Here is a 144,179-nt window from a genome sequence, read left to right as displayed (position 1 = left end):
AATTTTGGTTTAATGGTAAATCTGGATATTAATCATACATTTGGATGGATATAAGCTTTTTTTATTATTATTCTGTGCTCCAGCGCATCAGTGACGAGATCAGATATGTCTGCTTTCATTTTATATTATGTACTTTTATGCCTGAACCCTAAACCTTTATGTATCTTAATCATGGCCTGTTGAACCAATCCAGCTTTGTAAATCAGGGCTTGATATTTCTGTACTTTAAACATAATGATAGTCAAAAGAAATCACACTTTTTGATGAGATAGTAAGCTATGGCAATTCTTCCTCCTCTCTTTCCCCCTTGCCCCGTATCAAGAGGCAAGAGGGACAAAAAGGTTGTTCCTCAAGATGAGACCATGGCTTATTGTGAGGTCCAAATATAGCAGTCATTCTCCATTTAACATCAATATTTATAAATTTAGATCCTTTTGAATTGTTGTTATTTGATTACATGCTAGTTTTGACTTTTTATCCAAGCTGAGAGTTGACCTTTGCTGCTTATATAATGTTTGCATATTCATTTTCCAGTAGAACATTAGATTTCAACATATACAACCAGTTATTCTGAAAATTTATTTAGTTATTCTTAAGCACTTTTCTAAGTTAGGGAAGACAAATTCCTTTCATTTGTGATAAGTCTTCATAAACAAAAGGGAACACTAATTTGTTTTTCATGTCAGACAATGGTACGTAAATCTAATATATATATAATATAGCTTTTTGACTTGTTGCGCCTTTTGAGGTGATAGTAATTACACATCATATTATTAGACAATATTTCAGTGCAATAGAGAATGTATGGTTGGTAGTTTGGAGAAGCTTAGAATAATGATATATTTTATACCTATAAAAATAATTAATAGCAAAATATATATAAGAGCCAAAATAGGGTGCATTACATTATCTTTGCTATCTGTAAACCATTTATATACAGTATATTCACTTCAATTGAAAATAAACTGAAGTCAAATATAATTGTGGTTCTGTAAGTCAGGATCTTTTTTTTTTAATTAATTAATTTAAATAGTTCATGTGGCCACCTATCTCACAACAGTGATTCTGCGTGGCGCTCAGTGATTAGAACAATTATTGCCTCTGCATATAACCCAGGACACCCAAAGTTAAAACACAAAAACCCAGTGAGAAAAACCACCTCCAGAGCAGAGCTCACCTAACCATCTGGCCCATATATCTGGTGAAAAGAGCCTGGACTTCAGAGCCTTGTGAAAGGCTAACAAGATTGGGCTGTCTGGATTTCTGGAGGGATGCTATTCCACAGAGCATGTGCTGCCACAGAATCCAACAAGATGGCACTGGATCCAACAAGATGGCACTACTTGATGGAGGGGACCCCGAGCATGCCCTCTGTGCTATATCTGGTGGGCCGATAATAATAAGCAGATAACTATATCAAAAGTGGAATTAAGTCCACTTTTAGAATTGAGGGGACTTTTTAAGGCAATTTCTGATAGTCATGAAGTTTTAGAATTGTAACCATTATGTCGGAATCTATGAATGTAACCATTGTACAGTTTAAATATTTTTCATGAATTATAGCTATAATAGTACCAATTCCATTTACGTAAATTTTACCATTATAAGACTAATCCATTTGGGGATTTAACCCAGCAACTTGTTTGTGTATATAAAATCAAATATACCTTTAATTGGTTAGTTTAAAGCTTGTGGGCAAAAACAAACACCTTTTGTTGCCAAGAAAGCTGAGTGAACATGCCTACAAAGTCATCAGGAGTCTGACCCAACTCAAGGGAGATTTTACTTTTACTTGAGAAATACAAGGAGACATAAGCTGTAAATATTTTGCATAAGATGAAGGTCAGTAAAATAAAATAAAATAATAATGCCAGTGTACCACAAACTGTATTTCCATGGCAACCATCTATTTAGGTGGGCTAAATGTTTTTTCTTTCTTTCTACCACTCTAAAGGGAATTTCACATAGTTATGTGCATTTATATAAATATTAATATTGAGCAAAACCAGAGCAGAATGGTTAATTGAAGTCTTTTCATAATTTTAAGTACTTGGAATAATGCAGTTCCTTTTCAAAACAGATTTGTAGACTTGTATGAGTGGATATAAACACTAGCTTTTCAGAGAATTGTATAATTTGATAAATATATCATTATAGATGCAGATCATTTCATAGGTTGTATGCTCATGCCAGCTGCCTTGATTTAATTTTTCTTTCTACTTCAGTGTCCAATATTAGAAGTTTTCAGTAAGAACCTCACCTATTTGGATAGATGTTTTTTTTAAGTATTGTTTATGTGACTGAACAAATCTGCTTTGAAGTACACCCCATCTCAGTAGTTCTGAAGATGTAAATAAAATTAACCTGAGAGTAAATTCCATTTAGCTTAATGTGACTTCCTTCTGAGTAGAAATGTATAGGACTAATAATTGATGAGTTAGAAGAAATGGAAAAGTGCTATTGTTGAATCATTGTATACTATATGCAATTAAGAAATGCTTCTTTGTTGATATCCCTGAGTCAACATGAAAAAATAGAAAATTCTGATTATTGGGTCCTACTGTGATTCTAATATTCAAAAAAAGATAGTTCAGGTAGAATAAAATGCTTAAATCAGTTCAAATATTGCAAATTTGGCCCTAAGACATTTGCAGTTTATAATGGCTTACATACCTGTATATTTCCTCATACTTACCCAAAAATGTGTATTAACCCAGTTGGATACAGTTCACCTCATGTTCTGTATGTGGCAGTATATGAACACAGTTTCGTATGAGGATAGTTTTCTATACATGGAATAGGTGTGATATGGAAGAAGAATTAGTGCATGAGAAAGCTGTATGTAAATAGAGAAAATAATAATGTATTAAGGGATTGACTTGTTCTCTTTTAACTGGAGATATTTAGTGATCATCTTGGACTTGCAAACTATTTTATAAATGATAAAAGTTAGTGTTGGGGGATATTTTAAAATTTTAGATATATAGAAGTTCAATATAGAAAGTAAAATCTGCATTTTTTTCTGTATGTATGTATGTATATATATATATATATATTTCTGTACAGTAAGTACAAACATACTTTTATTGATTGAATGATTGATTTATCATATTTTTATCACAGCCCATCTCCCCCACACGGGGGACCCTGGGCAGTTAATAAAAACAATTTAAAATTCAATAAAATCATAAATAATACCAGTAATCTTATTTGAAAAGTTCTATACTTGTATGACTTGACTTCAGGATCAGATATCAACTGCAAAGATAGAATTGCATCGCTCCCAAAAAAACCATAATTATTGTTGTTTTTAATTTATGATATAGTTCAGTAGTGACATGAACATTTGAGGAAGTAGCCCTTAGAATGCTTGGGTGTGTGTGTGTGTGTGTGTGTGTGTGTGTTTATTTATTTATATTTATTTATTCAATTTCTATAGCCACCCATCTCAACCAGTGACTCTGGGCGGCTTACAACGATAAAAACCATAAAACAATTACAATCAAAACAATTACAATTAAAACAATTACAATAAAAAATAAATATACATAGCTGCCAAGTAAATAATGTAAGATGTTAATACAACCAAGAAACCGGACCATTGCCACACTTGGGGCCCCAGGCCCGGGCACATAACCAGGTCTTCACGGCCTTACAGAAGGCCAACAGGGTCGGGGACATCCTGATCTCTGAGGGGAGAATATTCCAGAGGGTAGGCGCTATGGCTGAAAAGGCACGCCTTCTAGTCCCCGCCAACAGACATTCTTTGGCTGACAGGATCCGTAGCATGCCATAGCAAATTGGATGGGTAGAAACAACTGGGAGAAGGTGGTTTATGTATATACACTTTCATACTATACTTACTACCTTTCCATAATATTATCTATGAGTTAGGCAATGTAAAAATAAGATTGGGATACAAGACCCTATATTTGGAAAAATGGCAACTATGCATTTGTAGGAGATACATATGGTATAGCCATTATACATTTTGTAGCTTTAATTTATCAATTAAATAACAAGAAAATGACAAAATTCTATGCTATACATGCTTATTAATTTAGATAATGCTACTGCTATTAATAATGTGCAGATCTACATCTGTTCATGATTCATTTTGGGGGTATATTGGATCATTTGATGTGAATATAGCTAAATTTAAAGTGTATTGCACTGTTAAATTTCAAGTTTGTAATTTGACTTGTTCTTTTTTCATTGTAGGATAATTAATTTTCCTAAATATTTAAAAAGTTTTCATAAATGATAGTTGTTTGTAAGGAATGTGGCAAGTTTCTAATGGAAATATTTTGGGATGAGTTGGTTTGGAACGGCTCACAGTCAATTGTAAAATGAGCATCCTTTACTTAATTAAAACCCAATATTTTTATCATGAGTGTTTGATGATTTTCACATGTGTTATGTGAACCATTAAGAGGGGCACTTCAGTCATTTTTCAAGTGGAATATTTTCCAGCCTATATCTCTGATGTTTCAATTTGAAATTGTTACTGAAATTGTTATCGTAGAGCTCTAGAGAATTCAGAAATTCGTATTAATTCTTTGTCACTTTCCTAATCTTTGATGCTTGGCAATACACTATGAATATTTTGTTTCTTTAAACCCTTAATATGATTACATCATTGTCTGAATAACAAAAGTTAATGGCGTCATGGTGTTTCCTTCTCTTGATCACTGTCTCTATTCATGCTGGTAGTTTTGCTTGCTGTGTTTCTCATTCAGACTGTTGTTCCTTTCATACTGACAAGCCCAACAATAATGTTAGTGGCCCAGATGCAGCAGAGGTCTTCTTATGACTCTGCTGCTGTTATCTGGAGTAGTTGTGCCCATATGGATTAAGGGTAAAGTATGAATGCATAAATCTAGAATGGCCTCTCTTCTGTTTTTGCTTATTAGATAATAAGCATTATCTCTTGGATTAGTGAAGACAGAAGAAAGATAATGAAAGCTGGAGAATCAAAAGATGAAAATACTGGTCAAATAAAAAGTGGGGAAAAAAAGAAGAGATTTTCAGTAAGCAAAGGAAGCCTGTAAGCTTATTTAAATCATATGTACTTTAGCATAGTTATGGTAAAATATATGGATTAAGTTTCAAAGACTTTCTGACACATTTTTATACCAGATGTCGACTAATAATGTAAATTGTTATTTATGAACATATTAGTTGACATCTGGTATAAATTAGGTAAGTATGTTGTTCAGCATTTTTTTAAAAGTTTACTAAATGTGTTTATTGATCTAGAAAGTTATAATCTTCATGAATAACATAAAATATATAGTAGTTTTTTTTAAAAAAAACTCTTTAAACATAAACACTTCAGCTTTAAACCACATCTGTAGTTTTGTAGAGGTCTGTCTTCACACTAAATTGTCTTGTTAAATTGTTGACAATGTTTAAAAGAAGTTAAAAACATTTGACATAATGGGTACAACAGTATCAATCTTCTATTTTAGTATTTTTTAAAATGAAATAAAGCTTGAAGCTTGACTTGGGAACCTGTTTGTTGTCTCAATATTAAAGGAATATTGCTACCTTCCTTAGAATTATTGAGTCCCCTAATGTTTTCACTTATAAAAACTAGGACAATCATATTCTAAAATAAGTTTGTTTTCCATCTGTTGTAAATACTGCTGTATATTTATGTATTTGTAATGCTCATCAATGCAGGGCATCCTCCAGGCGGTCAACAAATCAAGGTGGCCATGATCACACAATCAATGCCCTGCCTTTTTTTGCATGTGTTAAATGTGTGATGCATGTAAAAAGGAGAGGGACATCAGTTGAAGCTGCCATCTTGACTTTTTTTGACTCCTTCCTGCAGATGCCCCTGCATCATTTTTGTAGTAGTTCCAAAATGCTACTTTAAATTTTGATTCTTCTTGACGGCATGGGGAACCACTAACCATGAATATCCTTCCCCCAGAGGTAAGACAAGCCCCCTCGCTCCTGGACTTTCGCAAAAGATTAAAGACCTAGTTTTGTCTGCAGGCTTGGAATGGGCGGGGGAATAATTACACCTGGGGATGGCTAGCGCCATAAAGTGATTCTGAGGGGCCTATTACGCTCAAGGACTGATTAAGATCTTTTCGCCATGTAGATTTTATTATATTTGTATTTTTACTGTATTTTGTATTGTAATGGTTTTGAATTTTAATCCTGTTTTGTTGTAAGCCGCCCAGAGTCCCCCTGTAGGGGAGAGATGGGCAGTGAATAAATTTATAAAATAATAATAAATAAATAATAAATGATGGCTTTGAATCTGGCCCATGTACCTTTGTTCTTGGCCCTGACCTTATCAGCATTATTTCTTAGGGATGGAGGGAAAGCACCTACCATTAATCGCTACACAGAGATGTTTGGGAAAATATGGCAGTAGCAGGGTGGATGTGGAATTTGGGCTGGTTTGCTGAGAGAGGGAACAAAGTCTTGCCACACTCATCAGGAATACCTTGTTTATATTATGTAAAACATTTGAATGGTGTTTTGGGGAAAAAAAAACATTAGAACAAGTGGAATGTCCCTCAAAGCAGGGGTCCCCAGGCCATGGGCCAGCACCAGTCCATGGCCTGTTAGGAACTGGGCCTCACAGCCAGAGGTGAGCGGTGGGTGAGTGAGCAAATTTATAGCCTGAGTCTTACAGCCACTCCCCATCACTCGCATTACTGCCAATTTATCCCCCCCCGCCGCCCTTGTATTTTTCCTCTTTGTATTTTTCTCTGTCTTCCTCTTCTCTCTCTCCACACCCTTTTCTCTCTTCACTGAAAATCACATTATACAGCAATCAGAGTTAGAAGAAAATACCCCATTTACACAGGTGGGATCACTTTTCTAAATTGAACCAATGTGAAAGAAATTAGGCTGTGCAAAGCATTCAAAGGGTTCCATGGCAAAGTAGGTCGCCAAAAAGAGATATCCTTCCCTGAAGTACTGGGATAGCCCATCCTCTGAAAAACTCAGCATGACTGCTTCAGTAGCCTTTCCAGGTTATCTGCACATAAAGATAATCTGGGGAAGGCTTCAAAAGAGTTGTACCAAACACTTCAAACTATGTGACTGCCTCAGTACTTTAAGGCAGTGGTTCCCAACCTTTTTGGCACCAGGGTCTGGTTTCATGGAAGACAATTTTCCACGGATGGGGGTGGGATGGTTTCGGGATGATTTAAGCACTTTCTCTTTTTCCTGACCTTTTGTTCTTTTTTCTTTGCACTGTTTGGAGATAGTAGCCAATGGGCTTGCTTTCTCTGACAGGAGGCGGAGCTCAGGCAATAATGCGAGTGATGTGGAGCATCTGTAAATACTGAGGCTGTAAATTCACTTGCCCGCCCACTGCTCACCTTCTGCTGTGCGGCCTGGTTCCTAACAGACCACGGACTGGTACCAGTTCGCTGCCTAGGGGTTGGGGAAACCTGCTATAAAGGACAGCTGCTTGATGGTGGTGGTGGGGAAGATATAACTGTCATTTTTGTTTTTGTTTGGAATGATCTGATTTGTTGCGGTTTTCTGAAAGCCAAAAACCTACTGTATAATGTGTTTTACTATGAAAAATATATTATTTGATATACTACATTCTGTTACTGGGGAAGAGGTTGGAACGTGTGGTGGCGTTTCAGCTCTTCTTGCTTACTTATAGATAAGGCAAATTTTCTGGATCCATTTTAAACTGACTTTTGGGATAGTTATAAAAAAAGAGCTGTTTTATTCACCTTGCAATAAATTGGTTAAAAGGAGTGAATTCTAGTGGGTCACTTTTGAGATCATTATTTACCTGGATAAGATGTGACTTGGACTCATTAGCTTATAGCTGCTTCAATCCATCCTGGCAGAGTGATTTCAAAGAATGGGATTGATAATCTCTTTGATGCTGTGGCTGTTCACCTGAATTTAACATATACATGACTTCAGTAGGAGAGTCTACAGTTTTAGAGTTCAGTGCCACTAGCATGCTGATGACAACCAGCTTTATTTAAATTTACAATAACCTTTCCATTTAAATTTCCAATTTTGGAAATATTCAGGATTGGGTTTGCACAGCTATGCCCTCTGGGCCAGTTGTACATATTCCTGAACATCTCAGGTCTGGCTATCATTTCTCCTACTTTAATGCTTTCTACATGGTGTTCAAACTTCAGCTAATTCAGAATGGTACAGTCAGATTGACTAAGTTGACTAAGGCCTGCTATAGGGAACAGGTTTTACTGGCTAGTAGTACATTTTTAGGCATGTTTCATGAAAACAGATGCAACTTGTGACCATGTTAACATGGCTTTCCCTGGGTTTTAAAATCCTTGCAGGTAACCTATCTTTCAGGAAGGCAGTAAAAACTGTACTTTTTCAGAGGTCCCGTGGACTAGCTTAATTATGCCTGACATCATCATGGGAATATTGGTTGTTTTTTTTATCATGATTTTAATTTATTTCAATTTTGATAGTTTTATGGAACTGTTATGGAGTATGTTTGTTCTGTTGTAAACTGCCTGGAGTCATTTTGGAATAAAGCAATATAGAAGTATGTCAACAATAACCCTGTCTCTAAGATAGTAAAATTTTCATGTATGAACTTAAGAAAATCATTTTCATACAGAATTATTGCATATTTTAAAGGATTTAAACTGTTGCAAAAGTTACTACGTAGCAAGTTATAACAGAAAAGGGGGAGTCTGTTATTTACCATGAAGTATGAAGTTATATTCTATGTAACTGAAGAGTGCGACTCTCCTCATCTTGCTTTCATGAATTGGCTATTAAAGTGGATTACTGTATTTACATTTTTAGATATGAAAATTAACGATCCAAGTAATTCTTTTAAGTCAGTGCTCCCCAAATGTTTTCCTTCATTACCCAAAACCACTTATCAGAAAGTCCTTTTTACCCAATGTAGGTAAAATAGTTTTAGTCAATTTAAATCTCCCTGTTGTGATTGGGTGATGGGTTTGTGTATCATTACCCAAAGAATAACCATTTTTACCCAATTTTGGGTAATTTACCCAGGTTTGGGAAGCACTGTTTTAAGTTGAACAATTAGTTTCTAAGAACTGGATCATACATTTATGGATTTATTCATGTGAAATATTACGGTCCCCAAGTTACCATGATTGATTGATTATGTGCCATCAAGTTGTTGTCGACTCTTAGCGACCACACAGATAAATTTTACCATGCAATACCTTTAAATTTAAAATGTCTGGACATAAAATGTTATATCAGATGCTGTTCTATAGCCTTTTCTAGGTTGGGGTAGGGATCCATTAAAGCTTGTTTAGTTCTGGTTCTTATCATATGTTTTTGCTGGTTGATTCTAGAATGATTTTTTAAATAATTCATTTCTATCAAAGGCTCTAATTTGTATTTTAAAACTGGACTTAGATTTTACATTTGACATGGAATTGCTACCAAAAATTGTATCTGCAGTTAAAATTGAAAATTTTGGTACAGTTTTCTGCTGCCATCAACAGTGATTTGGAGGCAGATGAGGCTGAAAATGAAAAGAATGGCAGTAGTAAAAAGTGAGCCTTCTATTATTGAAGTCCATTCCATTTTCAATTTATTATACAGATCTGTTTTTAAACATCCAATGCCATTTAGTAGCTGTACTTATAGCAATGCTTTTCTTTCAGCTATGAACAAATGAGTATACTGTATAGACATATACAACCTAGTTCCTAATAAAGTTGTATATATATAATTGTAGAAACAAAATAACACTTTGTCTCCTTGTTGTTTTTAAAATTAGGACATCCAATTGCTTCTCGATTGCTTCTCTTTGTGGAAGAAAAGTGAGTAACCTCCATGGAAGATACTCAGGATTTAAATGAACAGTCAGTAAGTAAACATTTGGTTAAATCATCACACATTTATTTTTAATGGGATAGCTCCAACGTTATGTGAGAAAATTGCTCAAACAGCAGGACTTTCCATTTTCCTTTCCACTCCCCTGTGTCTCTCCAGTTTGCTCTGGAAGGTGCCATAGCCTTCCAGAACAGATGGGGAGGGGTACAAAACTGTTCCATTGACAGATGTAATTCTAGCCACAGAGTAACATCCATATCATGTTATATTCTCAGTGTTATTTTTTAGCTGTATATAAGAACATGTACTTCTGGGGCTATTTATGTATTTTTATAAATTACATAGATTATATTCCACACTACATTATAACAAGGTGCACAAAGTTTTCGTATTATCGCTATATTTGTTGTCTGTATTCCTGTCCAACTACTACCACCACTACTACAATAATATATTTAACCAGCACTCTTTTCTGATTTGCGTACAGTTGGACTGCTTGAATATAGTATAGGATATCATCACATGCATGCTTTTCTTTTGGTGGTGCTTTTGATTTTGAATTAAATATTCCTTAGTTCTATTATGGAAATAATTACTGAGCTAAACATTTCTCAAAATTAATAATTGACATTCATTATCAAGGCTTAAAAGACAGTGCAGTTTAATAGTAGTCAGTATGCTAATTATAATAACCAACTGTTTTAGGTTTAACAGATTAAACAGATTGGTTTGGGGAATATACTTGATGTGCAATATCTATATACAAGTCCTTGGGCATATTCCAAGTGAAATTTTGAATTGTCGTCTGACACAATGGGCAGCTCACAGACTCCATGAAAGCTCTTTCCTTCCTTCCTTTCTGCAATCCCTAAACCTGTCCCAGAAAATAATGCTGATGAAATTGTGGCAAAATACAATTTTTGTAGTTTTTTTTCCTAATTTTTTTTTAAACAAGACTTAACATAAGCCTGTTAAGGTTCTGGTGGGATTAATATACTTACTTAAGTTAATGCTCAGACCCCATCAAAGGCTGATTTAGGCTCTGTTATCCCAAGCCCCAGGAAACCCAACCACACTGTTTCTTTAAAAAATGGTGGGACATGGGAGAAAAATAGCCTATCCCTGCTTTAAGATGTGTATATATTTATTGAAGGTGACACTATTTTTCAAGGTTCAGCAATCATTAGAAAGTTAAAAGCAGCAGGTTTCATTTTCTCCAATATCTTCACTAACAAAGAGATTTAAAATTAATCCATGCTATGAATTAATAACCACAGATTTGGAGGAATTGCAGAAAATGTATCTTTTAGTAGACATATTTAAAGTACAGGTAGTCCTCACTTCTCCGCAAAGGATCGTTACCTTGTCGTGGTGCTGGAGCTTGAGCACCTCAATGATGCCATGAGCTAAACCGTGAAGGGCCACCCAAGACGGGAAGGTCATGACAGAGAGGTCAGACTAAATGCGATCCCTGGGGAAGGTAATGGCAACCCACCCCAGTATTCTTGCCGTGAAAACTAAATGGATCAGTACAACCAGAGATATGTCGGTATACCATCGGAAGATGAGACCCCCAGGTCGGAAGATGGTCAAAATGCTACTGGGGAGGAACAGAGGATGAGCTCAACTAGCCCCAGTCGTGATGACGCAGCTAGCTCAAAGCCGAAAGGACGGTTAGCGGCCGATGGTGCTGGTGGTGAACGGCGAATCCGATGTTCTAAGGATCAACACACCATTGGAACCTGGAATGTAAGATCTATGAGCCAGGGCAAATTGGATGTAGTTATTGGTGAGATGTCAAGATTAAAGATAGACATTCTGGGCGTCAGTGAACTGAAATGGACTGGAATGGGCCACTTCACATCAAATGACCACCAGATCTACTACTGTGGACAAGAGGACCACAGAAGAAATGGAGTAGCCTTCATAATTAATAGTAAAGTGGCTAAAGCAGTGCTTGGATACAACCCAAAAAACGACAGAATGATCTCAATTCGAATTCAGGGCAAGCCATCTAACATCACAGTGATCCAAATATACGCCCCAACCACAAATGCTGAAGAAGCTGAAGTAGAGCAGTTCTATGAGGATCTGCAGCACCTACTGGACAACACGCCTAAAAGAGATGTTATTTTCATCACAGGAGACTGGAATGCTAAGGTGGGCAGTCAAATGACACCTCGAATTACAGGTAAGTATGGCCTGGGAGAACAAAACGAAGCAGGACATAGGCTGATAGAATTTTGCCAAGACAATTCACTCTGCATAACAAACACTCTCTTCCAACAACCTAAGAGACGGCTTTACACATGGACTTCACCAGATGGACAACACCGAAATCAGATTGATTACATCCTTTGCAGCCAAAGGTGGCGGACATCTGTACAGTCGGTAAAAACTAGGCCTGGAGCTGACTGTAGTTCAGACCATGAACTACTTCTTGCACAATTTAGGATCAGACTAAAGAGATTAGGGAAGACCCACAGATCAGCTAGATATGAGCTCACGAATATTCCTCAGGAATATGCAGTGGAGGTGAAGAATAGATTTAAGGGACTGGACTTAGTAGATAGGGTCCCGGAAGAACTCTGGACAGAAGTTGGCAGCATTGTTCAGGAGGCGGCAACAAAATACATCCCAAAGAAAGAGAAAACCAAGAAGGCAAAATGGCTGTCTGCTGAGACACTAGAAGTAGCCCAAGAAAGAAGGAAAGCAAAAGGCAACAGCAATAGGGGGAGATATGCCCAATTAAATGCAGAATTCCAGAGGTTAGCCAGAAGAGATAAGGAATTATTTTTAAACAAGCAATGCACGGAAGTGGAAGAAGACAATAGAATAGGAAGGACAAGAGACCTCTTCCAGAAAATTAGAAACATTGGAGGTAAATTCCAGGCCAAAATGGGTATGATCAAAAACAAAGATGGCAAGGACCTAACAGAAGAAGAAGAGATCAAGAAAAGGTGGCAAGAATATACAGAAGACCTGTATAGGAAGGATAACAATATCGGGGATAGCTTTGACGGTGTGGTCAGTGAGCTAGAGCCAGACATCCTGAAGAGTGAGGTTGAGTGGGCCTTAAGAAGCATTGCTAATAACAAGGCAGCAGGAGAAGACGGCATCCCAGCGGAACTGTTCAAAATCTTGCAAGATGATGCTGTCAAGGTAATGCATGCTATATGCCAGCAAATTTGGAAAACACAAGAATGGCCATCAGATTGGAAAAAATCAACTTATATCCCCATACCAAAAAAGGGAAACACTAAAGAATGTTCAAACTATCGAACAGTGGCACTCATTTCACATGCCAGTAAGGTAATGATCAAGATCCTGCAAGGTAGACTTCAGCAGTTCATGGAGCGAGAATTGCCAGATGTACAGGCTGGGTTTAGAAAAGGCAGAGGAACTAGAGACCAAATTGCCAATATCCGCTGGATAATGGAAAAAGCCAGGGAGTTTCAGAAAAACATCTATTTCTGTTTTATTGACTATTCTAAAGCCTTTGACTGTGTGGACCATAACAAATTGTGGCAAGTTCTTAGTGGTATGGGGATACCAAGTCATCTTGTATGCCTCCTGAAGAGTCTGTATAACGACCAAGTAGCAACAGTAAGAACAGACCACGGAACAACGGACTGGTTTAAGATTGGGAAAGGAGTACGGCAGGGCTGTATACTCTCACCCTACCTATTCAACTTGTATGCAGAACACATCATGCGACAAGCTGGTCTTGAGGAATCCAAGGCTGGAGTTAAAATCTCTGGAAGAAACATTAACAATCTCAGATATGCAGATGATACCACTTTGATGGCTGAAAGTGAAGAGGAACTGAGGAGCCTTATGATGAAGGTGAAAGAAGAAAGTGCAAAAGCTGGCTTGCAGCTAAACCTCAAAAAAACCAAGATTATGGCAACCAGCTTGATTGATAACTGGCAAATAGAGGGAGAAAATGTAGAAGCAGTGAAAGACTGTATTCCTAGGTGCAAAGATTACTGCAGATGCTGACTGCAGTCAGGAAATCAGAAGACGCTTAATCCTTGGGAGAAGAGCAATGACAAATCTCGATAAAATAGTTAAGAGCAGAGACATCACACTGACAACAAAGGCCCGCATAGTTAAAGCAATGGTGTTCCCTGTAGTAACATATGGCTGCGAGAGCTGGACCATAAGGAAGGCTGAGCGAAGGAAGATCGATGCTTTTGAACTGTGGTGTTGGAGGAAAATTCTGAGAGTGCCTTGGACTGCAAGAAGATCAAACCAGTCCATCCTCCAGGAAATAAAGCCAGACTGCTCACTTGAGGGAATGATATTAAAGGCAAAACTGAAATACTTTGGCCACATAATGAGAAGACAGGACACCCTGGAGAAGATGCTGATGCTAGGGAGAGTGGAAGGCAAAAGGAAGAGGGGCCGACCAAGGGCAAGATGGATGGATGATATTCTAGAGGTGACGGACTCGTCCCTGGGGGAGCTGGGGATGTTGACGACCGACAGGAAGCTCTGGCGTGGGCTGGTCCATGAAGTCACGAAGAGTCGGAAGCGACTAAACGAATAAACAACAACAACAAAGTCCTCACTTACCATCCACTCGTTCAGTGACTGTTTGAAGTTATGACGGCACTGAACAAGTTCTACTTATGGCTGGTCCTCAAAGTTCCAGCCATCGCATCACCCCCATGGTCACATGATTGTGATTCTAGGACTTGGCAACCAGCTTACAGTTATGATGCAGTCTCCCATGGTCACATGATCGCCATTTCCCACAAGCAGAGTCAAAGTCGGATAAGTCCCAACCTTCCTGCTCACTGCACCCTCCTTCCCTTGGCCTCCCAGCCCTTGTACTGACCCATGCCCTCCTTCCCTTGGTCTCCCTGCACTCGCACCAACCTGCGCCCTGCTTTTCTCAGCTTTTCTGTTCTCGCACCACTCTGCAGCACCCTCCCAACTCATGTGCGACTTGCGCCCGGCCTCCTAGGGCCTCCCCCACCTCCCTGCGGCACCCCCACACTCCTTACCTGAGACTCCTGCCACTTCTCACTTAACAACCCACGCATCTTGGGGTTACAACAGCAACCGGGACTGCCTGGATTGTCGTCATTAAGCAATGATGCAATATGACCACATTGCCTAGCAATGGCAATCCTGGTCCCAATTGCTGTCGTAACCCAAGGACTACCTATATATAATAACTTTATTTATGAATACATTGATGGGTTAATTCTTGTATAGGGCTGCTATATCTGCATTGCAAAAATTTGGATGACCACTATATGGCAGCAGAAAGAGAATAAAACTATCTTATTATTGAAAACTAATGGTTATCTGGATTTTTGCAACCAAGGTATGGTGTTAGTGTTTATCTTATATTAGTTTCTGTGATTCAAAATAATAATGGCCTTCCTTAAAACTGGTAATATTTATCATAGAATTTGATGTTTAATTCTGGGACTCTTCTGGGTTTAAGAAGCATGGATAAAAATTGAGAGGTATGAGAATGACCAACAGCACTCTCCATTGCCATACTGCATCCAGTCACTGCAAATTTTGTGACCCTCTTTTTCCAACTTCATATGTTAACCTCTCATTTCCTACTTATGGCAGTGCTTTCAGAACCATTCTTTGCCCTGAGGCTTCAGCCCTTTGCCCTGAAGCTGCAGTGGCAGCTTCATAAAAAGCCTGAATCATACTTTGCTGCTTTTGTTTTCATGGGATTCAATGAATTATTGAAGAAGCATTTGTTATCATCTGGGAGGTGGAGCAACTATGAGTCACAGAAAGCCTATTAGGGAATGAAGCTGATACGTCTACAAGTATAGCACATTTTCTTACTCCAAAACCCATTGAGCAGGTAGTAGAGAATGGCTGTTCTGATCCAGGGGCCTATGGAGTGATTCCTCTTTACAGACAAGAATACTTATTTAGCAACAGGAGATGGTTTCAAGTAGATTTAATACCTGAGCTTCTTCCAAAACCATTTATTATAGTTTCCCAGCTTGGACAAAATAGGAAATCACAATTAATGTTGTTGTAACTGTAATTTTTTTTAGTTGCTTACTGCCTTATATATAGAATGAAGCAAAAGAACTGTCTGTGGTCATGAGGATTGTTAATATTTGGCTTATTAAACTGACGTATCAGTATGAAAAAAAACTCATTCTTTTAGTAGTTACACACTCACAAGGACTAGTGTATTGGCTTGAACAAGTCAAAGTTGAGCTGATGTACAGCTTGCAATATTTGTGTGTCATGGACATAATTGGGTTGCTTTTATTAGTATAATTTTCCTTAATACCCTATATCATTTTTTTAAAAAATATTAGAAATAAATAAATTCTTTCACATTAGAAATAGCAATGGAAATTAATGTATTTATCATTATATACTCTACACTTGTAACTGGCTAAATTTGTAGGAGAGATATGTTATGAATGACAAAATATATTTGTGTTTTAATCTTCAAACTGTCACATCAAAGGGTTTTTATTTCAAGGTACATTGTTGTTGTTCTGGTGTCTTAAATTTAAATTATTTAAATTTATTTAGAAGAACAAGGTTTTTCATGTAGTTAATTTCTTGAAAAAATAGTATATTGCATTTTTAATAAAATGTTTAAAGAAATGAACACACAAAATTTATAACATTTTAGAATAGTAAACAAACAGATATCTGTGATTAGCAGTGTTAACACATTATTTTTTAAATGTTTTACAACTAAACTTCTACAAAGGAAAAGTAAATGACTAAGTTCCTGGTATATGATTTCAAAAGAAGATAAATGTATTTCTCCAAAAGTAGCTTAGAAGAAGACTGATGCTGTTTCATCTTTTAGCTTTCATATAAGAGCACATATTTCAGATTCTGAATTTTTAACTTAAACAATAGATTCAACTACTGCAAATGGTATGTTCACAGTAATATGTAATTATGCTTGATTTAATTTGGGGATAATATTGAAGACAGAACAATAAAATCATACATGTACATTTGTTTTATTTCTTTTATTATAGATGAAAGGGTGATTACCCATGTCCTCTTCCCTTTACCCACTAATCCTTATCTGGTCTTTCAGTACTGAAATTTCTTTTAATATCCAGTCATTATCAATTAAATTAAAACATCTTATCAATATACTAGTCTAGTTCATTCAGTGAGATAAGCAGTGGCTTGTTTGGTTTTGGCTTAGCGTTATGTGCTACTCCAACCATTCTGGCTTGGTCAAGAAACCATGTTAAAAGAAATAATAATTAGATAGCAAGAAACAGCACATACTGTAAGCTTGAATCTTGGTGTGGTTCATTTGGGCTGATTTTTATTGAATTAAATTATGGTTTTAGCAAGCAATATGAAAATGACCACTATAGCAAAACTTTGCTACATGTCAAGAAGAAAGGTAATTTGGGGGTGTTAATTATTTAATTAATCTACTTTGTCCAGTGTTGTAAGATGATTATTAGGATGATTTCTTAAATATACAAAGTAAGGGGTTGCACTGTGAGCCATAGTCCTTCCCACTTTTACTTAATAATCTAATTATCAAATATATATCAACTTTCCACCTGCTGGTTCAAGTCTAAATAAATAAATATTGATACTAAGCTGCCGCTAACATCCCAGTAATGTGATTCTGTGTACCCTATGGGGCAACTTCCTCTTAACTTCATGTAGCATTACAAAAGTTAAGCTATTGAGAAAGTATACTATTTGTGGTGTTCTTTTTTCTAATTTGTATAAAGTAATTACAAAAACAAAACAAACCCCAGTAGTAACTTGATAACCTCAACTGTGCATGTCCTAGCCTCACATTAACTGAATTTTGGTTCGTGTTAAACATGACCTGGTATCATTGTACAATTTGCACTAAATAGAATATCGCATTATTCAAACTTGCATTAATTGTGACCTAGCTGTACTTCAAATATTACGTCATTTTTTTAATTTTTAATTTTCTATCCTGCCTTTATTATTTTTATAAATAACACAAGGCGGTGAACATACCTAATACTCCTTCCTCCTCCTGTTTTCCTCACAACAACAACCCTGTGAAGTGAGTTGGGCTGATAGGGACTGACTGGCCCAAGGTCACCCAGCTGGCTTTCATGCCTAAGGTGGGACTAGAACTCTCAGTCTCCTGGTTTCTAGCCTGGTGCCTTAACCACTAGACCAAACTGGCTCTCTTACCCTTCACACATTATTTTCTCACTCCTAATTTGCCTTCCCAATTCCATAGTTCCATGGTTCCATGACAACAGGATCTATATCAAGGTTCCCACATGTCCATATAATAAAAGTTGTAATGCAAGGCTTCCAGGTCTGTGGTCTATAGACGATAATGTCTTGCATGGAAAGATTACCTCTTTGGGAAAGAAACTACAAATCCTAAAATTGGTTTTCTTTTAAGTTTTAGAAGCACACATCATTGTAACATATGTTTTCAGTCTGAAATGGCATAGTGAATGATTAAAGATTACCAGGAAACAGATTCATGAATAGAAGCAGGAAGACAAGAGTTTTCCCCAGTGAAATATTTTAAAAAATGGAATAAAAATCTGTCATATTTCTTCCAGTTCCTTGGTTTATAATATTATCTAACAAGGCAAAACACAAGGTTGGGGGGAGACCTCCCTGGCATCTCTTCTGCTGTCCTATCCCATTCAGATATCACGAACAAAACATACTAATCTCATGGTTGTTCAGTCCTCTGTGAAGATTGTAAGTCATGTAATTATGCCACTAAACATTAAAGCTGGTTTAGACCCTTACTCATGTCATGAAGAGGTAGTATTCCTGTTTTCAGGGAAATCCAGAAGACATTAAATAGATATCTACATTGCTTAATTTCATTCCAAAATATATATACGTACGTATGTAATCATTTAATATATGATAGTAAAAGTTGGTGAATGTTTCTTCTTTTGCAAAAGCTTTGTAAGATTCTCATGCATAGCTTTGAAGAAACAAATATTGGTATAACAATGCTTCGAATTAAAATCAGGAGAGTTTTGCTTCAGCTTATACTGAATGTTGTAGGTACCCTGTTTATTCTTTTTTTCTCCCTAAATTAGTTTCATTAAATTTATAACCAAAATACAGAGATCTGTAAATTATAGTATAAGCCAGGGTCATTAGGTGAAAACGTATGAAATTATACTGTCAGTATTGCAACTGCAGGTCAAACTCTTTGCGTGTTAACCTGTTGGATACCAGTGAATAAAGTACTGGCTTGTCATTCTGCCAGCCCTTCCAATTCAGGCTTCATTGCTACTTCTAATCCTTCTATTCTGTATGGGAGATTAGGCAGCCTACAGGCCAGTACTCCCAATGGGAATGGTGCAGCCTACTTCCATCTTACAAACCTAGCTGGGATTGGCCTTATTTTTCAGCCAGATGTAGATGTTATCATGGCAATTTAATGGAGGAGGGTGGAAGAAAATGGCATATCTTTTGATTTGTTAGTAAGTTAGAGCAAATGTTAGTACAACAGAAGAAGACCAAGAGGTGGCAGATTCACACTTCTTTAAAGGATTCTTCCTTGTGATTATGTTGATAAGGGGCATTCCTTTTTGGTCCAAAAGTATTATGCATAATTCATACTAGATTATGAATAATGGAAGGGTTTTGAACTTAAAAACATTGTCTAAGTGGCTAATAATAACTGTTAAGGGGCTAATTATAAATAAAACAAGCCATAAAAGTAAATACTTTAAAATGGGTGAACACTAATGGTAACATGAAAATTATATTTTAAAAAATTATTAGCACTTTTTTCCTCAAAGCTGAGAGAATGTGGAGCTATTCTGGTTTTAGGAGGAAGCATGTTTGCTGAATTTGGGAGCAACACAGGCAGAGGTCATTTCCCAAATGCTCAGCAATTGGGCCTCTGTGGGTGGCAATATCCTCAGGAGGTCTTTCTAGAAAAACTGGTAGCAGAAGAAGTTAATAAAGAAACAAGGAATTTCTTAGAAAGCTAGGCTTGAAATCAATTAGGTCTTTAAAAGTTAAAACCAATACAGAGGATTGATCGCTAAAGTGATGGGCAACCAGTGTAGGTCTTTTAATATGTGAATAATACAGACTTCATACTTTCTACAACTTAGTATAGCTGCCTCATTTTCTACCTCATTTTCTGGATGCTATTTAAGGATAACTCTGGAAAAGTGCCTGATACCCACTGATGTAGATACAGAAAATATTTGTAAGTTGCAATCTGTACTTTGTCATTTGCCTATAAAGTAGTAATTAATAATAAACTAAGAGTGGTAATTGCTTCAGTAAGAATAGGTGACCGAATTTATAATTATGGAGAGTTGAGAGAAGAGCCTTGATGGAGAGAAGGATGATTCATTACCAAGGCACTGAAGAGATAAATGTGGCTTAAGCCTATTCAGAGATAGAGATTTACAAAAACACCTAAGGACCCCCCCCCCCCATTCACAGAAAGATTAAAAAAAGACTTGCAAGATTCTTTTACTATAGCCATTCTAATAAAAGTAGATTTAGGTGTACATGGTATCTCTTTCTTGATCTGGCCTAACTTGTAGTGGAGGTAACAATAAGGCTGACATTTATCAGAAATTAGCTCATTCACTTAGCTCTGTGTGTCAAGGAAGGAAAGACCCAGGCAGCTAATGTGTAGGTTTCCAGTGACAGGAGCAGGAGCATGGAAGAAAACAAGGACTGATGGATAAACAGAAAAAAGCCATGGAAGATTATTTCAATATAGGATTACTGCGGCAAGATTATTATATGCACAAAGATAGAAAGTTTGGACACTACCCACTATGGAGGAATGGTTGGTGAAATTGACAGATCTTGCTGAGATGGAGAAATTGACTTCTTTGATTAGAGAAAAGACTATCTGCATATATTGGTGACTAGAAACCTCTTATGGACTTTTTGCATAAAAATGAAGAAAATGAACTTGTGATTTATGGCTTTGATGATTAGACAGGATAGATTATAGAAAGCAAAGTATTATGATGTAACTTTAGAGAGAGAAGTTAAAATATAATTGTACTTATAACTGCTGTGAAGAATACCGGAAGGCACTGCTTTGTATCTTTTTTTTTTCTATTTTTCTTTAACTTTTTTTATTTTCTTGCACTTTTTGCTTTCTCTTTGCTTTCTTTTTCCTTTTTTCCTTTTATATTAGTTTGTATTACTTTTTATCTTTCTTTTGAAACGTTTTAATAAAAATTATATATATATATATATATATACATACATACATACGTACATACATACTGTATATATTTAAAAAAGAATTGTTAACTCTAATGGACTGAAAAATTTCCCGTGTCACAGACTTAACTTTTCAAGCTGAATGAAGTTTATGTTAATTTGAGCAGGCTAGCAAAAAAAGTAGATGACGTGCAGTTTTTTGGCACGCTGCATTAAATAATTTCTAAGACTAAATTAAATTTACAATTTTTAATAATAAAGCTATTTAAAGTTGTTGATATTATCATTAAGAACGTTAAGATAACTTCTGTTTGTTGTATTGAAGGCCTATTCATATAGTAATAAAAGCACAGGATGACTTTGCATGGGGGCGGGTAGAGGTATGTTGAGCTGTGGTCTTTCATGTTATCTTGTGATCACCTTCCTTCATCCTTTGCATCTGAGGAGAAACAGATTAGAAAAAAAATTGCATCTAGTTTGCAATAAACCACAGGTGAATTGTAATTTGTGGAATTAAACTAAAGCAGGATCTGAAACCAGGAAACGTATAAATGAATGTACCTGGTAGGATACTATTAAAGGTTATATTCAGTAAATTAAAGATTTCCTTTTATTTATTTATATATATAAACACACACACACATCATTTTAACAAATGTTTTAAAATGAAATTGAGTAAAAACCAAGAGAGGTCTATAAGAACATAATCAGGGTTAGCTTCCTATTCATTACATCTTCATTAAAGCTTGCTACAATTAGAAATAACAATTAAACCTCAGTTCTGCCTATTGTGGACCACCAATAAAAAAGAACAAGGGGAAAAGCATCTGGCCATGTAAAAGTTACCATCACTAAGCTAAAGTCTTACTTTTTGAATATTTCAAATAAAATAGATATTTGAAGGAAAGGTGGTACTGTGATTTACAAGCTCATTTTTTGACTCTTGGATTCTTTAGTGGCTTAGTGTGATTCCTGCAAGAGTTTTATTGATCGCTGCAGTAACTGACCACTGGTAAATATTTAAATGAAAAATGTGTGCTCTTTCCTTTTTTTTTTTTTTGTTTCTAGTAATTTTATTAAAAATTATAAATACAACAATACAAACTAAAAAAAAAGAATAAAAAGAAAAACATAGAAGGTGCAGAAAAATAGAAGAATAGAAAAGGAAGAAAAAATAAAAATATAGTAAAGAAAAAAAGAAATACAGTATATAAAGGAATGACTTCCCCCTTCATCACAACAAGTATTAAAAACATTAGTAACTTACCACCTTCTCTTAATACAACAAATAATCTCTTCTTCCCACAATTCCTTAAAGCTTCGTTGTTTCAGTCCTGGTCCGCAAAATTCCATTAAGGGTTACCAGAGATAACAACATATCTATTTTAACCTTGATCAAATAAGCCAACTTTATATTCCTTCCTTTTAACGATCTTGATCTTTAATCCCTTCAAATAATGTCCTAGAATGTGATTTCTTTTCATTTTTCTTTGTCCCTTCTGACAAAATTCTTCAAGGCTTTAACAAGTCTGTTTTATAAATCCAATATAGGAAAATTAACCAGGTGACTCTCTTGGTTTGTTATTTGTATATCCCTTTTAATTATATAAGTCATCAGCTGGTTTCTTTTATATGTCCAGTGTGGCATCTTTTTTCCACATCATGGAAAATTATAGCCTGTCGTTTTTAAATCCACTTTCAGATTGATCTCAATCTTGTCAGGTAAAACTTTCGTATAGATTAGGCTGTTTCTCCACAGTTTTTATAGAATGCCCAGAATGGGTTCTGTACAGCATACTTGGCCTGCTTAATAGTTTTTAAGATTAACTTTATTTGCATTTGAGCTGTTCGGAATTATATTCATGTAACCAGTTGAAATATTGCTATGAACTTATAACGAAAAGGAAATATCCATTCTTATGCAGATGTACTCATCACACTACCCCCTTTTGGAGTATACTATTGTATACAGAGTATAAGATAATAAGGAATAGTAAATAGAACCTAGGAATAAGAAAGAGTGAGAAAGGAGTAAGAAATAGTAAACAGAAGAAACTGAAGAATGAGATAAAAGAAAAGGAAGGAGGGCTCAGTCTACTTCCCATATGCCTGGGCTGTCATCAGATGTGTCACAGCTGCAGCCTATCATGGTTTGGTCAGTTGGGGATTTTATATAATCAGGATCAGACTAGCTTTCCAGCCTTAATCACTCTCATGCTAAATTCCTTCCTAGTGCTAAAGAAAGAAGTACCTGTCAGCTTGGGCCCACTTTGGCCACTATTCGACAAGTACAACCAAAATGCAGTTTTCCCCCCACACATTCTCACCCTGTTCTAGACAAGCCAGAACCTTTAGAGATTCTTTTCAAGCCAACAAATCGTTATTCACATCCCACCAGCTAGGAGATACTGATTCACTCAAGAATTGAAACTCAACTTAGAATAGGTATAAAATATTATGTACCAATATTACAGAAAACTTTATTGAAAAATTATTTCTCATGGACCATTTTTTTTTTCAAGGCAGGATTTTAACTGAATAAAATTGGGGATAATTTTGGATTATATGCCATTTAAAAGTATCCCTAGCTGTATTCTTTTAAAAACTGCCTAGTTTTCTTTACAACAGCAAAGAAAGTGTATTTGAGCTAAGGTATAAAAGTAGGCTTGAACGTGAACATGGTAAGAGTTTATTTAAAAAAAACAACAAGCATAGTTAGAGTTTGTATATTTTTTGTTCCTCATAATAATATAATTGGAGCCTTCTAATGAAATCAATTATCCAGGAGAAGCCATAAAAATCTATTAAAGTCATTTTCCCATTGCTTTTGCTTCTTTTCTACTGCTTTTTCATTTTACTATTTCTTTTTTTCTTTTTCTCTTTTTTTTTTTTCTTTTGGGGCAATGCAGGAAGTCTATACATGTGATGAGGGTTGTGGAAACTAGTAGGTGATCAATATTTAGGATTACTTGTTGAAGCTGGGGGTTTAATTTTAGATATAGGTATCATGGGAATCTTAATTGGTATCTCAGTGTTTGAACAGAAACTTAATTCATAGAACAATCCTCAAGACAAATTGGAGTGTTCTGTATCTTAATATAAAATATTGATTAAGGTTGTAATCCTTTAAACTCCAATTTTGTGCGTGCTGTCTTTTAACTCAGTACAATTTAATTGTAAGTAGACACTTACAGAATTATGCTGTAAATAATGTGTTAACCATATTGGCAAATTAAAAATAATTTTATACTTGTACCATATGTTTAGGATAGGAAAAATAATTCGTTTTGTTTTTGCTTGTTTTTAAGAAATGTGCCTAGATTAGTGGTTACAACTGTAGTTTTGCTTTTATCAAATGTAGCTCCATCTGATTTTTCAGTCAAATGTATTACATGTAAACAGCCTAACAGTTATTCGGGTATCTAATAAATGACAGTTCTCAGATCTACTAGTAACATTTTTGCTGCTTGCAACTTTGATAAAATGGGTATTTATCCTATGAAGTTAGCTACACTTTGAACTGAGAGGAAGTTGATTATCAGTACGTGATTGCTACTCAGCCTATAACAGCATTTTCTGTTAACGAGGGGTAACAATAACAGTGAACTCTAAGGTTACATACAATTCTGTTGAAGACTTACGTTGATGCCAGTAGTATAGAAAAGTAAGAATTGATTATTGCTGCAAATATCAGAATTCTTTACTGAATGTAAAGCTCATCAATAAAACATCAATAGTTTACAACCCTTGCACAACAAATAGTTAATTTGTGAACAACAGCATATACTCTGGTTGTTTTGTTGACAGGATTATGTCATGGGTACTACATAGCTAGTTTATAGCATGAGTAATGACATTATTTAGCAATTCTGTATAATGTGAATTACTGCTGGATTGTGCACATCTGTCTCTTTTTCTGTGTACTTATGTTCATAAAAATAATTTAGGTGCAAGACTCTTTCCACATATTTTATGCGTTCTTAGGTTAAGAAATTTGCTCCCCTTCTTGGCAGAACAAACAAGTTTCTTGTTCCCATAATCAGGGCTCCAAACTTATTGGAGTGGGATACAGTATAGGTGGCAAAGGTACAGCTTTATGGGGAAGTATTTTCCTCTTACCTGAAGAATGCAAGGTCCAAACAACAACTGGCGTGCATTGGGGGGGACCTTAACCAGCCGGTTGTACAAACATCCACCTGGAAGCTTATTTTTTTTTAAAAAAGGTTCCATCTGTTAGGCACTTCCTTTTCCATATTAGCACAGCTTTCCTGCCAATCCAGCCGCCTCAGCCTTATGATAACTATTGTACAGATTACTGTTGTTACATCTTTTTGGAAGTGTTGGCGTTTCAGGCATCTGGGTGGATCCTCAATGGTGGAACACAGGTAGTGAAGAGGAATCACTGGCAAAGAACTAAAATAAGGAGAGATTTTATGGCCCTTCGTAACATGGGAAGCTTGAGGGATTATCTCCCTTCACCATTCAGGAGCAAAGGAACGCATGATCAACTTATTGGTGGTCATGTTTACAAATCTGCCATTCCCTGTAGCTCCCTAGCTGTCTGACTGGGAGATATTTTCCCACCAGCAGGATGAGTATAGATGCACAGTATTTGGATATTGACCCTACAAAATAGCTTTTGGGTGAAACATAAATTTGAATGTGACTTGGACAGTGGTAATAATTTAGAAATGAAATCATTCTGAATAATTACAATATTTATTTATTTAGAATGAAATAAATGTAATACATGAGCCAGTTTGGTGTAGTGGTTAAGGCATCATGGTAGAAACTGGGACACCGTGAGTTCTAGTCCCGCCTTAGGCACAAAGCCAGCTGGGTGGCCATGGGCCAGTCACTCTATCTCAGCCCTAGGAAGGAGGCAATGGCAAACCACTCCTGAAAGACCTTGCAAAGAAAACTGCAGGGACTTGTCCAGGCAGTCTCTGAGAATCGGACATAATTGAATGGATTATATACATATACATAATGTGAAATATTGTTGAAGCTTGCTGTTAAGAAAATTAAAAATAATGCAATGATTACATACATACTGTGTTGTTTGATAAGAATTCACAGAACTTTCCTGTGCTAAAGTCAGGCAAGGCTGAAGACTGATATTTATAGCTTCAAAGGAAGTCCTTTCATTGCTCCTTTATCTCAGAATGCCTTCATGTAACTTGAGATCTTAACACATGGCAAAGTACTATCTAATTAAGCTTGTAACCTTCCATTACCATCTTAAGCCTGAAACAATCTTCATATAAGGGCTTAACACCATCTTCACATATTAAATCTTTTGTCTTTTTCCTTAAAGTTCTCTTTGGAGAGAAAGTAGTTTGTAACCCAGATATTTGGAATTTGGAATGATAAAAAGCCATTATTTCACTGAGCCTATGAATTGAAATGTCGCTACATCAAAACCTCTATGACTTCATTCGTATATTTAAGAAACAGTGAATCCATTGCATATATCAACAGAAAATGTTTGAGTCAGTTTGGTTCTATACTGCTTTTATTTGGGATGAGGCCCCAAGCAAATCTGTGTTGTATCAGCTTTATTTAAAAGATAGTATGAGTAGTGGCATCTGGGAGGCAATTCACCGTTTAATTAAATTAGACTGTAATAAAATCTGCCATAATGAGATTAAAATCAATTATTAATCAGGAGCTGACATAGGCACAAAGCAGCATGAATAATAGATGAAGGCTGTGTCTGCTGTTTCTAGCTGAGGACCTACTTCCCTGCAGAAATACTTTTTAATGAACTAGTATTTGGTTTTCTGCAGTGGAATTATATATCTTCTTTAGACCATGATCTTAAATGTAACACAGCAGTTCCATTGCTGATAGAATGTTTTAAACTAGCAAATCCTAACCCAAAGTATTTTTATGACTTTGAAAATAATGTAGAACTTTAAATATCTGGAAAAAAAAATGAAGTAAGTGTCTAGAAGCACATATTGGCAGAAATTGATGCCTTCCTGTAGCTCCAGTGTCCTGACTCCACTCTAGTTTCTCTTGATATTTTCACGATACTTTTGCTTGGAGTTCATTTGTTTCCTTTGTTTTTCTCTCAGAATTTAAAACAGAAAAAAAAAAAAAGATTTGAGTGTGCTTCCCCATCTCTTGAACCTGTTTAGTATGGAATAAATTAGCCTATTTTCCCAAGTCTGGCACATTATCTGTTAGTTTTCATACTACCTTTCTTCAGAAGCTATTGAAACAGTATATGGAGATACACACACACACACACACACTAATATCATAAAAGCAAACCCTAAATACTCCAAAGGATATACCATTGCAAGTAACCCCAAAGCTTTCCGCGTACTTTAAGGATTTTTTTGTCTTCTGATTATTGAGTCATGGAGTTGAAACGGGGCTTTTAATCCATCAAGTCCAACCCCCTTCTCAGTGCTGGAACACTTCCTCTGAAGGGAAGTTTATTACCTCTGTGGGAATTAGTTCCAGTGTCAAACTGTTAGGACTTTTTTCAAAAAAATAGTCAATTGGAATCTGCCTTCTACAGCTATTTGAAGAATGCTATATATCTATCCTTAGTCATCTTTTCTCAAGGCTAAATGTACCCAACTCTCCATTCTCTGCTGCTGCTCCTTTTCTGTGTGTCTGTCTGTCTCTTGATGATGCAGCCATTCTCTCTGTTACCCAAATAGGCCTCTGGAGATGTCCTAAAACTTTAGCCCTTTGTTGTGCTAGATAACATCTTGAAATTAACTACTTCAAAATGTAAGTCTTGATATTCTCTAGAAAGCACTTTGAGTCTTGAAATAGATGGGTGATGATGAATAGGTTAAATAGGCTTATTGAATAGGTTAAATCTTTTTAAAAAGTGAGAGAGCTGTTTATAAGAGCCCCAAAAGCATATTTTACAGTTGTTAAATTCACAAGTCACTTTGAAAATAACTATTCCCAGACACCGTTAAATTATTTAAAGCTCAAGTTCTGGGTATGATACTCTATGATGCTCAATTATGTACTGAGGGCACCCTAAGCTTAGATGTCATCCAAGGTTCTTACAAATTATAGTGTGTGTCCCTTATTTGACTTCTAATGCTAAATCAAGTTCTGGCTGAATCAGGTCTTTTGGGAACTTCCCTGGTCATCTCACTTTGCTAGACAGGTTTGGCTCTACCCTGATAAGTCAAATTAAGAATGACTTGGCATATTGTGGCCTTTCCTTGCCAGAACTTTCTGCTGTTGGAGAGGATAAAACTCTGGCTGAATTGAAACATAGGATTTAAATATTAAAATCGACCAAGCCAGTGTTTCCCATCTGTTACCAGCATAATTGCTCTCCTCCTTGGACTGTCCCTAGATATTTTTTTTAATATCCTACAGGTTCCTCACAGGAGATTCTTTATTCTTCCACAAATTGGGGCATTACCCATTTGGACTACAATGAGCAAATACACGAACCTTTTGTATGAAAGCTGCACTTGCCTGTACTTAGATACTGTCATGCTCCCAGATCAAACATTCACAGAACATCTGATCCAACTTGCATGCATGAATGGTGTCAACCCGGGTTGAGACTTGTGAGTCAGTAGAAATGGGAGGGGAGACAAGCCAGGAGTGTGAAAGCATCTTGTTTGGACTACCTCTGGCATCCAAGGTCAACCGGCAGAGACATCTGCACAGAACTGAACGGACTGGCACGAAAAGGTGGGCTACATACCGAAGAAGGGGGAAGGGTGGAATTCATTGGACTTGTTAACTTGGGGAAAACGCGGGAACTTCTATTCACAACTTTTTCTCTGTACTGCACATTTCAATATCATTAAAGAGATTACTACTTAGCATGTATGAATCGGATTTAATGGTAAATTGAGTGGCAGTCATTACAAATACAGAGGATGAATCTGCATCACATACGTTATTAAAATGCCTGTTATGTACCCAGTGGTGATCAAAACTCATAGTCCCGATTGTCACAAATTTCAGTTACTACTGTGATTATGAGATTACTATTCTCTTTCTGTGTGATCAGTTCAAGGTTGCAAATTTTTTTTATCCATAGCCATGGCTTTTAGAAACTGTCTGGTGCTCCTTCACATTTTTAACTGTTTCGGGTTTTTATTGTAATTTTATTTTATTTTATTCATTGTTTGTATTGTGCTTTACTTTTGTAATTAGTCTTGGATCATTAAAAAAAAGTATCCATTAAAGCTCCTTTAGTCTTTTTTTGATATTATTTAGTTTTCATATGAAACTCTGTTGCATTTCTTTGAATTGGAACTATGATTCAGTTTCGTTGAATCTTTCTTAAAGGGTGCTTAGAATTGAACACACTACTCAGGTTTGGATCTCACCAAAGCAGAATAGAGTGGAACTTCCTTTGATTTCAAAATTGTACTTCTGTTGATGCAGCCTAAAACTGTATTTGCTGTCTTTGCAGCCACATCAAACAAGCAAGGTATTTCCCACTCTGTACTGCATTTGATTTTGTATTTGCAAATGAAGATTTTTTCCAACTTCTTCAGATCACTATTATTTAATATGAAGTGTCTCTCCCAATTTTATCTGCAACTTTAGTAAATGTTCCTCCCCCTCTTCATCCAAAGTATTAATGAAAATATTGATGTCATGTTCACCGTTTCAATGTTAAACGTACATCGTAACGTTTCGCATGCCATTTTGCTGATGCGTGTTTAGGTTGGGAGGGGAGGAGGATTCCGTCTCCTGGGATGTTACCTGTATTCAGCTGGATTGGAATGTGTTTGGGTTATCTCGTGTGTTCAAGGTTTTCTTCCCAGGACATCAGCAGAAACGGTTACCAGCACCTGCGGTGGGGAATTTGAAACGGTTTGGGTGAGGGGAGGGATTACGTTCGCACCGAGGGTTTTTAGTTTGTATTTGGCGCGCTTTTGCTCATGCTCAGCTTTCTCTGTATTTACACACTATTCTTTAATAAATCAGATATCATTAAGCCTCTACTTGTGAGTCTGGTTTTGTTAGGGTAGGCAATCATTACAGCAAGTGGTATGCAACAAGCACATTCAAAGCCCATTTACCCGAAGTATGCTCACTCTATTTTCTACAAGATGGGATTTCTAATCTTGTATCTAGCTTGCAAGCCAATGGATTTGCCCACACACTACAAACTCAGACATACCTGCAGTGAACTGACACATAGGATGTACTCTTCTTACATATATAAGAATATATGTTCAAAAGTCTGAGTTAGAAAGGATATGGTGATACTTATGCTGTCCTTATTCTCCCTATTTTCCCCTTACCTGTTTTATTGTGGTGTACCCAGAAAACCTGAAGAGAGATTGAAGCCATATACAGCTAAGCTTGGTTACTGTCTTACACATAATGAGGAACCTTGAATAGAGCTATTGATTTACATGGACATCTGGATTGGAAGTGATGTTATGCTGTCTGGACAGACTTGCAGACTCAAATAAATTGATGCCAGAACAGTGTCAAATAGGTATATATGTGGCCCTGAAATAAAGCTCAGAAGTTGAAGCATTGTACATTGTTCTTACATGCTCATTATTTTTGTTGGTAAAGCATTAACTGGAACCAAGCAAATAGTAAAGTAGAATCAGCAGCTTTTCTATCTGTTGTGAATCTGTAGCCTCTGGCATGAAATTTTCATCCCCCTAGGATTCAGCAAAAGGAACAACAGTGTTTGTGTGGCTAATGTAAATAAGACCAAACTAGGGTTTATAAAACTATTGTGTATCTTCCTCTTTTAAACTCAAAATGAGTTTGGCAAATTTTGAGTTTAAATGAATGCTGTGTTAAAACAGTTCTTTTTTCTACACAGACTCATGAGCTGTGATAGTATTTTTAGTTTTTAAAAAGTGTAGGATAATATAAAGCACAACTGTTCTCTAGTTTGGGCCTTATTTCCATTTCCCATGTAAACTTAGCTATGCTTCTAGTTTAAACATTATATTCTAAACAATGGCTATTTATATAAGCTTAAGCAGGTAATGCTTACTGAGTTACTTCACTTGGTAAATTCTTTCCCTGGAATTGCAGAATCCCACTCTCTGTCTTTAAGGACTAATTATTTATTTTAATGATATTGGTGGGATACTTCAAAGAACATTATGTTTGAATTTAAGCTGGAAATGTTTTAAAGAAGAATAATTTAATTAACTGAGATACATATAAAGCATTCACTTAGCTGGAGGCTGTACAAAATATATTTTTTTCCAACAGTCAAGCAAGCAAAATACTCAGGTTTCTCTTTGTGAATCTAAACACAAAAATATTTTTGACATGAAGATTTGCCTGCAAGATACAAGGAATTTTATTTCCTAAAGAAGCATAAGCTAATTTGATTGATTTTGGTTGTCTGTATCAAAATGTTATAAAGAAATACAAATTATTTTTAAGCCTTTCTGCATGTACATTCAGCTTCTTAAATGACAGATTTGGGCATTCTAGCAAATATTCCGCAGTTCAACAGACTTTTCTGTCTACTGATATTTAATAGTCTAGTGCCAGAGCTTCAGTATTTTGCCAAATTAAACATAGTTGATTGAGCAAGTCTAGCTATACAAACATTCTTCTGAAAAATGTATTCCCTTTATATTGACAAAGTGATAACTTTCAGTCGATCCCTAATTATATTGGCACAAAGTCAAGACAATTCTGAGACCATTACCTTAACTGTTGCTGGACTTCTGGAAAACTGCATTCCCTGTCATTTGTAGATAGGTGTGATCTTTTGGGGGGGATCCCATTTTTGTAATTCTAGTCCTCCCCCCCTCCACCAATTTGAAAGTCCAGCCTGATTAAGATTTTGAAGTACCCAGAATAGTTTGTCTTTGCATGAATTTTTTTCTTTTAAGAAGTGGATTGCCCATTTGCAAATATGTACATAAAGGACCTAAATTATCATAAACTAGAAGATTGTCTAGAATGTTTCCACCACACTGATATTCAGAAAGAAGACTGTATTCTGTATAGGTTTTCAGTATAAGGACATACAGTCTATAATTGTAAGACTTTGTATTGTCTGAATGATTGATAAAGGGAAACATTTTACTGTCTGTAAAATGGCTTTCACTTCCTGGGGAATCTCATCTACATATTTGTCTAGCGGTCTAGCTGACTCCAATTCAGAAACCTTGGTTTCAACCAAATGAACTTGTTCCCTGGGAGGAAAGTGCTCATTACACCAAGCATGAACCGATGACATATACCCAACAGGCAGATAGTCATACTTTTGACACTCAAGCTACTGCCACTGCTAATGTCGTGTGCAGCACATCCCACCAGCCTGCCCTCACAGCATGAAGTTCTCAGTGCCTTCTCTCTCCTTTTTCACTATCTTCTCCAGTGTCACAACACTAGCAGAACACATACCAGGGACCCACCTGCCCTATGCTCTTCTCAGCCCCTTCCTTCTGATACTACTTCTGCTCAGCCCTCACCACGATACCCTTGAGTTTTTCCCTGCTTTAACCCACTCAAACAAACCTTATGTTTAGAACAACTGTGTTTCAGTCTCTGCTTGAAACAAAACAGGCCTGCTTTGTTATATCCATTGATCAAAACACCTGAAACATACTTAGGTTTGAGGATACCCTGCCCCCAAACAGCTGTTCTATACCCAGAACTGTTTGAACATTTAGTAATACTGTGTTCTAGTTTGACCTAGAATAGAACCAGTATGCAATACTTTGAGTTTGGGGTCCTAGCTTTCTCACCTAGTAGCTACACTAATCTTGGTGTTTAGAGTCTGGAGATGGTGAAATAATGGTATATGGGAATGACCTTGGGAGACAGGGCAAAAAGACACAGTCAAGGGAACAGTCGGATAAAAGACAGCTGAGCCTGCAGAAGGAATGTGGGCAGGGCAAGAAGTGACCCTCCCTGGATTCTTGGGCTGTAAAAGAGAAGGCGGGAGAATTGTACTTTCAGACTTGCAAGATTCTGTTAATGTAGCTTTAAAGTAGAATTAGCTCATCTGGTCATGTTTCCTGTCTGGTCTACCTCGTAAGGCTGACAGGCGATCAGTGTGCACCTCCCCCTCTTATCTCTTCTTATTTCCCTCACAATGCACCCCTTTTCTTGCTTGTCCTACTGTTTGGTTGCTTTAGTTGGAAGCTTCTAACTGCCTTTCCTCTTCCCAAAAAGTGCTGAGGGGGACTGAATGGTTGGCTTAGGAAATTACTGTACCCATCAGCTAATGAGTGGTAGGCCCCCCACCCTTCTGACTGTGGGCTCAGCAAGGCAACAAGCACACATTCTATTCATCCAGAAGAAAAACACATCCCTCAATCAATTAGGCAAGTTGTTGTTTATTTGTTTAGTCGCTTCCAGCTCTTCATGACTTCATGGACCAGTCCACGCCAGAGCTTCCTGTCAGTCGTCAACACCCCCAGCTCCCCCAGGGATGAGTCCATCACCTCTAGAATATCATCCATCCACCTTGCTCTTGGTCGGCCCCTCTTCCTTTTGCCCTCCACTCTCCCTAGCATCAGCATCTTCTCCAGGGTGTCCTGTCTTCTCATTATGTGGCCAAAGTATTTCAGTTTTGCCATTAATATCATTCCCTCAAGTGAGCAGTCTGGCTTTATTTCCTGGAGGATGGACTGGTTTGATCTTCTTGCAGTCCAAGGCACTCTCAGAATTTTCTTCCAACACCACAGTTCAAAAGCATCGATCTTCCTTCTCTCAGCCTTCTTTATGGTCCAGCTCTCGCAGCCATATGTTACTACGGGGAACACCATTGCTTTAACTATGTGGACCTTTGTTGTCAGTGTGATGTCTCTGCTCTTAACTATTTTATCGAGATTGGTCATTGCTCTTCTCCCAAGGATTAAGCGTCTTCTGATTTCCTGACTGCAGTCAGCATCTGCAGTAATCTTTGCACCTAGAAATACAAAGTCTTTCACTGCTTCTACATTTTCTCCCTCTATTTGCCAGTTATCAATCAAGCTGGTTGCCATGATCTTGGTTTTTTTGAGGTTTAGCTGCAAGCCTGCTTTTGCACTTTCTTCTTTCACCTTCATCATAAGGCTCCTCAATTCCTCTTCGCTTTCAGCCATCAAAGTGGTATCATCTGCATATCTGAGATTGTTAATGTTTCTTCCAGTGATTTTAACTCCAGCCTTGGATTCCTCAAGCCCAGCATGTCGCATGATGTGTTCTGCATACACGTTGAATAGGTAGGGTGAGAGTATACAGCCCTGCCGTACTCCTTTCCCAATCTTAAACCAGTCCGTTGTTCCATGGTCTGTTCTTACTGTTGCTACTTGGTCGTTACACAGATTCTTCAGGAGGCATACAAGATGACTTGGTATCCCCATACCACTAAGAACTTGCCACAATTTGTTATGGTCCACACTGTCAAAGGCTTTAGAATAGTCAATAAAACAGAAATAGATGTTTTTCTGAAACTCCCTGGCTTTTTCCATTATCCAGCAGATATTGGCAATTTGGTCCCTAGTTCCTCTGCCTTTTCTAAACCCAGCTTGTACATCTGGCAATTCCCGCTCCATGAATTGCTGAAGTCTACCTTGCAGGATCTTGAGCATTACCTTACTGGCATGTGAAATGAGTGCCACTGTTCGATAGTTTGAACATTCTTTAGTGTTTCCCTTTCTTGGTATGGGGATATAAGTTGATTTTTTCCAGTCTGATGGCCATTCTTGTGTTTGCTTGTAGGCCTCCTTAAATGTAGCTGATCAGCTTCACAAACTCACCAGCTCCTCTTTGCCCATTCTAGATATTAAGTCTGTTTGTATTTTAAGTGATTGTCATGGTATGGTATTGGGTCGATAATGTTGCTTATGTCTGCATTATATTTAACGTGTATTTTTTTCTTTTTTCCTGTTTCCACTTACTGTTGTAATTTGACATGGATTGATTAGCATTTTATTATCTCTGCTGAATGTTGAGTATACTGACAGGTAACATTGATTGATCACTATAGCAAAAATAGAAGATGAGGCACAGCCTTATTTTCACCTTGAGCTGCCATTATTACTGTTACTGTTACTATTTTTATAGTTTTGTAAAAGTAAGCAAACTGATTAGTTTATGCTCTTGTTGTTTGTAACATAAATATACTGGAGATGCTATATTTTAGGAAGTGAGGAATGATAATAAGGACCTTGGCTAAAGTCAATAAGGGGCTAATTTGCACTGTAATTTTTGGACTTCTGCATCGATCAGAAATCCATTTTAATCCAATATCAGCTAAAATTAGGGAAAGTTCATTGAAGTTGTTACATTGATGGTATCTAACTCCTATGAGGTTGAGTTTAATAAAACTACTAACAGGTCCAAAGTATTGGTAAGGATGAAACACAATCAAAACATAATTACACATATGGTTGTCATGCAAAATTTCAGTGGTTTTGGCAAATCAGTTTTATTACTAACCAAGATAGTGTGCTGGACTCTAGGTTGGCTTTATCATCATCATCATTCAAGGAAGCAAATGCAAAATTGCTGCCTAAGGAACTGACATTTTTCTTAGTAACTGCTAAATAATTTATAACTCACGTATGGAAGATAGTCGAACTGAACAATAGGAGTTGTAGAACAAGAAGAGTATGGCTCAGAGCTAATCATTTTTGAAAGCAGGAAGGACTTTTGAGAACTTAAACATGTGATGCTCCCATATGTCAGGCAGGGGGGCTCCACCATCAGCCTTGTGATATGTATTCTGAACTTTCAACTGGACATCCAGCATTTTTTTCCCATCATCATCTATTGCTACTTACATCTTTCTCAGTCCAGGCCGAGCTTTCAGTAGATATAAAGGAGTTGGTCATCGGACCCTCATATCTGAATCTTCATATATTCTTAAGCTAGCAACTTTTCTTGCTGTTCTAGTTTCTTATAGGAAGTTGTGTGCTTAGCATGTTAACTTTGAAAAATTATTTAAATAAATTTAGGAAAAAGTACACAATTGCATTCTTTGCCTGTGTGCCCTACTATGAATCTTCACCAAGGTACTTACAGGGGAAGGAGCATACTTGTAGCTTTCTAAATATGTTTTATGTATGAATGATTATGCTTATTGGAAAATTACTATGGGTAATTTCCAGTTTAGTTTGTGCCTGGCACATTCCCAGTCATTCCCTCTATCTAGATTAGAGCAACCACACACCACTCAGTTGAACTAGCAAAAAATATAGCTTGATGTTTCTTTATTATACATCAACAAACATAAAACACAATTAACTAGCAAAATGGGCTTTGTTTCAAAAACCCACTTACATCTTAGGGCTTTTTTGCCTTTTGGTGGCTCTGTTAGAATCCATCTTTTGTTTTTGTGCAAGAATTCGATTTCTTCCCATGCAGCTTCTCTTCATTTCTGTTGCTGGCAGTCCCTGTACTTTCTTCCATGAATTGAATGCACATCAGTTATTGTAGCTGTGCAGCACATTCTTTCAAGTAGGATTCCTAAATCTGATGCTATTTCAAATGCCTCAGATTCATTTTCAGCAACCCCTCATGACTGCAAGGTGCTACTGATAAAAATAGGTTGTTTGCATTAGTATATAAATGTTGTAGCTCAACTGGAGTTGTTCTTCATTAATATGAGCAGCACTGCATGTGTTTACTTTTCCAGATTTTATGTCTAAAATGCTGTAGCCTTTTACTCCTAATTGATAGCTCAGCATTGTTCCTTTTTTCTTTAGGGATATATGCATATTATCTGAAAAAATAAGTTCCAATGGCTGGCTGGCTTGTTCGAATTCAAGCCTGGGAAATTGTCCCCCCCCCCCCTTATTTTTTTTAACAGGATTTGGTGTGTGCACCTTTCAAGTCAATACTGACTCCTGGCAACTGCCTGAACTGGTCCCTGAAGTTTTCTTGGCAATATTTCAGAAGTGGTTTGCCACTGCCTTCTTCCTGGGGCTGAGAGTGATGGGCCCAAGGTCACCCACCTGGCTTAGTGCCTGAGTCGGCATCAGAACTCACATTCTCCTGGTTTCTAGAAACTATAGTCATACTATAATTCCCTTTGTTCCTTGCAAGGACTAACATGAAGTCCAATTGCAAGTCTCCTCCTTTATTTTCCTAATGACAGAGTTATCTCTGTGACCAAACCTTTTATGTCATTTTACACAATTATTGGGACGCGGTGGCGCTGCGGGTTAAACCGCTGAGCTGCCGATCGGAAGGTCGGCGGTTTGAAACCGCGCGGCAAGGTGAGCTCCCGTTGCTAGTCCCAGCTCCTGCTCACCTAGCAGTTCGAAAACATGCAAATGTGAGTAGATCAATAGGCACCGCTTCGGCAGGGAGGTAACGGCGTTCCGTGTCGTCATGCTGGCCACATGACCCGGAAGTGTCTACGGGCAACGCCAGCTCTAAGGCTTAGAAACGGAGATGAGCACCGCCCCCTAGAGTCGGACACAACTGGACTTTACGTCAAGGGAAACCTTTACCTTTACCCTACACAATTATTATTATGCATCCATACTGCCACTCTGATTGCTCTAGGTTGTGTGGTTTCTAACAAATTAGCTGCATTGTGTTTTTGCCCAGCCCCAGCCCGGCCAGCAGCCATGCCAGGCACGCCTCATCAACAGTGGGAGCAATAAGACAGGAAGGTCAGCTGGGGTTGCAGAGCGCAGGGCAGCAGGGGCCAAAAGGCATAGATGGGGGAGATAGACGGGCGGGGGGAGTTGAAGTGCCCCTGCAGTTTTAAGTGTGGCTGGGCTGCCAAAGACCCTAATTTTGATCACGTGGCCATGGGGGCACTGCAACAGCCATAAGTTCAAGCACAGGTCTGAAGTCCCTTCATTCAGCACCACCATAACTTCGAACAGTTGCTCAATGAATGACTACCTGTAGTTGCCTTAATTTTTTGGATGAAAGGTAGCTAAAATGATTGCCATCCAGAAAGACTTTGGCCATTGGGGATTAACAAGTTTAATAGTGTAAAATGTTTTCTATTTTTAAAACTACCTATCTTATGCCACATTTAATTATCTTCCCAGCTACATATTTGTGGCAGCATGGAAGCTATTTATACTGAATCAGGTCTTTGGTTCATCTGGCTCAAATTGACATCATTTTGTTAAAGAAAAAACTTTATTCATGGATGTTGAGAAATAGAGTAGCATGTTAAATATAGGTACCCAGCTGTTAATGTTTGTTCATTCTATTTATGTTGCAATAGAAAGTACAATATCCCTAAGCTATAGATTATATATTTAAATGACTTCAATTTTTAGATTTAAATGATAGCATAATAATCTGATTGACACTAGCAAGTTATATATCACTGGCATTGTGCAGTATAATACTCCAGTTTGACCTTTTCTATCATACTCATAGATTGTTCTGTTCATTCATTTATAGAAAGAACATTTGTGTCCTTGTACAAAGTTTGTCCTTTCTCAGTTGTTTCATACCTAGTTTTAAAAATACCATATGGTGATTCTTGCTGGTTGGTTAGAAGTTATATATCATTGGTTGAAAGTGAAGCCAATTACCCAGTAGGATGGTGTGCTCCCCTTGACTGCATATATTCAAACAAAGAGTATATTACAAAATGCAGGAGGCATTTTAATTGGGATTCCTACACTGAGCAAGGGATTAGATTTGATGGGTTAAAGGGTCACTTCCTTTTACTTCTGTGATTCTTTATCTGTGCAGGGTCAAAAGAAGGTGCCTGTTTTTTGACATAAAACCTCCAGGTTTGTTTTTATCTATTGTGGTTTCTTACTGCCAAGTTATAAGAATTCTCTGCTATTAAAGAAACCTGAAGCAATGTATTGAAATCTATCCCAAGCCCTTTAGGACTTCAGCTAGCCTAGAGTAGTAACCTCATAGTACTGTTGGTATAACAAGGGGGAGGAAGGGGAAATGGTATCTTATTTTCCCCTTCCTTTTAATGTGTTTCCTTGTAATGTGTTTATATAGTGTGGTATATGTGTACTTGATGGTACACATTCCCCTGATAAAATCTTTCAGGAAACTATAACTTCAACTGGCCATCTTTTTCCTCCATCCCTGTTCTGTATCTCCCCCAAGAAAGAAACAGACTTAAATGTTGGTTTGTAACTCAGATGTTATCTTGTTAAGCAATTAAGATGCTAAATGATGTATCTATCTTTAAATGAGAAAATATGGGGGGAGGATTCTGCCCCCCCCAACATAGCCAAGAGGTTTACTTGTTGAACCATAACTATCAGAATGTGGTCAAAATCATCTCACTTTTCTTATGAGGCCTGTGCATCAGAGATTATGTCTAACCATACATTTTATGTCTCTCAGTAATGGCAGTGAGAAATTGGATCATTTGCTTATTTCATTCTAAATTATTTAGCATAGCAAAGTTGGTGTCCTTAATCCTGATACTTTACCAAAAGGTATTCAACAGCATTCTGTTGGCAGTATATATCCCACACTCATATAAACTAGGTACTACAGTAATCAAATTTTACTAAGTCTTTGGCCCTTTAAATTACTCAGCAGCCATTTGGGTGCGGTAATTGCCAGGGCTGTAAGGTAGACTGGGATGTTGAAAAATATAAAGCTTCCATAGGCAAAAAAAAAAAAAAAAAGGTTTAGCTCTGAACACATCCCCCTGTCTTCTGCATTCCCTCCCCATATCTATTGGAGCCGGCCCTCAAAAACCTTGGGGAGGATGGGTCATTAGCAGCTACAGGTCAGAAGGCAATTGCAAAAAAATTGCACTTATCCCTGTTCAACTGATGTAAGCTTTCCATCAGCAGAGGGAAATTAGATTCTGCCCTTGGGCTGTATTGTTGTGTTGGTTCATACTTGAAGTTCAGATAAGGCCAAGTGGATAAGGTTTGCCTGTATTTTCAGTTATATAGATTTTAATATATAGAATATAGAATAGCCTCAGGAGAATGTTTTGTTTAGGTCTTCTATGTAAAAACATGTTACCAAGGTTGTGACTTTATTATTTTGATTTTTCATTATGTTCTTAGGATTCAGCAATACATTTCCAACCCTATTTTGTTTTAGCCTATACTGTATGTGGGCTAAAACAAACTTAACGGCTTATAAAAGGGTTAAACAAAAATGCCCCCTTCATTATACTTATTGAACAGCATTTTTAACTTTTGTTTTAATGCTGGATTAAATTAATTGCATTAATCCATTGTAGTATTGAAAGATTTGGGTCAACACTTACTTTCAACTGTTCGCCAGGCATATTTAGTTTTTCATGGATGATCCTGTAAGGTGTAGTTTAAGCATCTGGAAGTTTGCTGTTATTGATCTCTTCAGAATTTTCTGAAAACAGAAAATTTTCTGAAGACTTCTAATCCAGTATAATGGTATCCACAGGCCATTAGGGGATGAGTAAAAACATTTTAAAAATTAAAAAGACATTTAATAATTGATTTTTGTCATAAACCACTACTTTGTTATGATTTTGTATAGATATGCTTGCTGGGTTTCCACTGGCATTAACTGTATTTCTTGTATTTCCATATTTCCTTAGTTTCAGAGACTGTGAACTGTTTTTTAGGGGCATAAATAAATAGCTGTATTCTATGTTTTGTCATGCAACTGTTGTTCTTGCACTGCAACTTTCTTTTTTATTATAACAGATTGTAAAGAATTACATGGAAGATAGCCCTAAATTTAAGTATTATTAATGATCCTTGTGGTCCTGGTAATTCTTTCTAATAATAAAGACCTGGAGCTGTCAAATGATTGCACAAATATCCTAAGCTATTTAGATAGCTTTTTAATCCAAGTCATCAATCATATTTTATTAGCTTTAACAGCAGCAAGCTGCTGTCATTTAAATGTCGTTTGCATTGGGACATTGTGCTGGCCGTGTTCTACAGGTGTAACTTTCACTCAAACACTTATGCCCCAATAGCAAACTAGCATGTGTTCATGTCGGCAGAGAGTGCCATCTTCAGTTTCAAATGTCTATTGAAGAATAATATTCAACATATTTTGTGTATAGGGTGCTGCTGCTGCTGTTTTGTCTTTTGAATATAGATTTATTCCTGCCTGCTTTATACATAAGAATAGGGTGGGAAGTGTGTGTTTGGTTAAAATATATACATTTACATTGACTAATATTACCAGTATTGAATTATTACTTTATAAACATTTTATGTACATTACTTTCAATATTGTAAAGGATGTTAATGCTTATGTAATATTATCAATATGGGTTTTTATATTGTTATCAAACATAGTAATTGTTATTGTTTTTATTTATTATTTATAAATATTCACCAGACTCCACTGAGTTTATATTTGTGTTTTTGAAAGGAAAAATGGAAAATGATGTGAACGGTGATATCAGTGAAATAAAATTATCAAATCACACCCTATACATTTTATTCTGCTCATTTGTAAATTTAAATGTTAATTTGGTATTTCAATTGGATTAGTATCCCACCTTATCTGGCTTTTTCAGTAGATTGCTGTAGAGGGTCTTTCCTTTGTTTCTGGTATATTATTCTATTCTACAAGAGACATTGCTGAATGCATGCTTGCGTGCATGTCCTGGAAGTGTAGGGTTTTACTATTGTTATTATTACTACTATTCCACGTAGAAAAATCTTGTACTCTTAAAAAACCCTTTAATGCTGCTGACCCTTTGCCTATAATGAAATATAATACTAGTTTGTATAGATCTACACAGGCATATGCATTAAAAGACTGCACAGAATACAGAGCATATGTGTCACAGTAACAGCAGGCAAGTAGGAGCTCTGGAACTGGGTTCATTAAAAGAGCCTTGAAATAAATGTACCACATAAGATACCATGTGAAAGACAAAAGCTGTTGATGTGAGCGATCTCTGAATGCAAGTGATATAAACAGAAGTGTGTAGAAAGCTAGTGGTTTGAGACAAGCTTGTTTGTCACTCAGGTTTGGCTTTGGTTGACTTAGAATCTCTTGTGTTTGCTCAAGGAGGAAGGAAGTATCTTTAGCTCTACCTGAAATGAGGCAATAACGTTCTCTGCCGATTTATCTGATCCAATACAATTCAGTGCTTGGTAGTGAAATACAGCTGGTACTAAGCCTAATATATATATAGATATTTGCTAAAAATGGAATTGTTGTGCTTGGAAATTCTCATAATCTACTGAAGTCTCTTAAGAGGAAAATAAGGTAAGCTTGAGATTTATTTCCATTTATTTATTTATTTATTTATTTTCTTATTTGCAAAGAAGGAAGGGAAGACAAAAAATATACTTGCCTTAAGGAATAATTATAGATTATTGATATGTTAAGAGAAAGTGTTATCAGGAATTAGATCTTTTTTAATTAAAATATAAATTTCATATTATTTCATACTATTATAAAGTAGTGGTGTAAATATTCTTTTACTTATAGAAGTTCTCAGCTGATTATATCTAACATTGTTTCATGAAGATTTGTGTAATCTGAATGTATGTTTTATGGACAAAAACTATAAATTCATATTGATAACTCAGATCATTTATGAATAATTGAATTGTTCAATTGTATTTTGTGGGGAAAGCAGTGTTAAGAAATTTATAACTCAGGTAGAAATCGATTTTCTAAATAACAACAGAGTAGTTATATTCACATTTACTCAGAAATCCTGCTGTGTAATGAGTATTCAGATTATGTGTACTGTATATATATGAAGATTTCATGAATACTATTCTTGTATTGTGGTAGGCAATAATTGATATTTAAACCAAACAATGACACATGCCTTTTTTTCCTAGTACTTTAAAGAAATAATATAAAGCCCAGAATCTTTTTTTTTTTTTTTTTGCATTTCAAAATAGCTTTTTGATAAGTACTGTAGTGATTTCACTAATGTATCTGTCTATAAAACATTATTATCTACTGGTGCTTTGGCATATTTTCCTACAGTGTTTTAAAAACACACACCCTTCAAGTATAGAGTAAAAGTTAAAATGGTGTGTTGCATTCAGGATCTATAATAACAATAAATATTAACAGATAACTGCTTTTGAGAAGTCTGTTTCCTTGAGGATAACTTATATTCAAGATGATTTGGGGATTTTTAAAATTAATTAATTAACATTTATTATAGGTATAGTATTTTATTATAGAAAAGTTTTGGACAGAAAGAAAACACTTCGTGAAAACAGATTTACAGTTATAGGAAGGTCTTAAGGGAAAGTATTTTGTAGGAAAGTATGATAAATTATTATAACCAATTTGTTCCTCAATTTAGTTTATATGATCTAGTGAACTGCATGCAGAGGTATCAGATTACAAGTTTCTTTAATTAGGATGCACACTGTGTGGACCTGATATTTTTACCAGTTACAGATTTTAAACTAACAGTTTATAAAATAAGATTTCACAATTCTAGAAGTGAATTCTTCTAATAAATCCTTGACGTTTGCATGTTTTAAAAAACACGTTTTTAAAGGCACATGTTTATTTAGAATTACACTAAGAGGCTCCACAAAAATAGTTTTCTGTAGAACAATTTTCCCAGTCTGAATCATAAATATGCTAAGAAAACCCCCCCGCATGTTTAGATAGTTGTAAAAGAATTGAAAAAACTACATGAAAACAAAAGTAACAAATCATTAATAAAAATACTAAATCATTCACCATGCATTTATTAAGTATATATAGAATAATTAGTAAGATTGCAAAATGCAAAATGAAACAAGATGAGCAATTAAAATGTGAGTTATAAGATAGCATACAGTAGCATTTCTTGGCAACTGTTTAATTTTCTTTATGCAGACCCCTCTGAAGATTGGATAGCAGCTCCCAGAATCTTGTCAAAATATGTCACTGAACTATAGTTCTTAATAGTTTATTTGAAAATGACCTTTGGGGAAAGTTTTTATGAATGCTTAATGTTATTACATAAAATTGTTACATACACAGGAAGTAATCATATGCCCCATGTATAATTTAAATAAGTACAGTTTGTCCTAACCACACCCATTTCATTGTCCTTCCAGTTTTTGGAACATGATCCTAACACCAAAGATTGTCAGAGGATTGAGCAAGCTGTGACTAATTAATCTTTTTCAGTTACTTCTAGCTAAACTTCATTTTGTTTTGGTAATCCAATAAAGTTTAAAGAGAATATAAAATATAACTATATTATGCATTTTCGTTATTCATTGTTTAATTTTTGTTACTGATATGGAGTGTATGCTGCTTAGAGTTGGTTGAAATTGGAGTGGTTTCCTAAGATTAAGTAATAAATAACAGTATCAATTTGAGAATCTGTATTCCTTCTTCCTTCTTGAAGTATAGATGATGCTTATGCAAATAGGGCCTTATTATATTTCGGGTTCTAGAATTGCTGCAAAATGATACATGTTCTATTGTTAATAAAGCAGTATAGATAGAATATGTAAATCTTACCTGATTTACTTTCATAATTCTTCATACAGGTAGTCCTTGCTTAATGACCTTAATTGAGACCAGCAACTCTGCCAATAAATGAAGCAGTTGCTAAGTGGGAAATCACATGACTGCGACTGTGCTTTCCAGCTGGAAAGAGACAAAACTACTGTACTGTTTCACACCTTCAGCTTTTGTTTGCCTCCTAACTACATCCCTGCTCTTTAGAATGCTCAAGTGCCTGCTTATGTCTTGTACACATCAAAAGCAATTTGATTGCGCCGGCCAAGGAATTGCAGGTGTGCTACGCAAACAGCTTACTCTCTTGAAATCCCATCCTCTCCAATCTCTCCACTCTGCAAGGAAGGGGAGAAAAAAAAGCAAGCAATTTCTATAGGCAATCTCTCCTTTGCCTGACCCTTCCCTCCCGCTTTCAGAGCAGGGAGATTAGAGAGGAAGGGATTGAGAGAGAATAAGCTGTTTGCTCTTCTACACTTTGAAAGCAATACGATCTATCTATCTATCTATCTATCTATCTATCTATCTATCTATCTATCTATCTATCAAATTTATCACCGCCCATCTCCCAAAAGGGACTCTGGGTGGTTTACAATAAAACAATCATACCAGCAGCCCCAGACTGGGAGCTGTGGGTACACTACGCAAACAGCTTACTGTATGCTCTTGAAATCTCTTCCTCTCCAATCTTTCCAGTCTGCAGGGTGGTGTGGAAGCAAGCAAATTCTATAGGCAATCTCTCATTTGCCTGACCCTTTCCCTCTGCTGGTGTGATCACATTGCTTTTGAAGTGTAGAAGAGCAAACAATTTATTCTCTTGCAATCCCTTCCTCTCCAATCTCTGTAAAGTTATTTTTTCAGCACCGCTGTAACTTTGAATGGTTGTTGAACAAGTGGTCAGTAAGCAGGGACTACCTGTATATAAGTTTATACATACAGGAAAGTTAGTTTGTATAGATAGAGCTCTGCTACTAAATTGAGGAATCTCGTAAATACTGCTGCTAATGTCTTTCATTTAGAAATACAGGATAATGGGTGGGGTTTGTGTGTGTGAGTGTGTGTGTATACACACACACACAAGTATATATATGGAAATAATTTCATGTATGTAGCATTTTACAGAGCATAAAAAATCAGGTCTGTTTCCTGATGATCATAAAGTCAAACATTTGATTAGAGGAAAGAGGGAGTGGTGAATAAGATAAAAAAAGAGGCAATTTATAGTTGCCCAAATTGCATAGGTTTAGGATTAGTTTGATACTCAGCTGGTACAACACATGGGAATTGGGGGACTATGCAGAATCTTTACACAAAAAGTGACTTATGAAAAGGGATTTCAATAAGAACAGTTGGCATCATGTAAATATACTGTAAGCCAGTGCCGAGTACATGGGGAAATCTTTAAAAAATCAGAAAACTATTGAATTGAGAAGGATGCTAGAAGACAGGTACAAAGATATTGTGCAGGAATGTACTAAGATTTAAAAATAGAGTTAGATAAACAATATTATAGATAACTTTGATAGCTTTAAAGAAGGTCTGTTAAAAGTGAAAGTAGATAAAGGGGGTGGCTATTAGCTATTATAAGTTTGGGCCAAAATGGAAAATCTTATTTAGCTTTTGGAGCTTACTCTGGAATTATGATAATTTTCCTCAAAAAGACATTTTAGATAGAACTCTTCTATCTCAGGTAATTAGCTCTTGTCAATATAATAACAGGAAAATGTGTTAAAGCATTAACAGAATTCAAGAAGGCTCTGTATAATCATCTTTAACAAATAAAGCTGAGTTTGAGAGACTTCCAGATCTTATATTACAGTCTATTTTTCCTCTCCTTTGAGAAAGTGTGATATATAAGCATTTCTAAACAGGATACTGAATTAAAAGTTGGTGAATATAGTTTCAGCATCTCACCTCTGAAGGCATTGAATTGAACTGTATTTTATATATTTCTCTCATCCTTCTTAGTGGCTTCAGAGCTGAGGTTAAATACAGGGCATTTTCATGGTCTTGTTTCACTGTCCAATCCTTTCAAACTATTTTGAAGGAGCTATGCCATCATCTTGACTTCAGCTAGTCTTGAAAAGGAGAGAACATGTTCTGTTCATCATTAACCATCCTCCCCCCCCCCGCCCCAAATTTATTGAACCCATTTAAAATGCCTCCTGTGAATGCTGTGAGTGGCAGATAGTGTGGCTTGAGGGAAAACATCAGCCTTGCTAACCCTATGGCTCCATCTCATATACCACCCAAGCAGAGACTAGATTGTCACCTGTTGGAGGTCCTACGGTAGATCCTGCACAGAGCTTGGGGTTGGACCAAGCCTGTATGTTGATGGGCATATTGGATCTGCTGCTGAGCAGTGCAAGGACAGAACATAGACTCAAATATAGTAAACTAAATGATGGAGATTGGGAAGACTAAGTTCAAATCTTTGCTAAACAATAAAACTTTCAGAGTGACCATGGACAATTATCCCTCAGTTTAACATAGTCCTGAGTTGTGAGCATAAAATTTGTGGAAGTTCTTATACAAATTGTCTTGTAGTCCTTGAAGGAGGAACAGAATCAGAATGCCACAAACTTCCATGTTAATGCTTCACTCTGGAATTTGCATCTTTTCTAGTTTTCCAGAAATGGCTTGCTTAATCTGTACTTAATATTGTCCTGAATAACACACAATTAGATTTTCTTATTTTCTGAATGGGCCATTAACATGTTCTCACACTTCCAAATATGCCCACTCACTCAGAGAGATTACCTGTCCCTGATGCTGATAAAAAACCAGTGGGCACATTCCGGGGGGGTGGGGAGAGAATCTATGGACAACAGAAGAACTAATACTGTCTTTGGAAGAACTATCGGATTAAGCAATATGAAAGGGATGGAGCTATACTAGTTACAGTTATCTCATACTACATTTATAATATTTTGAGGTTCCATGAAGGTCCCCCTGGAGAAGTCATTCATTTCTCCCTTGATAGAATGCCTAGGTAAAGTTGGCCCTTAAAAGGAAATAGTAAATGGAAAGGTTTGTTTTATTTATTTATTTATCTATCTAATTTGTCCCCGCCCATCTCCTCCCATTGGGGGACTCTTGAGGTTGATTTAACTTGTAAAGTAAACTTCATTCATGAGAATTTTAAGCTTAATACAAACTGTATAATAAATATGGAGGAAATGTACTTCTCTGAACAATCTCTCTCGTGCTGCCTGTTTTTCTTATTTAAGAAAAGTTGGGAGGCTCATTGTAATGGTTGCCTAATCCCAAATACTCAGTCTCACAAGCTCGGGCTTAAAGATAACTGATTTATTAAAGGAATAGTATGCAAATACAGAGGAAGCTGAGAATGAGCAAAAGCGCGCCAAATACAAACTTAAAAGCTTTGCCTGTGAGCCAGTCCCGCCCCAATCACCCATCAGTGCGCACCCCCTCCCAGGTGCTAGGAACCGTTACACACGCCTGGGAAAGTAACCTTGAACAGGAGCGCAAACCCAAACACACATTCCAAGGCTCCAAAACAACGGAGGGCGGAGGAATGGAAAAAGCCTGAAGGGGCGAATGAACACAGGAAAGAAGTTGACATGTGAAACGTTACAATGTTAACAGAACATTGAAATGGGAAACATGACATCATGAACTAATAAGTGTCTGGCAATAGTCACATAGCAAGAGGCAGAAGAAAAAAATTATCCTGCAGGGTGTAATGAAAGCAAACCTACTATTTCACTTCTCAGTCCTATGGCCTCATGCTTCCAGTTGTTCATGTCATTCTAGAAATAGTATGTCAATACTGCTGCATAGTCAGTTCCATATAAAGTGTTAACACATTCAAAGAATGGTAACTCTTAATTTGAGCTATTGAAGGTATTCTTCCTCATCCCCAGAAACTATGATCCATCAGCGTTAGGAGATTAAGTTGAGCTGAGTTCAGAAGTAATGAGAAACTGTAATTTTCTATTACAGTGATCCTTGGCTTACTTCCTTTTCCTCATTAATGGAGGAAAAGGGAGGGTAAGATGAACAGGTTATGCAAATGGGAGTTTCCTGAGATGTCATAATTTGGAGTTACTAATGAAGCAAAAGTGAAAACAAAACCACATTTTGATTGTAAATAATTTAAACAAGCCATCGTTCTGAATGAATATCAAGGGAAGCATGGTTTGTTAAAAACAATCAAATATTTCCTCCTCCTTGTAATAGAAGAGGAGGTGGTTGATAAAGCTGTGCAGTTCAGGCATAGTTTTGCTGTAGCTATGCAATCCTAGAAACAGATGCAGCTATTTTAATGAGTCAAAATGCTGTGCTCCTGTACGGTCCAAAGCCCCTCTTCTGAACTTTAGGCTTTAGACTATGCAGAGGTCAGATAGCTAGATTCAACTAGTTATTATACCAGCTATGGAAACAGCAAAATATAAAGCATGGAATGATTAATAGGGACCATTGAAATCAAGATTGACTCTTTGTGACTGCATTCACTCAATTTTCTTGGCAACATTATAGAAATAGTTTACCATTCCCTTCTTTGGGTTTATTTTTTTTTACTTTCCAGTCTAGCCAATTGCCCTAGAATTCCTGGATGATCTCCCATCCCATCCTGCTTAGATTCTGCATTAGGTACTGCCATTACATATTTTCAGATAATTAGTCATTGTAATATAAATATCTTTATTCACTGGCATATATTAATTCAGACATTAAAAGATCTGAATAATAATGCCCAGGATGTTTACTCCTGGATAAGGCAGAATTTTAGGATACAGCCAGAAGTAAAGTGCCCACCCCAAAATAATTAATGTTTGTATATTAAAAAGTAAAGAGAAAAACTGTGCCTTTAATTTCTACCCTATAAGAGGTTTGGTAGCAAGCTTTCACTTTCCTAAAGTAATATTTCCTTGAATAGAAGGAATTAAAGTTCAGACACAAGGGAGCAAGAAAGGGATAGATACCTAACCTGCAGCATGTTGTACAGATAGCATGTCTTGCAAGCTTTCCACCCAAGGGATACTAGCAAGAGCATTTCTCTAGTTTAGACTCTTGTTTAGATCTGTGTAATGGTTGCCTACCTTGAAGTATTCTCAGACTCACAAGCGAGAGCTTGAATCAAATCTGGTTTATTTAAGAATAGTGTGCAAGTACAAAGAAAGCCGAGAATGAGCAAAAGCACGCCAAATACAAACTAAAAACCCTCGGTGCGAATGTAAGCCCTCCCCCTCGTACAACTGTTTCAAATTCCCCAGCCCAGGTGCTCCTAACGAGTTCTGCTAGTCAACGGGCAAAAAGGACCTTGAACACAAACGATAACCCAAACACATTCCATCCCCATGGAAACAGATAGACAGCCTGGTACAAGGTCTCCCAGCAGCTCCCTCCCAACTGGAACGCGCGTCAGCACCATGGCATGCGAAACGTTACGGTGTACGTTAAACATTGCAACGGCGAACATGACAATCTGTAGGTTAGAAATGAACTGTTTTATAGTAAGTTTATTTAATGAAGGAGGGAATTCTTTAGTGGCAATGCTCTAGTTTCTCACAGAGGAATAAATGTATTTCATTCATAATTTAAAACGAACTGAATTAATTCACAGTATTTTGACCTAATGTATCAACTAAAAGACAAATATTCATTGGGGTCAATTTTTTGAAATGTGCTGCAGTTCTCTGAATAAAAATATAGCTGAATACATGCAAGAATGTATAAAACATGTATTATGGAAAGCAGCTTGTTAAAATAAATATATTGGGGGAAAGATATACAAATGCATATGAATTTTCTTACTAATTTTCGATCTAAAATTTAACAATCTGGTAAGAAACCCAATAAAAAATCTTGTGTTTCTACAAATTGAAAATTGTAGATTGACATAGATAACTTGAAATTCCACTTTTACCAGACAACATGTTGGAAGCAGTTTCTGAAGATGTTTCCAGTGATGGTATAGAGTCAAATCACCATTTTAACTGTCTGTCATATCACTAGATTAAGTATCTGCTTTCCAACAATTCCTTCTGTCAGCAATCCCGATTTTTCCAAAACAAATGCAATTCTCTGTATGAGAATCTGTCAAATATGGTGAACGTTGGCCAAGAATAGATGGGTTTCAGATATTATATCCAGGAGTTACCAATACAGTATGGAATTTGTATGATCCATGAAGCAAAGAGAGTTTTATCTTGGAGGCCATCACTCAGTTATGCATAACTCTACAAGGCCAGAGAGAGGCAAAGGTATATATGAAATCATTTTGTATGGAGATCCTAACATCAAGAGATAGGAATATTACTCATATATGTGAATAAGATTGTTTCAGTGAGCACATTATCCAAATTTATACCATCACTCCCATTATGAGAGGATAATACATTACATATGTTCTATTGTATTGTAACTTCTATAAAAATCTGAGGTCAGAATTAATCAACCCCAGTTTGGAGAACTTCCTGGCAAAGAAGAAGAAACATATTGCTATTCATTTATTATAATTATTATTTTTATTATTTTTCATGTTTTTCTGGGTAGATATGTAGTGGTCAATGATCATAAATAAATGAACTAAATTGAGTTATATCCTGCTTTTCTATTCTAGCAAGTACTGAAGTGAACCATGTAAGAAAGTAGCCAGCTAGGAACAATAGAATGGGAGTGAATACTGCTGTTTTCCAGAGAGATGGGAAAAAATGGGAAGAGAAAGTTAGGTCAGTTTAGTGGGTGGGCTGGAAGAGGGAATTACAGTGTTGTAATTCCAGTAGAAGAAAATATATATAGCTCATGCTTCAACTGTGGAGTCCTTGGTGCTCTCTGAGCTTGGTTGTTTTTCTTTAGACGTTTCATTACCCGACTAGGTAGCATCATCTGATGATGTTACCTAGTCAGGTAATAAAATATCTGCAAGCAAACAACCAAGCTCAGAGAGCACTCCACAGTGGTGGTGATGTTTGTTGCTGCTGTTGTTATTTTAAATTAATTAGCTTGTTTTTGTTACAATGAGGGTTTTTAAATAGAAGATTGATACTTGGGAATATTTTGTCTTCTTGCTCTGATTTAATGTTACTAAATATCTCTGAAGTTTTAGATTTCAGAATATGTTTATCAATACAACAGAGATATTCCATAGTATCTTCTTAAATTCCTTTTATATGTGCAGGTCTTATGTCTAATAAGTCTGCTCTGGAGAGAGGTAAAAAGGTAATGTACTGTAGATAAATAACATTGGAAGATTCTATAATAGGTCTCCACAGAGCATTTGAAAGGGCATTTTGCAGAGTACGTTGACTCAAGTGAAATACTCCACTTTGTATATTAAAGCAGCTACGTCCTTTTGAATGGTGGTCTGGGCTGCATCAAAGTCTTCCTCTAGCTGGCTGTTTGCGTGCGTGCATGCAAATCCTTTTTGCAGGTGTTCCCAGAAACATATTATCTATGCAAGCACATGTGGACAGCCAGCCAGGGAAGAAACCTTCTGTAGGATGTGGCTGCTTTAGCTCTTCACAGAGGGGTGCTTTACTTGTGTCAACACTTTGTGCAAAGTGCTCGTTTTAAATAGTTTGCACAATCCTATTGTATATTCTTTTGAAGTACTTTCATTTCCTTATGGACCATTTACCTATTTTTCTCAATATATATCTTTTTTACTCTACTGAACACCCTGATTTGTTCTCAAAGTATTAAACCAGTGTTTCTCAACCTTGGCAACTTTAAGATGTGTAGACTTCAAATCCCAGAATTCCCCAGCCAGCATGGATATTATGAAACACACTGTTTACATTGCATATCCATATTGTAAAATATGAGAGGCATTTTACAGAGACATTGGTGAATGATACGTATGAATTTTGTATGAAGTAAGTGCATGAACTGCAGATAAGGAAATCTTTCTGGCTTTGATCATTTGTAAGTACGATTCTTCTACTTCTTTTTTTTTTTGCAGGTGAAGAAAACGTGCCCAGATTCGGATGTTTCAGAATCTCAGAATTCCAGGTATTTGATGAATTTGAATGATAATCAGCAACCTCTTCCATTTTATTATCACAATAGTTTAGGTCAAGAAATTGCTCAGATTCTTAACAGTTCTCTTGGGATCTTATTCTGGGTCACTTTAATTCAATTATAACTCTGCTGTAACCACTTTATAAGAAATGCAAATTTCCCCCAATGATACTGACCTAAAATTTAGAATATGTGCAATAGCTATCAAAATATATGGCTTGCATTGTGTTGGATCTTCCAAACTGCTTCTTGTACAGTCCCAGGTTTTAAGTATCCCTTCTCTTTAACCAGCAAATCTGTAGAGAAGCCACACCCAAAAGTTTTAAAATATCATCATGCTTTCTGATGCTATTAGTTTGAGCATCTGTCCCATGATAAAAATACTTGGATAATTTTTATCAAAGAATAAAAGTTACAAAGAAATCATTGTAGCAGTAAAATAATTTTGATTATAACCATATGTAACATTGATCCATATTCTTTTAACATTGAAGGAGAAAAGAATGAAGCTTATGGTTTTGGTTTCAATAAAATAGGCTTGTACATTATTGTTTCCAATATATTTTTTCCTAACTATAATTATCTCAAACATGTGTCCATGCCCAGCATCTTTGAAACTGTTTCATAAATGCTTCCTGGATGTTCGATGGTCTTCCTTCCTGGTGGGCATCTGCAATGGCACTGATGGCCCTGCTTTCCATATGCTTGCTGGGAAAGTGCTGTGGCTTATTCATCAGGGGAACTTGTGTATTCCTCTTCTGTAGTACAAACAGCATCTCCTTGGTTTAGGTGATGCTTTAGGTCACAAAGCTACCTTCTTACTCTTCTCTTTTAGAGCTACCAAAGCTAACCCTACTAGTGATGGGTCTTCAAGCCCTATTGATGTCACCTACTTCCTCTTTCTTCCATATACCTTAATAAAGCAGAGACCTTGAAGCCATGCAGATCGGGCAATGAAACTCATCAAACGATGGCTTATTGACCAAAGATGGTGACTTAGACAATTCATGGCAGTCACTCTGTCAGTCCCTGAACCCAGTATTTCCCCTCCCTCCGTCTTCTGTGCAAGTAAGCACTACAGAATTTTAAATCACCCTCCCATCAGCTTTTGGCATGACTATTTCAGTGTTGCCCAGATTAATAAATTGGGAACATTTCATGAATGTTTTTGGAATTACCTGAGACAAGTACTTTATGTCTCAAATGAGTAAGTACTTCATGTCTCAAATGATTATCTATCCCAAATAATTTTGTGTTCTGGTTTCTCTCCAAGCTAGAACATAGACCTCATGTGTATCTAGGGATACCTTACAAACAAAAAATTCTTTGTGTGGCAAACATAGTTTATGGTTAAGAAATGGTTTCATTCTACTTAGAACACTGGCACACCCAGCTGTTCAGGCTGAGAGAACAGGCAACAGTGAAGTGATGTTAAGTAATAAGGTGGTCATTCTCCCCACTTCCCAACCTAGACACTTGTTTAGATTGGTGTGATAAGGATGGCTAGTAGAAATCTGTTCATAAGAATCACTTCAATTCGAAGGCAGTTTTTTCAGTCCCTAGAATATTTCCCCTCCATTCCCCCCTTCACCATGATATATTACTATTGTCCTAGGTGAGAATCACACTGAGACGAGGAATAGTTCTCTAGTGTTTATTACTGCTACATAAACAGAATCCTAACAAACCGAATAAGCGTGGGAAAAACCCAGATATATAAACCCCAAAAGCTAAGGCAGGCCTGATCTGTGTCTCTTTGAATGGCTGCTTAATTCCTCAGTACTATGCATGCGTTTTCCACCCTGGATGGGAGCCCCTTCCTGCTCGCCATCATTACTCATGACAACATATGGCAAAAGGGGTTCAGCCCTCATGGTATTGCCATTCACAGTATGCCAGAGAACTGGATCAGGAACAGAATGTTGTGGAAGCTCAGAATCAGAACATGCCTACTGTGCCACACCTAAATGAAAACTTGTTCTGAATTACGTGTTTGAGATTTGAGTTTCAGTTAAATCCAGGGGTCAGCATTAGTAAATACTGATAGTTGTGTATAAAATTGTTGGTTGAAGAACAGGATTAATTTTAAGTACTGTACATAGTTTTCTAGGACCTGTTTATATATATATTGCTCATTTCTACAATGAGTAGACAGGATTTTGCAATATGTATTATTGTGTTTAAAGTGTTAGATTGGGACCAGTGAAACCTTAGCTCAAATTCACACTTGGGTTACTTTGGGCCAGTCACGATCTCTCTATCCAATGTATTGTGCAGGATTTATTTTTGTATGGATAAAATGAGGGAGAATCCTCTGTGTGTACCATTTGAGCTCCCAAGGAAAATGGTGATATATATTACAATATAATAGATCAATCAAAATGAAATTACTGAAATGTTTGCGATAATCTACTTACTTTTTGTTTACTTTATAAAGATAAAATGATTTCATTTATCACAGTGATTCCTTGAAAACTTCTTTCCTTGATATTTTTATGAATTGCTTCAAACTCTTTTTTTCCTATTGAACTTACATGTTTCAAAAGGAGATTTGGAGTACAGTATAGCAAAGTACTATTTAAATCAACAATAAACCTTAGGCTAGAGTGGCACTACAGAACATGCTATGGTAGAGAATGTGCCTGGAGCATGATAATTCTTTCATAAACAGGGCTTATGAAAATATTATACATAAAGTGAAATGTCAGCATAAAAATGGGTGTTGGAGATGCTTTCACTTGCAGAATAGTTCAGGACTTTTTTATGGGTTTCAATCTTTCATTTATTTAACTAACTTTATTGTGTATTGGTTTTGGACTTGAGAGTATTAGAATGAGTGCAGATGGAATATGTTTTTACAGTAGGGAAGTAATTAAGTTGGGTGTGGGAACGTTGTCAGGAGAATTCTTGGAGCGACATGAGTGTATCAGCAAATTCTTTGTCTCAGCTTTTCTTTTGCAAGAAATATGCAAGCTGTTATTTGTGGCATACATAATTATCTAAAGGAATTTACTGATATAAAAATACATCTAGGGAAAGAATGAGTCCAGTATATACCTGCTGTGAATGAAAAAGAAAATATTTAATTTGAACGTTAGTGAAGGGAAAGTGAATAATAATGAACTGTTAATGTTATCTCTTTGTAAGATAGTAATTTTCATTAGATTGCTTACTATATTTTAGTAATCTGTTTTTTGCAAGTTCAAGGAGGAAATTTACTAAAGTGATGATTTAAACAAGATCTTGGTAACTTGAAAATAATTCTATATGCTATCATTCCGTAAATTGTACGTATGTGCTTTGGAACATCCTAGAAATTTCAGTTAGATTCTCAAGGTACACAGCGTGAAAATAATCAGTTTAAAACTGATTGCTTCAATATTACTTGTATAGTCTGGGACTGCTGTCTTTTCTTCACCAACTTCAAATATTCCAGTGCTTCCTATGGTCATCCTGTGTTCTTCAGCTCTGATTTGTGGTGATTTTTTTCCACTAATTGATCCAGATAAATGAGATTATTTGTTGTGGCTGCCAAAGTGTTACTGAGGCTCTTCAGAGTGACTTTGCTTTTAATTAGAAGCTCTCTCCTGTAACTTGTTATTCGAGTTGCTACTACTGGCTGGGACATTATTGATGTATCATCTCTTAATCATGCCCTGCTAGGAAAACTATCGTTATAGCTTTTTTCATTTAAACTATTTTTCATAGCTGTCAGGTAAACTTAAGAAACCTACCTTTACAGTAAACTGAGCATATCTAGCCATAGTATTTTAATATTATTATATAGGGCTTATTACAAGGAAAAGATTATCTCTGAAACATACTGATAAATGTCTACAATAACTAGTCTTCTTCCAAAGAAACACATGTCCAGTCACATTTTGCATTGTGCTCAGTTCTGCTATAGAAGACCCTGTAGGACAGGGTTGTTTTTTTTCTTTTTACTGCAATTTATTTATTTTTTTTGGTTTTTTAGTAACTCCAGTTCTTACTAGATATTCATTGTTTTGATGAAAACAGTGGGTTATACATTTTAAAAACAATTTAAAATATATTTTGCCTGGAAGCTTTACATCTTCTGTTTTCCCTTGCTGCACATTGTTATCATTTATACTGTAACCTTGAATTAATTTGATAACTTCACTAAAATGTTATCTGCAAGTATAATGTTACGGTATTAGATTAAGACCTAGGAGAGCAAAGTTCAAGTCCATTCTCACCCATATATGGTCATATGAAAAAGTAAGTACCCCACTAAATTTCCAAGTGTCCAAGCAGTGATCAGGTGCTCAGACAGTTGGTTCTTTTAGATCCAGAGACAGTAAGCACACCACTGGATAAGAGATTTTAAGCTTTATTATTAACTTAAGCAAACAGATTTAAACAGAAACATAGTTTAGGCAGATTAAACAGAAGCATAAAAAGCATAGCAGAAAGAAAGAGAAAAATCATAACATACCAAGCAGGTTGAAACCCAATCTCCCATAAGCTGTCAGGAGCCCCTTAATAAAGACAGCGGAGATACGCCAGGGCGGCTCAATTTCCACAGCACCCAGTGCTCAGGTCTGTGCAGAAGCTCCCAAACGCAAGAGGCAATCCTCAAGTTTTTATCAAAGTCTGGCCCAAAAACCTCATGACCCTGTTTCCATGGTACTGAGCCTGCAGGATCTGACCTTGACTGGATAGTTCCCAGGGTCTGGAGCTCCTGTTTTTGACATAATCCAAGAGCCTGGGAAGCTATACAGATAGCTAGTGCTTAACAAAAACAATCTTGGGGTTTTTTCTTCTCCCCGCCATTTCAAACTGAAATTAAAAAAAAGCCAGCTGAACATTAATATAACTCAAAATAAACTCTAAGCTTCTTCATGTGAAGGAGAAAATCAAAATATGTCACTTAAACTCCTCAAAATAACAGTGGTCTTCCGCATTGCCACTACACCCATGTAAAGGTTTTTTTTTTCTTTTTTAACATATGGGGACATAATATTTTATGTTTATTTTAATAGTATATAAAGATAAAGGTGATGTAATTGAACAAAAAAAAAACCTATGAAAATTTGACTTTTCAATCATTTATTCAACAAAAAATTAACAGGTATGCCATTTCCTTGTGTGGAAAAAGTAAGTACACCCTTGGCTCTAATACCTGGTATTGCCCTCTTTGGCAGAAACAACCTCCAGTAGGCATTTTTTCTGTCTACCAATCTCTGTCATTGGGAAGAATATTTTCCCACTCCATCCAGAATCTTTTCAACTGTGTTTGAGGGGTTTCTTGCATGCACAGCCCATGTCAAATCACCCCATACATCTCAATGGGATTTAGATCCAGGCTTTCACGTGGCCATTCCAGAACCCTCCATTTCTTTTTTTCCCCCAGCCATTTCTTGGTGGATTGACTGGATTGTTTATGGCCATTGTCACGTTGTGAGGTCCACATTCAGTTGAGTTTCAGTCTTCTCACATTATCCTCAGGCAACCTCTGGAAGAATTAAGAATTCATAGCAGATTCTAAGATGACGAGCTACCCAGGCCCTGATGCAGCAAAACAGTCCCAAACCATAAAATTTCCACCACCATGCTTTAGAGTTGGTATCAGGTTCTTTGATGAAATGCTGTCTTCAGTTTTTGCCAAACATGCCTTCTGGTACTGTAGCCAAATAACTCTGTCTATCTGAAAATAACTGAGTAAGCTTGTGATGGAGCATATTGGGGGAGATGAGAACAGATGTGCATTATATCTGGAGGACAACAGGTTGGGGAAGACTGTCATAATGTTTATATCTATAGTGTAGAGGTTTTAGATGGCCCAGAACTAACAATATAAAGAATAAAAATAGTTGGATGGGAGACCACCATCAAACCTCAGAGCTGTAAGCTAGAGTAGGAATACCAAAAAAAAAAAAAAAAACCCCAGAAAACAGCAATGGCAAATAACTTTTATATTGTTACCAAGAGCAATATATGGTACACTTTATTAGTGCCTTCATACTACGTTGTATTGCCCTTTTTGACCTAGAAACAATAACTCGCTTTACTGTTCTGGGAGTGTTAAAGAGAAATGCAGAAACAGTTTATATGAACATTATTATTCAAGTAAAGAATTGAGATTCTGTGAAACATTCTTATTAAACTTTTTTTTTTTTAAGATTAAAGGATCAGGATATTTTCTCACAAAATCTGTGTTAAATTTGTCTAGGCAGCTACGGAGTTTAGGAACATGAGAGCCCAGAGTTATGAATGGGGGACAGTGAAGTTGGGTCGGTATATGCTGTATGTGTTTTTTAGCACACTGGCAATCTTTCTTGCACTGGATAATGACAAGTGGATTTCTGTCTGTTTTATTAGTTTTCTAATGACTTGTGTGTGAGGAAATAAAATTATTACTACTATTATTACTAAATCGTAGCTTGTTTTAAAATTACAAATATTTTATTAAAGAAAAATACAGTACATGAAGGAATATATCTATATACAGTATTTTACCTCTAAATACAGATTTATTAATAGCTGCATACTTCCTGTGAGCAGAATTCCATTAGGCAAGTGTTCTTGGTGGCTGAATGGTTTTTATTCATTTCTCTTTCCCTTAGCAGAAGGGGTGCACAATGTTTTATGAGCTGAGAGATGTGCTTTGCCTTTCAGAGTGAACCACAAGGTACCAGGACAATAGTTAATTTTTTAATTTTTATGCATGAAATTTATGTGAATGCCTCCTAAATATGTAATGATTTCCCCCTTCTGTTACATGAAAAATGGCAGTTCAGCCTTCGGAGAAACCATGGGGCTTTTTGCAACTGCATGTAGCTCTGAACTTCAGATTGTGCACTCCTGTTCTACAGCCAGAAGGGGGTGCTCAGCATAAGGGAATCATAGAAAATCACAGGCCCGCCTCCACATCTGATTGTGACAGAACTCCATATACAAGGCTGATAAAGTCTATTTTGTGTGTTTTGAAGTAGTTTGGGTTGTTCCAGTTTTGCTGAAACTTAGACAGACAACCTTCATATTAAATTGCCACCTTACTTCAAGCATTGCTTAGATGTGAGATCAAATGAGTACATCCATCCATCTCCAGCAATAACAACATTACAACAAAGGTGGTAGTGAAAGCAGATCTGAATAATCTGTACAATTCTGTCTCATAGATATTTTTATTTAAAAATAGCCCTGATGCAGCATGCAAGCAGTGCTAAAGAGAAGTAGGTGTTGAGGGAGATAAAAAAAGATAACACAAAAGCAGCAAGGAGTCTGCTTAAATGGGGGGAACAGGAAATCCTGTTTTAATAGTAACTTTAAGGGCCGGTTATAAATAATACTATCATCAGCACACATATTCACTGTTTTTCACATAATCCTTTTAAAAAGCCATTCTGGGTGCAGATGGTCATATAGATTTAAATAGTAGTTATTGCATCTTGCCTTATAGGTCCCAATTTTTCATTGCCCATATTTTGGATGGCAGTTAGAAGATTCATATGACAGCTAGAGAAGACATTCTGCAGTCAGTGCATCTGGCTCCTTGGCAGATTCCTCAAGCACTTCTCTTAATGCGTTTGGATTTGCCCATGAGCCTTTTATGTGGTTGAACCACAGATGGGCTGTTTGCACAAAGTGAGTATCCTGAAGGATTACTCCCCCCCCCCCAATTTCATTAATTCTTGACTTTCACATTCTTTCTCCAGTAAGATAAGATTCTTTATGAGGTTCATACATTCCCTCTTGAGGTATTTCATATAACGGCCACCAGGCATCTATGTATTTAAGGATGCACCCAACATTGCTCTTACAATAGTCAGATTTTATAATATAACTGATGTATTTCAGTGTTCTCCATGCTGTATTTTTGCCAAAAAGTTTTGAAAGTGACTAAATAGGTCCATTCCCAAAGAACAGTAATTATTCCTAGCCTTTTAAGCAGAAATGGATTTGCCTTTCTGTAATCAGTTCTCTACTTTAGGTTTTCAAAGGTGAAATCTGGATTTGCTTAGAAGTGAAAGTGAGTATGGTGGTCTCAGCCTGATCCTTAGAGGTTTCATGTCTGCTGCTCAGAAGAGGCCCAGAACCAGAATAATGAGGCTGTTGCAGGTCACGATTAAGTTATAAGTTGGAAGAGGTATGTTAGAAAGTGCACGCATCTGTACTGGAATCTCTGTAGGTGAAAGAGGGGGTTAATTGACTGTATCCACCTTTATACTACTGATAAAGGCGGTGAACCAAAAACTATGGATTCTGAGCTGTATTTTTCCTGAGATATTGGAGCTATTATTTCTTTTGCCTCTATTCTTTATACTTTTGTTACATTGGTTTAACATAGAGCTATAGCTTAACTCTCACAAGAGACCGATAAAAATAAATTATACTTTTATATTTGTCCCTAGAATTGTTGTTGTTATTATTTGATGGATTGCCATTGATTAGTTCAGCAAATTGTAGACCTTCCTCTCAGTAATTCATGCCCTTTTTTTAAATTAAGATGCTTAAAGAGAAAGTATGTCGCTATTTGTATTGTGGTTTTGGTACATAGTGTTGAATCAGAATCTATGTTTCATTATACTGTGATTTTGTATTGCTGTTACTAAATTTAGCTCAGAATATATTATTTATTTGTTTTAATAATTCTCTTGAAGCATTATAAAATAAACAGTTCCAACAATCTTCTGAAAATTAATAGTGTGGAATGTTGCACAAGACAGGTGGAATTGGGAAAGGAATTGGAAGCATTCGGAGACAACCACTTATGTGAATTGAAATACTTTAACTATGCATCTGTGTGATGCCCCTATGGATGTAAGCCAAATATTTCATGTATACCCATCACAGTATTTCATTTTAATATAAGCAGCATTGAGAAGTGTAGAAAAAGAGTAAGAACGGTAAGAAAATTAAAAGCAGAAGATAAAATCTAAATAAAAAGAAATCAGCTTCAAAAATTTAGGAAGGCAGTCAATCATTTCTTATGAAGTCCTTTCTCTTAGCACAAACATTTGCCTAAAATTTGATATGAATATCCCTCTCTAAAGAGGCTGCAATATCTATGTAAATTTTAGCAGAACCAGTCTCAATACATCAAATTGTAAGGTGTGAAGGCTTGAGTTTGGAAACTCACACTTACAGTATCTTCTCATAAAGACTTTAAGGAGATGGTAAATGTTCCTGCCCTCTGCACCAGCATTTCCCAGGGGATCCATATGGACATTCAAAAAGTTGCTCAAAACCTGACTGTTCTTCCCTTCCTGGGGTAAAGTGGTCTCAAGCCCCTCTGGAATTTTAACCAATTAAGTATCCTCCTTTTCATTTTCATTGTTTTATTGTTTTCCTTGCTTTTAATATGTAAGCTGCCTTGTGGAGTTATATGGCCTCTAGAGCAGGGTTTCTCAACCAGGGTTCCATGGAAACCTAGGGTTCCACGAGAGGTCACTAGAGGTTCCCTGGGAGGTCACGATTTATTAAAAAAATTATTTCAAATTTGGGCAACTTCATATTAAAGAGGTAAGTTTCATTCTTTATTTTTAGTTTAAGAACACTGTTAATACATATATACAGGCCTACGCATGAAGCAAATATAATAATTTTGTAACTTCTGGTCTATATTTGAGCCTGAATGTGCAGGGTTCCCCGAGGCCTGAAAAATATTTCAAGGCTTCCTCCAGGGTCAAAAGATTGAGAAAGGCTGCTCTAGAATGATTGTATGAAAGAATTCCAAGTGCAAGATGGCTCTGTTTAGTATTCTGATTCACAAGAACTCAACCATTTGGAGTTATGTCCCAAATGCAAAAAAAAAAAAAAAGCAGCAGCAAGAAATAATGGAACCTTAAAACAAGTTCTGATTGCACTTATGAACAAGTTAAAAAATTAAAGGGTGTTTATATATATAATGTCAGGTAACTCTTAATCAGTGACATGCCCAGTTGGAGGCAAGTTTTCAGTTCATCATCTTCTCTGGGTACTACTTTGCACATTAACCCTGATGGTTAAGAATCTGAGGATAATCTGCCATTCTTACAACATCATGTTCAGCAAGGGGATATCATGAAAATGAATAAGAATACCAAGTTCACCTGCTGTAACTACTTAGGAGAAAAAAGTCTTCTCAAGGGTGATAGAAGTATGTGAAGCAGAATTCAAGTTGAGAGCTACCAACCACCTAACCAACTTAAATTGGCAGAGAGGATAATTTCATTATAAAAAAAAATATTAAGCAAAATAAGCTTTTTTTTAATAAAACATCAATTTGGCCATTTTTTTTGTAGTTTAGTGACAGATAGTTCTTAATGTGAAAGAGAGAACAAGGGCTTCTTTCAAATTCCCATTATTTCTTTTGGTGCAACCCTTGAAACATTTTCAGTATTCATTGAAGTATCATGATGCCACCTTTTTAATGGGACTGTCCTGTTTCAGGCTCAGAATTTTTGGTTTATCTTGTGCCTGCATACAAACACTAGCATACATACAGATATTTAAAATGTTGTTGCAAATTTTATCCGATTAACGTTAAGAAATGAAAAAATTATAGCAAGTTTGTATTTTTCACATGTTAGACAATGGGATGAATGTTACTCTATAGTTCATCCAAAGCCTGAATATTTATTTCAGATATTTATTTATTTATTGGACTTATATGGCCACCTATCTCATACAATGACTCTAGGCGGCTCAAAACAATCCATAAAACATAGTTAAAAACATACTCTTCCCCCCAGGTGCCAGACCAAATATCTTCACAGCTCAATCCTCCATCCTAGCCCAATCCTTGAGGGAAGATCCAGGTCTTCACAGCATCCAGAAGGCTAACAGGGTAGATGATCCCAGAACAGAATCTTGTGGCCCCTGCAGATACTTAACACTAATTTTAAAAATTGCATGCTTAGAAAAAACTCCAACTTTGCTTGTGCCAAGTATTTCTTTATGACATATTTTAATCTGTATGAAATTAATATTTTGATTAGATTAAAAGTAGTGTGAATAGTTCTATTTATGAAATATGACATGAATCAACAAATAGATATTGGATTTGATGGAACACAGAGGTTTTCTTAAAATGCAATCAGGGCTGGAACTCCAGTGTCTAATTTGAGATCTGAACACTGGAGCTATATGCCTTGTTATCTCTTACTCTTTGCTTCAAAAGAGAGAACGTAGGTTTCCTTATACTAAGTCAACCCAGTAGTCCCTCTATTCATTGTTGTCTACACTGATTGGCAGCAAATACCAATTTTTAGACAGGAATATTTTACAGCTATACTTGAAAATGACAGAAATGAAACCTGAGAATGGAAGAACAGGTAGAATAGTACTATAAATGTAGTTATCACTTGCAAATGACCACTGTAGCTTTTTTATATCATAAAGCTAGGCTGTGAGAAAATTTATTTTAAAAAATTGAGAAGTCATAGAAAATCATGTATAAATAAGGGATAAGAATTCTATTTTTTTCCACTTATTCTCCAAAATGAATATTTACATTATATTTTTGTTACAAATGTTCAGTCTCCGCATTTTGCTATACACTGAAAGTATGACTTAGTTTTGTTGTCTGAATCAGCCACATACTTTCAAGACGTATTATTCCTTAACAAAAGTTATTGTCTTTCCCATTGTATTAATTTATGTATTTGGATCCTTTATCAGTACATAAAGTTATTGTTGTTATGACAAACTGTAGGAAGATTCCATTTGCAAGAATTTTCCACTGTTCCAGAATTTATTTGGGGTTTTATTTAAACCATCTCAATTTTCTACACTCAGCAAATAGTTTTGGAGAGTAGTAACTTTTAGGAAATTGTCATTTTCTCCAATTAGCATGCCAGTACTTGGAGAGTTGCCTTCATAATATTACTGCCTTTTGCTATTCATGTCACTGCTTCACTGTTCCTGCATAGTTCCATGTCTCAGTTACTGTTTCACAAATATATGGTGATTTGGGGCTAGTGAAATTGTATGAAGGTTCTTAAATTGACTTGCTATTCAATGCCAATTATTATTATTTTTACCAAGCTGTTGAAATTATATCCCTATACTTTGCCTCTTGTTAACTCATATTTCAGAAGAGGAATATTTCCTCTTGATAATTGCTATTTTTTTTAAAGAAGTTATTTTTCACAGGTCTTTGTTCAACTCTCCAGGAATAATTCAAAATACCTATATTGCTCACCCACTGCTCCATCTGCGTTCTGAACTGGCAGAAATGCTTTCTGGATGAAATGAGCCATGACAGTACAATGCTCTATTGTGGCTACTACTTGTAATTTCTACTTTTAATTGAAGAAGAACTTCAATTAAATCGCAGCATGTATAATTACAGGCTACTATCCAAAAGGCATTTGAAGTTTCTGGGACAAAACTTTCAGATCGGTCCCCTGATAGAAGAACCTGATTCAAGTGGAATGTTTCTCATCTCCTCTTGTCTTTTCCTTTTCTACCAGTTTCTCTTTCAGTGATGATGATGATGATAGTCATGAGGCTAATTGCAGACAAGTGTTTATTTTCATACAGTTCTCAGGAAATGTTCATTTTCAACTTTTATTTTAAACTATTGCTAACTCAGAGGAGGCTGTGTGCTTTTATGATGCAAATAGCATAGTAATAGTGTTTCTTTTTCCTTTCTCTAATAGATCTATGGAAATGCAGGATCTAGCGAGTCCTCATAATCTTGTGGGAAGCAGTGAAGTACCAGGTAGTTCTAAACTGGACAAATCTAATCTTAGCACCACATCTGTTACAACAAATGGAACAGGCGGTGAGTAAAGACCTACCTCTTTCAATTTAAATCCAGAAAATGCTGTGACCTTTTTCAAGATAACCGCTTTATGGGGACAATAATCACATTCCTGAAAAAGCTGAAAAATGTAGATAAGTATACACTAGGTTAAAAAAAACCAACTAGTCAGTTATCTGTGAGGTAGTCAGACCTATATTAGGACCTTTGTTTGTTTACTGAATAGTGCCTTAAAGTATAATTTTAAAACATGTCCTCATTTCTTCTGTATGCCCTTGCTGTTACAGATCTAACATTTGCTTCCATTTCCCTTCCATTTTCAGTATGCACACTAATACCTGGGCCTGCTTTCGTACTGTTTGTATTGTAATCCAATCATCCTTTTCCAACTTTGCTACTTAAACTTTACTCAGATAGGGGAAATCTGTTCGTTTCACCCATTCCTCCAGTTTGGATAATAAACAACCACTACCTACTTTTTAATTTTGTTTTCCCCCCACAAATCTTCTAACTTCAACAATATTACAAAACCTATTGAAATTATCTGCCTCCAACTGTTCAAGAGTCAACATTTAAAGGACAGGGGGAGGTCTGTGAATTTGTTAGGAAAAAATAATGATTCTCATGAAAGTAAGTTATCCGACTGAAAGTCCATTATCTGACTTTATTCATATAGTGGAATTCTGCCTAATGAGAGTTCGGTTGGTATTCCAAACTTTTATTGGTGTGCCGTAATCAGCTGGTGAATTTCTTAAGGCCCCGTGGCTTTTAGTGCTACTGTTGTTCTGGCTATAGTCTGGCACATATGCTATTGGCCAGAAAGGTTGCTCGTTGCCACAACTTGCCTAAACTATTCGGTGACTGCAGTGCATATTTTTAAATTCTCCTCATTGATTCCAAACTGGCAGAGAGGGTTTTACACATTGTAGGTTCTTGTCATGGATAAGGGTAACACAAGAGACTTTTTCAAGCAACCAACCACACTGGATAGAAACATGTTGGTTTGGTTTTTTTTTTTTAAATCTCTTCTTGAATCTGTTTAATTTCAATTGACTTGTGAAAAATTTGCGCTAATATGCACTTCTGTGTATTTACATATTTCAAATTATGGTATTTCAGCCAGACGTACAGAAAATAAAACATAGCTTATCAAGATACAGATAACGCAATCTTCAAGCAGTATTTTACAATTCAATCCAATTGATGCATTAATTTTCGTTTAGTCTTATTCAAGAAATAAATCTATAAGGTTTTGAGCCTTAGCATCCATTTCAACCAATTTGAAATGTCTCTCCAGATATGAATCAACATCAGTGAGAAGTAAAGAAATGCTTTCATGTGGGGTGAAATGGAAACTAAATTTGAAAATTTCCAGACTTCTTTTTTGAATTAAAAATTATTTTCCCAATACTTTTTTAAACACTACTTTAAAATCATACAATAACTATACATACATACATACATATATAGGAGCCAGTTTGGTCTAGTGGTTAAGGCAACAGGCTAGAAAGCAGGAGACTGTGAGTTTAGTCCCGCCTCAGGCCTGAAAGCCGGCTGGGTGACCTCGGGCCAGTCACTCTCTCTCAGCCCAACTCATCTCACAGGGTGGTTGTTGTGGGGAAAATAGGAGGAGGAAGGAGTATTAGGTATGTTCGCCGCCTTGAGTTATTTATAAAAATAATAAAGGCGGGATAGAAAATATATATATATATATATATATGATAGCGGCTGGATAGGGTAGTGGTTAGAGTGCTGCCTTTGGAATAGCTGCCTTTGGAGCGGGAGACTGGGGTTCAAATCCCAGCTGTACCTACCTTACCTACTACAACAGTAGACCTAATGGGAGGGGATATGTGAAACGCATGAGGGAACTATGGATGGACGGAAGACCTGCATCCACACTAACTGAGAAACAGCTAGTTACCTAGCACTTCAACATAGAGAAGAGGAAGCTGCTCTCACAATTTGAGATAGACCAACTACACATTACATCCCAGACTCAAGAAGACCCGGAAGAACACCTGGAGGTCCAGCCAACACCTGAAGCTGGAATGTCACTGCCCCCGCCTCCATTACAGAGCACAGCAGCTAATACGAGGCAAAAGATCATGGCTAACTAGCTACAGTCAACTCTCGAGACCGATTACCAAGGCTCAGTAGGGAGACGTACCATCAGATAGTATGCTAAAAGATGCCAATAGAGCCCTTGCAACAATCCCTACTACCAGTATAATTCAAACCAATGAACTAGTATATGCTACAGCCGCTGTAATCCTGGAGATGCTTGGCTACGTGATCAAGGAGAACAGCAGTACATACCCCTCCCCCGGAAAATGAGGTTGGAGGCTAAGATCAAGGCAACTCGGAGAGAAGTTAGTCAGCCGGTAGAACTACAGAAGGGTGTGGAGATTAAGGTAAGACTCAGCTACTGAAAAAATACAAGGAGCTGACTCCATCTGAAGCCCTAGAGACTGCTAAACAAAGGCTCACAGCACTGGCTACCAGGCTAAAGAGATACACTAGAGAAGCAGAGGCCAAGAAGATAAATGCCCTGTGACAACCAAGCTGGGAGAGTGGCTCCAACAGATCCCAGGAACAACATCAGAGCTCTCTGTCCAGAAGAGTGCAGTGCTAGGAACAGCTAAGATACTGCGCAGAACCCTCAAACTCCCAGGCCTCTGGTAGAGGACCCGAGGTTGAGGAAGACACATACCACCCATAGGGATTTTTTTTTATAACTCATGATGCTATGCTACTCTTAAATCACAGAGCTTTATCACTCAAAATAGAAACCATGGATAAGAAGTAGGAAGCTTTTTGTTTGTGTGTGTGTGCCTTCAAGTCAGTTTTTGACTCTTGGCGACTTCCTGGGAAGGTTTCTGCAGTTTTGTTGGCAAGATTTCATAAGTAGTTTGCCATCGCCTGCTTCCTGGGGCTGAGACAGTGTGACTGGCCCAAAGTCATCCAGCTGACTTTGTACCTCAGGTGGGACTAGAACTCACAGTCTTTAGTTTCTATCCTGATATCTTAACCACTACACCAAACTGGCTGGTATTTATAGATACTTCCTTTGATGCCTGCCAGCTTCGCTTCATTTTATTTAAAAAACAAAATTGGCTCCATGGCAGCCCTTTTATAGGAGTATCCACAATCAGGTCTCATATTCCAGATGGGTCCATGATCCAGAGTGTTTGCCTATCCTTGGCATATATAAGATTATCCTGCTGAAACATTTGGTGCATATTAGAAAGTATGAAAGTCATTTATACCTATCTGTCCTAACAGTGAGAATCACACTGAGACGAGTAGTTCTCTAGTGTTTATTACTGCTACATAAACAGAATCCTAACAAACCGAATAAGCGTGGGAAAAACCCAGACATATAAACCCCAAAAGCTAAGGCGGGCCTGATCTGTGTCTCTTTGAATGGCTGCTTAATTCCTCAGTACTACGCATGCGTTTTCCACCCTGGATGGGAGCCCCTTCCTGCTCGCCATCATTACTCATGACACTATCATTTAAAAATATATTATTACAGGTAGTCCTCAATTTATGTCCATTTGTTCAATGACCATTCAAAGTTATGGTGGTGCTGAACAAATGGCACTTAGCCTGGTCCCCAAAGTTAGCCATTGCAGCAGCCCCATGGTCACATGATCAGAATTTGGGCGCTTGGCAGCCCACCCATCCTTAGGTGCACTTCATCTCCCCCACCCTATCTGCCACCCCATCTCTGCCCTTTTGGCTGTCCTACACAGTGGCACTCCTCAGTGGTGGCACTGGTGCTGTCATGAGTAAGGATGGCGAGCAGGGGGCTCCCTTCCAGACTGTTAAGCGCATGCGTAGCACTGAGGAATTGGTGAGCCATTCCAAGAGGCACAGATCGGGACCACCTTAACCTGCGGGGTTATATGGCTGGGTTTTCCCATGTTTGTTCAGTTTGTTAGGATTACTGTTATGTATTATCAATAAAACATTAGAGACCAGATCCTTGTCTCAGAGTGTTTCCTGGGAGTTAGGACAGGTGCTGAAGTAGAGGCCTGGGGCTTTCAGCAGTCTCAGCTGGCTGCCATTGCCCTTGGGCTTCTCTTTCTGCCCCAGCTCTGCCACTGCCAGCAAAGAGTGCCGCCTCAAGTCCCATGTCATAGCCACCTGCCAAAACTCAAACCTAGCTGACCTTAACCTAGCTGCACCTAGCTGACCTTAACCCATCTTCTTCCCACTGTTGATGAGGAGTGCCCAGCCTGGCCCTATGTGAGGCAGCTGCTGGCTGCACCAGGCCATCTTCCTTAGGCCACTCACGCCATTCTAATAGTGTTCTCAGGATGCTTCAGAAGGCCTCAGAAGCACTGAAATAGAGGCCTGGGGCCAGTAGCTATCGGCTGAGACTACTGAAGGCCCTGGGCCTCTACTTCAGCCCCAGAACCACTGAGGAGTGCTGCTGTGCAGGGCGGCCAAAAGGGCAGAGGTGTGGGGGAGATAGGCGGGTGGGAGAAGTTCAAGAGAGGGCAGAGGAGATAGTCCCTTACCTTACCGAGGCTCCGGGCTGGGAGAGACCAAGCCAGGAATGGCTTGGATCAGGGTGGGTCCTCCCCTAACAATTGGTGGGATTCGGTTAACAATGGCAACGGGGAGTGCTGGGAATGCCATTGTTAAGCAATGCAGTCACGTAATGTTTCCGCCTAATGACTGCATTGCTTAGCGATGGAAATTCTGGTCCCAATTACTGTCATAACTCAAGGACTAACTGTATGAGATACATTGGATTAAGAATAGGATTTTATATGAAAGTGTGTGTTTATTTCATTTACCCACTTTCAGCAATATGTATCCAGAGAGGTTTGTTTTGAGAACTATGACCCCTGAAAATATGCTAGTGAACTCTGTCCATTTTCCATGATACATTATCTAAAGACATATTACTGAAAACAAGTGATACTTTAACTTGCATGGGTCTGTCTGTCTGTCTCGCAGCAACAGAGATCAAAGCTGTATGTGATCATATATCCCAATGCTAAAGTAGTCTAGTGATTTTTTTTCTTTTTATCCTGAAAAATATTTCTTTACATTAAGCAGATATTCAGACAATGAACCATTGTATACTGTTTCAATTCTCAGGAGACAACATGACTGTTTTAAACACTGCAGACTGGTTGTTGAGTTGCAGCACTCCTTCTTCTGCAACAAGTATGAGCAATCCTAGTTTAATGCATGTGTGTGGTTGGATTGATGATTATTGTGTTGAACATCTGATATTTTGCTTTATTGTTTTTGCTTTGTAGCTGCATACCCTTCTATTTCTGAGAAACCTTTCTATAAATACCATGCAAGGAAGTTATAAGTTTTTGTTGTAACAGAGTTTTGCTATATTTTACATCAATATATAGTATATAAAATAAATTAAAACAAAGAGAAACTGATGTAAGTTCAGCCTCTGGAAGAAAAAAATCATTGTGTGTGGAGGGGAGAAGATCTGTGTACCACACACATATCACTATAATATTGATGTGGGTTCAATATAATGCTAATTACTGGTATCTTAGGTATTTGGAGAAATTTTATAAATGTAATTAAAAGCAGCTGTGAGTTTTTGGAACCACCAGGACTGGAGATGTTCTGTCTTTAGTCCTGAATGGAGTTGTATTTTCCCCTTTGAAACTGAGTTCAATTTGGGAATTTTCTTTGACTCACAGCCAATCACTCATGCTGGGGCCATCTTGCATGTAGATTATCGCAATGCACTGCACATGGGGCTGTCCTTGAAAACTATTTGGAAGCTGCAGCTGGTCCAGAATGCAGCACGAACAATTATGGCTATGCCATATCATGCCCATGCATCATCTTTGCTTCATGAGCTGCAGTGGTTACCAGTTAATTTCTGGGTGCAGTTCAAGGTGCTGGTTATCAGCTTTAAAACCCTTCATGGCATAGGGCCTGGTTATCTAAGATAGTGTCTATCTTCTGTAGTTTCGGTCCATCTGTATGATCAGGCAGAGTGGCATGTTCCCAGTCATCTGATGAAACTTGGGAAATGTGTCTCTGTCACAGTGTCTGCCCTCTAGACCAAGATTCCCCCTGAGGTCTGTTATGCCCTGACCATGACCCTGTTTATAAGAGCACTTAAAACCTGGGTCTTTCCCCAGGTCTTGGGTTAGACTAGATGGTGGGTCCCATGTGTTGTATTGTTTTTAGAATGAATGGTCTTTCTTCTTCTGGATGACTGTCATTTTTTATTTTTACCTTTTTTAATAACGATTTTATTATTATGTGTCACTAAAGTCATCATGGAGTTGGGTGGCCTTATAAATTTAATAATAAATAAAATAAATATAGCCAGATGTAATTCAGTGAAATCTATACTGAATGTATTTGAAGAATTCCTTCTTCCAATTTTCTGAGAAAGGAAAATAATTCTGAGGAAGAATAATAATTAACTAAGTTTAATTAAGGTATTGGTTTTATTTAACCACATATTACCTGAGTAAAAGCTGAAAATTGAAGGGGTAATTTATTCATATCTAACAATAACTGCTTCAGCAAAGGATCATTACCTTGTCGTGGTGCTGGAGCTTGAGCACCTCAATGATGCCATGAGCTAAACCGTGAAGGGCCACCCAAGATGGGAAGGTCATGACAGAGAGGTCAGACTAAATGCGATCCCTGGGGAAGGCAATGGCAACCCACCCCAGTATTCTTGCCATGAAAACTCAATGGATCAGTACAACCAGAGATATGTCGGTATACCATTGGAAGATGAGACCCCGAGGTCGGAAGATGGTCAAAATGCTACTGGGGAGGAACAGAGGATGAGTTCAACTAGCCCCAGACGTGATGACGCAGCTAGCTCAAAGCCGAAAGGACGGCTAGCAGCCGACGGTGCTGGTGGTGAACGGCGAATCCAATGTTCTAAGGATCAACACACCATTGGAACCTGGAATGTAAGATCTATGAGCCAGGGCAAATTGGATGTGGTTATTGGTGAGATGTCAAGATTAAAGATAGACATTTTGGGCGTCAGCGAATTGAAATGGACTGGAATGGGCCACTTCACATCAAATGACCACCAGATCTACTACTGTGGACAAGAGGACCACAGAAGAAATGGAGTAGCCTTCATAATTAATAGTCAAGTGGCTAAAGCAGTGCTTGGATACAATCCAAAAAACGATAGAATGATCTCAATTCGAATTCAGGGCAAGCCATCTAACATCACAGTGATCCAAATATACGCCCCAACCACAGATGCTGAAGAAGCTGAAGTAGAGCAGTTCTATGAGGATCTGCAGCACCTACTGGACAACACGCCTAAAAGAGATGTTATTTTCATCACGGGAGACTGGAATGCTAAGGTGGGCAGTCAAATGACACCTGGAATTACAGGTAAGCATGGCCTGGGAGAACAAAACGAAGCAGGACATAGGCTGATAGAATTTTGCCAAGACAACTCACTCTGCATAACAAACACTCTCTTCCAGCAACCTAAGAGACGGCTTTATACATGGACTTCCCCAGATGGACAACACCGAAATCAGATTGACCACATCCTTTGCAGCCAAAGGTGGCGGACATCTATACAGTCGGTAAAAACAAGACCTGGAGCTGACTGTAGTTCAGATCACGAACTTCTTCTTGCACAATTTAGGATCAGACTAAAGAGCTTAGGGAAGACCCACAGATCAGCTCGAAATGAGCTCACTAATATTCCTAAGGAATATGCAGTGGAGGTGAAGAATAAATTTAAGGGACTGGACATAGTAGATAGGGTCACGGAAGAACTATGGACAGAAGTTCGCAACATTGTTCAGGAGGCGGCAACAAAATACATCCCAAAGAAAGAGAAAACCAAGAAGGCACTAGAAGTAGCCCAAGAAAGAAGGAAAGCAAAAGGCAACAGTGATAGGGGGAGATATGCCCAATTAAATGCAAAATTCCAGAGGTTAGCCGGAAGAGATAAGGAATTATTTTTAAACAAGCAATGCGCGGAAGTGGAAGAAGACAATAGAATAGGAAGGACAAGAGACCTCTTCCAGAAAATTAGAACCATCGGAGGTAAATTCCAGGCCAAAATGGGTATGATCAAAAACAAAGATGGCAAGGACCTAACAGAAGAAGAAGAGATCAAGAAAAGGTGGCAAGAATATACAGAAGACTTGTATAGGAAGGATAACAATATCGGGGATAGCTTTGACGGTGTGGTCAGTGAGCTAGAGCCAGACATCCTGAAGAGTGAGGTTGAGTGGGCCTTAAGATGCATTGCTAATAACAAGGCAGCAGGAGACGACGGCATCCCAGCTGAACTGTTCAAAATCTTGCAAGATGATGCTGTCAAGGTAATGCATGCTATATGCCAGCAAATTTGGAAAACACAAGAATGGCCATCAGACTGGAAAAAATCAACTTATATCCCCATACCAAAAAAGGGAAACACTAAAGAATGTGCAAACTATCGAACAGTGGCACTCATTTCACATGCCAGTAAGGTAATGCTCAAGATCCTGCAAGGTAGACTTCAGCAGTTCATGGAGCGAGAATTGCCAGATGTACAAGCTGGGTTTAGAAAAGGCAGAGGAACTAGAGACCAAATTGCCAATATCCGCTGGATAATGGAAAAAGCCAGGGAGTTTCAGAAAAACATCTATTTCTGTTTTATTGACTATTCTAAAGCCTTTGTGTGTACCATAACAAATTGTGGCAAGTTCTTAGTGGTATGGGGATACCAAGTCATCTTGTATGCCTCCTGAAGAATCTGTATAACGACCAAGTAGCAACAGTAAGAACAGACCATGGAACAACGGACTGGTTTAAGATTGGGAAAGGAGTACGGCAGGGGTGTATACTCTCACCCTACCTATTCAACTTGTATGCAGAACACATCATGCGACATGCTGGGCTTGAGGAATCCAAGGCTGGAGTTAAAATCTCTGGAAGAAACATTAACAATCTCAGATATGCAGATGATACCACTTTGATGGCTGAAAGCGAAGAGGAACTGAGGAGCCTTATGATGAAGGTGAAAGAAGAAAGTGCAAAAGCTGGCTTGCAGCTAAACCTCAACAAAACCAGGATTATGGCAACCAGCTTGATTGATAACTGGCAAACAGAGGGAGAAAATGTAGAAGCAGTGAAAGACTTTGTATTCCTAGGTGTGAAGATTACTGCAGATGCTGACTGCAGTCAGGAAATCAGAAGACGCTTAATCCTTGGGAGAAGAGCAATGACAAATCTCGATAAAATAGTTAAGAGCAGAGACATCACACTGACAACAAAGGTCCGCATAGTTAAAGCAGTGGTGTTCCCCGTAGTAACATATGGCTGTGAGAGCTGGACCATAAGGAAGGCTGAGCGAAGGAAGATCGATGCTTTTGAACTGTGGTGTTGGAGGAAAATTCTGAGAGTGCCTTGGACTGCAAGAAGGTCAAACCAGTCCATCCTCCAGGAAATAAAGCCAGACTGCTCACTTGGGGGAATGATATTAAAGGCCAAACTGAAATACTTTGGCCACATCATGAGAAGACAGGACACCCTGGAGAAGATGCTGATGCTAGGGAGAGTGGAGGGCAAAAGGAAGAGGGGCCGACCAAGGGCAAGGTGGATGGATGATATTCTAGAGGTGACGTACCCGTCCCTGAGGGAGCTGGGGGTGTTGACGACCGACAGGAAGCTCTGGCGTAGACTGGTCCATGAAGTCACGAAGAGTCAGAAGCGACTAAACGAATAAACAACAAACAACAATAACTGGTCTTTGATGTAATGTTAATTATGCTTCATCATTTCCTCCATAAATCTTTTGTTAACATGGTCTCACTTCCTTTCTCTTTGGAACTGGCTATGAGGTTGAAATTAGAATTGCTGTTAACAACAATACAGTTAATTTATATTTATGAATCTGAAATTATTTTTAGTTTACACTATAGTTTAGAAAAGCAATCCATAATAAACGATCTATGGTTTAAAGTTATCTTACTTTCATTAGTAGAGAAAAGGTTTATCTTGGCTCTGACAGTTAAAATGGAAGCAAAAACTGTTTTGCTATTTATTTAAGTTTGACCTGATTTCAGTTAAACTTTATATATTCTCTAAGCTTTTACAAACGTGAATCTAGGTTAGTAGTGAAACTGTGTGCCAAGTTTTGTGTATGATTTATATGCAAAATATGTGCTACAGGCATAGATATGAAAAATCCATCTTTCAAATAATTAAACAACAAAGGGAAACCCCATAAATACATTATGCTGTATGTGGAGTGCCTGGGGGTAGACTTGTTTGAGTTTATCATCTTTTACTCTAAGATACATGTCAATCTGTAAGAACAAATTTTAGAAATCAAAAGGAGGTGGGATCAAGAACTTGAAAGGGGAAAAGGAAAAACCAAAAAAAAAACACTCTACAATATTCTGTTCTTCTAATGGATGCCTTCCTTTAACATGGGGATATTAATTGGATGCCATCCAAAGGACAGGAATAGTTGTATTTATTTACCTTTTGCTAGATTATTTATGTTGAGGAAAAGCATTTGAATTGCTCATAACAAATAAATACCAGGTGTTCGTTGTGTTAAAATAGTCTTGAAAAAAGCCCTGTCTCTTTTTGTTAGAGGAATATTTGAAGAATATATTGAAAGTAGTTCTAGTTTGCTCTCTTCTTTTGACAAGATCAAGATAGGATAATATTCAGTTCAGTTGGATAAATGTTAGCATTTTTAATTTTAAAAAGTAGTGCATGGTTTTAAAGCTGTGGTTCTATGGTTGAAGGTTATTCTAAGAATCTTACTAATTTTTTCCAGTGTATGCATAGTTTGACTTACCTAAAATTCTTTTTTTTTTGCTTTAGTTTGCATGATATATGTAAATTTAAAAATGCAATCTCATACCTGCTCATTCTTCTATATAGTGTCTCTTCTCGCAGTCAAAACAGAGCCTCTGAACAGTAATGACTCAACAACAACAACAAGTGGAGATGGATCTCTTGACAATTTTACTGGGTCAGGTAAAAGACATAATTTGCTCATAATACCTGTATCTGTAGTTTTTCCAGCTATTCTTTACAAAAACAAACAGGAAATCATCTAATCATGCATGTAAAAATAGGCAGGCAGTTATTTTGTACCCCTTTTATTACCCTGATAAAGTGCTTTTGGATATATAATCTCTAAGGCAGAACTCATGGAGTCTTTGGATAAAACCTTTACAAATAATAATGTTGAAAAATGCCTGATGACAAGCTTAATTATTTTCTGCTACTAAAGTTAGATAATAATGAGTGACATGAACCAGTGCCAAGGAGAAGAATTTAGGAAAAATGTAACTTTGCCTATTATGGACAGCTTCCTACAACTACTGTCTCACAGATTATATTACACTGAAATCAGTTTCTGTGCCCTATCTTCTCACTGCTTGAAGTGGCAGAACTAATATTTAAAATAAATCATTTCTTTTATTAAACAAAATTAAGACAAATGTGAAATGTATAAAATGATTATGAAAAGTTACAAATATCACCCAGACGGCAAAGGAACTGAAGAATTTCTGGTTTTGAGTTCATAAAAGGAACTTAATTCTTCTAAGAAAGGTTCTAACGTTTAAAACATAAAGGAATATAAAACAGTTTAGGGATAATATGGGCAGTTGACTTCGCTGTATGTAGTTACAATACATTAATTGCAATGGAGATGCTTCTCAAGATTGATTAGATTCTAAAATTGCTGTGAGTGGCCATCATCTAAGTTACTTAAGTTCCAAGTGCCACTTCTAAGAAAGCTTAGAATTGCACAAGGTAAGGACAGTTACAGCTTTTTTCTACTACTTACAAACCCTTGTGTATCTTCTGGGCTTCAAAAGCCATTTAAAATATTTTCAACATTTTAAGCTCTATAATATTGAGAGTTGATTTTAAAGTAATGTATTAAAGAGATTTTCAAATGAGTTCTAAAGAGGGAGACAAAAATCTTCAATATACCCTGTGAAAAGTTTCTTTAATTAGCAGACATTCATGACACATTACAAAGTGCTTTTGACATTAACCTCATTTCTTGAAATGCCATGAAGATCTTTTTGGGGGGGGGGAGCTAATTATGGTTAAATAAATAAATAAATTTGATATTCAAAGAATGTTGCTCAAGAAACTAAAGGTCTTAAACACATGGAACTTTCTCCGTAATTCTTTGGCTCCCGCCTAAAGTGTGTTTTGCAAAAGGATGAAGAACTACTACCTATCTGTAAAATTCTAAAGGCTGGCATATTGAAAAAAGGAAATCACTTTGAAGTAAAAGTATGATTGATTAGACTCAAGGATTTCCAGGGCTACCTTTTGTACAGAGCTTTTATCGTTTTAAAAGTGAATGAAATGCAGATGGCCTAATAAAGACACTCTAGTGCTGATACGAAGTGGTTCTGAAAGATTTTTTTCACATTTTAAAGTATATATATTTGGAACACATTTGCCGTAGCCAAGACAGGTGGTTAGACGAAAGAGAAACTTGGCATTTTTTGGAATCAGTCCAGACTAGGCAATATTCTTGAACGGTTTTAATAGGATATGATTATCATCATTTAAGCTTCTGCAGAAAAATACAGCTGTTCTTTGTACAGGCATGTATGCAATTGTTATTTACCATAGTGGTGCATTTTCTATATGAAAGTAAATGAATGTGTTACTTCCTAAAGAAAAATTAGTACTTCTTTCACTTTCACTGCATAAAACATTGAATTTTTATAGTGGAGATAATAAGATAAATACTGTCAACATAAGCCAGAATCCATTGCTCTAACTTCTTGGCTAAGCACATTGTTAACAAGGATCCATAGAAGTATGAAAATATTTCCATGAGTCCTTTCAACAGTTTTAGCAGGGGGATGGGGGGTGTCAGACAGGTCAGTCTGAGAAAAGCAGTGTTGCAGATCCAAAAGGGGCAGAGCTTATGATGCCAATGCTGCTTTTGTCACTTTGATGCACGTAACAAGGGCTTGTGGATGCCCATGCTTCCTTTTCTTTATTTTAAACTAGTTTCCTTTGGAATGTGTAGTTCTGTGCAGTTAGGCACAAGAGCGTTTGAATCCGAGCTAAATGTGTAAAGTTCAGGATACTGCCTGGGAATCAGTTGTTAAAATTGTATTGGACTAGTAAAGTTTCTTGTCTATGCTTAAGCAATTGCATATTGTGGTCCTACCTTTTTAGCGCTCCAAAAATCAGTTTTAAAAAGTTAAAAACACATTTAAGAGAAATCTTGCACTTAGATTATGGAACTCATTGCTACTATTATAGAGTGTTCTGCTTACATCCCATAATGCTTACTATGCTGTCTTATGAGCAAGTTTCCCTGTTTACATTAATGGAGATGATAGCATTCTTGATCTTTAAATGGTCAGCTATGCATGAGATGCCGTGTAGAATGGAGCTGTGTGCACCGAATCTTACACTGGAGTAACTGGGTAACAGTCATTTCCCTACCTGTTGCCATACAGACATGTTGGACTTCTGCTGCCAGAATTTACAGCCAGATGTATAGTCCAACACTACTGGAGAGTGCCAGGATGGAAAAGATTTCTGCTGGCATAGCTGCTGTGCTGATATATAACATTATGTTGTGCATAGTGGTTGTTATGTTTACATATCTGCTGTTCACACTGCTCTTAAATCGGGGGTCTATACTGAATGGTGAGTTCCATTTAGCAAGACCTCATTTTGCTGACCCTTACTTCCATATGCTTTTTACCCTATTCCATGTTAATTTTCTGGAACAAAATTGGATCTGAGGTAAGTAAGGAGTGGTGAAAATTGAGTACCCAACTGGTTTGAGCAGAAATGCTTTCTATTAAAACAAATCTCAGTTGTAAATGCAGTAGACAATATTACTCATAATGTATTAGCATGGCAAATTAAGTGCACAGAAATCATATTCCATAATACATAAATGTTGCTAGCTCAGCTGCTCATATGTGCAGGGTACAACAAGACCAATTTCGAGTAATTGGTTGGTGTCAATCTTAACAAAGGGCAGTACAATTGATTTTTTTTTCCAAATCTTAGTTAAGATTTACTTGCATAAAATTTGTTACATTCAAGCTTTTCATTGGTAATGTTAGCACATGCTTTATATGACAAAGTTTATTTATTTACTGGGCTTATATGGCTGCCTATCTCATATGATGACTCTAGGCAGCTTACAACTATCCATGAAAAACATAGTTAAAAACAAAAGTATCTTTCCCCCGAGCACCAGACCAATCATCATTGCAGCTCAACCCCCATCCTAGCCTAATGCTTGGGGAAAGAGCCAGGTCTTCACAGCCCTTTGGAAGGCTAAAAGGGTAGGGATCCCTCAGATCTCAGGTGGGAGGCTGTTCCAAAGGGCTGGGGTGGCCACTGAGAAGGGACATCTCCAGGGTCCCATCAGGTGGAGTGTGTCCACCCTATCTAATCTAGTAGGACAGGCAGATATCCTCAGGGACAGGCAGTCCTGCAAGTAACCTGGCCCTGTGTCATGTACGGCTTTAAAAGTGATAACCAGCACCTTGCATTGCATCCGGAAAGCAACCGGGAACCAGTGCATCTCACACAGCAGTGGTGTTACTCAGATGAACTGTGGGGCACCCAAAGCTGCACGTGCTGTTGCATTCTGGACCAGCTGCAGCTTCCAGATGGTCTTCAAAGGCAGCCCCATGTGGAGTGCATTGCAGTAATCCAAACAGGAGGTGACTAAGGCATGGGTGACTGTGAGCAAGGCCTCCCAGTGCAGGAATGGGTTCAACTGGTGCACAAGATGGAGTTGTGCAAAGGCCCCCTGGCCATGGCTGCCACCTGCTCTTCCAGCAGGAGCCATGAGTCCAAGAGGGCCCCCAAATTGTGCACCAGATCTGTGCAGGGGCGTGTTACCCGATCCAGAGGCAAAGATGTCACCTCTCCTGACCCTGAGGCCAAACACCCACAGCCACTCTGTCTTGCTAGGGTTTGGTCGCAGCCAGTTTCTCCCCAACCAGGCCCTTATACCTCCAGGCACTGAGCCAGCACCTGAACAGTATCACTTGCCTGGTATGGGGTAGAGATGTATAATTGGGTATCCTCAGCATACTGATGAATCTGAACCCCATGCCAGCTGACAATCTCTCCCAGCAGCTTCATATAAATAATACTGTATTTTTAAAATGTGGAGGCATGACTTTGTGGTGGGAAACAACAGGTAATTACTTTTTTTAAAAAATACTGATTTTTATCATTATGAAAACCAGTTCTGCTTAAATGTATCTACCAAACTAAATAAGACCATAAGAAGTTAGAGGTTATACATATTAGTTATTCACTTCCAAATAAAAATATGAAGAATAATATAAATGTTACCAATTTTAATTAGAGCAATCAAAAATTTTAAGCCTTTTTTTATCGTAATAGCTGATAAACTGAACATTCTAAACACTTTTATTTTACAGTAATAACAAGTAGCGGCTACAGTCCAAGATCATCACATCAATATTCACCGCAACTATATTCCTCCAAGTTAGTGTGCATGTATATTCTAATACCTTATTACATATGTTTTTATATCTTTGGAGGGTGGCTAAATCCTCCTGATTAAATCTGGAGCACATAGACTAGGGGGAGTAATGATGACAAGGATGATAAGGCACCCTATTGTATGTTTCTAAGTCTGGTTACTGTTAGGTATAGTCCTCTGTTAATCTTATTTTTGTATCTTTGCATTGGATAATAGTTGTAAAAGATTTGCAGTTTCATGGGTAATAAACTACTCATGCATCAATTTTCTTACTGCTTAAGTATAGATTAAAACCATTGCTATTCCCCATGACATTTAGCCACCATGTTACCACATTGAACAACCAGCCTTCAATTTGTGCAAAAAACTCCAAAATTCAAACCTATTCACTTTATCATATGCTTTTTCTATATCGATAAACATACAGTAACTTTGTTTCTCAGATTCATACATTTCCTGTTGATCTGCTGAAGAGCAAAAGTCTGGTCTTCATGCCTTCTTCCTGGTATAAAGCCACGTTGCACTTCCCAGCTTTTACTCATTGTCACCTGTCATACCCTTGCAATCAGAATTCTCCTAAATACTTTCCCAGGCACACTTAACAAAGTAATACCCTTTTAGTTTTTGCATTCACTCTTCATGTCTTCCCTGTTGGAACAATAACAAGATTCTTTCGACTGCCAAGCATGGATGCAGCCTTTGCCCACATTTTAAATGAGTTGCATAAACTGTCCATAAGCAAATCATATACATATTTAAAATATCTCAGTGACATCATCAGCACTTCCACCCTAACCTTAGCCATTACCATTTCTCTACACACTCACAGTATTTATGACATCCTTGTTGTTTTTTCTTCAATCGCTAATATTATTCAATTCCACAATTTGATATATTATTGTAAATTCTCTACAATTCTCAAAAATACTCTTTCCAGCATTCCTTCACTTCAGTTACATCCCTAGTCCTTTCATTTTATAGTCTAAGCCACATGTTCAAAGTCAAAACAGTAATCCCAACTTATAAAAACAACATTAACCAGCCTAATTTCCTGGCCCAAACAGCTGAGGGAACAGCCATGTCTTCATGAAAAGCTAATAGGATCTGGATTTCTGAGAGGATGCTATTCCACAGGGCAAGTGCTGCCACAGACAATGCATGATCCCTGGGTTCAACAAGATGACATTGTTTGATAGAAGGGACCTGGACCATGCCCTCCCTGCTAGACCTGATGGGTTGAGCAAAAACAGTGGGAGACAGCCAGTCCTGCAAATAGCCTGGTTGTATCCCATGTGTGGTTTTATAGATAATAACCAGCACCTTAATCACACCCAGAAACCCACTGGAAGCCAGTGCAGCTTGTGAAACAATAGTGTTTTATGGACATAATGAGAAATGCCAGTGCATTCTGGACCAACTGCAGCTTCCAAGTACTCTTCAAGTGCCACCCCACATAGAACATGTTACAGTAATCCAAATGGGAGGTGACTAAGGGAGGATTGCTTTAATCAGCATTCTTCATATTATCTTATATAACTTAATTTTTCTCCCACCTCCCGCTGTTTAGGCCCTATCCACATATCCTTTCTACACCAGCAGCTCAGACAATGTCTGCCTATGCCAGTCAGACCCAGTATTCAGGCATGCAGCAGCCAGCAGTGTATACAGCCTACTCACAGACTGGGCAGCCTTACAGCTTACCTGCTTACGGTATTTGACTTCCAGTTGTTCTTTATTCTCTTACAAATATATTTGGCATCATGGAACGTCTGTGTTTTCCCCCCATCAGTAAGAATCAGTTGAAAATTAATTTCTCACACAGATTTGGGTGTAATGTTGCCAGGCATCAAGACAGAAAGTGGACTTTCACAAACACAATCACCACTGCAGACTGGGTGTCTTAGTTACAGCCCAGGGTTCTCCACACCACAGCCAGGCCAAGCACCATATTCATACCAAATGCCAGGTGAGTAATCCATTGTCTATCCTTGTTCTTTCTGAATTGTTTTAAAATTCATGCATTTCAAATATAAGGGGTAAGTGTCATGAGTAAAACTTATTATCTGTCTGATTCTTTTATTTCTTAAAAAAAAAAAGTATGATGATCTGAAATATTAGTTAGATAATTGTATTGATATTTTTACAGCCTTATTGTAAGTTACTTCAAAATTTATGGAAGAGCTACTTACTGAAACTATTATAAATTTATACAGATTGTATTCATTGATAGTAATAAATCATATTATTAGTATTAAAATATTGATAGTGGGAATGATAGTGGCAACAATCATAACTAAAGCCTATATGAAATAGCCTTTTGGGGATCCATATCTTGGTCATATCTCTGTATAATTTGTGCTCTTTTAACAGTTCTGGGTCTGGAATACCATGCCCAAAGTTAATATTATTTTTAATATTTATGATACTTTTATATTTATGTACTGTTAACAGCTTGACAAAAAGCGGCTATAATAGGTTTTTAAATTTAAACTCTATTCAGTTTCCCAAAACATTCAGTAATAAAATGCTTGTAGGTTTAGAGGCATTTGGGAAGGGAGGGTGAGTGATAAAATATGTGTCGCAAGGCAAGCAGCACTTGTTATGTGTAGTGTTGTGACACAAGCACTAAAGGGCAGACCTTGTGTTATGATATCATGATGCGTGTTTTGTCATTTTGGTTTAGTGGTTAGGAATGGAAATGTGGATAGGATGACCATGTGTCTATATTAGAATAGGAAGCTACTTTTAACAAAGCCAACAGGGATAGGCAACATTTTGATGATTGAGGATGGTACCTAACATGGTGGGAGGCTTGCTGAGGACTGTAAAGTGAGTAAACCACATTACATTAAAGATTTTATTTATTTATTTGTTCGTTCATTCATTCATTCATTCACTCGATTTATATAGCTGCCCATCGAATTTTTACATGACTCTCTGTGGCTTACAATAAAATAGATAAAACAAATAACATACATAACATAAAAATAAAAACACATAACAGCCAAACATCACAAAATGAACATCAACAAAGCCACAGGCTCTATCACACACCCAGGCCACCAGGGCCTTTTCAGGGTCTTGTGAAAAGCCAGCAGGGTCAGGCCTAGCCTAATCTCAGAGGGAATGATGTTCCAAAGGGCGGATGCCACAGCAGAAAAGATTCCCCTTCTGGGCCCTGCCAGCTGACACTCCCTAGCTGACAGTACCCAGAGCATGCCCTTCCTACCCAACTGGATAGGACAGGTAGAAACAATTAGGGAGAGATGGTCCCATAAGTAACCCAGTCCTAAGACATGAAGGGCTTTAAAGGTGACAGTCACCTTGAATTGCACCCGGAAGCCAATGCAGCTCATGGAGCAGTGGTGTCACATATGCCAAGTAACTGGCACCAGTAACTGCCCATGCCGCCACATATTGCACCAGTTGAAGCTTCCAAATACTGTTCAAAGACAGCTCCACATAAAATGCATTGCAGTAGTCCAGTCTGGAGATCACAAGGGCTATAAGATGTAGTCAAGGCTGGGTTTGGGGAAGATTTTCCAGAGTTTTCTTTGTTTTTTAATAGTGATATGCCAGGGCTCATGCTACAGTTTTCATATGTTCACCTAAAAATAACAGAAAACTGCCATGAGTTTTAAGCAACCTTGGTTAGAGAGGGTTCCAAAAGCAACAAAATGGGGACTTTGGGGTTCCATGCAACCCAAGGCTGCAGGTTTCTCAGCCTTGACTGTTATACATTAGTGATACTTTTGCTGTCCTCACTATGATTCTACTCCTTACCTGTTTATGTTGATAATGTTGGAAAGATACAAGCTAGTAAGTATTGTCTCTGTTTGACAATGGTATGACCATCTTAAATATGATCACTTCATGGACTAGAAGATCTCTTAATCCTTGAAACTACATTAAGTATCCTGTCCTTCCCAAGCCATTATCATTATCATATATATTTTGCCAATATTTTACTACAGCTGTATTAAAGAAAGAAAAAGGCCAGGAATCAAGAAAGGAGAAGTTCTTGAAACTCAGTAGGTTTGCTGGTATATTAATGTCTGTGTTAATGTTTCTGTGAAGTTCAATAGGGAGCTATTTATGGAAGCTGGATTGTTATATATGGAAGCAATTACAAACATTATTGACAGCTTGTTTGATTTTTAAAGCATTCAGTGCTCTTTACAAACAATACTATACTATACTATAGTTAAGCATAACAAATTTCTTTATAAAAGTTGAAGCTCTGAGATAACTGCATAATTTAATTACATACTCTATATTTTCATTTGAAAACTTCCTTTATTTCTCATTTGTCTGAATTTTGAATAATGTATTACTTAGCTCTTATAGGGAATTATTCTTTTAACTCTAGGTTCTAGTTTTACACCATCCTCCACTATTTATGCAAACAATTCAGTATCAAATTCTACAAACTTCAATAGTTCACAACAGGTATGTTTTTTTTCCCTATAAAGAACAAACTTATAAAGTTGATTTGGCAATTTACAATGGACAAGGCTGTTGTCCTATTGCTATTTTTTAGGTGAAAATGGATGTAATTTTAAAGAGGTTAGTCTTCATAAAAATATTGTTTGTCACGTTCTAGGATTATCCATCGTATGCAGCTTTCAGTCAAAATCAGTATCCACAGTATTATTCAGCATCAACATACGGAGCATACATGACATCAAATAACACCACTGATGGTACCTCTTCATCCTCATCAACATACCAGCTCCAGGAATCCCTTCCAGGGCTTAATAGCCAACCAGGTACCATTCAGTGATTTTGTTGTTCCGCTCATTTAAAACTGGTGCAGTCATGGCATAGGTGCATGTTAACATTAATTGCAGCTAAATGAGAACAAAAACAGATTTCACCGGTATAAATTTGACATCCAAGGAGTCCTTATCAAAAGTTGTCTTGCTTGTGCCAGTACCAGCAGATACTCATTTATCATGAAGTGAGAAGATATCCTTTATTTATTTCTCCTCAGAAATAAAGCATGTTCCTACATTGTTACAATAGTGCACATGCTGAAAAAATGATTGGAGCATATACAGAATCACCCAAAATCAGGCATGAAGAAATAAAAAGCAACTCTCAAATGGCTGAATAAACATTCTCTGCCAACTTTATTTGACTGTGTCCTGTCCTCTCAGGGTTTTCTAGGCTTTGGGACTGATACCTGCTTCCCACAAGGATTCCAAGCCAAAAACTCACCGAAAATAAAACTCCTAACTTCCACTCCCCCTAAATCTCACACCGCTCACTCTCTGGAGAGGACAGTGGTTGTAAATTGATAAATCTTAAAAGTTTCTCCAGCGTGTCAGTAAGCCACTAAAAACTAAGAATACCTGGTTTCAGCTATCCACTCAATATTAAGAATCCTCTTAATCCACTACAAAACTAATGATAAAAATAAATGATTTTATTAAAAAAATGATTTCCATTCTTTTCACTCCAATAGATCTGGAACAGAAAGCATGTATAAAAATAATTTCAGGAAGAGGAAGTCTAGCTTAATACGCTGCACCAAAAAGAATGCCTATTAACTCTGCCTGTATTCTTAGCTGCCTACATTCTTTGGAGGGGCTACACAGTAATTCTCAGCTGGGAGAGGAGAGGGTGGCCAGCTGTCCCAAACGGTGGCTCAGAGACCTGTGGATAGGGGCATGCCCACATCTGCCTCAAAGGGCCTGTAGGAACTGGGTTGTTCCCACTCTGCCTGACTGCATCACCAACAGGATGATCAGTGGGAAATTGATTTCATTGGAAATCAGCAAGTTTAATGGGTGCTACTTTTGAAATATATAATATATATTTGAAAAATAATATATATATTTTTCCCAGGATACATTGTATTCATTAATTTATGCTTTTTTTATGATTTAATTCCATTACTCACAATCTTCTGTATGCCATGATCTTCACCAGATGGGCTTATAGCCTCCATTATTCATAATGACTTATTTATATTGGTTCAATTTTGGTACAGCCCAACTCCAAAGCGACTCTGGGCAGACTTTGTTCAAGCAAAACTTTCATATAATGCCTTTTAGTTGGTACCAGCCTTAACAATACCCCTTTCATATGCAGCATTCCCTGTTGTCAGTAAGAATAGTACTGATTGGTTCTGACATATGTTGGCTGGTTTGGCACAAAGAAAACAAAAGCCCAACTTTACCCCAAGCATGTTCATGCTGTTCTCTGTAAACTACGATAACTAATCTAGAGACTATATTGCAAGCTGGCATATTGCTGTCTGCATCCTACCAACCATGAGGTACATGTGGTGTTGTGACACACATTATATATTCTTACATATTTTCCTTACTTTCTGTGCCTGAATATCATGGATAAAAATGCAGCATTTTTTGTATGAGGGTTTTTAATATGCAAAGCATTTTAAGACCAAATGAGAGTCCATTTAAGTAGTTTATTTAAGTAATTAAACAATTCACAATGAACTATTGCTCCTTATAAAAAGCAAAAGAAGCTATTAAATTTACTGTTACTCAAATGGCAATTGGTTTCTGCAATCTGAAACTAGAATCATACCTTGCTATGAACATACCTTGTTCATTTCTTGATGAACAAGGTAGCTGGCCATTCTGATATAGAGATTAATGAAATACACTTGGCTCTAAATATCCAGGGCATACAAGATTGAGCAGTTACTTACTGAATTGGTTAGTGGGAAATAATCTTGTGTACAAATTTCATGTAAAAATAAAGCTTGAAGCAAAGTGGAAATAATTATTTATTACTTACATTGTGGGATAGGGAGAGGAATATTATAATTAAAATCAGGTGGTTAAGACATTACCTTAGGCTGGGTTGCCCAGTAGAGTTCCTGTGGAACTGATAAACTTGCTGGAACCCCACCAACTCAGCTTTTTCTATTTTTAAAGCGTCTTTTATTTTTAAATAAAACTATAAAGGAAATGGTTGGCATGCTTCAAAGCAGTGCACCACCCTCATCTTCAGTGCCCTTGCATTATGGATAAGGCTTATGCAGATGACTTGATGAAGCATTTAATTTGCAAGCAAAGTCATGCTTGTTTCCAGAATTTGTGGAATGTTGCACAGAACCTGGAATACATCTGTGTGTTCATGATAACTGTATCACATAGTCCTTATCATTGCAGAATGGAGTAGAAGTACCACTTACTGAGATTTGGATGCTATTAATGCAGTCTAATGTTGTGTTTGCATTTTTGTAATCGTATTACACTACTAGCTCATATTCATGGACTACAACTTTAAGATACTTTTCATACATATGGTTGCCAAGCTAGATCTCCTTATATCTCTGCATTTGATTTATTTTCTCTGAAGAATTTTACATTTGTCTCCATTAAATTTCATTTTCCTATTTTCATTCTATTTTTCTAACTTGCCATGGTCACTTTGAATTTTGTTTCTGTCTTCTGAGTTATTAATTCCATCCATTTTGCATCATCTGAAGTGTGGCAAGTATTCTCTCCTCCTCACTGTCCAAGTCATTAATAACAATGCTGAAACATACTACACCCCAGACCTTGAGGTATTTCACTTAGTACCTCTCTCCAAGCTTTATCAGGAACCCTGATCAACACTTCTTGAATATGTATTTCAGGTTTGCTCTTGATCCATTTAGTAGTCATGAGATCCACACTTAGCTAGCTTGTCAATAAGAATATTATGGGATATGTTAGCTCGTATCTCTCCAACATTATCAACATGTGCTTTATTCCCACAGTATAGTAAACATTGTAGGATGAGAGCTGTGGTAGCAAAAAAATCTGTTCTGACTAATAAGTCATTCTAAACTTAAGGAGTTTTTTTTACAATAATTTTACAGTTCCAAAATATCTTTATGTGTACTGATGACTCACCTCTCTTTTCATTTCTTATTATGTCCCCTTCAATTTTCAGTTTGGCACTAAGTCTTTTGTCCAGAGAAACTGACTTTTTCTGATCTCTTCCGTTTTCCTTCATTGCATTTTTCACACTTGTAGCATTATGCCTCTATTTTAGGAACTGCCACCAATTTTCAGCTGCTTTTCCTGTTAGGTTCTCCTACCATAGGTAAAGGTAAAGGTTTCCCTTGACGTAAAGTCCAGTCGTGTCCGACTCTAGGGGGCGGTGCTCATCTCCGTTTCAAAGCCTTGGAGCCGGCGTTGTTCATAGGACACTTCCGGGTCATGTGGCCAGCATGACTCACGGAACGCCGTTACCTTCCCGCCGAAGCGGTACCAATTAATCTACTCACATTTGCATGTTTTCGAACTGCTTGGTGTGCAGAAGCTGGGACGAGCAACGGGAGCTCACCCCGCCGCGCGGTTTCGAACCGCCGACCTTCCGATCGACAGCTCAGCGGTTTAACCCGCAGCGCCACCGCGTCCCTCTCCTACCATAGATTCTCATTTATCATTGTTCTAAGTTTCCTGAGGTCCAAAATATGCATTTAACTCTGATTTAGTTTTCCTTAAAATCAAGAATGACAGTATTATTACATTATCACATGTAATAATAATAATAATCATGACCGTACTATTCCCACTTCATCTTTGTTGGGTAGTATAAATTTAAAGCTTGCTGGTCACCTTTTGCCTCCCTCCACTCTCCAAAACAAAAAGATAAGGCAAGGCAGAAATTTCCTGAATGAAGCAAGTTCAGTAGAATTTGTCTCCCAGCAACAGTCAAGATAATTAAAAATTCACATTATCCTTACTTTATGCCTATCTGAAGGTTCTGCATTATCAGTATTCTCTCCTTAGTAGTGCGCTTGATAGTAGATACACATGATAGCACTGATTTTATTTCTTCCTTACTGAATTTTTTAATCCAGACATTTTCAACAGTACCACCAAGTTTATGTCCTTGGATTTCTGAACAAGTGTGAATATTTTCAGCATACTGTGCAATACTTCTTCTTTGCTTCTGTTCATTTGTGGTGCATAAATATTTAACTAAAATCCTTATCTCTAACTTTCTGTCTCAGGCCTTAAAGAGGATTTGTTTACACTTTTCCTGATCAAGCAACACCTACTTCAGTCAAACCCCTTCCTCCCAGTCACTGGAAAGGCTTCCATATCCACCAACTGTAAACTACAGCTTTGGAAACCAAATCTTTTACATTGACACACTTTCTGTATTTGTCATCATATCTTTAATCTGTGCATGAGCCAGCATGTCTATCTGACACATGTTTGTTTCCGTTCCTTATTCCAAGGAGTCTCTAGTGCCATTATTTTTATCATGCCATGAATCAAGCATTACAGCATTCTTGTTTACATGCAATATCAAACCAGCAGATTAACAGGGGTAGATAAAAATCTTGGATTATTTGTAATGGAACAATAGATAGGCATATCAAATACTATTATTAATTGGATGTACAAGTATCCAGAGCAATTATTTGGTACTCTAGCAAGCCACAAATAGTTCAGCTACTTGATGTTCTAACAGATCCCAACATGTTACAATTAGATTTCTTTGTTTTCATATGCAATCAATAGTAGAAAAGTCCAACTACCCCCAGCAAGATACCAAAAGATGAGGGGTGGTTGGGTAAGTTTCTTCTGTATATTTTCTGCCATTTTATCTGAAATTCTGAAGAAGATCAAGGATATATGGGAAATGATGAAAGGAAACAGAGTTTGCTGTGGTTTGTCAAGTTGCTGTGGTTGGCATTATTATTATTATTTATTAAACTTATATACCACCCAACTCCCAGCGACTCTTGGGCCATTTACAAATTGTTAAAACATTTAAAAACAAAGAAACAACACAAAACAAAACAGAGTTGGCAGAGAAAGAAAAACCTGGTTGGGAACAAAGAAAAAGAAGAGAAGGGTGTGTCAGTCATCCTCCCCAAAGGCCTGGGTGATACGCTGTATCTTTAGGGCCTTTCAAAACATCAGTAGGGTAGGGGCCATTCGAAATCAGGGGAAACTCAATCCAGAAGGCAGGTGGTACTACAGAGAGGGCACACTTCCAGGGTGGCATTGTTTAATTGAAGGAACCCAGACCATACCCATCCTGCCAGATTGGACTATCCGGACAGATACTATGGAAGACAGGCCATCCCTGAAGTAATTAGGTCCTATGCATGTAGGGGTTTATAGGTAGCAAGCAGCAACTTGAATTGCACCCAGAAGCAAACTCTCAACTGGTGCAGCTCATGAAGCCATGGCCATCATTCTGCATTCTGGACCAGAAGTTGAAGCTTCTGGATGGTCTTCAAGGGCAGTACCATGTAGAATACATTGCAGTAATCAAGCCATGAGATGACCAGAGCATGAGTGACTGTCTGAAGGACCCACAGATCCATGAAAGGGCGCAGCTGACACACCAGATGAAACTGGACAAAGGTCTTCCTGGCCATAGCTTCCACCTGCTTACAAAGCAGGAGCTGTGAGTCCACCACAGCTCCTGCGCACAATTGTACATCATCCTTGAACGGGGAAGTGCCACCCCATCCAAGATCAAAGATAGAATACCTCCAGATCTGGGCAATTCTGACACCTACAGCCATTCCCACTTGCGAAGAACTTCTGACTTAATATTATCTTGAAGACCTACATTCAGAAATGTTCCATATACAGTACAGTAACTGTTTTGTAGCTGCTGCTACTCAGAATTTCAAATATACTTCACCTTGCTAGTCTCCAGATCTTCTGTTAATAGAAAATAAAACTGACAGAAGAGAGGGAAATATCTCATCAGATAGAAGGTGAACGAGTTCATTTGATGCTTCAGTCAGGGAACCTAATTTGCAATCTGCACTTCAGAAAAGTGTTAGTGCTGAACTGCCTGTATTCTCACTGTCTTACACTGTAAAGTTAAAAAGTAAGAAATTATCTCATGTCACTCAGAAATCATTTACTATGCTAGTGGTGGTAGACATGTTTAACTTGAATACTTTCTTAATGTGAACAGAGCATTATGATCCACTAATATTCATAATGCTAAAAACTATTTCCTGGTGGCCTTAACATCTCCTAGAGTTTCAGAGATGGGAGTTCTTTTAGTAAACAAGTATTTGGGCATGTTCCACTTAGCACTTGACCTTTATGAAGTAGCTGTTGCATAATAATTGGAAGACTGTATTTTAACAAGGACATCCTGGGGCAGAACTGTGTTTGTAGATCCCATCGTATGGAAAATTGCTTGTACATTTATCTTCCTTTCTAATTAAAAAGAATAGTCTGTTGCCCAGTATGCACATATAAGATTACACAGCGAGATTATGCAGAAATTCCTGGGATATCCTCTGAGTCTTGCCTTTCTATTTGTTTATTCAATTCATACCCTGACTTTGTAATTTGGCAAGTACTCATGGTTAAAGAAGGTAAGGAATCTCAGCAAGCAGATTATTTTCATTCCTCTTGGATGAATAGGGATTTACAGATAATCCAAATTGTCAATTCAGAACTTTAGGAGTACCTTATTTAAACTATAAAATTGAATAAGGAATACTTTGTATTTTGATAAATGTATACTTTTTTGTTTACAGGAGAGTTTGACACTATGCAGAGCCCTTCAACACCAATCAAAGATCTTGATGAAAGAACATGTAGGAGTTCTGGGTCAAAATCAAGGGGCAGAGGGAGGAAAAATAACCCATCTCCTCCTCCTGATAGTGACTTGGAGGTATGTTCTTTTAAAAGAATAACAATATAAAATTGCTCTAGTTACAACTTGGAGGTTAAGAAGTAATTTATAATTATTTTTAAAAAGAGAGATGAAAATGATAAATTTTGATAGAAAATGCTGTTCATTCATAATTAGGCTAAGGCAGCCTTTAAAACAGAAATTAATTTCATAAAGTTATCACTTGATACATTTTCTTTTCCCCCTCATTATGCCTTCTCTTGGAATGTATTTGAAGTGTGAGAAGCCAGGGGATCTGCAGAACCCTATCTCAAGCTTGGAACCTCTGTTTCTTTGCTTGAAATATTTTGAGCACTTCGGATGTCCACCCTTCTCTGATGTGCTTTTCCCCTTTGAAACAATTATTAAAGCTAAATATCTTTTATCAAAGGGAAAACTGATTGGAAAAAAAATGCATAATTTTTCTTCCTGGTGCTAAAAGATATCGACAAATCACAAAGTACATCTATATGGGATAACATTAGGGAGTGTATGTATGTCTTTCTTTCTGTCTGCCTGTCTGTCCTTTCTTGTCTTTCGTGACGTGAAGTAGGTATTTGTGGCTTTTTTTAGAAAAAGCCATAAAACAAACGATCTGGGTGAACTGAGTCATCACAAACTTCTTTTTTTTTTTCACAAAGACTGCTTGGGGCTACACTTTTTTTCTGGATAAGTGCGTCTAGTTCTTGTGCTATTTGTATATATTAATTTGTGAATTCTTTTGTTTTCAGCGTGTATTTGTTTGGGATTTGGATGAAACTATCATTGTCTTCCATTCACTTCTTACAGGATCTTATGCACAGAAATATGGAAAGGTATGTGAGAAATACTGATCCTACAAAGTGTTTTGATTGTAGTTAATTATTGTGCATTGCAACAATTTATTTGCTGATAGGTTATGATCTTAAAGTCCTTGAAACGTTCATATAGGATTCAACAATATTTCTGGTACATAAATAAAACTTGGTTTTAACAGTCCTAGATTTGACAGACCTTTTTTTTTCATTCAGACTTCATTCAAGGATTCACTACATTTTACTGCAAATGACACCATTTACATTAGTTACATAAATGCTCAAATAATACGACTTCATACAAATGATATAAATTTGGTTTTAACAGACACCCTTCCCCACCCCACCCCCCAGCCCCAGCCCATTAAATCAAGGATTACTATTAACTGAATACCTGGAAACACTTTCATATTGTTCCATTGCTCTGTCTGACAACTTATTAAGGGTTTACTGCTTTTTGTAACTAAAATTAGCTTCCTTTGCTTTATTTAACTAGCATTTAGATGTCAATCTTACCACTGTTACTGAAATGTTTTGTGATTCATTGGGAAAATATTCAACTACTAATTAATTACTATTTTTAATCATAATAACAAGTTACAGTAAAATAATCAGCAGTCTAACAAAATACATTTCATAAGAGAGCCATCAGAAACAGCCATAGTTGTTAGAAAAGATAGGGAGGGAGGGAGGGAAGGCAGGCAGGCAGGAAGGAAGGATTCAAAACACTTTCCAAATAGTAGCCAGGACACAGTCCACAACTCATCAGGATTTTAAGACAGGATTTTAATAGCTGAGCAATTTAGGTAGAGTCAGTATACTAAAAAAAAAAGGAATATTAACTTATTTTAAAAGTCAGATGTTCTGCTTAAATACAGAATTTATAAAATATGATTACTGCTTTATTTAATATTTCCCACAATACAGTTTGGAAATCTAATTGGTACCAAGTCCTGGAAGCTATGCTCCTAAAAAGTCTTTTCACTTCTGTTACTCTAAACAAGGTTTGATTCCCTCCTGGTATCATGGCATAACTTTCAAATTTTGACATAGCTTTTAACATAGCTCAGGCTTCTTTTCCAGCCTCCTGAGAACTTTAAGTATTTGTCTCCTAACAGACATTCTAGTAGAGATGGCCCAATCTAGCACAGAAGTCAACAGACAGACTGTCTGGCTCCAATTTATGCCAACTGCTAATGTAGCCAAAGGCATTTGTATCTTGATATAGGGAAGTGTTATAGTTGATCTTGCCTCCCTTGCAATGTTGGCAGTCTCTGGATAAGGCCCATATTCCCATCAGCCAATATATTGAGAGGCTTTTTAATATATCTATAGTAGCAATACCTACAAGAAAAACATGTTGAAACATTATTACAGTTGAAGGGGGTTAACGCATAATCATTCCTGTTTGCTTTTGAGTAATTTGACAGTAGTACATACTTCAAATGTTCGTTTCTTTGATGTCTCTTAATGTCCTTTTATAATATACTCTTTTAAAAATAATAATATCATTTTTCATATATGGGCAGATGCATGGAATTCATGTCATGCATGACTAATAATCACTTTGGAAGAAAAGCTGCCATAGTTAGCTACAGAATTATATTCTGAAATTCCTGGGCTGCGGAAAATTGATGAGAAATTGATATAATAACAATGCATTGCTTAAATATTCAAAGAAGTAAAACGGTACTTACAGGTTAATTTATTTTAAACCTATATTAATATAAAACTCTAAATATTCTTTGCTGGTAGGGATGCATGAAGCTTCCGAGGGATAATTCAGTTTGAAAGAGATTTGATTGACTTACCCTTTCAAACTGAATCTTCAAGTCTTCAGTTGGGTGTCTTCATACAGAGTACATCAGAAAGCAAACCCTCTGGGAGAATTCAGCTCTGTTTCTTCTGTCTCGCTCTTCTTGAATTTGATTAGGTTGGAGAAAGAAAAGAGGGACTTAGATGTAGTATACTATTTTTTTTTTTAAATCCAGTTTGCTCTTTCTTGTGTGAACTTTTGTCTGTCTCTAAATTCAAACTTCTTACTGTTCCTTAACTCTCAACCTGACTGCATTTCCACAGCCTTTTGGTTCTCTTTTTCATTCTTCCTACTACTTCCCCTCGAAAGCAATCCTGCTTCTTTCTGCTACTTTCCCTTTCTTGCCTTGTATGGAGGAATCTTCATTGTTTGAGTGGGCCTGAGATAGGGTGCTTGCTGGTAGGCTATATATAATGCAGAGTATTTCTAGATGGCATTGTGTTTTATATATGCAATAGTGATAACATATGCATTTCTCAGGTTTTTTTTAAAAAAATTGTTGGACATATAACGCATTATTCCCAGATGACACTAACTTTTTTAAAATTTATTTTTATTGAACTATGATTAATAAACATTATCAGGTAACTAAATTAACCTAATTCAAACATGCATAGAGAAAAAAAGATATAGAAAATATGAACAAATCTACTGAAAATAGATAGGTGCTGTACATGTACAAATTTACCGTATATATAAAGTATTACCATATTATAGTCTCTTGCTATTGAGGTAAACCATAAAATCCATCCAAATATGGTAAGATTATGGTTCTTGCCTCTGATGTTTCATTATTTTAACTTTGTGATTTTTTTCTAATGAGGCAACTGAAGAGGCCTTGTTAATCCACATTTCAATTGTTATGTTATCTAGAGTTTTCCAATGCTGGGCAATTATTATTTTAGCTGCTAAAATTAAATAGATAATACGTTCCTTATTTTTACGCTTGAGGTTTGGTCCTGTAAATAAATGCATTAAGCCTAACTCTGGGGAGCATTCAATTCTTTGTTTAGTGATGGTACATATCTCCCCAAAAATTTTATACCAAAACAGTATAACTTTATTGCATGACCACCACAAATGAAAAAATTATCCTTTTTTGACAATCTCTCCCAACCTTTGGAAGAATAGTGTTGATATATATGTCCCAATCTAATTGGGGTCAAGTGCCAGTGATGTATAATCTTCCACTGCAGTTCTTGCATTGAAGCTGAGGTGAATCCACCTGATTTCCTTAATTTCTGCCAATTTGTCTCCTGTATGGTATTACCAAGATCAGTATCCCAAGCTTCCTTTAAAGCTGGCTGGTGAATTCTGGGAATTGAAGTCCACACATCTTCAAAGTTGCCAAGTTTTAAAACCACTGCTTTAAACCATGGGGTGGATCTCCTATTTCTATATGCAATACAAACCTAAAAAGTTTTGAGATTGTTCCTTTTTGTTGTTCTAGAAGAAGAATGGCACTAATGTTTAAAAGAGAAACAGAAATATTTTTTAAAATATATTGCTGCAAAGCCCTTGAAGATACCCAGTTGTAACTTTATATTGTCTACCCTCCCTGCCATTTTCATTCATCTCTGCCCCCAAATGAAGTTGCTGGAGACATTTATAATGTTTCCCTATTATAGCTAGTAGTTAAATCTTTCATCAAATTGAACCTTGAATCTCAAATCAATTTGAATTAAGTCTTGTTGCCTTTGGTCTTTAATTGCAAATAGGAATAGAATCTTGCTGCCTTTACATGTCAGTTCAGTTCTTGACTGATTTGCCTACCACTTGTTTTTTTCTGGAATGTTATCACCTTATCCACAGAAGAAGTAGTAACCCAGGTTGGTCAACATGTTACAGTATATTATATCAATCAAATATTTACCCTAATATGTGTATTCTTTTTGCTGTTTCATTTTAACCACAATGCTGTTCCTGGCTATTTTCCTTTAGTTTCTGTATTAACCAGATGCTTATCTTTTTATTCTGGTCACTTACTACATAGATTTTTTAAATGAATCCTTGTTACAAGTTCCCTCCCTCTATTTGTACTTCCAAAGCAATGTATTCTGTCAAGAAACTACCGAAGTTCATAGGGAACATCCTTCTGTAACTTCTTCTCATTACATACCACTCTAGAAAGTTGTATTCTTCCAGCTGGAAAGGTAATATACCACATTAACTACAGCTGTGCTTTCTTATTTTTTATTTAATATATTTCCATTCTGCTCTTCATTATAAAATCCTGGATAATTGACAACAGTATAAAAATAATATTGCAAGATAAAAATAATTCATTAAAAAAGAAAGATGAGAAGGTGTTAGTGGCTGGAGAAGGGCTGTTAAAAAAAGATACATTTTTTTTCCCAAAGATGTGGGAAATGTCATCGCACAAGATAGGAAAGGTCCATATCCACATTTCACGAAGTAGCAATTCACGTCTGTGACACACAAAGCAGGATCTTACCCTTCCCCCCAAAGAATATAGTAACTGGAGAGCTGATGTAACTGGATATGTTCTTCAGTGTAACCTGATCTTCACTTTTCTGGGACTTTGAGCCATAAAATTCTATCAGTAACCGAGCTGCCACATTCTTCATTTTTTTTTCTTTCTTCTTTCTTTCTTTCTTCCCGTTTTTTTTTTTTTTTTGCTTTTACCAGTTTAGCTTTTCCTGTTACATTCTTCCATAATTTTAGCTTCCAGATCTTTCCAAGGGCAGCTCCCCACAGAGTGCATTACAGTAATCTAATCTGGAGGTACTGATCATTATTTTTTAACTAAAAACAGCATTTTATTATTTAAAAAGAAGAAGCAACAGCAAATGTGATTTGTAGGAATTAGGATGTGAAGAGCTATTTGCAACCCAATTTTTGCACACCTACTTACAACTCAGTACCACTGAATAAAATGATTATTTTCGTAGGTAAGTGCCATAAGCATTTTCCTTCCTATTGTTTATCCACTCAAAGCTATCCCTTTTGTTCTCAAGGACAGATTGAATTGAGTATTGGGAGATGAACTAGGAGAAAACTGAGGAGATGTTTATGAAGTAGAGGCACTATATGGTTGTTGTTGTTAGAAAGGAGTTGGTTCTCACCCAGTTAAGATTTGTATTTATTTTACAAGGCTGTTCTGGTTTGCTCAGAAAGAAATCCCCCTGAGTACTCTAGAACATCCCCGAGAAAGCCTGAAATATTGTAATCTTAATCTTGTTCCTCTATATATACAATTTATGTTGTATTTATATAATAAAGTACATTTACTGTTCTTGGGCTGCTTTTATGACATGTTCATATAAAATATTGATTTTTGAAAGAGGTTAATTTTGAAATAAGATTTTATTGCATTTGAATAGCAATCTGAATTGTTATTTTTGCATTGTTATATGTCAGAGTGTATTAGTAAAATGTTATTTAAATGTTTGTTTGTTTGTTTGTTTGTTTCTATTTCAAATTTCTGTCACCGCCCATCTCCCCCAAAGGGGGACTCTAGGCGGTTTACAACACTATCTGTCTTATTATTGAGAGCCATTTTGAGCTGAATCTTCTTGTTGGCAAATTAGCATACAAATAATAAATCAGCATAGATTTTCCTTGCTAGCTTCTCACTTCTGGGAGAATAAAATAATGGACCTGCTCCTATCTTGTAGTAAGCAAATTAAGCCAATAAACGGCAGTTTTGAATAGTGGGATTTGTAGACACTAGCCTAAAGACCCATTTCTTTCCTTAGGTAGTGCAGGCAAGGATGAGATACAGCTACAGTCACAGTAAGACTGTATTCCTTATATTTCTCTCCATTATTACTGTCATTTGTTAGGGCAATCATGGTTGATTCAGTTCTATGATGAGGCCTGAACCAAAACTGGAGTAGGTTCTTATGATCAGTTTTTTCTACAGGGGTCTGAAGTTGCATAGGCATTACTCTCTCAAACATCTTCCCAGAGGGGATTATAGCAATTGGCCAGTATTTATTTATTTTATTTATTTATTAGTCAAATTTATATAGCTACCCATCTCATGGGAGGTATAGGACTACCAGACTGGGGCAGACAGTATGGGACTACCAGATTGGGGCACAAAAATCCAGATGTCTAATAGATGATAGCAAAGAATACAAGCTTTCTTTGCTGTCATCCAGTGATCATCTTGATTTTTGCAGCCTGGTAGCCCTAGCCAGTAATTGTTAAGAACTCCAGGACCTACTGTGAGTTTCTTGAGGTGGGTCTCAAAACACACATCCCTTCACATATGTGGTGGATTCTGGCGCTGCTGCTGCTTCCCAGGGAGGGAATGCATTCCAGACAGATAAGAGGCTTCGCAGCCAGGACACTTGCTGGGAAGGTTAAGAGGTTCAAGGCAGCTCTGCCCTAGAGCCCTTCCAAGTTATTTCCCCTTAGGTTAGTTGAGTAGCTTTAGTCTGGCAAGATCCTGTCTATATGGTGAGAACAATAAAGAACTAGAGTTGGAGATATCGACTCAGCGTGGTTCTTGGTCTGGTTCCTGACAACATAGTAATGCATTTAGCATACAAGGGGCCCACCAGCTAACCTCTTTAGCTAAAGGGAATTAGGTGTGAAGTCCAGGGATTAAAAAGACAGTCAGATATAGTAGATACATCCCATTTAATGTCATTGCCTTGTCCTCAGATTTCAAAACTGAAATAGATTCAAGAAAACTGACAAGAAGCGATCCAGTTCATATTTGCATCAGCAGAAGCAGATCAGGAAATATTAGTTTATCTTTTATACTCCAGGCACATTGCCATGATTGTTTGCAGTACTTGAAATCCAATTCTTCATTGTGCCTGATGATCAAAGGGAGGATACAGAGGGAAGCCTCTACAGTTTCCATTAAGGCGTTTTAGCTTTCATCACTTATTTTCAGACATCTTACAACAAAGGTTTATGGCCTTCCTGCCACACTCCCAGCTCAAATAGACATAAGTTTTTCCTGTTGTACCAACAGTGGTTTCCCATCATACCAGAATATTTTTCCCCCTTGCTGGTGTACTGATACATCCATCATTACCAGAGGATGGGATATCAAGTTGGAAGTTTCTTTTCTGCACTGAAGATATAATTCTTGGAAAGGCTTGTTGAGTTAATAATTTAATTTGGATAAAAAAGTATTTTGTTTCATAGCAATATTTTTAGTATTCTCAGTAGTATTTTTACCTACAACAAATATATTCTGATCATTATGTAATTCTTCTATCTTAAGTAAACTATGATACTCACTTTTAAAATGCTTCTTTAAATTTTCTTTCCAATTACTTATTTTTCCAGGATTTTGATAGCATGAACTTCTGCTTCTAGTATAACATTACAGTCCACAAACAGAAAACAAATATTTAATTATTATGTGCAATTCTTATTTTTGCGTAATTATGTGCAGATAATTTTATTTTTTTATTTTACATGTATATAACTATAAAATTAAAGTCTAAAGTATTTATTGATCATTACATGATCAATATCTATCTTTTCTGTTCCCCCCACACCAACCAGGATCCACCTGTAGCAGTGACTCTTGGACTTCGGATGGAAGAAATGATTTTTAATCTTGCTGATACTCATTTATTCTTCAATGATTTGGAGGTATGTACACTATATAGTGTATATTAGACCACCCACATCCCACCATATAATCTCTAATTTCTTCCAGTAGATAATTGTTATTAATTTAAAAAACTGGGCCTACTTGGAACATTCCATCAGATTTTAGTTTCCACTGTTCCATCACAGGGTACAATAAGAATTAAAAAGAAGCCCCTTGCTCCCTTGTTTTTCATCGTAGTCCATTAAAATATATGGGCTGATAGTCCATGCTGAGCTCTACTATCACCCAGCCTACAAATAGATTTGCTGAGGAATGATGTTAAAAAGAATGAAAAATTTTAAAACTCCCATAGCAAACAATAGGAGCAAGAGTTATTCATGCTTTTTGCAGCCTGGTCTGCCTCAACAAACAGTCCCTGTTCCTAAACCCAACAAAAATAGCTATGGATAGCCCAGAGACAACATAAGAGTTGAAAGGACAGGTGTTTCTCATTATTAGAAAACACATGTTGTATTTTCACATGCTCAGAAGAAATATCAGCATCTTGACGTTCAGTGAGTTCATCTTTTGATCAGTGAACATTCTGTACATTAGCCTCCTTTTTCTTCCTATACTCCTGTAAATTTTAATTAGCGCATGAAAACATGCTAACCTACACTGGGTGTCCTATTTAGAAATAACCAAAAGAGCACTATACCAAGAATAATCTCTAGAATCAATTCCACTTTTAGGCAAAATAAAGATTTTATGCTACCTTTCTTTAATGTTACAGAATTTTGCATTGGGGTAGTTTTATAATGAATTTTAAGAAAATATTTCAGTGAGTATGTTTGCTAGTTATATTTGCATATTGGGTTGATAAGTCCAATTTTATTTTACTTAGTCCTTTAAATTATGCAAATAGTTGGCCTACACTGTATTTTTACTGCCAAGGAAACCTTTTCTCTTATGTTTGGCAGTTAATCTATACCAAATTTGCTATTATCTGGCAGATAATGTTGAATAGAAGTTGTTGTTCACCCTGAAGTCTGTAACTGCTAAGATCTGCATAATAGAGTTTTTGTTTTTACCAGCAGTGAGTCACTGTTTTTATTGGATAATGAAATTACTGATATTTCCAAAATGATTTTTTTTTTGTGGGTCAACTGTAGGTTTTACACTCCTTAGTAAAAATGTCAAGTTCTGAGGAATTCTTGGTAAGGAACTAGTTGTACTGAGACATGATTTAATTTAATGTTGTAGCAGTCAAAATCAGTTATTGCACATGAATTTGTAAACGCTCAGTAATGGAAAATATATTTTATCTTTCTTAGTTTTGAACTTGCACAGCCAGTGGCCCACTGTGACTTGAGTATAGCCAGTTCTGTAGCTGTTTTAAAAGGTATTTTACCTTAAATTAACATTAACAGAGAGCTTCCTTACAACACCATTTCTACCTCATTTCTATTTTAATCAAACAACAATATCCTGATGTTATGCAAGCAGATTATAAGTTTCCACTGGGAATGGGAGAGAATTAATTTAGGTTGATGTCCTTGAAGCCTTTGATTACATATTAATTGAATTATGTACAATTAGCCTAAAATCTTGACAGTTTTGGGATTTATCATAAATTAATATATGATTTTTCAGTATTTCTGCAAACAGCATAGAGTGTGAAAATTATTTTGTGCCTCAAAATACATAATAGGAAATGACAAAATCATAAATTAAAAGGGTATACCACAGAAGACAAAGAAATAGATAAGCCACATTTCCATCATATTTCCAAATTATTAACAGGTTTTAAAAAACAGGGAAAAGCAGACAAAATTGATGTACTCAGTAGTTTTAAACACTCACATATTTAACTTTTTCAAAATAAAAAAGAACATGAGAATAAAAGACTCATGAGTCATCAATAAAAGACAGCTTGATAATACATGTATACATTTACGAATACATTCAACTGGGATTTACATCAAGTGTTCGACTTACTAGATTTATATTAGCTAGACTAAAATAAATATTATATATTAATTCCCATGTGTCTGCTAGTCTGTCTGCTTACTGTTTCCTCCTAAATTGCTCTCCTAATATTTGGAAGAGACATCGTGAGAAATTAAAAGGGACAGAATGCTGATTTTTTTTTTGTTTCCAAAATCTGTGTCTTTTTGCCAGACGGAGAGTAAGGGCAAGAATTCTTTCTCCCCAGGATGGACATAGGCAAAAGGCATTTCAGAGCTTGAAATGTCTTGGTGACATCGCTCGCCAATATTCCATTTCCATCCCTCTCCTCATCACTGCTTGCATAACTCTGTTCCACCACACTGTAAAGTTGAGACAAGGGTACAGTGGATATTGCAGATTCAAAAACGGCTCTATAATAGGGTAGTGATGGAAGAATATAAAATGAGCTGACAGATATAAACAAATGAGATAACACGAAGTAACATCAGGTGATCAGATCAGTGAAAAACAGGCATAAGAAAAAGTCCAACACTTGAGTGGCAGTAAGGATTGTAAGGATCTCAGAAAGAGAAACTTGGGAAAAAATGCTCACTTTGCAAGGGCTGTTAAATTTCCATTGTAATGTAATGTTAACAAGGTGGAGAAGGATGGAGAGCATGCACCTGTGCAACCCCTTAATAATAGTTCAACTCTGGATCGTGGGATGGAGAGATAAGGGCTTAGAATCATGCAGTTGCCAATATTCTAAAACAATGCTCAGCTGCCTCTTCCCTAGGGATCCATTGGGAGATTTATTTATTTTTCTGCAGCACTTGACCCATTTTTTAACTTGATTTTTCTTGTACTGGCCCTAATACCAAATTCGGTGCTATTCTGTTCAGTCTTTGGAAAGTTATCTTGCTGATGGAAGGACAAGATCCCCTTTGCATAATTTATTTCCAGCATGCCATACAGACTGAAAGAATTAAAAATGGATTCAGCTAGACAGAATGAAAGTAATCAGGTAATCAGGTACAGAGGAAACAAATGCCAGAGATAGAGAAGAATAGGAAAGAGAACCAAACCTATTTTGATTGGGAAGTGTGATCTGGGGTGTGCCTATTTAGCTGTAATAAACAAGTTATTTTTTGGAAATTTGTGACCTTTGGCTGGGGAGAGAACCTCTCAAAGAGGCTGGTAATCTATCAGACTCTATTGAGATAGGAGAAGAATGTCATTAAACAAAACATTTCACATCCTCTCAATTCAAATGGAAAATTCATTAAACAAAGTAGCATCAGAAGAGTGACCATTAGTGAGACAGTGCTGGATATATGCTTTGAATAAAGACAATCCCAAGTTCATTCGCTTTATGGTGAATGGAAAATGAAATTATGACAAAAGACAAAATAGAACTGCATGAATCTTACAAGTAGGCTGATAAAGCAAGAAAGGAATTAAAGGAAGCAGGGACTAAGGTAACTAAGAGAAAAAGGCTGTGGTAATGTTAGGGTTGTTCCTTGTTTGTCCACTTAGCTACAACCCATCTTTATGACTGTGGCTGAAATCTTCTGTTTGAGAATTTTTGTAGTTTTATAAATTCTAGAAGAATAGTTGAGTTTCTAATAGAAAAAAGGAGCATTTATTCCACACTCGAATTGTAGAAGAAATTACAACTTCCTACTGGGAATTTTTCCCACATAATTTTTCCTTCATTAATTCTAAGCATTTAACTCTTTATTCTGCTGTGTTCAGATTTTAAAAGACACTTTAATGTGATGTTTTAAAAAACTATGTATCTGTTGGTTGTCTTGTTGAAATATTTGCATACTGCCCTTTTTCTAAGAATTCAAGGCAATTAACAATAAAGTTTGCTATAACAAACTTTAAAAAAAAAACTTTAAAAGAGAGCCAGTTTGGTCTAGTGGTGAAGGCTCCAGGCTAGAAACCAGGAGACAGACTTCTAATCCCGCTTTAGGCATGAAAGCCAGCTGGGTGACCGTGGGCCAGTCACTCTTTCTCAGCCCAACTCACCTCACAGGGCTGAGGTTGTGGGGAAAATAGGAGGAAGGAGTATTAGGTATGTTTCCCGCCTTGAGTTATTTATAAAAATAATAAAAGGTGCGATAATTTTTTTTTAAAAACCCATAATTATTTAGAATTTGATGCTAAAACAGCTTCCAGAAACAGCAGGAAGCAACCGTAAATGGAAAAAAGTACAAATTCAGTAATAACTGCTTATAGCTCAAAAGCTTAGTTCTGGTATTGACATTGAATAGACACATTACATGGTGGCAATGATTTTTTTTTAAATCAACTAGAGTTGAAAAATTGTGTTCATGCATCAAGGAAGGACACCCAGCATCAGAGACATATGCCCTGATAATATCAAGGCATACTGCAGTGTCCTCTTTATAGAATGTCCCTGAAGACAGTCTGGAAACTGCAGCTGGCCCAGAATGCAGCAGCGCAAGTGATGTGTGGTGCCTCTGGGAAGCACTACCTTGCCCCTGTGTCAAAACAGCTGAACAGTATATTGGTTGCTTTCCAAGCTTGGTTCAAGGTTCTCACTAAAAACTGTTATTTTTATCCAGGACTTTTAATATTTTAACTTTGTTTTTAAAGAGTCCTTTAGCCAGTTTTCAATCAGTTTGAGATGATCATACAAGACAGTATCAGATCCAAGATGTAGCCACAAAACAGGCTTCCTCTCTTGTCCTAGTTGAGTGTATTTCTGCAAATGTTATTATACAGGAGGATCTCAGCAGGTGAGATAGGTTAGTATAGGAGAAGAAATCCTTCAGACACGCCATTTGAGCCTTTTAACTATGAGAGCTTTAAATAATCCGCAACAGCATTTTGAATTCTATTTAGAAATATATTGGAAGACATTATAGGTTTTGCAGTAAGGGAGTTGCTTTCTTCCCTATATGCATGCCCCTTTAACAGCCTGCCCAGCAAATTCTGGAATAGCTGCAGTTTCTAATTACTCTCTAAAGAAAATTCTATGCAGCAGTCCAGTTGTGATTTAATTGAAGTGAGTATCACTGTGATGAAGATTTACTTTCTCCATCAAGGGCATCTAGTCATGGCTGTGACAGTGATCAGATGTCGCCATCACCACCTTTGAAAACTGGTCTTATAGGTAAGACCAGAACTATTATAATGCTGAGTCCTCAAGTCCCAACCTAGTGAACCAGTGGAGATGGATATAACTGTTGCTGTTGTTGCTGTTCTTTCTACTTACAAGGCCAGCAGAAACAACAAAATGCATGATCGAGATTTTGTTGCAGTTTGGTCTCTTTTTCTGTGAAGTTATTTCTTTTAAAAATCTGTTTATTTCTCAAAAAGATTAATACGGTTGACTGCCAGTGCAGTTAACAATGGAACGTTAAAATAGAGAAAATTTTGAAAATTATTCATCACACCTTTTTTATTTATATAATATATACATTGATGTGAACTTCTGTTTTTTGATATGGTGCCAATAATAACAACTTTTTATTTTTCATTTTGTGTTTTATACCTGGGTTTCTTTATTTTGCAGTATAAGCAAACAGATAATGAAGTGTTGAGTTAAGGACTCCTAAATCTTAATCTGACCAAACAGGAATAATCCTTTTTGTTTTTGAGTGTTTGTTTATTACATGGAATCGTTGACTACCATAGCAAGCTTTGAAGTATTGCAATAAATCTAGGAATATACCAGTTTAAGAAAGAAGTCTTGAGGTTGATCGTGTTGGGGAAAGAAAGGAGTACAGTAGTAGCTTTCCCTTATGAAATTGTAAATGCTCATATCCTGCCATCTGCTGGCAGTACAAGTGCTATTCATCATTTAGATTTTTCAGATTAAAGTGTTGTTACATCATGTAAAGCATTAAACAAAATATAGGTGCCCTATTCTAAAATATACTCTCTTATCAGGAATGTGATCAAGTACATATAGATGATGTATCCTCAGATGACAATGGACAAGACCTAAGGTAAGATATACCTTGAAAAAAATGAAACAAAATTAAATAAATACGTATTTTTAGGAAGAAATAGTATTCACTTTTGCATATTTTGGGTGTTTGCAGTACCTACAGTTTTGCAACTGATGGCTTCCATGCAGCTGCAAGTAGTGCAAACCTTTGTCTGCCAACAGGTGTAAGAGGAGGAGTTGACTGGATGAGGAAGCTGGCATTCCGTTACAGAAGAGTCAAAGAATTATATAATACTTACAAAAACAATGTAGGAGGTAAGAGGGATTTTCTTCTATATGACATTAACATCAATTTTATATTCTTCTGAAAACAATTTATACTTTACATTACTGTTAAAATGCAAACACAAAATAACTATGGGTGGTTTGGAGTTTCTGTGAAGAAAAGTGGATGAAGAAAAAGAAACGATTTGCTGTCTTTCATTAGTAAGTTTGGAGCTTAAACTGCAGATTTCTTCAGCTCCCCTTGCATAATTTAGATGACAAATAGACAGTCACTTTAGCCTTTTATCCCAAGTTAAAAGAGTCCTCTGTACCTATGAAGAGAGTCTTCCTAAGCAAATTGCTCTAGTGTAGTTATCTTACTGATGTTGTAGCTTTCTATATTCTAGATTGTCATTACAGGTAGTCCTCATTTAGCAACTGCCTCATACAGTGACCTTTCACAGTTACGACAATGATGAAAAAGTAACTTTACGACCAATCTTTGCATTTATGACCTTCGCAGGTCTGTAAAGCAAAGGAAAGCTGAAGTAAGATCATAAAGCACAGTAGCAGTTTCACTTAGCAGCTGCTTCACTTAATGACCAAGTTGCCAGTCCCAATTGTCACTAAATGAGAACTACCTGTATTATTAATGTAGGTAGCATGCAAAAGCATTATTCTTCACATGCACGCCAAAGTAATATATTTTAGATGTCACTTATTTTTTATGTATATTTCAACCCAGTCAGGGTTCAGGACCAACCTAGAGGGTTGTGAAGGACAGAATCCATATTCCCTTAATAAATTATTTTTGGCATATTTTAGAGCAAGGTTGTGGTTATGCATAGACATTTTGTTGGACAGAACTATGTTTGCAACTCTTTCCAGATTTAAAAGTAAGGTTTCTTTTTTATGTCTGCTGCTGCCTGCTAATGGGAGAAAAGTGAGCAGGGAATAAGCAAGCACTTAGAAAGATGTATAAAAGGAAGATTGTGTTGTAGTGTCAGGAAATAGTGAAGAGAGACAGAATACCTGTGTTTAGGCAGAAAAAAGGCATTAGAAGAATATATACCGAGAGAACATTTAAAATATATACAGTTTCAGAAAAACGCTATACCAGTGGGACAACCGCTGTTTAGCAACTTCAAAATCCATTGTTTGTGGGTGTCCCAGTTTCAAATGAACAAACTCTGCCAACACCCTGGAGTGATATTATTGGGCAAGTAGGGCAAGGCAGCCACCTCTCTCTTCAGCTTCTCCCAGTGTAGCATATCTACCAGCCCATCTACCTCCTCATCTTCCAGCGCCTTTCCTTTCTCATCTCAGTCACCGTCACTGGGACCACCGTGGGATACCTCACTGGCCTGCTTGCCCCTTGTCTTGACAAGGCCTGCCCTTCCCTTTCTTTCCTCCTCTTAGCCACCATCATCATTGACCTCCTAGCATGGCATATTCCACCAGCCTGCCTGCTCCCAAACTTCCCAGCATCTTCCCTCCCTCATCTCAACCACCATTAGCACCACTGCCAATCTCTCCAGCTCACCCATTCCCAATCTTCTCAGCAGCTTCCCCCTCCTTTCTTCTCTCAGCATTCAGTACCGTCTATCCCAGCCAGCCAGCCCATCCCTTGATCTTCCCAAGGCCTTCCCTGCTTTTCCTCCCCTCAGTCAACCACCACTAATGTACCAGCCTGTGCACCTGTTCCAAACGGCCCTGATCTCACCAACAAGGGACAGGTCTCCAGTGCAACACATCCTGCCTTCAACTCATACACCTTCCCTCAGGGGCCATCAGTATCCTTGACTTTATCCTGTTCTACCTCTGCCCCAACTGGGGCATGGAACCACCACCTTTCAGACTGCTTCTGGAACAAAATATCCTCTAATATGTGTTATGAAAGTAATTTAGAAGCTCAACTTTTATATTTACAATATAAAAGTGAATTGAAATATTTTTGTTGAAAAATATGTAATAGGCCTAAATTAACATGGGACTGTAATTTCTAGTAAGCAGAATGCATTTTTAAGAACTTTTTCCTTTATGAATCAGGACTTCTTGGCCCTGCAAAAAGAGATGCATGGCTACAGTTAAGAGCAGAGATTGAAGCTCTCACTGACTCCTGGCTGACCAATGCACTCAAATCTTTATCAATTATTAGTACAAGGTGAGTACAGGCTTAATTTAAAAAATCATTTGCTATATTGCAGAAGCAAAGCAATATTAAAGGCAGGAGCAGACAGGATGATTGTAGGCACTCAATTTCCCTAGGCTTCCTGCATTTGCTGACTTGGGGTTTTTTATTCCTGTTTTATAAAAATTAAATGGATGGTGAAATGCTAGCAGCTAGTATCATCTTTATTTATAGGAATGCCTCCAGGCCCATAGGCATTCTTAAAAAATAAAAATAGAGGATTACTGAAACACCATACTTGGTTTGGAAGCATGACCACCTCTTGAAAATAGATGAAGATGAGCAAAGCGGTTAGTGGGAGTGGTGAGTGTTTAGCGACTTGCCACACCCAATATAGAAGGTATTTTGTAAGAGCAATATTCCAACTGTGTCCCCTGGCCAAAAGAATACCCACCTATCTCTAATACAATGCAAAGGTGATATTATAAGCAGAATATTAGGCGTAGAGGTAGTCCTCGAGCTACGACCATTCATTCAGTGACCATCCGAAGTTGCAGCAGTGCTGAACGAATGGCACTTGGCAACTAGTTTGCACTTACAACTGGTTGCAGCACCCTGCGAACACATTATTGCCATTTGCAACCTTCCCTGCTGGCTTCCCTAGAAAGTCAATGAAGAAGCCGGCAGGGAAGGTCACAAGTCCCTCTGCGCTTGCACTGGCCATTTGTACACCCTCCCTGACCTGCACCCTTGTGCACCTTCCCTGACCACCACACCCTCACACACACCCGACTTGCGCCACACCCTTGCACGCACCCTCCCTGACCCATGCCACACTTTCCCCAACCCCTCCCACACAGGCTCTCCCCAACCTGTGCCGCACCTCACGCACCCTACCCAACCCACACGACAACTTCACACACCCATGCCGCACCTCTCATGCACCCCCTTGCATACCCATGCTGCGCCTCTCACACACCCATGTGACTCCCCAACTCTAGCTGCACCCTCGCACACCCTCCCCGACCCTTGCCATTCCTCTTGCATACCCTCGCACACCCTCCCCACACACCCTCTCACTTCCTCCCCCACCCAGCAGCAGTCACTCACCTGCCATCCTGGGACTTACAGCTTCCTTCTCGCTTCCCCACTGACTTTGGTTGTGGGAAGCTGGCAGGAAGTTCCCTCGCCTAACGACCATGGGATTTGGATAACAATGGCAACCAGGACTATAGGGATTGCCATTGCTTTTATGACCGGATCACTTAACAACAGAAATTCCATTCCCAATTGCTGTCGTAAATCGAGAACTACCTGTATAGGGGGCTACTTTACACCAGGCCAGACTATTGGCTCATCTAGCTATCATATTCTGTATACTATATACCCAGTAAAATTCTACTGATTTCTTTGTAAGTTCAAGAAATGAGAAATGGTGTGGTAAATTGAAAAAATGAAAGTGATATCTCAGACAAAAAAGGCTGTTTTTCAGTCATAAATAGTATATTCTGTGAATCTAGAAATTCAGTAAAATGTGTGTGTGTTTATTGGATCACCACAATCATGAATCTTTGCAGTGCACAGAAAATCATTGCAATAATTATTTACTTTATTAATAATTAGGAGTAATTGATGGATGATCTATAGCTGATTTCTTTTTAAAAATTATATTTTATCATTATGCAGATGTATACTCTGTCTTTTTCTATAGGAGTAACTGTGTAAATGTCTTGGTAACAACAACGCAACTTGTACCAGCCCTAGCAAAAGTGCTGCTGTATAGTTTAGGAGGTGTTTTTCCTATCGAAAATATTTACAGTGCAACTAAAATAGGTAAGAATATCAGTTTCTTTCAGTTCACATAGTTTGCTGAGTGGATTCCAAACCTCTTTAATAATAACGGCACTTTGGTTCAGTTCAGGAACTTCTTCAGTTGTGAGAATCATATAAAAGCTACATATAAAGAGTCAAATGACTAGAATGAGATACTTAGTCACAGATCATATAGTATGCTTTGGGATGTAATGTCCACTCTATCATAGTTACTAGGGTTATTCAAGCATCTGAAAAAGGTACTTTACAAACATGTATCTCTCCTCTAATCATTAAAATGGGATCTCTTTTTGGAAGGCGCAACTATTTCTGAAGCAAAGTAACTCTGCATGCTTGAATGCCTTTCAAAGCAGCTGTGCAAATATACAGCTGCTTTGATGATTCGAAGATAGATGTTTTGTTCATACACCTGCATATTGTGAAACACCTTTTTTAAATGCTTTGTGTGCTTCATTGACTCATAATATCCTTATTCAGAAACAGTTGACACTCTCCCAATATGGAAACTTTGCTGAACTTAAAAAATGTTGAAGCTGTAAAATTTGAAAATAAAAAACAGCTACTTCTCAGAAAACAAAGGCAGCTTTAAGATACTCAGGTTGAGAGAGAACAGGCAACCTGGCTGTATATGTCCAGAGGAACAAAAAAAAAAAATTACATTCTTCGTTAGGGTTCTAAGAGGGCACCTTGCATGTTGTCTTAGAATACCAGATTATAGCTTACCTGATTCTTCATTGGTTTGTGGCAGAAGAAACAAAGAAACAAAAAGTCAGAACCCCAATGTTATTAAAGGCTTGTCTAATCTAAGATTTTTTGTGTGTGCATCTCTTAGCCTTTTTATAGATCACTGTGATATTTCTCTTTTGAGAGCTCAAATAAATAGTGCATTATTTTTCAGGAAAAGAAAGCTGTTTTGAGCGTATAGTGTCCAGGTTTGGCACTAACATAACTTATGTTGTGATTGGAGATGGCCGAGATGAAGAGCATGCAGCTAACCAGGTAACTTCTTTCTGAACTGTATCTCATTTATCTTCCAGGAAAAGAAAGTTGCTTTGAACGAATAATGCAAAGGTTTGGCAGAAAAGTAGTATATGTTGTAATTGGGGATGGTGTAGAAGAAGAACAGGCAGCAAAAAAGGTAACTTGTTTCATGAAATGTTGGTGTGTTATATAGATATTTGTGCAAGCTTATTTCATTGGCATTTCTGTTAGTATGGCACATTGTCAAATTATTTGAGTAACAGAGGCCAAGATCTGAAGAATAAGGCATAATCTAACCATTTGGATTCAAGCACAGGCTTTATGATGATGGACATGATATGGAAATTAAATAAAATACGTATGGATTGTAGATCTTAAAAAAGCTCTAAGCAAATTAAATGTATTAAATAGATTTGTAAAACCCAGAGGAGTGGGTTTTGTGTCATTTAATGGAAAAAGCACACAGATCTTCTGACAAATCTGAAAAGGGAATGATATGCCAAAAGCTAGTTATTGCAAAATATAACCTATACAATATATTTTAAGAAATTGATTAAAATTTAAATTGATTTCATTCCTGAGACAGGTGCAGCTTCATCTATACCTCATTTACATTTAGAGAGCTGTGACTTCTATTAAATTGAACAATAAACCTTTGAACATTTTGTGTTCAGCATAGAAAAGGCATCTTGAAGATTTCAGCACTGTATACTTGGAGTAATTAAAATATGATCATGTAAGTGCCCAGTACTCAGTGTCCTTAAAGAAATCTAGCAGGAAATCTACTTTACTTCAGCATATTCCAGACTTCAGAATAAATACCAGCAATGTGGAAAAAACAGATACAGTACATTCAGAAATACCTAGAGCAATCTTAGAGTTGGGAAATATAAAGGAGATAATTTTTTTTATAATAGATATTATCTCCTAGTTTTCTTCTAGCAACTTTCGTTGCAGTTAAATGCTGGTTCCAAATGGTTGCTTTATAGATGTAGTACAGTGTTGAGATTGTCTGGTAGCCTATTCAGGAAACTAGGTGATTTTTTATTTATTTTATAGTTGGCATGCTGTCCTCTAACTGTACCTGTTGTGTGCATGAACAATTGTAGAATTTTTTTAAAAAAAAGAAGGCAAATTCTTCAAATAGATCTGCAGTTGGTGAAAATGAAGTTCTTAAAATACAAATCACACATATGCCTGGAGAATATCTAGTCACTCTGACCTCCTGGCTCTATACCAAGCACTGGAATTAGAGTATTTGTAACTGTCCTTACATAGTTGACAATAAAAACATTGCAAAAAGGGGTATTCCTCAAAAGAGTTTGCTTTCATAGTTGACTGGAGTCAGACTGATACTTGGTAATCATAGTGAAGGTTTTAATTATTGAATAATATATTCTAGGTGACTGTGTTAACAACTAAAGTGTTGCTTCAAGGAAAATTTCATACACGACAGGAAATTAATTTCATACATAACAACAAATGCAGAATTTTTTTGTATCTCCCACATAGACAGAGGTATATGTTCCAGTTGTGGGTATATTCTGTGCAATCACTTTGCAGGGAGAAATGTCATTTAAATGTTAAACTGAAAGCAAGTACTAAAATTAAATGTGTGATACATTCATTTGTCTGCTTATTCTCATGTATTGTACATTCTAACGAAATCACAAGGCATGGCGGTTGTAAATTGAAACTGACTGCAATGATCCAGTAAACATAATTTGAGTAATATTTTATACACCATGGGTTTCACCTAGATTAGCAGAAATATATTTTGCAATGAAGATTACAACATGCTACTAAATTTACTTCATGGAAGTGTAAACAATATTATTCTTAATATATGCTCAGTAAATAAAATTGAATTTACTAAGGTGCTTATGCAGCTCCTTTCTGTATTTTTTTCAGATCTATTTGGACATTTGCTTTGTTTTGTTTTCTTGTCTGTGTCTTACTAAGAAAAATCAGGATAATCAGAACATTATAAAAGCAAATATGTGATGTGTAAGATATATTGTTCATTTCTTCTTGCCTTCTTTCCCTCCCCTTAACTAATGCAGCATAACATGCCTTTCTGGAGAATATCTAGTCACTCTGACCTCCTGGCTCTACACCAAGCGCTGGAATTAGAGTATTTGTAACTGTCGTTACATAGTTGACAAATTCTTTTATATGTATATTTCAAATTACACTGAATTTTTTTACTTCGGATACAGTGCCTCTGACTTTACACATATTATGGTCTTAAAAAGGAAGAGCAATACTTGGATTCCATTGTGAAGAATTCAGATCACTGAATGGAGACACACTTTTTAATACTACATAAGGATTCTCTATATGGTCTTATATATTCAGCATTTTTGATTATTAAAGAACTGTAAAAATGGTTGCTGGTACACACCAAATGAGCCCTAGCCAGAGTGAACAACGTTTGGGATAGAGAAGAAGGAGGAGGAGGAGGAGGACATGCATTTTCTGAATGACAAGGGTGGTATTCAACAACATTCCTCAGTATGGGATAAATTCTCAGTATGGAGGTTTGAATCAAACTTTAGGCTACCTATCTGACCCAGAAAACTGGGATGCACTTGGACTATACAATGACAGTCCTGTCTCAATCTGTAATATATGTAAATTATTAATGAAAATAATTTACTGTGACATTAGCAGCTGACTTTGGAAGTGGATGCAATTTATTATATTGTTTTGTTTTGTTTTGGAGGTGTGTGGGAAGGGGGTATATAATAATAATTGTCTTTTTTATAAACTTGGCAGACAGAATGTGCATAATGATGTGTTGTGCCTTAAATGCAAGATCTTGTTTGTGTGTTACAGTGTAACATTGGTTTAAAATTATGTAGATAAAAAGATAAATCTTTGTGATAATTTTTGACATGACCAAATTTCAAATTCAAATAATCAGGACTGCATAAAAGCAGTTCAAGTGTTTGTTGCAGAAAGAGAAAAAATATATAACTGAAAGTTAGTGTTTTTATTTAGATTCTTAATAATTCCACTGATTGTATGCATATAAGTTTTAAAAAATATCAAAAGATTGGAATATTGGGTACTGTGAGAAAATAATTGACATGACAAATTATTTGAGAACTTTTCCTCCATTTTTGTCTTTGAAAAAAATAATTATACACATGGATAACCTGTACTGCAGTGAGTTTAATTTTATGGTATATGTGTAAACCAGCAGGCTACTCTTACCTGTTGACCTGGTATCAAATTATGATGTAGTATATTTAACATGCAATTAGGTACATGTAAACATGGCTGAATATGGTCCGATGAAACTTTCAGAATAAAAGGGAAAAAAGAAAAAAAAACTAAATCAAAAAGGAAAGGGAATTACTAGTTATTCATGCAACAAAAGATACAGTAGACAAACCAAAAGATACCTAGAAGAACAATAATAGTCTTCTAAAATTAAATTGTTAAGTAAACTAAAATGTAGTCTATAAATCTACTATGTGGTCCAATAAAAAAAAAATCCCTTCAGTTCATGAGTTTCTATCAGCATTTAAATTGTTCATAACTGGTTTTGCAGCTATAGGTCAGCATGAATCTCAGTGGAGCACTCTTTGTTCTAACCGGGACAGTTTTTCTTACACATGCTCACTATGCTTACCTTTATTTGCAGCAGTGTTTTTTCTAACATTGCACTATATTATGGGTTCTTGAATAAACCACAGTTGGCTTGATTCATACAATACATTAAGCCAAAATGAAAGAAATCATATTATGGCTTAGCTGAATATGTAAATTTAGCCCTAAATATTGTTTTGATCCCATGCATGCATAATAACAGTGTGCGAGTCATTGGTTACAATGGGGGTACAGCATGTGTTGTCATCCTGTCTGGGGCAGCACCCCGCTTTGGAATTTCTTCCCCAGAGAATTTAAACAAGCTCTCCCCCCAGTGACCTTGATTTTTGTTCTTCCTAACTTTTAAGGATTTTTAACATGGGATGGATGGTTTTAAGTCCACCATGTTCATTTTAGTGCTCTGCTTTACTACTTTTATTTTTAAAGTCCATTGTGTGGTATTTTCCTTATAAGCTGCCTTGTACATCTTTGTTAGGGCCAGATTCTCTCCTCTCAAGTTGCCATAAATTCATTCCACTTCAATAATCCTGTGATTTTCTAGTCATGTAAAACTTGTGGGTAAGCCTTGTGGGGGTGGGGAAAGGAATGAGACTGGATAGTATTTAAGAGCAGGGTATCAGCCTCCTGTTGTAATTAATGGCTGTTGCAGTTATGCTTTGCATGCATGGCTGAGAGCCAGTTGGATATAGGGTAAAGAGAACGGGCTTCCCAATTTGTTAACTGCAACAGCAAATCAAGCTCAAAAACACCACCACAAGAGTTTAGAAATCTGAAGCACTCTGACCGTAAGGTAGAAAAGGGTTAGCCCCTTTCATGAAGGAAGAAAAAATTTGAGACACTGCAAGATGAATTGGCACTTTGTTACCAATTGTAACCATTTATGCGATTGGGCACTGCATCTCTATACATGTAGTCCTCATTTACGAACCACAATTGGGACTGGCAACTCTGTTGCTAAGCAACTCAGTCATAAAGTGAAAAACCACGTTACTGCACCCAACTTACGATGCCAGTTCCAGCTGCAGTCATTAAGCAAGTCACCCACAAATGTTAAGCATGGTATCACATGACCATGGTTTGCTACTTCCTGCCGGCTTCCCTTTTCACTTTGCTTGTCGGAAGCTGGCTGTGAAGGTCACAAATGACGATCATGTTACTGCAGGACTCTGAGACCATTGCAAATGCAAGCTGGTTGCCAAGCGCCTGAATCGCAATCACATACTGCCAGGACACTGCAACAACTACAAGTATGAGGAACAGTCATAAATCTCCTTTTTCAGTGCTGTCATAACGTTGAATGGTCACTGAACAAGAAGGTGATAAGCGAGTACCATTGTTGACCAAGTGAAAATCCTTACAAGGTTCAGAGGCTTAATGATGAAAAAGCACAGGTGCCATTTTACCTTAAAGAATAGATCAAAATGCACTGTGAAATGAAATGTTCATTTTTTTCAGTGTGTAAGATTCTTTGATGAGTACTATGACTAAGGTACTCAAAGTTTATGTCTCTGGAATGCACAAAATAATAGTGTTCATATATGAATCAGTCTATAATATGAATATAAAACCTATTTCAGTTGCAGTGAATTCCTCTTCTGTGCTATCCTCTGCATTAATACAATTCATTCTAGTTCAGAAGAGGCTTGGAGATGCTATTTCTCATAATTTCACTTGTGATTTTTTAATGCAGCAAACATTCAGTTTTTCTTTCAAACTTAATATTTTAGACTTGTTTTATTTTCCCAAAGGACCACTGAAAATCATTGTATCAGCTCATCAATATAGAAATGTTTTTTGGTCTTCATTGGACATTTAGCGATAAATAGGTCCTTAAAATGTTCATAAAGTCTGTGAGCCATCCATCAATTTATACTTGTCACAGATTTTAATTACTTAAGATGAATATTCACAAGTCTCGGGTCTTTATCCCTGGTCTCGGGCCTTAATAAAAATATCTATCAACCTTCAAATGACTTGTATTTTTGACTAATCTAGCCATAAAATTAGACTTCTTGTAGAAAGTTTTCCTCAACTCTTTAAATATATTCTAGCAAAATATGAACAGAAGCTGTTTTATCAACGTGACAGAATGACCCTACAGTACATGTTCATTTGGCAATAATGTACAGTTGACAGATTGCAGTGTTTTCAACTGACACAATCTTCTTTCTTTATTCTGCTTTTCATCTGAGTTTGCTAAACATTGCTCCATTATTATTCTTATATCCATTAATAATATGAGAAAAATTATGCATTCTAAGTGCTGTGTATAACATGGAGAATAACAAGGGATCAAAATTGCCAAACTTTAGATGCAGAAATAAGCTGTGTCAAATACTGATGTTTTAAGTGATTCCTTAAAAAAATGATAATCTTAATGGGGGAAAATGGGACACTGCTGCTGAATTAAAATTTGAGGCAAATTAAATTGGCCTGATTTGGGTATTTGAGAGAGGTTAAAATAATTGCAGTACAATTAAGAAGGTTAAGTTCTAGATTTTTTAAAAAATGTTTTGTGCAGATTTAATCTATTGTCATATGGATTGCCATTGGTATTTTACAGCTTTTTCTCTCACATCTGTGTGTGCATGCACACATAACACAGTGTTTGTTAAATAGTTTGTGCACTTGAAACTATACTGAAGATTATGCTTTTGCAGTTGCTGTACCAATTTGAACAGAAACAGCACTTAAATTTTAAGCACTTTAAATATGGGGCTTGAGATACAGAAACAGCACAATTTAGATTAAGAGAAGTACAAAGTAATAATGGATAGAGGGATTCAAATCAATAAACTATTAAAGTGAAATGGGAAAATGTATGTAGATAGTGTTCTACATTTTTCCATACAGTCTAGTCTCTTCCTTTAGGACTTAATGTGCCCACCTTACTCCCCTATCACTGGCCTTCGGTGTAGTGCATCAGCCGTTACTTGCTGTGAGAGATCTGCACATGGCCCACTCCTTCCATTGCCTACCTGCAGTTGTGTGGAGAGAATTTCTGTACAGATTATTTGTAATAGTTGGAGGGTTTTTTAGTCATACTTCCCAAATAATTGGAGCAATTGGAGCACATTTAAACAAGTAAAATATGTTTGCAAATTCTGTAGCAGGGCAACACCTTAATTAGGACCAACCTAAATATCATAAACCATATGTGAATTAAAAGAGTTGCTGTCCAAAGTAAATATGTTCTTCAAATAGGCTGAGCAACAGAACCCAATCTAAATCTTTCTGCATGTTGAAAGAATGTGGGCTGTGTCCATTTCAGTTTTAGATGTGATTCTCATTTCAGATTTAGAGGGGAAGGGTTGGAGCCATGTTTAGATGCTTGAGTAAATGTGATACTTACTTCTTTAGAGAGAAGCATAACTGACATGAGCCAATATTGCATATGAATGCCCAGCAATAGCAGCCTTATGGAACTTTCAAAGCCAAGGACCTGTATAATGTAAATCATGATTTTATCTAGGGATAATATTATTTAAGAAATTGTAAATTAATATTGAAAGCTTGTACAAAATGTGTATATCTTTAGTATTTCTCAATAAATACATGTGGAAATGTCATTTTCTGCACAATCACAATACTGCCGTATCCTTGATTTTTTTTTTGAAATATGTTCTGTGGAGGACATTGTGCAAACAATTGGCCCGATCCAAAAAGGAATGCTTAGATATGCAAGACAGCTTAAATATAGTCATTCCCTAAATGAAAAGCTGCCTTGATCAGCTGTTTAGCCAGAAATGGTATCCTGCTTCATGCAGTTATTTGCATAGAAATTGTCCTCCTTTTAAAAAATTTCTCCCTTATCAAGCTACTGAATTGAGGATCAAAGTTCATATGAGACCCAAATACTATGATTGATGCTGGTCTTAGTATATAGCCACAGAAGAAAAAATGCAGCCTTGCCCTAATACTGTTCTTCATCTTGCACAAGTTTAACTCTCTTCAACTGAAATCAGCCTGACTTACTGTCACCCTTGCATACAGGACCAAGATATTACAAGCACTAGAGGCCTCTGTTCTCCACAGTCCTCCAAGCTGGGTCCATACCACCTCCCTTTTTCCTGCACTAAAGGCAAGAAATGTCCCTTGGAAAAGAGGGAGAAGATAGGCAGATATTCCCAAGTCCTCTTCAAAAGTTCTTTTATCAACAGAACATTGACTTCAATTAAAAACTGATAAGTTCACCCATTCCTATGAAGAAGAATGTAGATAACTAGTTTTTATTACTGATGTCAGTATTTTCAGACCCAGTCTATAGCAGAAAACATGTTGCACTGGAACTTTCCAAGTATATGTGCTCCCTTGCCAAGAAGGTAAGTTTTGGAGACTGGGGAATATGGAGGTAAAAATTTTACGTGATATTAAAACTTTCAGAGCTTTCAGTTGGATAAAGTGGTTCTTGTAGCAAGCAGCTCAGTTGTATGCATTTTGTAAATTGAAAACGAGAAATATTAAGCTGGCTTCATTTCCATATGGTTTACATACAGAAGACAAGCAACTAAAGGCTGCAGTAGGAAAAAGCCCTCAGATCAATTGTCTCATTTTATAGTACAGAGAGGAACTTGCAAGAGAATTCCACAATGGAAACACCAACATATACTGATGCATTTTCAGGATACAAATTTGAAATGAAAATTTGGGGAGAAAAAAGTCCCTAAAAACTTGTATCTCACATTATTGACTGGGCCACCCACTGTAAACTTACACTAATACACAGTCTGAAAGATAATTGAGACTAATTTCACAGGCCTTACAGTGTGCACTAAACCATATCCAAAAGTAAATTTATAGTGGTGATTAACTACTTTCTAATTAGGTCCATAGTGGTTTTGAACTTGATCATTTAAACTCCATGAAGAAAATTTATGCCCTGTGATAAAGCTGAAAATCATGTTGGCAGGAGGATTGCTGTTTTTTCAGTCACAATTGTATTGTATTTCCAGCACCAAAGACTGCAAGGTACATTTGGAAGATGCTAGAAGTATAATTTTGACTCTTGCAGTGGAATAGTCCCAGTCTGACAATTACAAAAAGAAAGAAAATTGCAGGTAAATTCTTTCTTTGGAAATTATAGGCTAAACTTTAGATCAAATTATTGCTCATGAAGCTTTTGAAATTATTTGAGGGACTCAAGACCCATGTCTAAAACCATGGAATTGTGGTATAATCAATAAAAACATTTTCTGACTTCCCAGTTTTATACAGATTTTATACAGTTTTATACAGATACGAGGTAGTATCTAAAACTCCTTATTTACTGTTAGTATTGCAATGTGTTTTGGATGATTCTGTTTTTTTTTATAGATAATATTGTTAAATAGGATATTAGCTTTTTAGAAGAATAGTGGAATAGAGTTGGAATGTCCCATATTGACAAATCAATGCTCATAGGTATTAAATAATGTTAAGTATATTTCTGATGATCATAAGATGAGAATAAGTCAACAAAACATTCATATTTACTGAAACTTTTATATGAGTTGGCTGTCAGAATGATGGAAGTATAAAATAATGGAGGTGGCACTTACATACCTGATACGGGCTTTTCCTACTATTGTCCTGTTGTGGTTTAACGTCTGGAGCTTTATTAATATGGCTTCTGGAAGACTAATATATATAAAAATTTCAATATGATTTTGTACTGTGAGGAAAAAGGTTTTCAGACACCACAGTCGAATGGGAGTGCCTAAATAATATTGAGACATAAAGGAATGTGGCAACAGACTTGAAACTGTCTCATGAGCTTGTAACTTTTATCAGAACAGTCCCATAGCAACCTGTGATTTTGTCTTCAAGAAGCTTGCTCCCTCTAATCTGTTTCTTCTCACTCACTAAGATAGTGGCTTTCTTTGAAGTAGGTAAGAAGGGCAGGAAGTAACTTGAGATCTATTGCTTACCAATATGTATGCATGCCTGCATCATCATATGGATATGGATGCTTACATCATTTCCTTTCTGTAATGTATAAATATCAATACATTTCTTTAGTTTGCAGGGGTGTCTTTTACTATCCTTGGTGGGGTCCCCTCCAGTACATAATGCTTAATAAATACTTCAGTAAGACTTGATTATTTCCTTTGAGTCCTGCGTTTTGATTCCAGAGCACTAAATACTAAAACTTCGCAATGTAACATTATATGAAGAATGATGGATTTACTGAGCATGGGATATGCTCCCCCCCCCAAAAAAAACCCCCTTTGATGGAAAGATAGTACTACCCCAGATTTAAAACTCTGGATTGGTGATATATGTGTTCATTATCTGCTAATGTAGTAGATGTTCACTGATGTAAAGGAATGACTGATAAATATTCCATCTTGTCAAAATTTAAGTATGTACTGGGTTTCTATATGTATTACAAATTTTATTTTTGTTCTTTTTCATTCTCTGTTCAGTTCTTTTTTGTGACTAAGTGAAACTGTGACTGTGCTTACAATCCTTCGTCAGGTTCCCTTTGCTTTACAGACCTGTGAAGGTTGTAAATGCAAGGATTGGTTGCAAAGTTACTTTTTCATCACCATTGTAGCTGTGAATGGTCGCTAAACGAGGCAGTTAGTAAACAAAGAATAACTGTAATACTGAAAGCCAAAGCTTTGGTATCTGTTTAAAACTAAAGTTCATCCAAATAATTACAAACAGGGGCATTGGTAAGGTAAATATATTAAATATTCTGCAGTCATTTGGTGTTTGGCAATCATGATATTTAAGCTATTTATTTTCTGTCAAGTGTAAATACATGTAAATGTGCCCATCTGCCCAGGAAATAAAGGAGAAGGTCCTGTCCTCATCCATTGAGAATTCTCATAATTGATATTAACACATCCATTTTGTTCCTGACACTTGTTCCTGACATTTGTCAATAACTAAGCAAAATAGTCTTTGTTGCTTTATCAACTGATTAGTCAAGTGAATCATTTCCAATCTTTGGAAAACACTTAGTTTGGCTTCCAGAGACCAAAAAATAATAATAATTCAGAGATGGGTTTTTCACTAACTAGGACACTCAAGAATGTGGAGGTTTTTTGCCCTTAAAAAGCTCTATGTGACCTGAGGGAATGAAAAAAAAAAAATTCTTGTCAAACTGACTTTGATGGGATGGGCAGTATATTTATTTAGAATTGATATCTTATCTTGATATCCATTCCTCCTGAAAATATCACTCAGGAAGGCTAACTGTAAAATAACATTCATCAGGATTCAAGCTAAAATGCCACTAAAACACACTGAAATTTCGTCCAATAAAACACAAAGACAATGCTGACAATATTAAAATGGGTCCAAAGTCAGCTAAAAAAAGACAACTTCTTTCTCACCACCAAAATGACATCAAAATAAGGATCAGGTGAGCATCACAAATACTATTTGTAAAGTTAGCCTTCTTTTAGGGGGTAAAGCAAATATTACATAGGTGGATATTACACTTCTTGATATAAGGCAAGAAGTACAAAGGTGAAAGAACACTGTGTCCCTTACACTGGTTGGGAGAACCCAGTTTCTTACTCTGCATCCAGATGTCATCTGCTCCCAAACATTTGCCACATTTTTATGGAATGTTCATAAGTCTCATATTAGTAGCATTAAGAACAGGAAGACAAGATGTGCTCTCCATTTCTCCGTATTTCCATACTGAGAAATGCCTCATCTTTTGGATTACTACCTCTCATATTCACACCTTCCCTCCTTGCTCCAGGTGACTGGCCTTGAAGCACACCTGGCCTGAATTTGTGTTGGGGAAATAATAATTTAAAAAAACTAGCCAGCTAATGAGAACATAGCATATTCTCCCGAATTTCTTACTAGCTGGCTACGTAGGGTTTTTAAACATATTTAGATTAAGGCCCCAAAAAGGTTTTATGTACAGAAGCAGAGAGGAATAGCACTACACAGTGGGGATTGGGGGAAAAACACCCAGATGAAATACCAAGAAAGACTATCTGGCACTGGGAATTCAATGCCCTCTATACATTGCCTTTCAAGACCAAAGTACACATGCAAAGTATGCATTACTTTGACATTTTGTTTGAAAATTCACCTTGGGATGGCACAATGGATAGTGAAAAAAAATGGCAAAGACATTGTGATCTCTCCACATGGCCCCAAATGGCATACTTAGGATCTCTTTAATGAGCAACAATTCTCCCAGGGCCCCACATGGAGGGCCCCACCCAAAGTATAATTCTAAATGATCAAGTTGTTAATAGTTTTCATTCAAGGTAGCAAAAGTAACCTGACAAAAGATAATGCCAAGAATGATTGGTATTTCAGATCTCTCCATAGGCAGGGAGAGGTCAAGGAGCAAAAAAGAGAAAGAAATTATGTTGATATAGGATGAACGTGGGGAGAGAAGAAGATGGCGCCATTGTGTTCCTCTCAGTTTTTAAAGGGTCCATCCGCAACCCTCCAAAATGCTGTTCTGCTGTCATGTGGAGCTGGAAAAAATCATCCATAAAACAAAGATTTTCCCTCAGCTCCCATTTCCTTCTCAGTTCTATACTTTATCTCCTCACAAACAATATTTTGGGAGGTAGTAAGTAGGAAAATCTGTCAGGCACATGGCTGAAATGTGAGTTCCTATTTCAGTCAGGAATAGTTAGGTAGACCATATTTAAAATCTTCACTATTTCTTTTCAGTATATCTTGATACAAACAATAAAACAGTAATGTTAGTTATAACAATGGAAACAGCTTGAATCCCAATTTAGTTATTCCATACTTAGAATTAGTCCCATGGCACTTGGATGCATCTAACACTAAGCCAGACTGAATTTGGCCCCACTCTTATCATTTTACAACCTGGATTTTCAAAGTCTGTCCTTTGAAACTGCAATTTGTTTTATGTTTGTGCTGCTAAGCTAATTTTATATTTTCTTTGGTGGAAAGATTTTTTTTTGCTGTGCTCCTCTTTATGGTTTTGATATTTCATAACGCTGAATGATGTTCTGATATTTTTGTGCGCTGCTACAAAGGTATGTGCTATTGGGCAGCTGAGGCAAATATAGCTAAAAATAAATAAGCCACCAACAAAACAAAATCTAAACATTTAAAACTTGAAAAATTAACCCCAAAATAACTAACGGCAACATGTTGCTAGGGGCTCTGCCTATTTTTAAGAAGTGACTGCTTCTATTCTGGGGTAGACAAGACAGATCATATTCTAGGGCCTCTTTTCCAAAAGGTAGTTTATAGGAATTGCTTTTAAAAGCTCCAGAGATTTATTTGATGGAGTGACATTATAAATCTGAGCCAGGATCTTCTTATGGAATCTGAGCACATTGGATATGATACAGCTAAGTTTAAATAGAGCATAGGGTATGTTGTCTGTAATTGGCTAAGAAAGGGAGGAAAGATGTGCACAATAACTGTTTCAAAACTTTGGCATTGGTACCACACATGATAAGCAACACAGAGAGTTTCTGAATGTCAGCCAAACATATAAACCAGGTGCTATGATTTATTCACAGGCTAAACTAGGCCCGCTGCTTCCTTTACAAATAAAAAGGGGAAAATTATTTGTGCAATCTTGTCGTCTTATTTTTAGAAAAGTGTTTCTGGAGAAGCAGCCTGAATCCAGGCAAGTTAGGAATCTGATAAACTCTACCTGATTTATATCTGAACTCTAAATCTAATGTTTGCAAACAACACATTTTGATAAAAATAACTATAAAATAGATTGAGGATAGAAAAATATGAACAGCATGCTGTCTGCACAGGAAGCCCAGCAAACATCTTTGGTTCTATACTATTCAGCTGCATCAGCTGGGTTGATGAGGGTCAGAAAAGTCAATGTGGCAGTTTCAGTCACATGGCTGTGGCCACCATCTTGTCTTTTTTGATCTCCCCCAACAGGTGCATCTGATATTACTGCTAAGCAATATGAATGCAGATTTCCTGAATGAGCTCTGTGTCCTGAATGATTCCTGCTGCATTATTTTAAGGTTCCAAGGAGAAATTAATGTTTAGATGGATCCCATTCCATTATTTTTCCAAACCCTTTCACCTTCTGTGGAAAAAAATAATTAAACAATATGGACAGAATATACTTCCCAACCATTTGATCATCAAATAAATAAACTGTGTAAATAAAAATTGCATCGGTATACCTCCTCATAAGAAAGAAAATATGCTGAGTTCCCATTTGCATGATTCAGTTTATGTTTGCTTTTGCTGCACTCCAGGAACATATTCTTTGAATCCAACTGTGTATAATTTTGATCATTTTAATTATGGTGATCTGTCTAAGGTATGATATGGTTATGGTGCCATTATTAATACTTCCACACATGAAGGTACCTCAGGGAAAGGGTGCATACTTGGTTTGTTGAAAGACCCACATTTAAACCTTGTCATTTCCGGGAAAGCTAGGAATGGCTCCTGAAACGTTGAAGAACTGCACCTTATCTCTATAGAAGCAAGCTATAGATATGCTCTTTTCACTCATCTTCATCAGGTGTATATGTAATGTGGGTCTCACATTAGTGGTTCATCTTTTTTCCACCTCATCGAAGATTTATTTGTTTGATTAACATAAAACTATTGTGCAGTCTCTGATGCTATAGCTGATCCTGTTTTAAAAACAAATTTCTTCCACCTTTAAGATATGTGGCTTTGGCATGTGCCATGATATACTAGGCAGATAAGCCTTCAATCGACTTTCTTAAAATCAGTCTTTTGCACTAAAATATGTCTTGTATATAGTTTAGATTTCTATTTGCATAGCAGTGTCTGTAACTGGAATTGTAGAAGATAAATGAGGTGTGTACACTTTTTCCTATGTGCATGGTTCCCCCCCCCCTTTTTTTAGGTAATAAATGCATCTAAGCCACAAACGGTAGTTAAGGGTTTCTATAGTTGATGGCTTGAATCTTATTTCTTCTCCCTTCGCTTTTTTGGGACATGAAAATCAGCATAGCATGATGTCATTGTTTCTTCCAGAGCCTTCATCAATTAGTTCAGCATATCATGATCTCATATCTTTGATCCCAGGTTTAGCCATCTGGAGTAGGGAGCTGATTGGTATAGTTAGGTGAACTTCCTTTATCCATGTATGATGAAATGTCTGAGGCATGTGCCAGCTGCTGGGAATATATTTTCTCAAATCAGCAAATGTGTTTAATTCAGAAGGACAGACAGACAAGTCCATCCCTGAGAGACAACCTGCTGCATAGATGGGATCCCACAATGGTGTTGCACCTTAGCCAGTTTCAGAGTTCATCTGATGTGATCTATGCAGTTCCTGACAGCTGAAGAACATAACATGGATCTTCATTCTATCTGCCTCCAATATTATTCATATCTCTTATCCTTACAATTCAAGAAACTTCATCCAGATGTGTATTCACTGTCCACTCTCAGTCTCCCCAATCACAACTTCCTGGATGGATCATGGAATCAAGGCCTCTTGAGACTGTTTAGTCAATGCTATTAGAATTACAGTATGTTGTTGCTTGTCTAGCACAGGATGCTAATCAGTGAGATCAAGCTGCTTTCAGAGATAGTTCAATTTTAAAGATAATGTATCTCTATCATTCATCATTACATCGTTCAGCTTTATTGCATAGGCTACATAGAAGGAGAACATTTCAGCTTACATCTCCATTGGAGCAGGTTTGTAGAAAGCTATTTGTGAGAGTTGTGAGGGAGTTTTCTTTATGCTGGAGAAGCCATGTTCATCTGTGAGTGGCAGCATACTACCACTCCTTTTCCACATTAATTGGGAATTAACTCCTTTTCTTCACAGTGTAGTTTTGCTCTGGCTATTGTCATTCGCCATTCCAACAAATGCTGGTAGCTGAGTGGAGAGATTGAGGATAGCAGAGCAAGAAGACATCTCAATAAATTTGTACTTACAGCTCCAACTATTTTCTCAATTGAAGAATAGAACTATTTGGTGGGGGGGGGGGGGAAAGTTGTGGACTGACCTCCTGGATGGCCCTGACTACTAAAAAGATTGTATGAGGAATAAAGTCCCCTGTCTCCTTTCTGCTTTTGGCCATAATCACCATTTCCAGTTTGCTTCTCAGTTGTGATTCAGATACAAATCCTGGTCTGCTGCTGTTTTAGATGCTGTATAGCATCTCCTGCAAAATCTCAAACACCTGCCGATGGCCCAGTACTGATTCCATATCCATGTTCACACTTGGACAACTCTTTGCCTAATGTGTGGATTTTACACAAAAATGAAGGTGGATAGTTGCAATATTCTGACTTCTGCTTTAGATTATTTTCTGATTCTTTAGTTGCAATCATGCTCATTCTCACTGTCTGATGGCAGATACATTTTTGACTTTTATTATGGCTCCAAGAATAGTGGGAAAGCCACTAGGCATACCTTTTTCAGTTTGTTGGTTGTTGGAAACATCACATGTTCACATTAAAAGAATTCCGTTAGTTAATGAAATCAGACTAATAGATTGTAATACTGTCTTTCTTTAAAATTCATTATTTGATTCTGGAAATATTCTGCAACTTTCAGGGGCAAAATAGATTCAGCCACCAATTCCCTTCCTTGGCCAGATGAGCTGGATTCACAGTCAAAGTATATGCCCCCCTCAGTTACATTTTCTAAATGAGCTATAGCTCTCAGTCTGGAAAGAGTCCATCCATCCTGGGAGCAATAGAATGAAAAAAGCACACAATGCTCTTAGTTGAGAATAGCAGCTGAAGTTCTCATTATCGAGTTGAGCTTCTGAGTTGTTAGGGAAAATCCAAGTAATGTTGATCCCTGTTTCTTGACTGTATTTATCTGTTTCACAGCTACTGTGCTATCTGATCAGCAAAGTTTAAGAAGAATTGACTTCCAATTCCCTACATTAATTGGTTCTCTACTTACCAAGTTGTTTCTGCACTCTACAGTTTATTGTGTAAGATCCTTATTCATATTGCCTGAACGTTTGATTCCAAAATGCTGGAATCCCTTTGACTTTGACTTTTAAACCTATTGTTTAAAAGCTGGTTTTCTGTTGACAAAAGCTGATTTTCTGACTTTCCAAGCTTCAACTAAATTTCAAGGGAAGGGGAAGACATCCCACAGATTTTTTCTCATATCTGGACACATGGACGTTCACCAAGCGATAGAAGTGTAACAAAAAAGGTAACGCCACTGGCACACTATCTCACCATGCAAAAAAGAAAGGGTGCTCCCATAGACACACAGACAAGACATTTGGCCAAAGGCAATTCAAAAACATCCTTTGAATGAAGTACAAAAACATGTGCCGTGGAAGAAGGAATTTGTCACTATATTAACTCTAATGATTTATTTAGCCCATGCCTGACATTATAAGCTGTTCATCCATAAGGCTGAGCTACAAAGCATATTTTTTGTACTTTGATGGTATTCTAAACAGCTTTGCTAGTGCTGCGACTCCATTATTTGCTGGGCAGGCCAATCTGCCATCTCTTACATCTTTGCTTGTTCTTTGAGCAAGAAAAAGATTTAAAGTAGGACACCAGTTGCAACTGTAGATTCAGATCTCTGGAAAGCCATATGATGGCCCTAAATCTTTTTGGCAAGGTCTTTGTGGCCCATCTATGAAAGGCTTTGTGCAAGAAAGAATCTAGATGGTCAAATGCTGCCCTCATCTGGTAAGCATTATGAATTCTATTTAAAGGTCTGAAATGGAAAAGAATGCAATTCATCAACATGTTACTGTTACTTTGGAGCGTAAGGAAGCAAATGAATTTGAAGCTGAACCAATGGATAAAAAGGAATGATCACACAGCTGCATTCAGCCGCAGACTGTTAACAGCAAATCCATAGAGTAGAATTCCTAAGATGTGATCTATGAAAAGAAAACAAACCTGGCACCATTTGGTGATCATACAAAAAGGCAGGAAAAGCATTAAATTCAAGGATTATTTTTCTCTTTCCAATACAGTGTGCATCCTCATATATGTACATTCACATGAACCTGGTCAAAAGAAAAGGGGATGTGTTTGGGTTAAACTAAAGCAAAGCCTTATTTAGTTGGCCGACAATGTTTCTTTCTTCTTCTGTAATCTGTTGGAAACAATATTTTGGACCACTGATAAAAAATAATTGGTGAGCAGGAAAGTTAATTGAATTATTCCCTGTTACATTTGGAATTCTTGAGAGATTGAAAACCCCTTGGACCCACCAGAAGCAAGCCTCTTCTCCTCTCTCCCACTGTTCAACCAGTTCAGGAGGCAGTTTCTAAAGAAGCTCTTTCAGTGCTGAAGAAAATGGGTTTTATTGAGAAAGCAATCATGCTTCATTGGGTTGTAACGGCTTCAGCTTACAACTCACTCAGTATCAGCTGGGGGATATTCAGCAAACAATTTGAACTCCAGAGCTACCTTCTGAAATTGGGCAGAGGCTGAGCTTCTAGTCAAGCTGCAGTCTATCAGCAGATAGCTTAGATTATGCTTTAAAATTGGAAATATCAAGAAGTATGAAATCTTGCAAAAGAATGCAAAAGAACCTAGAAAAATAGTTCTGTAATCACATGAAAAGAGAATTCAAATCTCAGAAATGGCAGACGTAATTTTGGTTTTTTTTATATATAGTAATTTTATTAAAAACTTCAATTGAAAAGATAAAAACTGGTACAAACTAAAAATAATAATAAAGTGCAGAAAAGAAAAAGAAAAAAAAATAGTAAAGAAAAAGAAAATGAAGAAATGATTTCCCCCTTTATCACAAGAAATATAAACAATTTTTGTAATTTATCAACTTCTCTTAAAATACACCAAATGATCTTTTCTTCCCATATCCCACCTCTTATCTATAAACAAATTCTTAAAGTCTGGTTGTTCAATTCTAATCAGCAAAAGTCCATTAAAAGTTACCAGAGATGACAAAATATCCATTTTAACCTTGATCAAATAAACCAACTTTATACTCCTTCTTTTTCCTTTTAAGTGATAAATTTGATAAATAAATAAATAAGTAAAGAAGATCAAATCCATTCAAATAATGTCCTAGAATTTGATTTTTTTTTCATTTTTTCTTTGTCCTTCTCAGAAAATTTTCCAAAGCTTTAACAAATCTCTTGTGATGGAATGTGTCTCTGAGGGGGAAGGTGATGTTATGGAGATTGCAGGCAAGGAAGGAGAGGGTGCATTCCAGGCGGAGAAACGCATTCACTGTCTGGAAGACCTTAGTTGCCTAGCCAAGAAATTCAGGCAGGACCCGCCTTAGAGTTTCTGGAGTTTTTCCCTTAGAACCTGCTAGTTTTGCTCAGTTTGGCAAGATTTTGTTTGTATGGTAGAAACAATAAAGACTAGAGCTTCATTCCTGGCTCAGCATAGTTTCTTCATCTAAACCCTGACATCACTTGGAGAGTTACTCAGATCACTCTTTTGGTTTGTTATTTGTATATCCCTTTTAATTATTAAGACATCAGCTGGTTTCATTTCTATATCCAGTGTAGCATCTTTTTCCATATCATTCTTGTAGCCTGGCAGATGTAATTTTGAAAAAAGATATGGCAGCCTGCCAAGATGAATTGGCTCAGGTTCAAGGTCAAGTATGTCATATGCTCCTTTATAACTTAAACTTTCCTTATGTTGAAGACAATTTCTTACCACTGACATGGAGAAATGTTTACAGAAGTTTTTTAAATTGGACCATAGAAATTTTTGGGGCACTGTTCTCACTGATGAAAAAGATTTATTGGCTAAAAATTTGGTGGAACATAAGGTAAGTAAGGACACCAGCACTTTCATGTAGGCATTAAACAGAAGGAGAGAGAGTGTGGAGCCCTGCAGCACCCTGCAGGTAAGGGGTTGTGGGCATGATCTCTCCCTACCTGTCAACACCAATTGAAACCAGCCACAGAGTAAGGAGGAGAACCACCATAAAATGATGCCTGCCACTCCCAATCCCCAAAGTCACTCCAAAAGTGATTGATGGTTTGGAAGCTGCTAAGAGATTAGTTTGAGGAGCAATGGGATAGTTATACCACCCCCATCCTGGCTCTGCCACAAGTCATCAACAACTGTGACCAATGCTGTATCTGTACTATACCTCAGTCTGAAACCTGACTGAAATGGCGCCAAATAATGCACTTCCTCCAGTGTCCTTTGGAGTTGAAGCCTGACCATCCTCCCCACCATTTTCCCTTAAAAGGGAAGGTTGGACACTGGATGGCAATTGTCCAGGACCATTGGATCCAGCAATTATTTCTTGAGGATGGAGTGCACCACAGCCTCTTTTAAGGCTGAAGGAATCATTTTTCACTCCAAAAAGCTGACACCGCCACATGGATCCAATCACAGGTAACCTTCTGGCTAGTTTTAACCATACAGGAAGGACCTGGATCTAAGAAGCAGATGGCCAAGCTAATAGACTGGATAACCCTATCCAGTTCCTCAGGAGTTACAGAATCAAACTCACTCTGGATAACCACACAAACCTTGCCCCAGGCACCTCAACTAGATCTGTTCAGTCAGAATCCAACTCTGGATGGGTCCAAGTGACTTTTTCTGCCAGATAGCAAGATTATTCCTCATAGAGGCCCTGGAGATGGTCCTGCAGCCCATCTAACCCCATCAGAACTGGATTGCCTCTAAAAGGGCCACCAGATAGCTATCAATAGATGCCATATGGCAGAGAAATAAGAACATTTTGCCATCCTTATCGCCATGATGTAATCCCTAAAATGGGTTCTTACTTATGCTTGGTCAGAGTCACTCCTTGTCTACCTCCAAAGGTGCTTCAGGTTTTTCTTTATGCACTTTATCTCCCAGAGCTTCTCAAAGAATTAAGGTGTGCCCTGGGATCAGCACAAGGAGAGAAGCCACCTAGGGGTAATCTGGTCTAAGGCCCCAGCCACATTCCAGGCTGCTACTAGAGCCTCAGCAAACTGTCCACCAGACTCTTGGGGGCCTTAAGCTCCCTCTGGATATATGCCAAACAATAATGCAAAATGATGGCCAGGTCCATCATTCAAGCAGGCCCTGTCCTTCTATGGATTGGGGTAGCCCCAGCAAGCCGAAAAGCAATCAGAAAGTGATTTGACCCCAGCAATGGACTGATGGCTCTGTCCTCCCAAACCAGATCATGTTCCTTCTGCCCTGTGACAAAAAACAGGTCTAATGGCCTAGTCGGTGGCTTATGATCGAACTAGAGAGAAAGAGACATTTTGCATTATTGTTTGGCATTGTATTTTCACTTATAAATCAGTCAAATAGTTGCAGCTGTAGACTTTAGGACATCCTAGTTTAGGATAAATTAATGAATCAGAATTAAATTGTCCATGATGTTGGAGTGTTCTCTTTGTATATGTTTGGGAATTTAATTTGAAATACAAAGACAACTAAATTTAAGTAAGCAGGAATCTACTTTTTGATCAATGCCAAAAGCACGTGTTCTTATTTAGATTATTTTTAATACCTCAGTCCATGGTTAACTCAGTTGAACAGTTATATAGTTTCGATTATCATTTCTGATTACACTTCAGTAATAATGTCACTAGTTTTTGGTAAGAAATCACCTTGGCATAAGGCAATATTTTACCTTTTGTTGATGAACAATTTTTTTTTTCAGATAAGTAGCTGATGTAAAAAGAAGCTTTGAAATATTTGCTAGAAATCACACCTTGGAATAGTACCATGTTTTGGTGTTGGTACTTGATCAGTTATATACTTGGAATATGGAATACTCATTAAACTGCGTTAAGCAGATGTATTGGGGCTGGAAGGAAAAAGCTGAAACAACTGAAACAACTGAGGCAGCAATATAAATACCTACCAGTAACAAAGAATTCTGTGAAGACTTACAGGAATTCTAATTTAATTATTTCTCAGTTTTCAGAGTTCTATTTGCACTTATTCTCTACAAATGTGGAGATATCTATGGAGCAGATGGGTTTTTTTTTAAGTAGAATAAACTTTGTTATGTTCATTCAAAGAATATAGGCAAACCTGTAATTTTGCAGGAGATAATTGATATGATTGAAGCCATGAAAGGAAGGAAGGCCCTCAAACTAGATGTGTTTCCTATTGAATAGAAATACCTCAGTCCCTAGGAATGGACCTATTATCCATAGCCCCAGAGGGTAGGCCAAGAATCAATGGGTTAAAACTACAAGGAAGTAGATTCAAGCTAGATGTCAGAAGCTGCCACATCAAATGATGAGTTCTTCACTGGAGGTCTTCAAAGAAGGGTTGGATGATTAGATATTTTCACAAATCCTACACTAAGCAAAGTTAGACTTCTTTGGAGGGAGTGGCTTTGAGTAACTCCTGGGGACTGCCTGGACAAGCCCCTGCAGTTTTCTTGGCAAGATTTCAGAAGTGGTTTGCCATTGCCTCCTTCCTAAGACTGAGAGAGAGGGACTGGCCCAAGGCCACCCAGCTGACTTCATGCCTAAGGTGGGACTCACGGTCTCCTGGTTTCTAGCCTGGTGCCTCAACCACTACCACAAAGTGGCTCTGTTTAGAGTACATGACTTCTACATGACCCAACACTATGATTCTAAGTAGATGTATTATAATCTAGTTTATACTTACCCTTTAAGTCATTCCACTATATTTAATTTTAACTGAACCTAGTTGAACACCCTCCATGTTAATTTTATTGGATTTCCTTCTGAATCAATATCCTAAGATGTTAGAGCTAGAAAGCTCAGGACATGCAATTCATAGCTCCACTTAGTCCCTTCTGAAGAATCCTCTTGGCCACCATGGGTTACCTCTATATCCGCAACAGTAGTTTCCTTGCACTGAAAGGAGAAGTGGCTGGACAAGTGTTACCCTTCCTCTGAAGAAGTCCTTATCAGAGGATGAGGACAAGACTTCCGAATTAGTCTCTTACAGAATGCAGGAAATTCTTCTGTGTTCTGAAACTGAGTTCAGAAATCCTAGACCCTCGAAGTCACATCAAGATTGCACGACTTAGGAGGCTCTTGTCATGTTTGGAGAAAAGGGCTAAAGCATCCCCCCATCTCAGGGAGCTCAGCAGTTTTAGGTTTATGCTCAGAGTTGTAGTGCTAAGCTAGGCTGAAAAAAAACTCCACCTGAGTAAAAGGTTACTCTTCGGTAGGGCTCTGTTTGTGAGGAGGATTTAATTCCAGTTGGTCTGATAATGTAATGGTATGTGGGAAAGACCTTGGGAGATTGGGCAAAGAGACACTGCCAAGGGAATGGTCAAATAAGAGGGAGCATAGCCCACAGCTGGATAGTTGGCAGGGTAAGAGGCTCAGAAAAGACCCTCCCTAGTTTCTTGGGCTGTAAAGGGGACGTGGGGAGGATTGTACTTTCAGAAAGATTCTGTCAATGTAGCTCTACAATGAAGTAGAATTAGCTCATCTGGCTGTGATTCCTATCCAATTTACCCTGCAAGCTCCAAACCTTTCTGTCCCACCACAACAACAATCTTAATCCTTCCAAGTTTGTTTCAGTTATTCAGTTATTCAAATGCAGATGTTTTTGTATTCTTTACACTCTCACGTAATTGTAGATTTTAAATTTTAAATGGTAATATTCTGTTCTTTCTTGCTGGTTCCAAGGTCTAGCTATGTCCCTTAATAACACAAGAGGGCATTATACTCTTTAACTCCAGTATCAATACTTTCCTCTGGTGAGAAGGGAAAATAAATTATTAATACTACATTTATTTTCCACTGAACCGGTGCTTCGAAGCTGGTATAGCAGATAAGTTCTTGTATATCTGATAATTCTGCCCCCCCCTTTTTGTTGTTTATTCATTCATTCGCTTCCGACTCTTCGTGACTTCATGGACCAGCCCACGCCAGAGCTTCCTGTTGGTCGTCGACACCCCCAGCTTCCCCAGGGACGAGTCCATCACCTCTAGAATATCATCCATCCACCTTGCCCTTGGTCGGCCCCTCTTTCTTTTGCCCTCCACTCTCCCCAGCATCAGCATCTTCTCCAGGGTGTCCTCTCTTATCATTATGTGGCCAAAGTATTTCAGTTTTGCCTTTAATATCATTCCCGCAAGTGAGCAGTCTGGCTTTATTTCCTGGAGGATGGACTGGTTTGATCTTCTTGCAGTCCAAGGCACTCTCAGAATTTTCCTCCAACACCACAGTTCAAAAGCATCGATCTTCCTTCTCTCAGCCTTCCTTATGGTCCAGCTCTCACAGCCGTATGTTACTATGGGGAACACCATTGCTTTAACTATGCGGACCTTTGTTGTCAGTGTGATGTCTCTGCTCTTAACTATTTTATCGAGATTGGTCATTGCTCTTCTCCCAAGGATTAAACATCTTCTGATTTCCTGACTGCGGTCAGCATCTGCAGTAATCTCTGCACCTAGAAACACAAAGTCTGTCACTGCCTCTACGTTTTCTCCCTCTATTTGCCAGTTATCAATCAAGCTGGTTGCCATAAACTTGGTTTTTTGAGGTTTATATTTCAATAGTATTCATTTTCATCTAAAAAGCAATCAGCTGTATTTAGCTTGGGAAAGCTGTATCACAGTGTGTAATGTTGAGAAAATCACATACCTGGTAACTTACTATTAGCATTAAGCCACAGTCACATTTGGAGAGATGCTGTGAGAGACACTACTTTTTCATGATGTCTGGGTAATTCCAGGCTAGTCCATCCTAGGCTTTCAACGGTATTTTGATTATAAAGGCCACTCTTGGATGAAGGGCTGAGCAGAAGCAGTGCTGAAGGCTGTTTTTCCATAGATGATATTTTTCCTGGCTGATGTTTTACTCTGTAATAATAATAATAATAATAATAATAATAATAAAAAATCCAGAATTTCTCATCTTCAAGCTATTCGGCTTCAGAGTGTGTGGGGGCACACCAAGTGCATGACACTAACTATGAAACAGAATGCATGAGAATATTGAGTAAACCTTCCACACCTCTGTATGGCTAGGAGTACAGGCATTATATATGTAGGAACTTCCTTTAGGGGTAGACTTTAGTTGACCTCAGTGCAGAATTCTGATGAAAAACCACAGAGGAAAAATACATAGTACTAATCATTGGATCTTGAGATAAATTATAATTTAAATCTCTAACTAGGTTTGTCCAATCTGACTCACAAAGAAAGGAAGGAGGGAGGGAGGAGGGAAGGAGGGAGGGAGGGAAAAAAGAAGACACAGAAGACCCAATTTAGAGCAGAGGAATGTGAATCATCATTGTCAGCCCATGGACATATTCAAATATTTGCTTACGATACAACTTTTATTCTATTGTTAAGAGAAAGAACAGACTTTATCCTATCTCTGTGATGGCCAAATTAAACCAAGATGTAGCTCATGCAATTATTAATTTGCATGAATGGTATTTTATTTGCATCAGCATTTGGTGGAGAAGAAAAAGGTTTCTTTAATTTTTTCCTTCTTACTACTGTGGGTCCAATCTGCATTTGGTCCTCAGTGACTGATATTTGTACTAGATGGAAGACTGGAATGAATGAATGAATGAATGAATGAATGAATGAATGAATGAATGAATGAATGATGCAGTTTAACAACCATCTCAATCCTGGTGAACTCCAGGTAGTTTACAGATACATAGAATAACAATAATAAATAATACAGAATACATTCATTAATTAAAATTGATTTAACATAAATTGCTCATTTTATGTACTGTGTCACATTTAGTTTGGCCTTGATACAGTCAAGAGTTATTTCATGATGAAATATATCTGTCTGTGTTAAGAAACTGAAGTTTTTATTTTGCGGAAGCCCAACTTACTTACTTACTTGCTTATTTATTTATCAATCAATCAAATTTCACCACCACCCATCTCCCTCCAAAGGAGGGACTCTGAGTGGTTTACAATAAAAACAAAATTTAAAGTTCAATACAACTATAAATAATACAATAAATAGAAATAGAAAATAGAGATATAAAATACAATAAAGTCCAGATGGCTGAAGATTCTATACCAGTCCGTGAGTATAAAAGGGCCATTCTAGGGCACCAGACATCCCCAAGAATGACTATTCCCCTTCCCACTCCAGGCATGCTGGCAAAACCAGGTCTTCAATTTTTTTACAGAAGTCCAGGAGAGAGGGGGCTTGTCTCACCTCCAGGGCAAGAGTGTTCCAGAGGGCAGGAGCTACTGCAGAGAAGGCCTGCTTCCTGGACCTTTATCATAAATTTTACCTAGACAAATATCCTTCCATGTCAAACTGAGTGGGAGTGAACAGGAATATCATATATGTAGCATGTGAAGTAGTTTCCTTCTTTGTACTATTTGCATGTGTGAAGGCCATTAAGCATGGTAAATGCAGGAATGGCCTTTTCCCCTCTGGTTACACTCCATCTCTGGGTCTATTCCATCCAACAACCAAACTCAGGCAGCTTCACAAAAAATCCTTTACTGTCACTGTAACACTAGTACGTGACAAGAATTGAACTTGGAGTCTCATATTACATGGCACCTAATTCCCAAGCATGGGCATGGAGTGGGGAAAAAGAATGGTCAAACACAGGCCTGAGACAGGAAAAGGAAACCACAGTTTCCATGTTCTTCTACAGAAATGTCATAGGTTTTTCTCCTGAAATTAACATAGAATATCAGATGTGATTCACCTTGATTCTGCATCCTTTCAGCAGATGATACATGATTTAATCTCTTCTTTCAGAATGAAGCCCACACAATTCGTAAACAGATATGAGATCATCTTTCTGGGGCCGTGTCTGGTTCTGAGCACAAGTGGGACAGTTGGTTTCCTATGCAATAAACATTTTTCTACCTATGGAAAACTAGCTCACAGGAAAGGGGGCTAGGCTCAAATCTTTCATTTCGCATATTTTAGAAAAGATTGAGAAAACCTTATTTTACACACCCCAGTTCATTTTAGCATGTGAACTATAGCACATTTGGAGATACAATGATCCTGTCATGCGCTGCCTCCCCCTGAATAACATTCAGACACTGGTTTGCGAATCAGGCTCTGGTTTATTGCAGGGCAGGTACAGCGTTGGTAGAAAAAAGCTGAGAGTGACAGGAGCGCGCCGGTGCGGGGTTTAAATACCCCGCGCCGGTCAGCGCCCCCTCGCTCACGGTCACGTCACCCCCCTTTGACCCATGCGTTGCCCTGCCGGTGGGTGAGGGTTTCCGGGATCGCCCATCATCAGGTTTCCATTCTTCTGCTGATTGCTTTCAGCTGGGCGATCCCCGTTGTATTGCCGCTGATGGTTTGGGTGGCTCCGTGATTCATTTGGCTATTGTTTGTTGGCCGTTAGTCGTTGTAGGTTGATGGCTATTTAACTTGTACCCCTTCACCTATTTCCTTGTCATTGTCATGAGTGCCATTGCGCTGATGACTTTAGCTCAACGGCACTCATGACATACTGCCCCCTTTCCGAATAGTGTTCTCCCCCGGGTTTCTGGGTTTTCCCCGTGGAGCTGTCAAAACGCCACATTTTTTTTTTTTTTCAAAGTTCCCGCCGGAGTAGTTGTCGCCCCTCCCTTTGCTCCTCCCTCTACCACGTGCCTTCCCAGGGTGTGTCCATGGTGCGCATGCTCGGGTTCTGACCTGGCGTGCGCATGCTCCAACCACACCCTGTTTGTTTGGCTCAGTTCGGCGAGGCGAGAGGCGTGGCTGGTCGGGTGCTTCTCAGCTCCAGGTAGGGCCCTTCTTTTCTTATTTAGAGTGCGTCGCCTTTGTTGTGTCTCCTGGGCGTTGCCCCCAGGTTGCCCTGTTGACTTGCTTGCCACTCCCCCGCGGCCGGGGGGCGGGGGGAGGGTGCTGGCGATCGTTTGTCACCACCCCGTGGGCCCGGGGCGGGGGGAGTGAGTCCCGGGGGGGGGAAGGTCCACCCAAGTCGCGGGCTTGGGGGGGGCCCTTTCCCTTGGGGCACGGGAGGCGGGGGGAGGCCTGCGGGGGGGGGTTTGGTTTTGCTGACCTTGGTTGCGGTTTGTCGGGGTATGCCCGGTGAAATGCTCTGGTCAGGTCAGGCGCGTTAACGTTGTGCGCCGCCACCCATTCCGGGTGGGGGAAGTGTTTCCACCTGACCAGATAGTGTAGAGTTCCTCGTTGCTTGCGGGAGTCGAGGATGTCCCTTATCTCGAAGTGGTGTTGCCCGTCGATCATAAGCGGTGCGGGCTGTGGCGTGCTTGGGTGCCATCGGGAGGTGGTTGCCGGTTTTAGGAGGCTGGTGTGGAACACCGGGTGGAGCCTCCGGAGGTTGTGTGGCAGGTCCAGGCGTATTGCTACCGGGTTCACTATTTGCGTGACTCGGAACGGCCCGATGTACTTAGGCCCCAGTTTTTTCGAGGGTTGGGTTGACTTTAGGAACTTGGTGGATAGATAGGCCATATCCCCCGCCTGGAACGTCGGTTGTTGGCGCCGGTGCTTGTCGGCCTGCTCTTTGTAAGCAGCCTGTGCCTCCTTCAGCGCCGCCGTGATTACTGGCCATGCTTCCGCGATCTTCCGTCCCCAGTCGCTGGCGTCCACCTGTGGTTCCGGGGGTTGAGGTAGCTCCGGTATGGGGACGAAGTCGCGCCCCGAGACTACTTCGAACGGAGTTTTCCCCGTGCTCGTGTGGACGGCGTTGTTGTATGCGACTTCAGCGAACGGGAGCAGTTCAGCCCAGTCGTCTTGGTGGTAGTTCGTATATGATCGTATAAATTGCTCTAAGGTGGCATTAAGAACCTCAGTGGCTCCGTCCGTCTGCGGATGCCAAGCCGTAGATAGGGCCTGTTGGGTCCCCGTCAGCTTCAGGAAGGCCCGCCAGAATTTGGAGGTGAACTGTGTGCCCCTGTCGGTCACCACACGTGCGGGACATCCGTGTAGCCTGTACACGTGGATGAGGAAGAGTTTGGCTAGTTGTTGTGAGGATGGGACCGACGTGCAGGGGATGAAGTGGGCCTGCTTTGAGAAGTAGTCCTTCACCACCCAAATGGCCGTTTTCTTCTGGCTGGGTGGGAGGTCCACTATAAAATCCATAGAGATTTCCTCCCATGGGCGGGAGGGTTCTGCCACCCGTTGCAATAGCCCCGCGGGTTTGCCTGGTGCCCGTTTGGCCCTAGCGCACGTTGGGCAGGACGCCACGTAGGTTTTTACGTCTCGCCTGAGCGCGGGCCACCAGAATTGGCGCCGTGTTAGGTGTAGGGTCTTGAGGAACCCAAAGTGTCCCGCTTGCTTGGCGTCGTGTGACCTATGCAAGATCGCCTGGCGTTGCGAGTCCGGGACGTAGATTCTGCCTTCCCCCCATGCCAGGTCTTGCGCCATCGTTACCTTGTCGGGGTTCGCCAGGAACCAGGGGTCGGTTTTGAGGGCGGCGGCGAGGTCCGTGCGCATTCCCCCTGGTAGTTGCGGTTGGCTTCTTTCCGTCGCCGGTTGTCCCGCCGTCGGCTGCGCCGTAGCGTCGAGCTGCCTCCGTGCGCCGCTTCGGGTGGTCACGGCCATCCCCAGTTGCGAGGCGGATAGGACCGTCCCAATGGTGTCTGGGGCGGGCTCTTCGTCTTGGGGCAGTCGGGAGAGGGCGTCGGCCAGGAAGTTCTTCTTGCCCGGCATGAACTTCAGCTGGAAATCAAAGCGGCTGAAGAATTGGGCCCATCGGACCTGTTTTGGGCTAAGGCGTCTAGGCGTTCGTAGGGCCTCGAGGTTCCGGTGGTCCGTCCAGACCTCGAATGGTTGGGTGGCTCCCTCGAGTAGGTGTCGCCATGTCTCTAGTGCCGATTTCACCGCGAAGGCTTCTTTCTCCCAGACGTGCCATCGCCTCTCTGTCTCGGAGAACTTCCTTGACAGGTAGGCGCATGGTTTCAGGAGCCCCGTGGAGTCTTTCTGTAGTAGGATGGCTCCCAGGGAGAAGTCTGAGGCGTCGGCTTGGACCACGAACGGCCGTTCTGGGTCCGGGTGCGCGAGGATTGGCTCCGTAGTGAACAGCGCTTTCAGCTTGTCGAATGCGGTCTGGCACGCGGGAGTCCAATTCAGCACTGTGCCTGGGTTCTTGGCGCGTCGGGTGTCCCCCACCCCTTTGGTTTTGAGGAGGTCCGTTAAGGGGAGGGCTATCTCAGCGAACCCCCGGGCGAATGACCTGTAGAAATTCGCGAATCCCAGGAAGCTCTGTAGTTGCCGTCTGTTGCGGGGCCGCTCCCAGTTTAGCACCGCTTCGACTTTTGCGGGGTCCATTTCGATGCCGTCCCCGGAGATTCGATACCCCAAATAGTCTAGGCGCTCTTTGTGAAACTCGCACTTTGTAGGCTTCGCATAGAGCTGCGCCCTTCTGAGCTTGTCGAGGACTTGCCTGACTAAGGTTACGTGTTCCTCGTGTGTTTTTGTGTAAATAAGGACGTCGTCGATGTAGACCAGGACCCCTTTAAACAGATGTTCATGCAGTACCTCATTGATGAGCTGCATGAACACCCCAGGGGCCCCCGCGAGTCCGAAGGGCAGTACCTTGTACTGGAAAGCGCCTAGGGGGCAGTTAAACGCCGTCTTCCATTCGTCCCCCTCCCTGATTCGGATGCGATAGTACGCCTCGCGAAGGTCCAATTTGGAAAAGACTTTGCCCGTGGACAGGTGGGCGAGCATGTCCTTCACCAGGGGTAAGGGATATTTGTTGGACAGGGAAGCCGCGTTTAGGCCCCGGTAGTCGGTACAGAGCCGTAGGGTCCCGTCTTTCTTCTCCCGGAATAAGACGGGGGCTCCGACCGGTGAGCATGCTGGCTCTATGAATCCCCTGTCTAGGTTTTTATCGATGAACTCCCGGAGGGTTGCCATCTCCTTCGGGGTCATCGAATAGATCTTTGGTCTAGGTAAGGGGATGTCGGGCAGTAGGTCGATCCGGCAATCCGTCTTGCGGTGGGGGGGTAGTTGGTCCGCCTCTGCCTCTCCGAAGACCTCGGAGAAGTCGGCGTATTGTTCTGGTAGGTCTGCTGTGGTAGCGGCGTTGTCTTGTGTAGTCGCCTCCGCTCGTCCTACCGTGGGGTTGCTTTTGCCAGCTGGTACTGGTGCTCGATACTCGCCGTCGCCGAATGTGAAGGTGCGGGTCGCCCAGTTGATCCGCGGGTTGTTTTTCGCGAGCCATGGCATCCCCAGGACTGCAATGGGCCGTCCGATGTGCGTGACTACGAACGATGTGCGCTCGGTGTGAGTGCCCATTTGCAGGGTGACCGGCTCGGTTTGTAGCGTGGCTGGTTTTCCTCCCGCTGTAGAGCCGTCCAGCTGGTGGAATGCCAGCGGCGTGGGGAGGGGGAAGCAGCGGAGGTCGAGTTTGGCGACTAGGTCGGGGTGGATGAGGTTTTTTGAGCACCCCGAGTCCACTAGTGCCGCGGCCGTGGTGGCTCCGTTGCCGGTAGAGAGTTGAATTGCTGCCAATATTACGGAGCTTTTGTCGTTTCGTTGAGGTGGTCCGCGTTGCTGTCCCACCGCCTGCCTCGCCACGCGTCTCAGAGCAGGCGGGGAGCATTTCCCGCCGGCTGGTCGGGGTCGGTATTGTCCTCTTCCCCCCAGTAAGCGTCCCAGCTCTCTTTCGGTGTCGCTGTGGCCACGGTCATTCGGCGGTGAGGCGGCGGCCCCGGGTTGGGTGGTTTGGGGCTAATTTTCGGGGTGGGCTCGGGCGCGCTGGTCGGCGGTCGGTTGGCGAAGCAATCCGCCGTCTTGTGCCCTAATTTGCCACACCTCCCGCAGGGCTCCCGGTTGAACTTCTTTTTTGGGTATATGGGGCCGGCCATCCCCCCGTGTGGTGCGGGTACCTTTTTCCCGGCATCGTTTGTGTCTTCCGTGGTTGTCATGAGGAAGGTGCGGTGCGCGTGTTCGGCTTTCCCCGCGAGGTGGATCCACCCGTGTAACGTTTCTGGGTCGTCGCGGTAGAGGGCCCATTGGAGAACGTCGCGGTTGAGCCCCCTTTTGAAGATTTCCAGCAGGGTGGTCTCGGACCAGTCGCTGACCTTCCCCGCGAGGGCTTTGAACTCCAGGGCGTAGTCAGGGACCGTGCGGGTGCCCTGTTTAAGTCTTTGGAGTGCGCTTTTCGCCCGCACTTTGGCTAGGGGGTCTTCGAAGTAGTCTTTCATCTCTTTGATGAAAGCAGGGAAGGTGGCGAGGGCGGGGGAGCTGGACTCGTACAGTTGGACGTACCAGTCCGCCGCCCTGTCTTGGAGTTTGATCGCCACGGCGGCGATCTTGTCGGCCTCGGAGTCATAGGAGTGTCTGTGCCTCCCCATGAACTCCCTAGCGTTGGTCACAAAAAACGAGAGTTTTGTGGGGGTCCCATCGAAGAAGATGGGGAAGTCCTTTGGGGCCCGGGCGTTTTGTGCGGCCCCGCCTCTCGCTTCTCGGGGTGTGGTGTCGGCCGCCTGTGCCGTCTGCTGGCCCTCCGCTGGCCCGTGTGGGTTCGATGCTTCGCTCGGGGTGTGGGCTTGTGCGGGGACGTCGTTGGGTGGCGCGGGGGGCATAAGCGCCTGGAGCATGGTCCGGAGTTCCGTCAGCTGAGCCCGCATGGCCGCGAGTTCAGCTCGTGCCTCCTCGTCCACAGCCCGCGCCGCCGCTGGGGCCGGTTCCGTTGGCGCGTCCTCGGGGGTGGGTTGCCGGCGGGGTTCATCGTCCCTCTGCCGCGGGTCCGCTTCCTCCGCCGTCTGATGGGTGTCTCCGTCGTCCTCCTCCGTGTTGAGCGCCGTGGGGCTGTCGCTCCACGCCCGTTGCTGGGGTGCGATGTGGGGCGCGGGGTCCTCCGCTGGTTTCGGAAGTCGTGCTGCTCCCTCCCGCGGTCGGGTTGCCTCCGTCGCCATCTCCCCTTGGGGTTGGAGCTGAGGCTCGGGTCGGGTGGGGTGGGCGTCCATGGCTCCGGGAGTCCGCGGTGCCTCTGGCCTTGGTCGGTCCTCCTCTGTCTCTTGCCGCGCGGCTCGCCCTCCTTGCCCGCGCCGTTCCGGCCTCATCTTGCTGGTCTTCTCGCCGTCTACTCCTCCCGCGGCTCGTTGTCGTCCGGTGGGGCTCGGCGAGGCTGAGTTTATGACTCTCAGCTTTATGTCATGCGCTGCCTCCCCCTGAATAACATTCAGACACTGGTTTGCGAATCAGGCTCTGGTTTATTGCAGGGCAGGTACAGCGTTGGTAGAAAAAAGCTGAGAGTGACAGGAGCGCACCGGTGCGGGGTTTAAATACCCCGCGCCGGTCAGCGCCCCCTCGCTCACGGTCACGTCACCCCCCTTTGACCCATGCGTTGCCCTGCCGGTGGGTGAGGGTTTCCGGGATCGCCCATCATCAGGTTTCCATTCTTCTGCTGATTGCTTTCAGCTGGGCGATCCCCGTTGTATTGCCGCTGATGGTTTGGGTGGCTCCGTGATTCATTTGGCTATTGTTTGTTGGC

The 144,179-nt window shown here is 38.2% G+C and overlaps 1 protein-coding gene across 1 annotated transcript; it reads left to right on the top strand.

Moving 5' to 3' along the window:
* The first annotated feature begins 52,223 nt into the window (after positions 1-52,223).
* EYA4 (EYA transcriptional coactivator and phosphatase 4) lies at positions 52,224-113,512 on the top strand. The gene is made up of 18 exons (XM_063290679.1): positions 52,224-52,263; positions 64,884-65,008; positions 70,106-70,174; positions 75,878-75,973; positions 80,410-80,476; positions 82,042-82,184; positions 82,297-82,440; positions 84,844-84,923; positions 85,078-85,243; positions 91,978-92,114; positions 92,846-92,929; positions 100,221-100,310; positions 106,126-106,184; positions 106,281-106,441; positions 108,440-108,554; positions 110,233-110,354; positions 111,392-111,492; positions 113,399-113,512. Exons 2-18 carry the CDS (start codon positions 64,888-64,890, stop codon positions 113,477-113,479), a joined length of 1,836 nt encoding a protein of 611 aa, XP_063146749.1. The 5' UTR covers positions 52,224-52,263; positions 64,884-64,887; the 3' UTR covers positions 113,480-113,512.
* Positions 113,513-144,179: the final 30,667 nt, after the last annotated feature.

This window comes from Candoia aspera, chromosome 1, assembly GCF_035149785.1.
Source record: "Candoia aspera isolate rCanAsp1 chromosome 1, rCanAsp1.hap2, whole genome shotgun sequence".
NCBI classification, from domain to species: Eukaryota; Metazoa; Chordata; class Lepidosauria; order Squamata; family Boidae; genus Candoia; species Candoia aspera.
Note: the sequence above shows the minus strand (reverse complement) of the source record. Positions and strands in the feature narration are given on the sequence as shown.

Excerpts from the sequence above, each read along its gene's own strand:
- EYA4 (XM_063290679.1), top strand. The coding sequence starts at position 64,888 with ATGGAAATGCAGGATCTAGCGAGTCCTCATAATCTTGTGGGAAGCAGT. Across the intron at positions 84,924-85,077 it reads ACTTCAATAGTTCACAACAG|GATTATCCATCGTATGCAGC; the intron begins GTATGTTTTTTT and ends GTCACGTTCTAG. Across the intron at positions 108,555-110,232 it reads TTATCAATTATTAGTACAAG|GAGTAACTGTGTAAATGTCT; the intron begins GTGAGTACAGGC and ends CTTTTTCTATAG.